At 45.7% G+C, this 140,270-nt stretch overlaps 1 long non-coding RNA gene across 1 annotated transcript; it reads left to right on the top strand.

Annotated features, from left to right (window-relative positions):
• The first annotated feature begins 23,433 nt into the window (after positions 1 to 23,433).
• LOC108580731 lies at positions 23,434 to 117,412 on the top strand. The gene is made up of 6 exons (XR_001892250.3): positions 23,434 to 23,459; positions 37,064 to 37,116; positions 57,912 to 58,027; positions 58,101 to 58,222; positions 59,165 to 59,311; positions 113,372 to 117,412. It is a non-coding gene; the product is annotated as an uncharacterized LOC108580731 (long non-coding RNA).
• Positions 117,413 to 140,270: the final 22,858 nt, after the last annotated feature.

The following is a 140,270-nucleotide window of genomic DNA, read 5'->3' on the forward strand; positions in this document are numbered from 1 at the left end:
TGGTCCCCAAGTGTCCCAGGAGCTCTTCAGTGATGAGCTCCTTGAGGAGGATGGACGCCATATCTTCTTTCCAAGGCATGACCACAGTGCCAGGTGGCTGGACCATGAATAGGTTATGATGGATCAGAATTCTCTGAGGACAGAATTCTCAGGGCTGATTCCTGGTTACTTGTCCAGGCTCCTATCATCACGCCCCTTAATTCCCAGTTATCCATTCCAGGGCAAACTTCCTCCCAGGGTCTGTCCTGTCCTTTCCAGCAATTGGGCTCCGGTTGAGGCTACCCCAGACCATAAGGTATATTTTAATGATTTTAAACTTCAGAGGGGAGAGATCAGAGTTCTCTTCCCTCTTCTCTTTGGAGGAACTTATCATATGTAAAACTATGGTTGCAAATAAATAAGTAAAAAGCAAATGGTGTGATGAGGGAGGGTTGATATCCCATTACTTTTCTGCTGGTCTCTCAATTCTAGCTGCTTGCTTAGGGTCAGCTGTTTGTAAATGTTTGTTGAATGAATGAAATAAAGCAGGTTAAGATGATTAGGCTGTGTCCCCATCCAAATCTCATCTTCACCTGTACCCCTCAGGGGTTGAGGGAGGAATCTGGTCGGACTGAAAAGAGGTAATAGTGGAATGCAGTGCACGATCTTGGATTTTTCTTTTGGATAGATGATGTTATTGGGATCAGTTGGTAAAATCTAAATAGGGTTTGTGGGGTAGATAATGGTATTGAATTTATGCCAAATTCCTGATTTTGATAATTGAATTGTGATTATATAAGGGAATGTCCTTCTTTTTAGGAACGATGTACTGAAGATTTGGGGGCAAAAGAGGACCACATCTGCAACTAACTGGAAATGGTTCAGAAGATGATGCATACACACTCCAGCATATCGAGAGAGAAAGGGGCAGAGGACTCAGAAGGTTCTGAGTTTAATGTGTATGTTTTGGGGAATTTGGAGGAAGAGCCCCTGAGAATTCATAATTTATTATTCTTGCAACTTTTTTCTAAATCTGAAATTATGTCAAAATATAAAGTTAGAAGAAAACATAAAGAGTACTCAGTATTCATTCATCTCACACCAACATTGTATCCTCTCCAGACATTCATCCATGAAGTGACTTTTCCTGTGATGGACCATGAGCCAGAGATGTGCTGGGGGGAATGGGGAGATGAATAAACTCCCACCTCACTCTTTGGGGGTCTGTGGGTGATAGATGAGACAGACACACACCTTGTCTCTACCCTGCACTGTGTAACTGGGCCTTGTGTGGTCATTTGTGAGTGTGTAGTAAGAGCAATTTGTAGAAGTGTAGAAGACTTCATGCAGAAGCAGAAAAATATGGCCAGGTGAATACATTTTCCTTAAAAAATAACTTACATGGTGAAACCCCGTCTGTACTAAAAATACAAAAATTAGCCAGGCGTGGTGGTATGCACCTGTAGTCCCAGCTGCTCAGGAGGCGGAGGCAGGAGAATCGCTTGCACCTGGGAGACGGAGGCTGCAGTGAGCCCAGATCGCGCCACTGCACTCCACCCTGGGCAACACAGCGAGGCTCCGTCTCAATAATAACAGTAATATAAAAATAAAAATAAAAAAAATGACATATCAAAGTGCCCTTTGTATAAAGCACTTAGAAGTGAGCCTTTTTAAAATTTATTTTAGAGACATCATGAAAGTGAGTCATCTAATTTAATTTTTACAACCATCCTCTGAAGTAGGGACTTATTCAATCTTATTAAGGCGCAACTTATTTGCAGGAGAGGAAACAAGCGTGGAAGGGTAAAAGTTACTTACCCCAAATCAAGGAACTACAAGGAACTGTCCATCTGGACGCTGAGCTCTGAGCTTCTAATAATAATTGCATACGTCTAGGGTTAGGAAGGGCAGGTCTATGGGCTGATGAGAAAGTTGTCTAGGAAGCCGATGGCCAAATTTACCTGCTTAGCTTTACGCTGCCTGCGTGGGTGTGTCCGAAGCTCGGAAGGCTTGAGGCCTTCCTCTGTGGATCCACTAGAGGGCGCTGTTGGCCCAGTTCAGAAGTAAGTTTTTGTGATTGAATTCAGGTGTGGTCAGGGAGGGACTTGCTGTAAAAGCTAAAGAAGCTTAAGCTTCAGGACTTCTCACCTGTACAGACCCCTTCTACTTTTGTACCCAACTTTGCATTTATAATTGTGTATAATTTCCCTATAAGAGAGCTCCCTGAATAAGTTGCAGGCTCCTCAAATCTGTAGTCCCCCCTGCTTATGTCAATACTTTGGTAACAGCCTGGAGGACTGGGACACTGACCGTCTTGAGCATCACGAAGTGTGGATTTCCAGGGCATCTGGCTGTCCCTCTTCCGGCTGTGGACTCCTGGAGAGCAGGGGCTCTGCCCTGTTTGACCTGGACTGTCTGCTATGTAGAACAAGCTGTTTGTAAATGTTTATTGAATTAATGAAACAAAGGAGGTTGAGATGGTTCGCCTCTGTGTCCTCATAGTGACCTGTACTCCCCAGGTGTTGAGGGAGGAACCAGGTGGGAGGTGATTGGATCATGAGGGCGATTTCCCCCATGCTGTTCTCGTGATAGTGAGTTCTCAGGAGATCTGATGGTTTTATAAGAGGCTCCTCCCCCTTCACTTCCTTCACAAGCTTCCTCTGCTGCTGCCGTGTAAGGCACACTTGCTTCCCGTTCCGCCATGATCATAAGTTTAGTGAGGCCTCCCCAGCCATGTGGAACTGTGAGTCAATTAAATCTCTTTTCTTTATGAATTGCCCAGTCTCAGGCAGTTCTTTATAGTCTGTGAAATGGACTAATACAGAGGTAAACAGCCGCTGCTTCAATCTTCTCTTTGGGTCTCAGTTCCCCAACTTTAAAGGTGGGGGTGGGCATTGGATTAGAGTTCATCTCTAAGTCTCTTTCCAGTCAGATGTTTACTCTAGGATTTGTTCCCTGTCCATCCCTTTCTCAACAGTACCACCCGTCATTTCATTTTATTTCTCTAGTTCTGTCCTCTTCTGCAGCCCATGCCTTCATACGGCTAGAGCCTCCTTGGCTCTGCTAACTCCTTTAGATGCTGGGATTGCATGCATAAGCCACAGAATCTGGCCATGGTATAGAACATTTTTACCACCCCAAAAATCTTCCCCATGCCCCATTGCTTCTCCCGTCTCTGGCTTCTGGCAACTGCTGATCTAGTCCCTGGCACTGTGCTTTGCCTTTTCTAGAATTTCATATACATGGAATCCTACAGAAAGTAGTCTTTTGTGTCTGCCTCCTTTCATTCAGCTTAATGTTTTTGTGATTCATCCAGGTTCTGTCATGCATCTGTCATTCATTTCTTCTTGTTACTGACTAGTATTCGATTGCATGGGCATACCATAATTTACCTTCCGGTTGATGAACGAGGCACCAAAATGAAAATGGCCCGAGTTTGAATTTAGACTCTGCTATGCATAGCCCGTATGATTCTGAGCAAACTGTGTAGCTTTTTCTTTAGAGGGAGGTCTTGAGCTCTCGGTGGGAAGTGGTTTTCTGGATTTTTGTGTTTGGGGAACCAAGGATAGCACTGTGTGAATGCAGTGGGCAGGGGAGATGGAGCTAGCTCAGTCTGTCTTTCCTCAGCACTGGAAAGGGATCTGCTCCCTTCCTCCCTGATCCATCTCTGCTGCTTCCATTAGTTCCACCCGTCTTCCCACCTTGCAACCAGGATTTGCAGGCCACATCAGCCTGGGAAAAGTCAAAAACTTAGATAACAGCCCACCTGCTCACTTCTTGGACACTACTTCTGATTTTCCTTCCACGGCTCTGATGGTTTTTTTGCAGTCTCCTTCCTGAGCTTGCCCCATAAATGTTGGGGTTCCGTAAGGTTGCACCCTCCTCTCCTCTGCCCTTCTTGCCTTTTTGAACTCTCTCTAGTAACCGCATTCACTTCCCAGGTGTCTCTCATAGACATCCCTAGGACTTGTGCGTCTCTGCAGCCCACACACCTTCTCTGAGCTCCAGGCCCATCTCTGCCATCATATTCCCCTGAGACCTTCAACACAAGGCATCCAACAGTTTTATCAGCTCTATGTAGGCAAACATTTATATAAAATCAGTCATTTTAAGTTTTGACAAGTGCATACTGTAGTGTAACCACCACCATGATCATGACATAGAACATTTCTTTTTCAACGGGGGGTTTCACTCTGTTGTCCAGGCTGGAACACAGTGGCATGATCATAACTCACTGTAACCTTGACCTTCTGGGCTCGGGTGATCCTCCTGCCTCAGTCTCTGGAGGGGCTGGGACTATAGGTGCACACCACCATGCTCGGCTCATTTTAAAAACTATTTTTTGTAGACACAGGGTCTTGCTATGTTGCCCAGCCTGGTCTTGAAGTCCTGATCTTGATGTTTAAGATCTTTGGACATGGAAACTGCTTAAGCCTTGGTCTTTCCAGTGTTCTCTCTGCCTGTGGGAGACTCATGCATGTTTGCCATGCTATAGTGGGAGCGCCTGCCACTGTACCTCCACCTGCTACCCTGTGCCTTGCTCCAGGTCTTTCCTCCCCTGTTCTGTTAGACTTAAGGAGCAGATCAGAGAGTCTACTACAAAAACACAGATCTAGGGTCCTTTTCTTTCAGGCAGCCCCTAGCAGATGCTGGGGCATGGGTGATGTCTCCCACCTAAGTTCCTTGTCTCTGCTGAAGTGCTCCCTGGCTAACCTCCAGGGCAGCCCCTGTATCTCTTTGCCTGAAAGCTTTCTACAGTGGCCAGGCCCCCAGCCAGAGTAGTGAACCTAAGTACCAGGAAATTAACACCGCAGCAGCAGCCCTCCATGTTGACCCGGTGAGTGTTGGCACGTATTAATAAATGCCTAGGTCCCTTGCCCCCTGGTGGGATGACTCTGAGAGTCATGTTCCTCACTGGCTCCCAGCGTTTCATAGCAGGATGAATTCCCTGTCATCCATAGTAGTTACTTCTGAACAACCACACCCTTTTCACTGTCGTTCTTTCTCCAGCCCTCTTTCTTCCCCTCCTGGAGTTTCCTTGGATAATCTCTCAAGGTAGTCACTTGTCCTCGGATTCTTGCCTCAAGGTCTCCTTCTGGGGAACCCAAATGATGCCGTAACCCTAATCTTTGCAGATGGCCTTCTTGAAGTTGGCTTGGGTGGGGGCCAGGGCTGTACAGCAGGCAAGGAAAAGACACAGCGCTCTCGCCGTAATTCAAATACTCCCTTGTCTCGTGAGTCCTCTGGAATTCCTCCAGGTCTTTTGCTGATAAAGGTTGGAGGGGCTTGGGAAGGGGTAATGGCCATGGAGCAGAGGTGCTTCTGTCCTTTCTTGGCTCATCTTGCATGGCTGTGTCACTGTGCTCTTTAGAATACGAGAGGATTCCGTGTCCATTGTCCGTAGTTTGGGGGTTTATGCACAATTTTGGGACAATAGGGAAAACCTGTTTTCTTAGCAATGCACAGCATTTACGCATTAGTCTGCTCAGGCTGCCCTAATGAAATGCCAGAGATGGAGTGGCTTAACAGACATTGATTTCTTGCAGTTCTGGAGGCTGGAAGTCAGAGATAAGGGTGCAGTGTGGTTGGGTCTGGTGAGGACCCTTTTCCAGGCTTGCAGAAAGCTGCCTTCTCACTGTGTCCTCATAAGGCAGAGGGAGAGCTCTGATGTCGCTTTCTCTTCTTATAAGGGCACCGATCCCATCACGAGGACCCCACCCTCATGACCTCATTAAGCCTAATTATCTCCCAAAGGCCCCAGCCCCAAACACCATCTCATTGGGAGTTAAGGCTTCAATAGAGGAATTCGGGGGAACACAACATGGTCCAAAGCAGCTTATTGACATGATGATGACGCACCTCTGATTTTACCACTGAAACCTGTTTCTCCTGCTGTATTCCTTATGTTGGGGAAGACGTTCTTTCCTCTCTGACTCCGTTGGCTTGGTATGAGATGGGAGCTGACTGTGTGCCAGGCACTTGGGTTTTCTGGAAATTCCCTTGCTGCCCTTAACTCCCATCCTGTGCCCCTGGGCACTGCTGCCCCACCAACTGCTGGATTTTCCAGAACCTACTCACACAGACGCAGAGACCCTCTCTGTTGGTTGAGATCCCCTGACTGGCACACTCGGGCTGCCCCTGAGATGAACGTTTCATGGACAAGTGGTGTATTCAGGAGGTGCTCCCAGGAGAAAGCTGTGAGCACATTGGGACAGAAGGAAAGGGAAGGGAGAAAGGCCAAGCAAGGCAATGACTTCAGGTGAAGCCCCAGCATCCGTCTGATTCTGTGGGCAGCTCTGCGGTGTGTATTAGACCTCGGAGTTCGTTCTGACTCAGTGAGGTTTCAGGCCTTTCATGTTCCCACACTACCCAGTCATTGCATTGGCTCAGGGCTGCACCCAGGGGCCTGTGAAGGTGCCCAAGGGCCGGCTTCCAGAAACATTCAGCAGCTGCAGTCTTTCGAAGCAAAGGCACACAGGACCCAGTAAGAATCATAAAAAGGCCAGGCACGGTGGCTCACGCCTGTAATCCCAGCACTTTGGGAGGCTGAGGTAGGCGGATCACTTGAGGTCAGGAGTTGGAGACCAGCCTGGTCGCTATGGTAAAACCCTGTCTCTACTGAAAATATAAAAATTAGCTGGGCGTGGTGGCACACGTCTGTAATCTCAGCTACTTGGGAGGCTGAGGCAGGAGAATTGTTTGAACCTGAGAGGTGGAGGCTGCAGTAAGCTAAGTTCGCACCAGTGCACTCCAGCCTGGGTGACAGAGCAAGACTCCATAGACCCCCACCTCAAAAATAATAATAATAATAATAAAATACAAGTAGAGCACCTACAGTGTCCCCAGCATCATGCTTATTGGGCTCTGGGGGCTGTTTATTTTATTGTCCAAACTTGTTTTTCCGGTGACCAGCTCCTCCTGTTGGTCTGACCCTAGCTTTCTACCTTTAAAACTCCTGTCTGAGAGGCTGAGGCCAGCTGCAGTGGGAAGAAAAGGGTATACAGAGAGTGTCACTCTTTTTGAGGCCACCGCTATTCACCCCCCATTCTGCCCCCCATTCTTCCGACATCCATCACAACTCATCACCATTCACATAAACTTTGACAGACACTTTGTGTATTTCCATAATGTTGTCAGCTGCCCATAGAGCATCGAGAATATATTTCCCCATTCTAGAGTGCTGGTAACTCAATTTATAGCAATTTATTCCACAAACGCAGACAGTAACTCAACTGGTGAGAGGAGAAAAAATAAAAAAAAGGATCCTACCAAACCACCACTGTCTCAGCACTGGAAATCAAAATGGTAATGCATGGAATAGATTTCTGCAAGTAATAGGCTTGGTCAGCAGACGTGTGAGCTGAGTTAAATGCCTTCTAAGTAAATCTCAGCATGAATTATCTGTTCACTCAGACATGCACGCGTGGAGACGGGAGGCTGTGTGGACAGACAGCACATGCTTCTAACTTCCATTATCCCACACTGAGATTCTTTGTGAATAACCACAGTCAAAGGAACTGGATATTTCCTGATCACTGTGACAGGTGGCTCTGAGTGTGAGGGGAGGCATTCATTCATTCCTTTATTCATTCATTCATTCTTCAAGCCTTTGTGAGGCCCCAGATGTGCCAAGCGTTGTGCGGGGCGTTGAAGGTGCAGAGATGCAGAGATGAATCAGACAAGGTCCCTGCCCTGTGGACTCAAAGTCTGGTGGTGGGGACAAGAGCAGCAGGCAGGTCAGGTGGTGAATGTTAGCATGCTGCAAAAGCAGGCAAGGTTGCAGGCTCTGCAGCCACACCAGCAGCGTTGGAATCTGGGCCCTGCCACTTACTTGGATGGGGAAGATGCTTCACCCGGGTTTCCTCATCTATGAAATGGGGCTAGAAATACTGTCTGCCTAAGGGTGGATGTGAGGTGACATAGTGAGGATAAAATGCATAGCAGAGGCCAGGCATGGTGGCTCACGCCTGTAATCTCAGCACTTTGGGAGGCCGAGGCGGGCAGATCACTTCAGGTCAGGAGCTCGAGACCAGCATGGCGAAACTCTGTCCCTAGTAAAAAAAATACAAAAATTATCCGGGTGTGGTGGCACGCACCTGTAGTCCAGCTGCTTGGGAGGCTGAGATGGGCTTGAACCCCGAGGCGGAGGTTGCAGTGAACCGAGATCACGTCACTGCACTCTGACCTGGGTGACAGAGTGAGACCCTGTCTCAAAAAAGAAAAAAAAAAAAGCATAGTCGAGAGCCCGATTATAGTAAGTGCTCAATAAATGTTAGTTGTTGCTACCACTGTTACTGATATCTGTACAGAGCTCAACGTAAGGAGTAAGGAATGTTTTTGTTATACACACATCAGGTGGGTGACAGACAGTCCAATGACCACAACAAAGGAAGATTTAACATGGGAATTTCATTGCTTGCAACAAGGAAGGAGGACATTGGAGACAGTGTCCAAAGCAGTGCCTCCCCAAACAAAGGTGAAAACAGGGCATTTATTAGGCTGATTAGCCGAGTCATTATATGTACAGGTGCAGTTGCCGAGCATGCTTCTATGGACATTGCAGCCATAGAAAATGGCCAATAAGCTCCTCCCTGGGTGGAGTGTTTTACTTTGGTGATGAGGAGAATTCCTCAAAGTTCATTCGAATTCAGGCATCTCTGGAGCCAACCAGTTTTTGTTTTGCCAGGGTTAGGCTTCTTTTGGAAACTTTTGAAACAACAAAAACTCAAAGTGCAACAGTTACAAGTGGGTACTTTTTCACAGTGAGTATCCCCAAATCCGGGGACCCTGGGTTACGTTTTGGCAGAGGAGGTGGTGATGCTCATTTAGAGATTTGAGCAGTGTTGGTGCACCCGAGTCAGGAAAGGGACTGAAGTGCAGAGGAGGAAGGATGAGCAAAGGCTCAGAGTGGGCAGAAGCTTAAACAACAGACGTTTATTTTCTCATGGTTCTCAGGGTTAGAAGTCAGGGTTCAAGCCAATTCCGTTTTGGTGAGGACTCTCTTCCTGGCTTGCAGACAGCTGCCTCTTGCTGTGTTCTTGCATGGCCTTTCCTCTGTGCACGTGCAAACAGAAATTGAGATCTCTGTGTCTCTCCTCTTCTTTTCTTTTGTTGTTTTTTGAGACGGAGTCTCACTCTGTTACCCAGGCTGGAGTGCAGTGGTGCCGTCTTGGCTCACTGTAACCTCCGCCTCCCAGGTTCAAGTGACTCTCCTGCCTCAGCCTCCCAAGTAGCTGGGACTACAGGCAGGTACCACCACACCTGGGTGATTTTTGTATTTTTAGTAGAGACAGGGTTTCACCATGTTGGCTGGACTGGTCGCGAACTCCTGACCTCAGGTGATCCACCTGGTTCGCCTCCCAAAGTGCTGGGATTACAGGCGTGAGCCACCACACCCAGCCCCTTCTTTATCTTTTTTTAAAGACAGGTCTCACTCTGTTTCCCAGGCTGGAGTACAGTGGTGCAACCACAGCTCACTGCAGCCTCAAACTCCTGGACTCAAACAATCCTCCCACCTTAGCCTCCTGTGTAGCTAGGACTACAGGTGAATGCTGTGACACCTGGCTGATTTTTAAATTTTGTATAAAGACGATGTCTCACTGTGTTTCCCAGGTTGGTCTTGAACTCCTGGCTTAAGTGATCCTCCTGCTTCAGCCTCCCAAAGTGCTGGGATTACAGGCAGGTACCATGGTGCCCAGCCTCTCTTCTTATAAGGAAACCAATCCTATCAGATTAGGCCCTGCCCTTATGACCCTAATCACCTCCCTAAAGATCCCATCTCCAAATATAGTCACATTAGGGGTTAGGGCATCAACATATAATTTGTGGGGGGGTACACAAACATTCAGTCTATGACAGAATCACTGGAATACTCCATCTATGGCATATTTCCCTACTTAGTAGCTGTGTGACCTTAGGATCTATACAATTAGGTCAATAGTGGCTGACTCTTGGGACTTTTGTGTGGATTAATCCAGGGAATATGTTGTGTTGGAGTGACAGGAAATGTTGAAGCCTGGGGTTGTTTGGGAAAGTGATAGAGCAGGACACGCCTCACAGCAGCAGGAGGAGAGCAGTCGGGGTACAGGAGCATTTTTGGCACCCACGAGTGAAGAGGTTGCCTGTCCCAGTGACCCACAGAGTCTCTGGAGCAGTCAGTACTCAGGTGTGTACGAAAATTTTAACTGAACCTGTCCAAGACTTCCACTTCTGTTGCTGTGGACAACCCATGCTGCAAGAGCTATGGGGGCCTTTTGTATCAAAAGATGTTGTATGTGCCACCAGCCAATCGAAATGAGACATGACTAATCTCATCAGTCCTTTCTCAGTTGAGTACATTCTGACTCCTTCCTTAGCAAGAGTAGGAATGCAACATGAAAAGGAAAATTGGATAAGCCAACAAGGCTGGACAACAAGCTAACCATAGATCCATGAACCTCAGGAATGGTCTTTAGTGGCTCGGGTTTACAGCATGGCAGTAGTCGTATATGGAACAGTCCCATCTTGCACAAGACTCGCATCTCAAAGCTGTTGCTTCCAACTGACTATTGACAATGTTAAAAAATTTATAACTTATATGAATTGTAGGTCACCTTGTGTCTAGGCCCAACACAAATCTCATGCTGGAAAGAAACCTCAGTCTAGAATTCAAAAGCAACTGAAAAGGCAATTTAATTGTTTAGTATAGTCCTTTTAAGAATGGTGCAGGAGGCCAGGCGTGGTGGCTTGCACCTGTAATTCCAGCACTTTGGGATTCCGAGGCGGGCGGATCACGAGGTCAGGAGTTCGAGACCAGCCTGCCCAACATGGCAAAATCCTGTCTCTACTAAAAATACAAAAATTAGCCAGGCGTGGTGGCGCATGCCTGTAATCCCAGCTACTCAGAAGGCTGAGGCGAGAGAATTGCTTGAACCCCGTAGGCGGAGGTTGCAGTGAGCTAAGATTGTGCCATTGCACTCCAGTCTGGGTGACAGAGTGAGACTGTCTCAAAAAAAAAAAAAAAAAAAGGTGTGGGGAATTTACATAAAAAGGCAAAGAAAAACTTTAAACTCCTTTATCCTTCTTTCTCATAGTTTTAATATCTCCCCTATACAAAGCCTTCTTAACTCCATCTTCCCAGCTGTCATTACTCTTGCTTCCCCCTTCTGTGTAGTTAAACTACTTATTTATTTGTTTAAATTTGTATTGTGTCTCTGCTAAGTGCCAAGATGTGTGATGAACATGATGACAGAACAGAGTTATGGTTCTTGCTTCCTCAAGTTTATATCCTTTGAAGTTGTGGGTATCTAGTATCTTTTCCACCCTCCCCTGGAAGATTCCTAAAAGCCACTGGTCTTACATGAAATTGATAACTTGGAAAGGATCATCAGGACAAGAAAAACAGATCTTATATTTGTTTATATTTTATTTTATTTTGAGATGGGGTTTTGTTCCTGTTGCCCAGGCTGGAGTGCAATGGTGCCATCTTGGCTCGCTGCAACCTCTGTCTCCCAGGTTCAAGCGATTCTCCTGTCTCAGCCTCCCGAGTAGCTGGGATTACAGGTGCCCGCCACCATGCCCAGCTAATTTTTGTATATTTAGTAGAGATGGGGTTTCTCCATGTTGGCCATGCTGGACTTGAACTCCTGACCTCAGGTGATCTGCCTTCCTTGGCCTCTCAAAGTGGTGAGATTGCAGGAGTGAGCCACCACACCTGGCCTGATCTTATATTTGAAAGGAGCTTTGGAGGTCATCTGGCCCGGTATCCAGGGGTCTAGACTGAGAGGACCCCCCTCTGCAGTCTTCCTGGAATCACCTAGGCTTTGCCTTGGCTAATCCAGCCTATCATCTGCAGGGGACAGTGGCCTTTCCTATACTGTTCACTATAGTAACCCCCACATCTGGACCATGAGGTGATCAGTGAACAATTGTTGACTTTTGGATGAATGAGGAACTCTTGATTCTAGGAGGCAGCCTGTGCCATGATTGGACAACTGTAACTTTTAAAGAAAATCCATGACATTGAGCCCAAATCTGCCTTCCTGTAACATAGCTCCATCCTTCTGAGCCCTACCGGCACAGAATGGCAGCTGCCAGCAAAGCTGTCCTCTCCGGGTCGGATTCTAAGACAATTGCTGTAGTTCCTTTTAGGAATTGCTTTTGGTGTTTATTTCTGAGTCACACCAAGGAATCTAGCTTGGTGTTTTTTCTTAATTTAGTGTCTTGGAGACTTTTGTCAGTGTTGGGATTTGTAGTGATCTCGTATTTAGACCAAGGGAAACTCAGAGGTCTAGGGAGGGCATAGTAGGGCTGCAGAAATCATATGGTAAGCTGACTATCTCTCAGGGCTCATCACTGTCCAAGCTACAGATTTAAATTGGATGTATAAATGTTGTTGCCAGCTGCTAGATTTTTTCATTTATTTATTTAATGAATTTTTCATTCAACCACTGATTTATTCAACAAACATTTAACTAGCATTTACCACGTGCCAAATTCTATGTTAACAATGTGATACTGAGATGAATGGGGAACCCCTTTCTCCAGAAGCTCTTAGCTTAGTAGGGGGAAACAGACGAGAAGGTGAATAGTTGCAACATAATGTGATTATGTCCTATAATAATCATCTTCATAAGGAACAATGGATGTTCCGGGTGGGGGTGGGGGCAGAGTCCATTCTGCTTAGCGGGTGGCATCAGGGAAGTCCTTACTGAAGAACTGATACTTGCTGAGCTGAATTTTGGAGGTGGAACTGGTAGATGGCATCGAAGAAGGTGTTGGAAGACATTCCCAGGTAAGGGTAGAGAAAATGCAAAAGCATATGGGTAGGGCATGAAGGAGCCTGGTCTGTTTGGGAAACTGGGTGTGTATTTGGATGGCAGGGTTGGAGCATATGTGTCGCAGAGCCACAGTGGAGGGGAGGCAACGGCAGACCTCAGAGGGCAACCCCCTCCCTAGTTCAGAGCCACTCTTGACGTTCTCAACATAATTTCCCTTAACTCTCTATGTTTAATGTGGAGTTATCAGCTCTATGCAGATCAGAAAAGTGTAGCCAGATTTTTTTAAAAAATCATTAAAAATGTGAATATAATTAACAGTTGAGATAGTACAAGCATTTATATATCCATCACTCATATGAAATAATTACCACATTTATTCTATTCATTTTTTTCTTCTTCTTGGCTGAAACATTTGTGGTCATTTTATGCAGCAGTAGATAACTAATACAGATATGCTTGGCTGCAAGTAACAGAGAACCTGCTAGCAGTGGCTTAAAGAGTAGGGAGGTTGATTGTTAGTGAACAGGAAAGTAGATACTTCCAGAACTGTTTCAACCACTCAGTGATGTTGTCCTAGACCCAGATCTTGATCTGTCGGCTCCATTATTCTCAGCACGCAGGGGATTTCTTCTAAGTGAGGCATCAGGTCCTCACCACAATGACCCAGCAGTAAGGAAGAGGGTGTCTCTCTCTTACTAGGGAGAAATAGCTTTCTCAGAAGCATCGAGCAGACTTCCCTGAGCATCTCATTTTCTGGAACTGGGTCAAATGCCCATACCTGGACCTAGTATCTGGGAAAGAGAGATAAGATTGCATGACTCTTTTGGACTATATCACAATTCATATCCTGAGGCTGGGTAGTTTGCTACTGGAATAAAACTGATGTTTTCTTAACAAGAAAGAAGGGAGAAATGACAACTAGAGTGGTCACCGTCAGTATCTGCCAGGTCTATACTGCATGTCGACAGGGGGTTATATATGACCTTTTCCACACATTAAGCCTGCACATCAGGCCTCTTACTTCAGCCTGGCAGGAGCTAGAAGGAACTTTTTCTCCCTCTGGCTGACAGCTGTTGTCACCATTGATTCCCACTGCATTGTGGAATGCAGTGCAGTGCATCTGATGATACCAGATATCCAATTCTCAGGGCTGGGACCCCTTTGAACATGTCTTTTTCCCCTAACTCAAATGAAAAGAATGCACATGTGTTATAAAATGATAGTGGACCTCAAAATAATGAGTCAGTCGATGTCAAAATCTGGCCTGTCATTATCTGCAGCGTTACACTGGGAAAAGAACAGAACTCTGTGAGCTTCAATCGCCTTATCTGTAAAATGGGGATAATAATATCTACCCCATATGGTTATTGTGAAGACTGAATAAGAAACCACATGCTAAGCATCTAGCACAGTGCGTACTGTGTAGTGTGTACTTCCTACAGTAGTCAGGCATCTGCTGAAATGATGCTGAGTAACGAACATTCCCCAAACTTGCTGGCATACAGCCACAAGCATTTACTTTTTTTGCATGGTCCTGTGGGTCAGCTGTGGTTTTGCTGGGCTCTTCTGGTGTTAGCTGGGCTTGGCTCCAGGTTCAGGCCTGTTGCACATGTCTATTCTGGGACTAGCAGCACCAAGGACATGCTCTTCTCAAGGCACTAATGGAACCCGAGAAGCCAAGCCAAGCCACGCAAGTATGTTGAAAGTCTGTCCATTCCGTGTCTGCTCACATTCCATTGGCCAAGACAAGTCACACAATGAGACTGAACATCAGTGGGGTGGGGAAATATACTCTATAGAGAGGCCCTGAGGAATCACACAATAAAGGGCTTGCACTTTTATTACAGGGAGAGCATGAAGAATTGTGAACAATAATCTAATCCATCTCGGTGGAATAACACTATTATCCCTTGTGTGCAAAAAATAAATGCTTAATAAAGGCTCTGAGTTTTGGAGTTAATTGTGCAGCTTTATTGCTGCAGAAACATGACTAATACATGCTTTTTCCTCCTTCCTATAGCATTAAAGCAGAAAAATATGTACTCTTTTCTTTCCTGTAAGCCGCACTCAACAGTGTGACACTTGGCCCCAGTGGAGGGATCCCTGGTTCACAGCCACCCCTCCTAGACACACTTCACCACTCTGCATTTTTTACAGTAGCCAGTCACATGAGACAGAAATGCACTTCGAACTAGTTTGGACGAAAAAGGAATATTTGGCTCAGGTGACCATAAGGAGCGTAGGGGTTCGGTTGTACTTCAGGAACAATAGGAATGGGGGTTTTGAATGCTGCAAGGAGTCTCTCCCCATCCCATCTTTGCTGCATTTGTTTGTCAGTTTCATTCCTCAGGCTGGCTTCATCCCCATCGTAGGGACCATTGTTCCTTAATTTCACCACCAGACAGGGGCTGAGATTTCTTTTCTCTGCCGGGTATCCAGGGGAAGGGTTCTGATTGGCTTGGTGTGAATCAAAGGCCAACTCTGGGCCAGTCCCTGACTGAGGCCAGGGCAATATACCTGGCCCACCTTGAGTTCGGGCAGGAGCAGAAAGGCTGAGCAAGTGGCAGCTCCCATGGTTGGGTGGTATGGAAACATCCTCCAGGATGTAGCTGTGATTTCAGACAAAGTAATGTGTCCCTACCTACTATCTCCTGAAGCCCTCAAGCTTAAGGGTACATTGAGAAGTGGGAGGACCATTTTTATCTTTGACTTGTCGGCAGCATCCATTTGATTTTTTTAAAAAAATGTTTCTTCTTCTAAAGCTAATGTTTGAGGTTTTCTAAAGGACTATGCAAGTGTGTCTGTGTGTGTGTGTGTGTGTGTGTGTGTGTGTGTGTGTGTGTTTTGACGGAGTTTTCGCTCTTGTTGCCCAGGCTGGAGTGCAATGGCACGATCTTGGCTTGCCGCAACCTCTGCCTCCCAGGTTCAGGCAATTTTCCTCCTCAGTTGCTTCCTGAATAGTTGGGATTACAGGCATGCACCACCATGCCCAACTAATTTTTTTTTTTTTTTTTTAATAGAGACAGGGTTTCTCCATGTTGGTCAGGCTTGTCTCAAACTCCTGACTTCAGGTGATTCACCTGCCTTGGCCTCCCAAAGAGCTGGGATTACAGGTGTGAGCCACTGTGCCCCGCCAGGACTATGCAAGTGTTTTAACCAGCGGACTCCTGGGTACTTCAGTTGGGACTTGCTGCCAAGGACCTATACACTGCACTTGGAAACTGAGGCCTGAAAACCCACTTTCTACTGCTGACAATTCTCTCTCTTTTCCTTTTCTCCAGAAAGGACAATTCACATTTTCTTTCTAGATGATATCTGGTGTGTGGCTTCATGCTATGGTTCAGTCCAGAGAGTGGTTCAGACTCTCTCAGTAGGGTTGGGAGCCAGATGGACTTGTTAGCTAAGTCAAACCTGGTGAGGTTTAGCTGGGAAGGGACAAGAATGCACACTGAGCTATTGTAAATGGGCATGCCGAACTTTACACATCCACAGGAACTTACTGCTATCAACTGAGGGTTTGTGTCCCACACCCCTGCATGACCCCTGCCAACTGGAATTAGGGTTCTTATCAAAGAGATGCCAGAGAACTCTCATGTCTCTTCTGCCATGTGAAGATAACAGCGAGAAGACAGTCGTCTAGGAACTGGGAAGTGGGTCCTCACCAAACACCAAATCTGCCCACAGTTTCATCTAGGACTTTCCAGCCTCCAGAACTGTGAGAAATACATTTCTGTTGTTTATAAACAACCTGGTCTATGGCTGTTTGTTATAGCAGCCCGAATAGACTAAGATACATCTCCAAAATGCCCCTTTGGAAAGGGACATATCTTAGGTCTGAGCTGGGCCTGTCTTGTTTTCCTAGAACAGCTGATAAAGGCAGACATCTGGAAGCAGAGCCTCTGCTAAAGTGAAGTCTTCACTGGATGTAAGGACAGGTGTGGGTGCAGGGGCTAGGGCGATGTCTGCTAGACCAATGAGTCTCAAATGCACATTATCATCATTTGGGAAGTTTATAAAAATTCCAGTGCCCCAGCTGAATCCCACACTAGCTACACCAGAGTCTGTAGGAATAAGGTCCAGACATCGGACATCAGATACCAGACATCTGTAGGAGTGGGATCTAGACATTAAAACTCCATAGGTGATTCCAATGTACAGCCACATTTGAGAACCTGTGATCATTGTAGACAGAAGTCAGCAAATATCTTCTTGGTGAAGGGCCAGATAGTAGATATTTTCAGCTTAGGCCATGAAATCTCTGTTGTAATCACTTAACTCTGCTGTTGTTGTGAAAACAGCCACAGACAATGTGTAAATAAATGAGTGCGGTTGTGTGTGTGTATGTGTGGTTTTTTTTTTTTTTTTTGAGACAAGGATCTTGCTCTGTTGCCCAGGCTAGAGTACAGTGGCTTATTGCAGCCTTGACTTCCCAGGCTCAAGCAATCCTCCTGCCTCAGCCTCCCAAGTAGCTGGGAGGTAAGTGTCACCATGCCTGGTTAATTTTTTTATTTTTTGTAGGGACAGGGTTTCACTATGTTGCTCAGGTTGATCTCGAACTTCTAGGCTCAAAAGATTCTCCCATCTTGGCCTTCCAGAGTGCTAGGATTACAGGCATGAGCCACCATGTGCGACTGAGGTTGTGTTCTAATAAAACTTTATTTACAAAATAGGTGACAGGCTGGGTTTGGCCTTTGGGATCTAGTTTGCTGACCTCTGTCTGTTCTAGACCCTGCTACACAGTTTGGGTTACAAGCATCACCTGGGAGCTTGTTGGAAGTGCAGAGTCTTGGACCCCATTCAGACCTATGGGACCAACATCTTCATTTTAATGAGATACTACAAACTGATTTATATGCACATTGAAGTTTATAAAGCACTAATCCAGACCAGCAGTTCTCAAAGTGTGGTCCCTAAGTCAGTACCATCACATCACCTGGGAGCTTTTTAGAAATGCAACCCTCAGGCTCTACATCAGACCTGCTGAATCAGAAACTCTGGATGACTCTGAGGTGCCTTAAACATTGAGAACCACTGATCTAGACAAGTGGTTCTCAAACATTAACTCATTTGAGGAGATTTAAATAATCCCCAGGCGTAGGCCTCACCTTGGACCAATTATCACAATCTCTGCGATACAGACCTAGGCATCAGCATTAAAAAAATTATCCAAGCAATTCCAAGGTGCAGGTGAGTTTGAGAACCAGTGCTATGGAAAGAATGGATTTATCAAGAGTGTGGTCCCCCAGTCCCTAGAAGCTGCTTTAGTGCAGCAGGCAATGTCAGAAAGGCACACCCTGGGTAGCAGGCCTGTGGCAGACACTGTTGGCTGAGGAGCCAATAGCTTCTCCTGTCTTATTTTCTTTCTCAGAGAAACCATGTGCTTTAGTAGATGCTGGGTCCTTTCTCAGCCTCAGGGAGGAGATCAAGATTGGCCAGGCTAGTGAATGGTTTAGGCAAGGATGTATGAACCAATCCTGGCCCAAGGAACTGAGAGGAAGTCTGCTGTAGGGAACTCCCTTGTTTTTGCTGGATGCAATATATGATGCCTAGAAGAGTTGTAGTCTTTTTATGCCCACGAGGCCTGCTGAAGCTCACAGAGCAGAAAGAAAGCAAGTACCTGAGTCCTTGAAGCTGGTGTCAGACCACTGAGTTAACCAACCCTGGATTTCCTTGGACAGCTTGTTATGTGAAATGATGAATTTCTTATCTGTATTAGTTCGTTTTCACACTGCTGTGAAGAAATATTTGAGACTGGGTGATTTATAAAGAAAAGAGGTTTAATTGATTCACAGTTCTGCATGGCTGGGGAGGCCTCAGGAAACTTACAATCATGGTGGAAAGAGAAGCAAACATGTCCTTCTTCACTTGGCGGCAGGAAGGAGAAGAATGAGAGAAGTGTAGAGTGAAGTGGGGGGAAAAGCCTCTCCCAAACCATCAGATCCTGTGAGATCTCACTATTATGAGAACAGTTCCCATGATTCAATCATCTCCCACGAGGTCCCTTCCCCAACACGTGGGAATTACAATTCAAGATGAAATTTGGGTGGGGACACAGAACCAGACCATATCATCATCTAAGCCACTTTTAGTTGGGTCTTCTGTTACCTGTAGCCCAGAGCATTCTAACAGATTTGGGGGAATAATCACTGGTTTGTGATGTCAAGATTATAGAGGTTTGTCTGAAGGTTTGCCACCAGCATCTATGGGTGGGTCAGTGAAGAAGTACTAAGATATATTGAACACCTACCTTGGGCCAACACCTTTTTCTTATGTGATCTCATAAAGTCCTGCAACGGAGGCTTATTGTTTCCATTTCATAAGTAGGACACAGGAAGTTTGCAGTTTACTTCAAGCAAATTCAAACTCAAGTCTTTTTAATCTCAAAGTCTCTCCATGATCTATATACCACAGCAGCATCCTTTCTTTTCTGATGAGATTGTGGGATTTTAGACTGAGGCTCCTGGTCACAGACAGCCTGGGCTGGTAGACAGCCCTCCCAACCCCTGTAAAAGCATTTAGTCACAGGGAACATCTCAGGTATATAGTTATCATAAGTGGAAGGCAGGTAGGAATTTGTCTTGGAAAGTATGCAATACTCTAGTTACACAAGTCAGCAGGGGGAAGGTTCAGGCAAGGCGTGTGGGCAACTGGAGGTTGCATCTTAAAGTTGGAGGCTGCCGTCTCTTGGGCATTCCCTGGGCATCTCATAAGAGTGAAGATTCTGGTACAAAAGGTCGGGGATTCTGTAGTTCTAACAAGCTCCCAGGTGATTCTGATGCTGCCAGTCTAGGGACCACACTGAGTTTCAAGCACTTACGTCCTCCCTGCTGAGGCTCTTTTCTTACTCTGTGTCTGTTTTGATGGGGGCTGAGCTCACAGCAGGGGCAGAATTGTGGAAAGAGGAGAGCCCTATGGATTGGGACCCCAGCAAGAAACCAAGACCTGTTTTTTCGGTGGAGCCCCAGGACTAATCTCATGCCACCATCGAAAATGGTTTCTGGAATTCCTGGTCAGGGAATCACCTCCAATCCAGTTCAGCCATCTCAGCTAGGGGACGTGAGAAGGAAATTCAGAGAAGGGTCCTTTGTGGATGGTTTCAGAAGTAGTATTTGCCTTGGGGGCAGTGTGAAATGTTGAAAAATGTATATGTGTGGAGGCATATGTTCATGGATGCAGGTATGCACATGCGCACTCAAGCAGGCATTCATGTGTGCAAGGTGATGTGGCAGTGTCCTTCTAGGTCTCTGACCCTAGCTTTGGGCAACCCACTCTTACTTTTCTGATTCTTTATTTCTGCATCTGTTAAATGGGGGTGAACATAATGGTCACCTCTTGGGCTTCTTATAAGGGTTAGATGAAATCTAAGGCAAACTGCTTTTTAGACTATAAGAAGCTACCAGGAATGTGGGGGAAGATTATATATGTTTTCTCATTCACCACGCCCTCCAGATCCTTCTTCTCTGAGCCAGCAGTTCCTCACCAGGTGTTCCTAGAAGCAACTTTGGCAGGAGACGCTCTTGGAACTTCTGACTCATGGCTGACCACGTGAAACTGTACAGCCTTGTTGCCTTCCAGCTGTTGAGGGCATTTTGTCTTTGTCAGGTGGATTCCTCGGCCCTTGTGCAGGGCTGCGATAATGAGTTGGGGGAAGGAAAGAAAGCTGCTGAGGCTGGCTGGACCTGTTTATGCTGGGAAGAGAAAGAAGCACAGAAAAATAAAGCTCTTAAGGAAGAGATTTTGGAGGGACACAAACATCCTCTCAAAGAAAAGATTGCACTTAAAATGAAGGCATTCATGGCAGACTTGGAGCACTGCCTCCCCACAGTCAATGTCTTCCCACCTCCTCTCTTCTTAGAGCATCCAGGCTTTGCTCAAGGGACCTCAAGCCCAGGTGCTTCAGGTCCCTTCCTTTACTGGAGGAGGGGCAGGAAATGCTGATTGGCATAAACAGAACACAGAATTCCATTCTCTTGGCCAGTGATGGGTTGAGGCACAGGCATGTGACACAAACTGCCCAGTGAGGCTGCTGGGGGCTACTGGGCAGGTTTTCTTCATCCCTCTAAAGGGGCAGAGGGCAGAGACTTGTCCTTCCTGTCCTAGGGCATTGTCACATGAAGGTGCAGTGCTTTGGGTTGGGGCAGCCATCTCACAAGCATGATGGGAAAGCCAGGAGAACCACGGAGACACCTCACAGCATGGAGCTGCTATTTGATCTGACCTAGAAAGGCACTTTCAGTTTGGCATCTATTCGTTTGCCATTCATCATTCATTCAGTAGTTCCTTTATGTGGGAAATACTTGTCAAAGTCCCACTATGTATCAGGACCTTCCAAGGGTTTGGGATAAGGCAGTGATGTCTCTCCCTCCTGGAGCCTACTTTCATGACAGGGGAGGCAGAAAGGGACAAATCAGTAAGGCATAGAGAATTTCAGATGGGGATGGGTGCTGTGGAGAAAAATAATGTCAAGAAGGGGATCCTGGGTGTGACCTCTTCTCTCTGTAAAACTGAATGAGGATGAGTCCAGAGGATGAGGCTACCCTGGGAGTCCTGGGCTGCTCACCAGGGCTGACACAAACAGGGATCGAGGGCTTGATGGGAACAGTCCCCCCAGGACTGTTCCTGGGGGTGTCCAGACAATTGGTAGTCTGAGGTGGTGTTTTGGGCCAAGGGAGAAAAAAGTAGGGGTCTTGTCAGGAGCCTGCATTGTTGCAGGGCCCCCTCTTTGCTTCATAGGCATGTGTAGCCTAGAGGGGCGATGGAGCACAGCAGATCGCCGAAGCTTCCTCTTGACTCCCAAAGGCATCTGAGTGATACTACGTCTGCATAAGAAATATTCCTGTCCCTTCCACCTTGGAACTGAGTATGGCCCCAAAGGATTAGGCTTCCAGAAGTCCTCAAGTCAGTGTGTTGGTGTTTTGTCATCTGGGAACCTATGGCCATCATCCTATTTTCCTTCTGCTTCTGTAGGTTGAGAGAAACAGAGGGGACTGTGGGGCTCAGAGTCTCCCTTCTTATACCCCATTACCAGCTGTCCTGAGCCCTGGAACAACTGGTTGCCGCAGAGGTTGAATCATGGCGTTAGTCAGCCTCTGGTCGTGATGCAGTGCTTCAAAGACCATCCCCTCACCCCCAGGAGTCCCTACAGGAGCAAAGCCCACTCAGTATGCCCCTCCCAGGCTCTTCTTGACAACACAAATTCCAGAGTTAGCAGGAAAGACAAGCAGGGTCAGCATTGATTGGCTTTCTGGAACCTGCCATGCTGGCAAGGGTTTATATAGAGCAGCTCCAAAGATGAGGAGCCTCCCAGAGGCCCTTGTCTGGGTGGACGCCTGCATGGCATGGTATTGTGGAAGAGCATGGCTCTGACTGAATGCTCCATTCCAATGTGGCCTCTAGCTGAGTGCCTCTAGCACTTAGCAGCAGTTACTTCAGATGAATCACATAATGTCTCTGAGACTTGCTTTTCTGTAAAAGATGAGGATGATACGTACCCCTGCTGTGGCCTGCATGTGTTCCTTAGAAAATTCATAGGTTGAAACCTAAACCCCAATGTGGTGATATGAAGAGCTGAGGCCTTTCGGAGGTGACTAGGTCATGAGGGCAGAGCTCTCGTGAATGGGATTAGTGCTCTTATAAAAGAGGCTCAAGTGATCTTGTTTGTCCCTTTTTGCCCTTCTGTTATATGATGACACAGAAGGCACCATCTGTGAGGAATGGGTCCTCACCGGACACTGAATCTGCTGGTGCCTTAATCCTGAACTTCTTGGCATTCAGAACTATGAGCAGTTACTTTCTGCTGTTTATAAACCACCCAGTCTATGGTAGTTTGTTATAGCAGCAGAAACACACTAAGACCAAAATTGGTATTGAGAAGTGAAGTGCAGCTTTAACAAATACCTAAAAATGTGCAAGTGGCTTTGGAACTGGGTAATGGATAGAGAATAGAAGAAGGTGGAGGTGCAAGCTAGAAAAAGCCTAGAGTACTGTGAATGGAACATTAAGGGCGATTCTCAGGAGGGCTCAGAAAAGGACAGCTGTGGGGAAAGCCTTCCTTTTAGAGATTACCGAAGAGGTTGTGACAGAATGCTGGTAGAAACATGAATGGTTAAGGGCATTATGATGCGGTCTCAGATGGAAATGAGAGGAAAGGCCATCCTTGTTATACACTGGCAAAGAATGAGACTGAACTGTGTGTGTGTCCTAGTGCTTTGTGGCAGGTAGAACATCTGAGTGATTGATACGGTTTGGCTCTGTGTCTCCACCCAAATCTCATCTTGAATTATAATTCCCATATGTCGAGGGAGGGACCCGGTGGGAGGGGATTGGATCATGGGGGTGGTTTTCCCCATGCTGTTCCCATGATGGTGAGGGAGTTCTCATGAGATCTGGTTGTTTGATAAGTGTCTGGTGCTTTTCCCTGCACACACTCTCTGTCGCCTGCTGTCATGTAAGAGGCACCTTGCTTCTTCTTTGCCTTCCACCATGATTGTAAGTTTCCTGAGGCCTCCCTAGCCATGCTGAACTGGGATTCAATTAAACCTCTTTCCTTTATAAATTACCCAGTCTCAGGTATTTCTTTTTCTTTCTCTTTTTTTTTTGAGACAGATTCTTGCTCTCTTGCCAGGCTGAAGTACAGTGGTATGATCTCGGCTCACTGCAACCTCCGCCTCCCGGGTTCAAGCGATCTTCCTGCCTCAGCCTCCCAAGTAGCTGGGACTACAGGTATGTGCCATCATGCCCAGCTAATTTTTGTATCTTTAATGGAGACTGGATTTCACCATGTTGGCCAGGATGGTTTCCATCTCTTGACCTCGTGATCTGCCCACCTCGGTCCCCAGAGTGCTGGGATTACAGGCATGAGCCACCGCTCCCAGACTAGGTATTTTTTTATAACAGTGTGAAAATGGATGAATACAGTGATGAAATAGGATATTTGGTAGAATCAATCTTTAAGCAAGGTGTTGAGGATGTGGCATGGCTTCTCTTGACTGCTAATAGTAAAATGCAAGAAGAGAGACACATATTAAAGATGGAATTTATAATCAAAAGGGAAGCTGAACTTAAAGATTTGGAAAATTCTTATCCTTACCGTATTGTAAAGAATGAAAAAGCATGTTCAGGAGAGCACATGGAGTGTGTGGCCAAGGCTGTCATTTGATAGGAGATTAGTATGACTCAGAAGAATCCAGGCGCTATTCATCAAGACTGTGGAAAAAATGACCCTGAAGATATTTTGGAGATCTCCGGGGCTACACTACCTACCTCAGGCCCAGAATGCTGGGGCCTTAGGGGCAGAATGATTTCAGGACTCTGCTTCCTGCATTCTGGTGCAGCACTCCTTGGAAGCCTTAGGTGTGCCTTGTTCCCTCTCTACAAAGGGCTCAGGTGGTAAACCTTATAAATGTCCACATAGTGCCACCTCTCCTGCCACACAGAGTGCACAAACTGTGGCAGCATGGCTACCTCCTCCTAGATTTCAAGGGATTCCCTAGAGAGACTCAGGGCCAAAGCAGAGAACCGCTGCAGAGCAATACCTGTGAGAATCCCCACTAGGGAAAAACCTAGCAGAACCATGGGGATGGGGCTGAGACCCCAGACCTCCCCCAGCTCCCCCAAAAAAGAAAAAGACCGGTAGAGCCACTGGCCAGTGATTCCAGTCTGGGAGAGCCATAGGCACGCAACTCCAATCTGTAAGAGCTGCTGCATGAGCTGTACCCGGCAAAGTCATGGGGCAGGACCACTTGGAACCTTGGGAGCTCAACCCCTGCCCCAATATGTTCCAAAGACACGGAGTCAAAGATTCTTCTCCAGCCCTAAGACTTAATGTTGTTTGTCCTGTTGGGGTTTGGACTTACATTCGACAAATTATCCCTTTTTGCCTTCCTATTTCTCCTATTTGGAATGGGCATGTCTGTCCTATGCTTGTCCCACCCTTGTGTTTTGGAAGCACACAACTTGTTTGATTTAGTGGGCGCATAGCTGGAGAGATACTTGCCGCAGGATGAATTATACCTTGAGTCTCACACAGATCTGATTTAGATGATAATCAGATGACACTTTGGACTTCAAGTTCAAAGTCGATGCTGGAAAGAAGTAAGACTTTTGGGGCTATTGAGATGAAATATATTTAGCATGTGAGAAGGACATAATTTTGGGGGCCAGGGGTGGAATGCAATGGCCTGATGTTTGCGTCTCTCCAGAATTCATATATTGAAACCTGAACCCCAATACGGTGGTATTAAGAGGTGGGGCCTTTCACAGGTGAATGAATCATGAGGGTGGGGTCCTTGTGAATGGGATTAGTGTCCTTATTAAAGAGGCTCAAGAAAGCTTGTTTGCCCCTCTTTGCCGTTCTGTCATTTGAGGATATAGGAGTTGCCATCCAAGAATGGGCCCTCACCAGACATGGAATATGCTGGTCCCTTGATCTTGACTTCCCAGCCTACAGAACTATGAGAAATACATTTCCATTGTTTATAAATTACCCAGTTTAAGGTATTTTATTAGAGCACCCTGAAAGGACTAAAACAACCTTCTAGGGTTGCGATGGGAAGAAGGATAAGCAGGATAACGGTAGAGTTTCTGGAATGGGTAGAGGATAAAATGTTCTGTTAAGAACCTGGGCTATTGGTAAGAACCTGAGCTGAACCCCAGCTCCTCCACTTCCTAGCTGTGTGAGATCAGGCAAGGGCATGATGTGGAGCCTCAGTTTACCCGTCCATCGGATGGGTGTATTAATAACACCTACATTGTGGGATTGTTGGAATCTGAGAAGATTATGCTGGTGAAGCTCTTGCATAGTGTCTGGTGCATAGTAAAGTTTCATTCAAAGTTTGCATCATTATTGTTATTACTGTTATTTCAGGTTACATGACTTTTGATTGGAAGACTCTATTCTGGACCTGCTCATAATCTTAGGACAAGAAAAGAGAACCCAGGAATCTTGATCCTCCAGTCTCTCTTATGATCTTAACTCCCTTCCTCTCAAACTAGGTGGTACCAATGAACTGGGCTGCCAATTCCAGAGCAAGGAGCAGGGGAGGAGCTATTTTAGACAGGGTGGTCAGAGGCAGCTTCTCCAAGGAGGTCACCCTTGAGTGGAGGCCCCCATGAGGTCAGCACGGTCATTTCTGTAGAAATCATAAACTGACTCGGTGTCAGAGAGATAGTTCATCTGGTTCAGTGCTTCCCATTTTACAGGTGAGGAAACTGAGACTCAGACCGGGATCGTGGACCTAGATGGTAGAAGAGCCCAACTGTCTGCCTCCTGGGTCAGTGCTCTTTGCACTCCCCTGCACTGTTAGCTGGCTAATCCAGCAGCCTCTCCCCACTATTTCTCATTTAATAACTAATTTAGAGTGCAGCTTGGTATGTTAACGTGACCCCATTTTGGCCAGTGGGATGTGAGTGGAAGTCTGCTGGGAGGTGAGGGTAGGGCTTCTGAGAAAGCTTTTGCTTTACTGGTAAAAGGGATGGGTGGATTTGTCTTAGCTCTTCCCTCCCTTTCATCCTACCTCGGTGTGATGTCTGGAGCTATAGTGACCATCTAATAACCACGAGGGAAAGGCCAAGAGGATTGGTGGGACGCTGCCCTGACATCACTGAGCTACTGAATCGACCTGTGAGCTCCTTGTTTGTATTAGTCAGACGTGCTGTTACTGGCAGCAGAAAGCATTCCTAACTGCTACAGCCTCTCTGCCTGTCCCTTTGTGGGCTCCATCTTACAGGAGAAACTTCAGACAGGAGAGGCAGCCTGCCGTTTTCTTTTCTTATTCTTTTTAGAGTCAAGCTCTTGCTCTGTTGCCCAGGCTGGAGTGCAGTGGCAAGATCATAGCTCACTGCAGCCTCACGCTCCTGAGCTCAAGTCATCCTCCGGTGTAGCTGGGACTATAGGCATGCACCACCATGCCCGGCTAATTTCTCTCTCTCTCTCTCTTTTTTTTTTTTTTTTTTTAATTGAGATGGGGTCTTGCCTTGTTGCCCAGGCTGGTCTCAAACACCTGGCCTGAAGGAATCTTCCCACCTCAGTCTCCTGAAGTGCTGGAATTACAGGCATAAGCCACTGTGCCTGGCCTGATCTAGCCATTTTTAGAAACAGCTTTCGGTTCTCACTCACCTCAGGGGCCTCATTCCAGCCTGTGACTTAGGGCTGAAAGCTCAGTTACCAGTTAATAGCACAGGCTGCTGCAAGATAATGCTTGCAGGCCCTCCTTGCTGAACAGTGGGCTATGAATACACAGCATTATTATTAACCTTCCCCTGGCCCCCTGAGCCTCCAGGAGCCAGTAAGAATGAACCGTTGCACTTGTCCAAGAGACGGTGAGAGAAATGTAATTTTGATTTAATTCTTGGCTCCTCTGAAATGTGCCTATACACGGCTCAGACGTTGGGGGCGGAGGGAGTGAGGCGAGAACACTTCTCATGAATGGAAAGGAGAGAAATGGCAGTTTGAAGGAGTATCAGGCTCCATTTAAAGGCCCATTTACCATGTGACACTTTATAAATTATTTCAAATATAATCTTGAATATAATCAACAGTTCCTTTCTGCCTCCTCTCTGCACACCCACCTCTTCCCATGTCTCTTTTCAGAGGAAAGGATCTTAGGGAAGGCTGCCTTTCCATCGATTCTTCTGAAGTTGCAGGAAGCTGAAATTATGGCATCAATGACCTCTTAGCTTGAATGAGGGTAAATGTATGCTGACCAGAGAGGGGACAAAGTAGGTTTGAATTCTGTGGTCAGACTGGCTCTCTCTCCCTCCCCTCAATTCAATGAATGATGCATTAATTTATTAAGCACTTATGTGCAGGGCACTCACACTATTTCATGTATCTGGGCTACTCGGAGAGCAGTGCCTCTGCCTTTTTTTTTTTTTAACCTCCATGATGCAGAGGCCATTTAGTTAGTGATTAAGTGACAGATGGTGTACTAGGTGTCCTGTATCCCAGCCCTGGCTCTGCCATTTGGCTGTGTGACTCAGGGCAAGTTAATTATGCCTCTCTGTGCCTTAGTTTCCTCATCTGTAAACCAGGAATAATAATACTACTTACCTCCTGAGGTTGTTAGGAAGCTTAAGTGAAATGATGTATGTAAAGGTCTTAGCTATAGTACTTAATGTGTTAGGACAAGGAAAGAGAACCCAGGAATCTTGATCCCCTAGTCTCTCTTATGGTCTTAACTCCCTTCCTCTCAAACTAGGCTCTAGAGTCTCCAGCCTACCACTTGGTACCGAGGAACTGGGCTGCCAATTCCAGAGCAAGGAGCAGGGCTCTTGTGCCGTGCCTGGCACAGACCTGGGGTATGGTTAATGCCCAGGAAGAATGGCTACAGTAGAAGTAGGAGAAAGAACAGCTGACAATTATTGAGCCCTCACCTTTACCAAGGCACTTTGTTATGCTTGTTCCACCCAGGATTTCAACTAATTCCCAAGCTGATACTTCATTCCTTCATTCACTCCCACTCATTCATTCACCATGGTTATCAGAAGCTCTGGCTATGCCAGGCCTTGTGCAGACAGTGGAAAATCAAACAGCAAGGTCCCTGCTATGAGCCAGTGACTTCAGTTACGTTCTTGTGGGGAGAAAGATGATAGGTTAACAGAGAGGTAATCTAGAGTGACATGTTGCAAAGTGACAGGAAAGACACTCTGAAGAGAAGCTGGTGGCCTGGGAAGAAAAGCATCACTGGAGGAGCTATTTTAGACAGGGTGGTCAGAGGCAGCTTCTCCAAGGAGGTCACTTTTGAGTGGAGTTCTCCAGGATGGGAAGAAGTGAACCATGCTCCCTACTGGACTGGGAGGGTTTAGGCAGATGTTCCTGCCCTCATGGGGCTTCTGCTTTTGTAGGAGTCAGATGTGCAGCCTGGATTTAGAATGAAGGATGACGTAAATATTCAGAGGAAAAGTGCAGGGTGCTCTGAGGACACACAGCAGGGGGGCTAGACTGGGTAGGGGCCAGATTGTCTTTCGTCTGCAAATGACAGAAACCCCACTCAACTGGGTTAACCAAAAGGGGTTGTTACTGGCTCAGGTAAGTGACAAGCTGGGGTTGGGGTTGGCTTCAGGCATGGCTGCATCCTGTTGTTCAAATTGGTTTTAGCACGATGCCTCTGCTCAGTTTGCTCTTGTGTGAGCTTTGTTCTCAGCAGACTGTCAAAGTGGCGTCATCAACCCCACACTGATGACCTGGTCAGGAGGATGGTCAGCATGCTCTGATTGGCCAGGTGGAGTCCTGTGCCCACTCCCAGAGAATGAAGAGTAGGTTTCCCAAAGGAAACTCAGGCTGGCATTACAGCAGAAGGACTGCTGGGCAGATGGAACCAGCAGGTGTTCCCTGCAGGCTCAGAGGACCGAGGACAGGGCCCCTGGTGGAAGGGACATTTAAGCAAGTCTTGTAGGATGACAGCTGAAGAGGCTGGAGAGAGGCGACGTGGTAGGGAGGAGAATCACAGAGTGTCAGAGTTGAGAGAGGCCTTACAGTTAGGGGTCCATATATTTATTTCCCATTCTGGGACACTTCCATGAAGGAAGGTAGCAGTAATGACAACTACATGGGAACAACTACATGGGGACAACTACATGGGGACAACAAGCATAACAGGGCCTGTTGGGTGAACTGCAATGTAGGATCACTCTAGTTAAAGTCATCCTTTTTGAACCTCCTCTGACACTCAGCTCTCTCTCAGATCCCTGTTAGATGCTGCTTGGGCTTTGGCTGGCATGCCTCCAGGGCCGGAACTCTCATTGCTTTCTACATAAGCCCACTGTCTTGGAGTTCAGCTCTGCTTGTTTCTCTATCTGTTGCATCCAAATTTGCTATTCTGAAGCTTCCACCCATTGGTCAAGGCTCCAGATTCAACACTTTGGAGTGCCACAAACTTTATTCTTCTTCTATGAGCAGTGAGTTAATTGTTTGAAGATGAAGACAAGGATTGAATCTCCTAGAAGTGTCTGTTCTGCAGTCTAAATCCAACCACTTCATCCTGATGAAATTTCTTCATCAAGAAACTGTGGATGGTGAGGATCACTGCCCCTGCTGAGTCAGTGGACTAGCCAGGGATCAGAGACGATGCTTGTGGTAGAGCTCTCTCCCTCTTTGCCTGCTCCCTCTCCAAATCCTACGCCATCTTTGCAGTGTGGGTTACAGCTTACTTTCCCCAGGAACTATTCTCTGACTTGACTCATGCAAGCCGAGACCTCATCTCATACCACTCCCTCTTTGTCCCTTGCTCCAGTCACACTGCCCTTGTCTCTGACCTTGGACACCAAACTCATTCTAACCTCAATTTTTGCATTGACTACTGTATTAGTCTGTTCTCACACTGCTGATAAAGACATACCAGAGACTGGGTAATTTATAAAGGAAAGAGGTTTAATTGTCTCAAAGTTCCACATGGCTAGGGAGGCCTTACATTCATGGCAGAATAGGAAGGGATGTCTTACATGGTGGCAGGCAAGAGAGAGCATGTGCAGGGGAACTCCCCTTTAAAAAACCATCAGATCTTATGAGATTTATTCACTCTCACGAGAACAGCATGGGAAAGATCTGCCCCCATGATTCAATGACCTCCCACCAGGTCCCTCCCATGACATATGGGAATTGTGAGAGCTACAATTCAAGATGAGATTTGGGTGGGGACATGGCCAAACCATATCAATTACCCTCCCTGAAATGCTTTTCCCTTAGAACTCTGCTTGGTTCCGTACTTTTTGGCACACAGGGAACATGCCTAGGAGGCCTTCCCTGCTCACCTCTCTCAGGCTTCCTTCACTCACCCATCCCCTACTCTTCATCACATACTCTATTTTATTTTCTTCATAGCACTTAATGATTTTTTGAGTGTGTTTTATCATTTATTTACCTGCGTACAGTTGTCTTCCCTGCCCACCGTGGGGGTAGAAACCTTATTTTCCTAGATCACTTCTGTTTCTCTGGTATCTAGCTTAGGGCCTACCATCTAGTAGTTGCATAATAAGTGTTGGCCAAATGAATGATTGATGAGTTCCCATCCCTGCACAATTCTCAATTTTATGATATTTCCTATATTTTTCTGGTTTCCTCCTTGTATACCTTCTCCAGCCCCTTCAACATGAGTAGTCTGTTTAACCTTGAGCAATACACATGAGCATCACATTAGGATTCAGATGATATGGGATCAAGTTCTGTCTTGGCCTTTTACTAACTGCAGGAACCTTGGGGAAGTCACTGACCCTGTGCGTCAGTTTTCTCATTTGTAAAATGGGACAACAAAAGTGTCTAAAGCTTAGCCAGGTGTGGTGATACACGCCTGTAGTCCCAGCTACTCAAGAGGCTGAGGCAAGAGGATCGCTTGAGCCCAGGAGGTTGAGGCTGCAGTGAGCTATGATTGTGCCACTGCATTCTGGCCTGGGCAAGAGCGAGACCCCATCTCTAAATAAATGAAAGTGCCTAAGGCACAGAGAGAGTGTGAGGCTCATATGAGATCATGGGCATGAAAGCATCCTGCAAAGTGAAAATGCTGTGCAGATATTAGAAAATGAGATTGCTTATAGGTAAGCTTGCATTGTTAATTATTAGGTTGTACCATATGGAATTACCAATATTCAGCCATTTTGACCTACTGTATTAGTCTGTTTTCATGCTGATGATAAAGACATACCCAAGACTGGGCAATTTACAAAGAAAGAGGTTTAATTGGACTTACAGTTCCATGTGACTGGGGAAGCCTCACAGTAATGGTGGAAGGCAAGGAGGAGCAAGTCACATCTTACATGGATGGTAGCAGGCAAAGAGAGAATGAGGAAGACACAAAAGTGAAAACCCCTTATAAAACCATCAGATCTCGTGAGACTTATTCACTACCATGAGAACAGTATGGAGGAAACTGCCCCATGACTCAATTATCTCCCACTGGGTCCCTCCCACAACATGTGGGAATTATGGGAGTACAATTCAAGATGAGAATTGGGTGGGGACACGCCAAACCATATCACCTACTAAAATGGCAGTTTCATATGATTTAATCTAATATTTTTCCACCTAAAAGTAGGTTTTGCATCCCTTGCCCCGCCCCATAACTAGAGTACTCTGGTAAGTTCTTTGAGGGCAGTCATTATATTCTTCACCAAGCTTAGCAGACTGCTGTGCATACAGTAGATCCTTGCATGTGTATATTTTGATAATTCATCTTCCTATAGAGTGATCTGAGTTTACATCAACTGGAGGTGCTTATCTGTGTTTAGAGGGCTCAAGGAACTCTCTCTAAAGGAGGCTCCATCAGAGCTGAATCTTGAAGGTTGAGTAGTTGTTCAGCAGGTAGACAAGAGGACAAGGGCATCCCAGGTAGAAGGAGCAACATGTGCAAATGTGTGGAGATGAAGAAATATGGTGCATTCTGGGAACCCCAATCCACTGTCTCTGCGTGGCATAAAACCTTTCTAGATCAAACCTAACTGTCCCTGTCTCTCCCTCCCAGCATCTCAGGTCACTCACTATCTCTGTTATTCACTTAGCCTTTTGCACACCTGTCATGGTGGTTGCTATTTTTTTTTTTTTCTGAGACGGAGTCTCGCTCTGTCACCCAGGCTGGAATGCAGTGGTGCGATTTCAGCTCACTGCAACCTCCACCTCCCAGGTTCCAGCGATTCTCCAGCCTCAGCCTCTTGAGTAGCTGGGACCACAGGCATGCGCAATCATGCCCGGCTAATTTTTATTTTTTATTTTTTTCTGTAGAGATGGGGTTTTGCCATGTTGCCCAGGTTGGTCTCGAATTCCTGAGCTCAAGGCCATCTGCCTGCCTTGGTCTCCCAAAGTGCTGAGATTACAGGTGTGAACCACTGCACCCTGCCCGGTGGTTGCTATTTTTGATCTTCACCTGCAGTCTGTCCCCTTGTGGGTAAGCAGCAAAGACAAGGGGCCTGCAGCATCTGCTTGTGTGATCATCCAGAGAGCAATCTCTGTGCTGATGGTCATCAAACAAACAGTGGCTGATTGGATTGGAGGCTTGGTCTTGTCCCTGGGAGATTCCTCATCTCAAATTAGGCCAGTTTATGTTAGGGAAATCAAAGCCCTGTCCAGCTTGACCATGGCCAGGCAAAGCTTCTGACTGTGGCAACAGGGAAAGAAGGGGACTTATTTTACTGAGTGTCAATGATGGCCCAGGCAATGTACTAAGCATTTCATTTATTATTTCATTCTTGGAGCACCTAATATGTGCCAGACACTGTTCTAGACAGGGAACTATAACAGCAAACAACCCAAGTACTTGCCCACAGGATTACAGTCTAGGGAGGAAGACAAGCAATGAACAATGAAAAAGATATATAACAAACATCACATGATATAATGTAATATAGGGTCATATAATGTCACATGTAATACCAATTATGTGATGGTGAGGGATTTATTTAATCATAACAACACTCTGTAATATGGTTTTTGTTTTGGCTTTTTTTTCCCCTTCATTTTAAAGGGAGGAAACTAGGGCTGAGAGAAGTTAGTAACTTGCCTAAGCCATCAGAGCTACTGGGAGGGAGTGTTTGAACTTGCTATCTGAATCCACCTTACAGCTTCTGCCTCCCAGGCTTTTAACTGGAAGATATGCATTAGTATCCCAGCTTTGCGCATGCCCACTGCACATTGTTTCACCTCTGCAAGCCTTAGTTTTCGCACCTGAAAAATGGATTAATAGATGCAGCCTCCAGGAGGATTGTTGTGAGATGAGGGGTGAAGGAGGCTGTTTGCAAAGTTCTATGAAAGTTTTCAGTCTCCACATCTGCTTTTGTGGTATGCCTCGCGTGGCTGGGATACTTGAAAACTTTGCCCCAGTGCTACATCTCAGTATCCTCAATTAATCCTTCCTCACGATTAATCAGTTTGTTCCTGTTGCTCTGAAGACAGAAACCAGCTCCAGAGGGGACTGGAGGGGCAGGTGCTGGGTCTGGGCATGGGTGAGAAGGGAACTGTTTTCTATAGATTATCTCTCAACAACCTGCACACAGATTAGCCATTTCTCTGGCTATAAATAAAGGCGGCCCCCCCATCTCTGTGGTTGGGAGGATATATCAATAACACCACTAATTATGGAAATTGCATAATGCATCATTAGTTAGTAATTATGACTTTGTCAAGTGCCTGTTAATTTTTATGTAAGAATCACTCAGTGTGTGACATGGAAATATTAGCTTGTCATCCGGCTTTCCTTTCTGGTGGGGGAGAATGATTTGAAAGTTTAGGTTAATGAGGTGTCAGGGTGAAGAAGGAGGAGAGGGAGGAGAAGGAGGAGGAAGAGAGGCGGAGGAGCAGAAGGAGGGGGAGAATTACCAGGGGGAGGAAGAAGAGGAGGAGGAGGGGGGATGAAGAAGGAGGAGGAGTGCGTCGTGGGACAGGAGATGCCACACATGGGGAGATGCGGGTGGAAGGACCCAGGAACTGTCCTCGGAAGGTGAATCAAGTTAAGCCTCCTGCTTCTATCCCAGACCCAGAGTTTGCATGGGGTGTTGACACATTTCCCTAATAAGAAGGCATTATCATTTTACAGCCTCCCTGGAGTGTCTTGGCATGTCTCATTTTGCTTGAATAAATTATTAATTTGGTCTAATTAGGCTCATCCAGCAGCTGGGAGGCAGGTCGAGCTAATTCAGGATTCCTGTGTGGGTCTGCCTGCATGCTTGGTTCCGTGGAGGTGGGGGCTGGACTGGAAAGCGCAGCCCCTTCCCATTAGAGGGGGCTGAGGCAGGAGGGAGGGCAGTGGAGGTGGGAGGTAATATTTCATCCACCTCCATCCACTTGTGACTTCATAGGCACCTGCTGACTTGGTTGCAAGTGCTAAGAACCTATGTCTTTTTTTTTTTTTTCCCTTTGAGACAGGGTCTTGTTCTATCATCTAGGATTGGGTGCAGTGGCATGATCATAGCTTACTTCAGCCTTCACCTCCCGGGCTCAAGGGATCCTCTTGCCTCAGCCTCCCCAATAGCTGGGACTACAGGCATGTGCCACCATGCCTGGCTAATTTTTTTTTTCTTTCACTTTTTGTAGAGGTGGAATCCAGGCTGGTCTTGACTCCTGGTTTCAAACTGTCCTTCTGCTTCAGCCCCCCAAAGTGCTGGGATTGCAGGTGTGAACCACTGCACCTCGCCAGAACCTATGTCTTTCTTTGGACACTTGAATCCTTAGTGTCATCTTCAGAGTTGCCTAGGTCAGGAGAGGACATGCTTCAGGCATGTTCCTCAGCTCTGTGGTCAAGGTACTTCACAATTAGGGTGGATTCACCAGGTTTATTTTCTTGGAGTTCCAGACTCCCAAAGATGGCTTCAGTTGCCCAGATTTTGAAGCAAGACAGCCCTGCTTCAGAACATAGCTCTACCCCACACAGCTTTTGAACTTCAGAAAGTTACATCAACCCTCTGTGGCCTTGGTCACAGCGGAATAATGACCACCTGCCCTTGCTCTGACACTGTGGAGATGAATCAAGATGATAAATACATGCATACTTCCTAGTACGGTGTCTGCCTCATCATATGTGTTCAATAAATGGTAGTTGTGAAGCTTATGAGAGAAGTGGGGCAGAAATAGTTACAGATACTTTATGCTCAAGGAAATTAAAATCCAAGGAGCTGTCATAACTTGCCTAGGACAGACTAGACGAAGTCCCTGTCCTTTTTCCTTCCTGCCCCACCAGGCCATCTCTTAAAGTTGACATTGGCATTTGGCTATTTATTTCTTTTTTGACAGAAGTTTGTGGTTGCTGGAACATAGGCAATAAAAAAGCCGAATGTGCTTAAGAGCCCTGATTATTTTTTAATGGCGTTCAAATCCCTGTGACATTTCTCCCCATGTAATAAGGTTTCAAGATTTAACTTGTTTTCAGGAGAATGAAATCATCTTCACGGTTTTTCCTGTTTTCCAATGAACAACAGCTTGTTTCTAAGCAGCAGCATTAGAATCCATCAGACCCTCTTCTGAGCCCCCAGAGCCCAGGTACAAGCTCAGGCAGCTCACCCATGTCTGGTCTCCACTGGTTCTTTGTATGTTTGTCTTCTAGGCTGGGTTTTGAGCACCTGGAGGACGTTGCTCTTCCCCCACAGGTAGGGGCTGCAGCCTAGATGCTCTTCCAGGCCGGGGACTACGTCTTTATCTGAGTCCCCAGCTCAGGGTACTGCACGTGATAGCCTTTCTAGAACTTCTTGATGAATAAAGACAAGAGCCAGGCACGGTGGCTCATGCCTGTAATCCCAGCACTTTGGGAGGCCGAGGAGGGCGGATCACGAGGTTGGGAGATCGAGACCTTCTTGGCTAACACAGTGAAACCCCATCTCTACTAAAAATACAAAAAAAAAAAAAAAAAAAAAAAATTAGCCAGGCATGGTGGTGGGTGCCTGTAGTCCCAGCTACTTGGGAGGCTGAGGCAGGAGAATGGTGTGAACCTGGGAGGCGGAGCTTGCAGTGAGCTGAGATAGCGCCACTGCACTCCAGCCTGGGCAACAGAGCGAGACTCCTTTCAAAAAAAAAAAAAAAAGAAAAGACACTCAGCCACAAAGCTGGAGTGACTGTAATTTAATCTTTCCATTGTGTTCAGAAGGCTCTTGTAGCACCTCAAGGCCAGTGATTTAAATCAATCAACACATAATAACATCACCCACTATTGCACTGCCTCTGCTCCCAAGTGCTAGCTCATATTATTAGAGAATCAAAGACTGTTTGAGTCCTTTGTATTACAAATGGGGAGACTGAAGCCCAGAAGAAAGCAACGTATGCAAGGACACCTGTATTTAACTTCCTTCTCCACAGCTCCCTTCATCAAATTATCAGATGTTCTTAATGCTTCTGTTTATACATATATTTATATATTATAAATATAAATACATAATTATATTTATATTATATACACACATGTATATAATATGTACAATATATACATAAATATTATCTATAATATATAAATGTAATATATATAAAATATATATATATCTGGGAGGCGGAGCTTGTAGTGAGCCGAGATTGCGCCATTGCACTCCAGCCTGGGCGACAGAGCAAGGCTGTCTCAAAAAAAAAAAAAGATATGCCTACACCTTGCCTAAGGAAAGAAAATCTGCACAAGCTTGCTCAAGAAAAATGAGTGTGTGCCTGGGGGAAGAGTTTACAAAATTCATCCAGGTGCTTAAAAACAAACCTGTTACGTAGCACTATATAAGTGTTTGTTCTTGCTGCTTTTATTATTATCATTTATTATGAATGTGATTGTTGTTATTGTTATTATTCTGCTCTAATGGAATCCCAGGATAATATATCAATACAGCAGGACTTCCTGGGAACTGGAACTGGGACTCAGAAAATGTGTTATCTCTTTCAGGACATGTTTTAGACACACCTCTATAACTGAATTCTGAGAGTGGCCCACAACTCGTAAGTAGTAAAGAATCATTACCTATTTCTTATCAATTTTGTCCCCGGATCAAGCCAGACATCAGAGAGGGTATGCATTTAGACTTGGTCTGCTCCACTTGCTGTAGCAACCAGCTATGTATGGTTTCTGCCTGGCTCCAAGTGGCACAATCCAGCAGTGCTTCTCTGACAGCCACACCTGTGTGACAGCAGACTCTGTGGGACCCTCTTGGTGCCCACACTGCCCAGAAGTACAGGAAAGTTGTACTTGGTGCAAGCCTTTGACCAACAGGAGATGGGAACCAGCCATAAGGGCTTCCTCTGTTGTCTCCCAAGTGGACTTTTTTCAGTCACATCTTTCCTCCTTCTCCAGTGACAGCCCCATGCGACTGAGCAATCCATTGCACTTGATAACAAGCAGCAGCCATGCCAATGACCCTAGGTGACACTCCCTAATAAAGTCATAGCACATGTGCTTTTGCCTCAGACTCTGCTTTCCAAATTCTCTGATGCCAGCCAAGGACCAACCTTATAAACAGGGCTTCTGAAGGATGGCAGTTGTGAGTGCTAGGTTAACTTTTTTTTCTTTTCTGTACAGGGAGACAGATAAAAACAAATAGACAAAGACACATACAATGTAGTAGATGGTCAGGGTATCTGACAGCCCATTTGTTGTTTTTGTGTAAATTAGAGACGTGGCCTCCCTGATGGCAAACATGGCTGGTTCACAGTTTAGTGGGCACTTGGTGACTGTAAAAGAAAACTTCATCCTGTCACTCTTCTGCTACCCTAGGCCCAATCCACACTCCCCTATTTAGCAGTCCTGTAGATGGTGGTAGGTGTTGTAAAGAAACATACAACAGGAGAATGGAATGGAAAAGGTCAGGATGCAAATGGCATGGATAGGGTTGCTATTTTATTCAGGGCTGTCAGGGAAGGCCTTGCTGATGAGGAGACACTGGGCAAAGGCTTGAAGGAATGGAGTGAGCCATGAGGCCATCTGGAAGAACATTCCAAGGAGAGGAAATAGCACATGCAAAGAACCCGAGATGCATGAGTTTCTGGCAGGGTCAATGAACTGAAAGGAGTGCAATGAGTTAGAGGGAAATGAGAAGATGAAAGGGTGATAGAAGTTGAGATCAGAGAAGTTGTAGGGGCCAGGTCATATGTTTGTTTATGAGACCTATTTTATTATGTGGTAAATTGGTTTTAGAGCATAATTTCATACACCCCTTGTAAGTATTATTTTTATGCAGGGACTTAGACCCACGATTTTCTAAGCATGTTAAGTGGCTTTCTGAGCTAAACCATGTCTCAATGCATACTTGAGTTCAGTGACCCCAGAGAGTTTTGATGACTCTGCTAAGGCCAAGTCGTTCCACGACTGGAAATCACCCATGCTGGCTCTGTGTGAAATTGCTACTTTTCATTAATGAGGTCAACCATGTAACACCATCATGGCATCATTTCAGAGAGACTTTTGTGTGATGGAAGCTATTTACTTTATGACCCAAGTTGTACCTTTAGCAAGGGAGGCACACACATCCTGGGGAAAAAATTTGTTAAGATTTTGACATTGATAGAATCACAGGGTTTCTCTTGCGTTTAACTCACTTCTGCAAACATTTATGAAGTACTATTCTATGCATTGTTGAGATCAGTCTTGGTATAAGCCCCTGTTTAATGTTTCTTTCTCACAGTTGAAACCATTTGATCCCATCTTAGGCTCAGTCTTATCTTCCACTCACCAGGCCCATCTTATACTGGAGAAACAGGACTTTGGTCCAGCTATAACCCCATAACCTTGAGGGTGACACCAACATGCTCTGGCTGCTGATTTAGCTCCACTGAGATGTCCAGTTCTGGTTGTTGTAAGTCCCTGTGAACCTACTCTGTACCCTATTATGGTACCAATTCTTCTGCCTTGGACTGTGTTCCTGCCTCATCTCTTCCTTGTTCTGGACAGTCTCCTGTATAGGGAGAAGACATTTTCCCAGAATTTCATTCTGTTGGCTGGAAATCGCCTATTTATAACAAATTCCCCAATGCCATCTGCAAGTTTTATTTAGCAGTATTGTGCCGACCTTATATTTCTGTATACTACCCACTTTAAGGTTCTGAGTTATAAGGCTAGATAGATTAAAGTTAGAATACCAGTTCTACCATTACTAGCTATGTGATATTGAGAACATTAAGTTCTCTAATCCTTGATTTCTTTATGTATAAAATGGAAATAATTATGGTACCTGCTTGATATAAGGACTAAGCAAAATGATTTTTGGAAATGAGCACCCACAATAAGTGCTCAATAAGTGGTACTGTATTCTTTCATGTTTGGTATATTAACTGATGTGTTTGGTGAATATTAGGTTAATAGTTAAATTTTGCTTTATGTATTTGAATGCATGTTATTAGTTGCATACAAGTTTAGAATTGTTGTGTCTTCCTGATAGCATTTTTTGCCTTAATATTTCTCAGTCTGACAGCTATCTCTTTGTTGGAATTTGTCTAGTTTTTTTCATTGTTTTCAACTTTTTTGTACCTCTTATAAATAGCATATAATTAAGGTTGGTTTTTTTTTTTTTTTTTTTTTTTTTTTTTGACAGATTCTCACTCTGTTGCTCAGGCTGGAGTGCAGTGCAGTGGTGCAATTTTGGCTCACCACAACCTCCACCTCCTGGGTTCAAGTGATTCTTGTACCTCAGCCTCCCAAGTAGCTGGGACTACAGGTGTGCACCACTATGCCTGGCTAATTTTTATATTTTTAGTAGAGAGAGGATTTTGCTATGTTGACCAGGCTGGTCTCAAACTTCTGACCTCAGGCGATCCACCTGCTTTGGCCTCCCAAAGTGCTGTGATTACAGATGTGAGCCACCATGTCCAGCCATGATTGAGTTCTTAATACAGTGTTATAGTCTCTGTCTTTTAATTGGAGAGTTTAGCCCATTTACATTGATTTTGATTTTTAATTTTTTTTTTTTTTTTTTTTTTTTTTTTTGAGATGAAGTCTCGCTCTGTCACCCAGGCTGGAGTGCAGTGGCACAATCTTAGCTCACTGCAATTTCCACCTCCTGGGTTCAAGTGATTCTCGTGCCTCAGCCTCCCAAGTAGCTGGGATTACAGGCTTGTGCCACCATGCCTGGTTGATTTTTGTATTTTTAGTAGAGATGGGGTTTCACCATGTTGGCCAGGCTGGTCTGAAACTCCTGACCTCAAGTGATCTACCCACCTCGGCCTCTCAAAATGCTGGGATTATAGGTGTGAACCACCAGGCCCAGACTGGTTTTTAATTTATTTAGATTCATTTCTGCTGATTTTAACTTTTCTGTGACCCACATTTTCTAGGCTTTTTCTTTTATTTTCTATTTTCTTTTGCCTTGAGATATTTTTCTCCTTATTTTACTTTTCTCTCCACTTGTTTAGAAGTTATACTAAACTTATTTTCTGTTTTTCTGGTTTCTCTAGAAATATATGTGCATTATATTATAACACATAATTGTATAAAATATATGTAATAGTATATACTGTCATATAATTGTACACATATAAGAATATAATATATAGTATGTAAGTTTATGTATATATCAACATTCTAAAGTTAATTAACAATTTTATTTTTCTCCTGAACAAAGCAAGAGCCTTAGAATACTTTGATTACTTGCCTCCTGACTTATTTGTTATTGTTTTGTATTTTAATTCTCTCTTGATTTTTTAACTTCACATATTGCATGTCATTGTGAATGTCTTATAAAATCAATGTTTGTTTAGATTTCCCCATACATTTACCATTTATTTGTTTCTATTCCTTTTTGTATCTGAAACCTTCTGAGATCATTTTCCTTCCTTGTGAAACATGTCCTTGTTTGTTAATAGTCTATTCTCTGTCTTTTTTTCTCTCTACAAATGCCTTTATTTCACCTTTATTGATTGAAATATAGTTTTTTTCTTGATACAGAATTCTAACCTGGTAGTTACTTTCAACACTTTGAAAATATTAATCTATTTTCTTGTGGCTTTCATTGTTGCTACAAAGTCAGTTGTCAGTTTAATTGCTCCTTTGTAGGTAATACCATATATCCCTTTTCTCTGAATTAAGATTTCCTACTTAATTCATTAATTGCACAAGTATTTATTGATGGTTATTATGTGCTAGGTACCCCCTCCCATCATGGAACCTACACTCTAGGGTCTTTGGCATTTTGAACTTTGCCTCTGATGTATGAAGAGATTGATTTCTTTAAATTTATCCTGGTTAAGGCTTTCTTGGTTTCTTTGAATCTTTAGTTTCATGTCTTTTATCAGTGCCGGTATAATCTTAATCATTTTGTTTTTATTCTTTAAGTATAGCTTCTTCATCATTCTCCCCATTCATTCATTTCTGAATTGTTATTTCTTGTCTTCTGCAAGCTTTGGGGTTGATTTATTATTGCTTCTCTAATTCTTTTGGTTGTGAATTTAGGTTGTTGTTTTGAGATCTTTCTAAGCTTTTGATGTGGGCATTTAGTGCTGTGAATTTCCCTCTTAACATTGCCTTAGCTGTGTCCCAGAGATTCTAGCATGTTGTATCTTTGTTCTCATTATTTTCAAAGAACGTTTTGATTTTGCCTTAATTTCATTATTTACCCAAAAGTCATTCAGGACTATGCTGTTTAATTTCCATGTAATTGCATGGTTTTGAGCGATTTTCTTAGTTTTGACCTCTATTTTTATTGTGCTATGCTCCAAGAGTTTGTTTGGTATGATTTTTGTTCTTTTACAGTTGGTAAAGATTGTTTTATGTCTAATTATTTGGTAAATTTTAGAGTATGTGGCATGTGGTGATGAGAAGAATGTATACATTGTTGTTAGGTCCTTAATATATTTGTTAATTTTCTGCCTTGATTGATGATCTGTCTAATACTGTCAGTGGAGTGCTGAAGTCTCTCACTATTATTGTGTGAGAATCTATGTCTCTTTGTAGATCTCTAAGAACTTGCCTTATGAATCTGGGTGGTCCTGTGTTGGATGCATACATATTTAGAATAGTTGGATCTCCTTGTTGAATTGAACCCTTTGGCATTATGTAATGCCCTCCTTGGTCTTTTTTGATCTTTGTTGGTTAAAATCTGTTTTGTCTGAAATTAGGATTGCAACCCCTGCTTTTTTCTGTTTTCCATTTGTTTGGTAGATTTTCCTCCATCCCTTTATTTTGAGCTCATTTTGAGCTGTATTTTGAGCTCATTTGTCATTACATGTGAGATGGGTCTTTTGAAGACAGCATACCATTGGGTCTTGCTGTTTTATACAGCTTCACACTCTGTGCCTTTTAAGCAAGGCATTTAGCTTGTTTATATTCAAGGTTAATATTGATATTTGTGGATTTGATCCTGTCATCGTGCTGTTAGCTGTCATTATTATGTTGGCTTGTTTGTGTGGTTGCTTTAAAGTGACACTAGTCTGTGTGTTTAAGAGTGTTGTGTTAGTTGGTAGCAGTCTTTCCTCTGTATTTAGTGCTCCTTTCAAGATCTCCTGTAAGGCAGGTCTTGTATTAATGAATTCTCTCAACATTTGCTTATCTGAAAAAGATCTTATCTATCCTTCACTTAGGAAGCTTATTTTGGCTAAATATGAAATTCTTGGTTGAAGACTTTTTTTTTCTTTAAGAATGTTGAATATAGGCCCTCAATCTCTTCTGGCTTGTAAGGTTTCAACTGAGAGGTCTGCTGTTAGCCTGATGGCATTCCCTTTGCAGGTGACCTGCCCCCTTTCTCTCTAGCTGCCTTTAACATTCTTTCTTTTTGGCCTTGAAAAATCTGACAATTATGTGTCTTGGACATGATTTTCTTGTGTAGAATCTTGCAGTAGCTCTCTATATTTCCTGAATTTGACTGTTGCCCCTCTAGCAAGGTTGGGAAAGTTTTCATGGAAGATATCCTGAAATATGTTTTCCAAGTTGTTTGCTTTCTCCTCCACCCTTTCAGTGTTGTTTATGATTTATAGATTTGGCCTCTTTACACAATCCCATACTTCTCAGAGGTTTTGTTCATTTCTTTTTATTCCGTTTTCTTTATTTTTGTCTGACTGTCTTATTTCAGAGAACCAGTCTTCAAGTTCTGAGATTCTTTCCTCAGTTTGGTTTATTCTGCTGTTAATACTTCTGATTGCATTGTGAAATTTTTATATTATGTTATTTATACATATTATGTTATTCAAAAAAGGACCTGTTAGGTCCTTTTTTATACTGACTATTTCGTCCTTCAGCTCCTGTTTCACTTTATTGTGATTCTTATCTTGCTTGGATTGGGTTTTGCCATCCTGAATCTTGATGATCTTTGTTCCTATCCATTTTCTGAATTCATCTGTAATTCTAGTCAGTTCAGTCTGGTTAAGAAGTCTTGTTGGGGCCAGGTGCGGTGGCTCAAGCCTGTAATCCCAGCACTTTGGGAGGCCGAGGCAGGCGGATCATGAGGTCAGGAGATCAAGACCATCCTGGCTAACACGATGAAACCCCATCTCTACTAAAAATACAAAAAATTAGCTGGGCGTGGTGGTGGGCACCTGTAGTCCCAGCTACTCGGGAGGCTAAGGCCTCCCGAATGGCGTGAACCCAGGAGGTGGAGCTTGCAGTGAGCCAAGATCATACCACAGCACTCCAGCCTCGGCGAAAGAGCAAGACTCCGTCGCAAAGAAAAAAAAAAAAAAAACTCTTGTTGGAGAATTGGTGCAGCCATTCAGAGGACATACAACACTGTGGTCATTTGAATTACTGGAGTTCTTGCATTGGTTCATTTATACCTCTGTGTGTGGGTATTCCTTTAACTGCAGTGTAGATTGAGTACAGTCAATAGACTTCTTTTCTGGATGTTTTCACTGGGCTGAGGTTTTGTGCAGGGTCTTCATTTGAAGCTGTCTTCTTTCCTCTGGTTTCAGAGGGGATCTGTTAGTGAGGTATTTTTGGTGCGGAAGCTTTGGGGTGTGGTTCAGCAGGTGACACTTAGGCTTATTGGTCAGTTGGTAAACTCTTGCTCAATTGTGTGGCTCCCCTGTGTTTCCTCACAGTTGCAGCCATTTTCCCTCTCACTGCTCTGAAGGTATGGGTTTCTCTCTCCCTTGAGTGCTGGCTGTAGGTCGTGACTTGGCACTCCTGGGCTGCCTGCTGCAGCTCTGGGGTGATCTCAGTGTTTATGTTTCTTCCCCAACTTGGAGGCAGCAGAGGAAGGGATCTTATTAGTGGTTATGGCCAAGGATCATTTGCTTGTCTCCTGGGGGCTCCTCCTCAGAGAGATTCAGGTCAGTAATCACTCAGTGCAGTCAACCCAGGATGGAGGGTCTGTGCTGTGGACCCAAGCCAGGAGTTCCCTGTGTGGTGATGAGCAGGTGGGGATGTGAGGGACTCACAGAAAATAGACTGGCCTCCTCTCCTTCAGTCGATTGCAGCTGGTTGGAGGTGTGGATAAAAAACTTAGGGTGTTTGCTCCTTCATTAGTCCAAGGGTGGCAAGGGCAGTTCCACCGCAGAGGCAGTGGCGGAGAGGCTTTCACGTGTCCCTGGAGGCTCTGTCCAGGAAGTTGTTGAGTTGCTACTGGTTTGATAGCTCTGGTGGGGGGCGGCTGGAGGCCAAGGCCTGGAGGACCTGCCTGGTGAGTTATCCATTCTTTCTTTCTCTGTTTCTTCTGAGTTTTATTGGATGAAATGAGTAATTTTTGTTACTCAATTTAATTTCCTTTATTAACTTTTTAGCTATAATTGTGTTTTGTTGGAGGGGATTGTTCTAGAGATTACAATATGTATCTTTAACTCATCACTGTACCTTCAAAGGATATTATACTGTTCGACAAACAATGTAAGAACCTTAAAGCAATTCTTTTTATCCACTTCTTGCCTTTTGTGCTCTTGTTTTTACATATTTTTCCTCTCTGTATATTCTAAATCCCACAGTAGTTATTATTTGTGCCTTAAACAGTCTTTTAAAATAATTTAAAATATATAATATATAAAACAAATATAGTTAACATATAAATATTTACCTTGATGTTTATTATTCTTATGTCTCTATTCCTTTCCACGTCTGATTTCATCTGCCTTTCAGCCTGAAGAACTTGTTTTAGCATTTCTTATAGTGCAAGTCTGCTGGAGACAAATTCTCTTAGCTTTTTTCTTGTCTAAAAATGTTTTCATTTCACTTTTGCTTCTGAAGGGTATTTTCATTAGATATAGAAATCTTGATTGACTTGGTTGACAGTTTTTTTTTTTTCTTCCAGCACTACAAAAATGCAGTTCTACTGTTTTCTGGCCACCTTGGTTTCCACTGTGACATTAGCTGTCATTCTTATGAATTGTCTACATATGATGTGATATTTGTCTCTTTTTAAGATACTCATATTTTTATACTCTATCAAATTTTAAACATATTGTCTTTGTCCTTTCAGCAGTTTGACCATAATGTGCTCCACTGAGGATTTGTTTATATTTATTCTGATTAGAATTCACTGTTCTTCTTGGATCTGTGGGCCTGTAATAAACTTTTGAATTTCATATGGAGATAAAGTTTAAAACAAAATTAAAAAAAATTAAACTTTGATCAACTCACCAATCATCACATAAAGTTTCCACTCTTCTCAATATATTGAAAAAAAATGCATTATGATTTAAAACTTTTCCCACTATGGCAGAGATACAAATCTTCTGGAATTAAGAAAGAGAGAATAGTCAGTGAAGACTGGGGTTTGAATGTCTAGTCCCTAGAAAGACCTCTACCTCTACTTTCTTTCTAGGAAAGAATAAAAGGGAAATAATGGTGGCGATAGAATTTCCCAATTAGTTTTTTTGCCTCATAGTAGAGGAAACATGTGCCCCTTTTCCTGCATAAGACTTTGGAACATGGCAAGATCCATGATTCTCTCTGCCCTGTTTTGGTCGGAAGAATTGAATAGAATTGATTTCAGGTGTCCAGACAGAGATTATTAGGTGAGACTCATAAAATTCCTGGAAAGCGGAGCAATGACTGTTTTTTTGGGAACCCAATTGTAGCCCTGATGTCAAGAAAAGCCTTAGTCATCCTCAGAGAGCTTGATGAAGGACCTGAATGGAAGTTAGCTGTGAGAAAGCTTGGAGGCTTTGCTGTTGGGACAAAGACACACAGTAGTACAGACTCTTTGAAGATGTCAAGTGGCCGGAAGGTAATGACTGAGGATCAGATTCTGCTCTCTGTACTCTGTACTTTGACATTACTAAATTTTTGAGAATTTAGATAATCCTTAGCAGGAAAGTAGATCAGAAACTGAGTGATGTTCAGCTTTTGCCACCAAGCAAAATGAAGTTTAAGAAAGTAGTTAAATTCAGTGATGGTGGGCCGGGCGCAGTGGCTCATGCCTGTAATCCCGGCACTTTAGGAGGCCAAGGAAGGTGGATCACCTGAGGTCAGGAGTTCAAGACCAGCCTGGCAAACATGATGAAACACTGTCTCTACTAAAAATACAAAACCAATTAGCTGGGTGTGGCTGCATGTGCCTGTAATCCCAGCTACTCAGGAGGCTGAGGTGGGAGAATCGTCTGAGCCTGGAAGGCGGAGGTTGCAGTGAGCCACGATTGCGCCACTGCACTCAAGCCTGGGTGACAGAGCGGGACTCTATCTCAAAAAAATAAAATAAGCCTGGGTGTGGTGGCCCATACCTGTAATCCTGCACTTTGGGAGGCTGAGGCGGGCAGACCACAGGGTCAGGAGTTTGAGATCAGCCTGGCCAGTATGGTGAAACCCCATTTCTACTAAAAATACAAAAATTAGCTGGGTGTGGTGGCACACACCTGTAATCCCAGCTACTCGGGAGGCTGAGGCAGGAGAATCACTTGAACCTGAGAGGTGGAGGTTGCAGTGAGCCAAGATTGCGCCACCACACTCCAGCGTGGGCAACAGAGTGAGACTCTATCTCAATAAATAAATAAATAAATAAAATAAAAATAAATAAGTAAATAAAGTGATGGCAAAATAAAAGTTTTGTTTATTATATCCCTGAGTTTTTGGGTTGTGATTTCATCTGTAATGATGACTATTATTGCTGATATTATTATTATTTAAAAAATCTTATTATACTAAGTTTTGGGATACATGTGCAGAGCGTGCAGTTTTGTTACCTAGGTATACATGTGTCATGGTGGTCTTCTGCACCCATCAACCTGTCATCTACATTAGGTATTTTTCCTAATGCTATCCCTCCCCTAGCACCCTACCCCCCAACAGGCCCCGGTATGTGATGTTCCCCTCCTTGTGTCCATGTGTTCTCGTTGTTCAGCTCCCACTTATGAGTGAGAACATGCAGAGTTTGGTTTTCTGTTCTTGTGATAGTTTGCTGAGAATGATGGTTTCCAGCTTCATCTATGTCCCTGCAAAGGACATGAACTCATCCTTTTTTGTGGCTGCATAGTATTCCATGGTGTATATGTGCCACATTTTCTTTATCCGATCTGGCATTGATGGGCATTTGGGATGGTTCCAAGTCTTTGCTATTGTGAATAGTGCCGCAGTAAACACATGTGTGCATGTGTCTTTACAGTAGAATGATTTATAATCCTTTGGGTATATACCCAGTCATGGGATGGCTGGGTCCAATGGTATTTCTAGTCCTAGATCCTTGAGGAATGGCCACACTGTCTTCCACAATGGTTGAACTAATTTACGCTCCCACCAACAGTGTAAAAGTGTTCCTATTTCTCCACATCCTCTCCAGCATCTGTTGTTTCCTGACTTTCTAATGATTGGCATTCTAACTGGCATGAGACGGTATCTTATTGTGGTTTTGATTTGCATTTCTCTGATGACCAGTGATGATGAGCATTTTTTCATGTGTCTGTTGGCTGCATAAATGTCTTCTTTTGAGAAGTGTCTGTTCATATCCTTTGCCCACTTTTTGATGTTTTTCATTTTTCTGGTAAATTTGTTTAAGTTCTTTGTAGATTCTGGATATTAGCCCATTGTCAGATGGGTAGATTGCAAAAATGTTCTCCCATTCTGTAGGTTGCCTGTTCACTCTGATGGTAGTTTCTTTTGCTTTGCAGAAACGCTTTAGTTTAACTAGATCCCATTTGTCAATTTTGGCTTTTGTTGCCATTGCTTTTGGTGTTTTAGACATGAAGCCTTTGCCCATCCATGCCTATGTCCTGAATGGTATTGCCTAGGTTTTCTTCTAGGGTTTTTATGTATTATTATTATTAGGATATCATGCCCTTTACCTTGTACTTTCTAGTCCTCCTTGTCTGTCCAATTTTTTAAGGAAGTCTCATAAGTCTCTTTATCTATTGTATTATATTTTATTGTTTCTGTGATTTATTAGATGTTTCATAATGGTGGAAACACATGGTTGACATTTTTGACCTATTGGGCCAAAAAAAGTTGCACTGGTTTGTGTCTTCGGATGCCTCATTCATGTTCTATTTCAGTGCTTGGTTGATGTTTTTAGCCCACTACTTGTGATTTAGGGAGGAGCCAGTTGGGAAAATTCAATGGGGAAGGGGAAGCTCATTGGGGAATATTCTAGGTCTTTAGTGTTGCCCCTTACTACCAGGAACACTTTTTTAAAATTATACTTTAAGCTCTGGGATACACGTGCAGAACGTACAAGTTTGTTACATAGTTATACATGTGCCATGGTGGTTTGCTGCACCCATGAACCCGTCATCTACATTAGGTATTTGTCCTAAGGCTATCCCTCCCCTACCCCTCCACCCCCTGACAGGCCCCATTGTGTGATGTTCCCCTTCCTGCGTCCATGTGTTCTCATTGTTCAACTCCCACTTATGAGTGAGAACATGCAGTGTTTGGTTTTCTGTTCCTGTGTTAGTTTGCTGAGGATGATGGTTTCCAGCTTCATCCATGTCTCTGCAAGAGACATGAACTCGTCCTTTTTTTATGGCTGCATAGTATTCTGTGGTATATATGTGCCACATTTTATTTATCCAGTCTATCATTGATGAGGATTTGGGTTGGTTCCAAGTCTTTGCTATTGTGAATAGTGCCACAATAAACATACATGTGCATGTGTAGTAGAATGATATATAATCCTTTGGGTATATACCCAGTAATGGAATTACTGGGTCAAATGGTATTTCTGGTTTTAGATCCAGTAACACTTTTAAACTCTCCTTCTTAATCAAACTTCAGCACAGTCTGTATTCTTTTTCAGCGAGTAGGTTACTTCCACAGTATACCTAGAGGAAATGCATGTGCAGAAATAGCAGGAGATAAGGCCAGAGCAGTCATTTGGAACTGGATCATGGAAGACCTCAATGCCAAGCTGATGTGTTTGGACAAGATCCTGCAGGCATGTGGGGTGAGGAGGCACGAGAGTTTTAAGCCTAGAAGAGGCTTGATAAAAATGGTGTTTGAAGAAGACTAGTTTTGTTTTTCTGGTATTGAGACAACCAGGAAGCTTAAAAAAAAACCCCAAACACACAAAGAAGAACAACAACAAAATGTAGAGTATTTTTTTGCTTTTCTTTTCAGAAAAAAAGAGATGAATTAGCTTATATAAAGTGATGTGGGTCAAATGGTCATAGAGGGGGTAACAGTTATAAAAATCCAACTCTCAGAGCATGATGTAAAGTATGTCCGATCTTTACAACCTTCTATGTCCTTGTATCTGCAGGGCTTCCAGTGGTGGTGTTGAGACGCTGCAAGACTCTTACCTTCCAAATCCAGTCAGTGTATTTTTATAGATTTCCCAGCTATCTTGCTTCCTCCCTTAGAAAGTCTTCCAAGACCCTTTTAGCTCCCCTAGCTCCCATTGTAATATTTATCTGTTCCACTTTTAGGGCTCATATCACTTTCTTACCTTGACTTTGAGTTAATGGACTTGACTTCTCTGTCCCACCAGACTATGAGCTTTCTTTTTTTGTTTGTTTGTTTTTGTTTTGTTTTGTTTTTTTGAGACGGAGTCTCGCTCTGTCGCCCCGGCTGGAGTGCAGTGGCGCGATCTCTGCTCACTGCAAGCTCCACCTCCTGGGTTCACACCATTCTCCTGCCTCAGCCTCCCGAGTAGCTGGGACTACAGGCGCCCGCCACCACACCCGGCTAATTTTTTATAGTTTTAGTAGAGACAGGGTTTCACCATGTCAGCCAGAATGGTCTCAATCTCCTGACCTCGTGATCCACCTGCCTCGGCCTCCCAAAGTGCTGGGATTACAGGCGTGAGCCACCGCGCCCGGCCGACTATGAGCTTTTTGAGGGCTGGGAAACACTTCATCTTCTGACACATCGTGAACACTCAAAATATGTTGGTTAAGTGATTTAATTCATGTGAACCACTGGGACTTATAAATCTTCAGAGGGGGAAAAAAAAGATTAGTGCCTGTTCATGGTAACTTTAGTAGGAAGTGTACTTCGTTGTATGGGTCCTTTGAAGAGAGGTAATTCAAGTAGGTTAAAGAGTGGGGAATTTTTAATTGTAGTGGCAATCTGGGATCCACAGGGAGAAAATAATTCATCAAGCATAATTTATAAAAGAAACATTGAAAGTTTGACAAGGAATTAGAAAATAATGTGTAAAATGTGCATCTCTTGCATTCCAAGTTAGAAGTGGGGACAGTATGTTCTGATGGGAGGGAAAAATTGGGATTTGGGATCAGACATTCCTGAGCTTGCATCCTGTTCCTACACATTTTTGGCTGTGTGACTTTACACAAGTCACTCAGTTTGAGTTTCAATGGCACAGGCTTTGAATCTAGACTACTTGAATTTGAATTCTGTCTCTTCAAAATACATAATGGTGTGACTTTGGGCAAATTACTTGTGCCTTGATATTTTTGTTTTGTGAAATAGGGGTAATAATAGTACCTGGATTTAGGGTTATTGAGAGGATTAAACATATTATTACTTGTGACAGGGCCTTGAAAAGTTTCTGAAACACAGTAAATATGTAGGTTATTATTATAATGATTAATAATGTTATTTTGCCTTGTGGGGTTATGATACAGATTTTATATGCAGTCCTGAACCCCATAATGACATTTTGGTTGATGACAGACTGCATATATGACAGTGGTCCCATAAGATTATAATATTGTATTTTTACTATACCTTTTCTATGTTTAGATATATTTAGATACACAAACACCATTATGTTACAGTTGCCTCCAGTATTCAGTACATAATACAGTTTGGATCTATGTCCCCACCCAAATCTCATATTCAATTGTAATCCCTAGTGTTGGGGGTGGGGCCTGGTGGGAGGTTATTGGATTGTGGGGGTGGATCCTTTATGAATGGTTTAGCATCATCTCTTGTTGCTGTTCTTGTAATTGAGTTCTTGTGAGATCTGGTTAAAAGTGGGTGTCACCTCCCCCAACCCTTTCTCCTGCTCCCACCATGTGAGACATGTCTGTTCCCGCTTTGCCTTCCGCCATGACTGTATGTTCCCTGAGGCCTCCCCAGAAGCAGAGGCTGCCATGCTTCCCGTACGGCTTGCAGACCATGAGCCAATTCAACCTCTTTTCTTTGTAAATTAGGTAGTCTCAGTTATTTCTTTATACCAATGCGAGATTGGACTAGTAAAGTACAGTAACATGCTGTACAGGTTTGTAGCTAGGAGCAATAGGCCATACCATATAGCCTAGGTGTATAGTAGGCTATAACATCTAGGTTTGTGTAAGTGCAGTCTATGATGTTTGCACAAGGAAATCGCCTAGTGATACATTTCTCAGAACATATCCCAGTCATTAAGCAATGTGTGACTGTATATATAAATGTATATAGTGTTATTTTCTATATGTATTATTATCTAATGATTTTAGTTCAATTGTTGATACTTACAGTTATGCCATGGAATAGAGGCTCATTAGTAAATATTAAGGAATATACTGTCCCATCTTGATTATTTTGGGAGCACAAGCATGATGGTGAAGAAAGAGAAATAGTCAAAGGAGGAAGGTTGATGAGGCAGAAGAGAGGTAAGTTAAAGAGAGAACAAGAATGAAAGACACGTAGGGAGAGAGCAGAAGAGGAGAGGAAGAGAGAGAGAGACAGATACATTTGAACTCTGATGAGAAAGAGCCAGGAGGGGGCAGTGAGAAAAAGCGGGCCTGGGAGGCACAGAGGAATCAGGCCAGGCAGCCACAGGTCTGTGGGTCTGGGCCAAGGAGACAGGTGGCAAGCAGCTGAGCCACCTGGGGTCAGGTGGGTGGAATAGTGTAATTTTCACATATACTGAGCATCTTACGTGTGTGAGGCTGGTGTCTCTGTCCATTTATTGTTTCCTTCCTGGTAACAGATTGGATGGGCTATCCCTGCTCTTATCCAAGGCCACCTTCTCCACCTGTGCTTCTCAAGGACATCGCTGTAGCCACTCTCTTCTCTCTCTCCTGCTTCATCAGGTTTCCTTCTAAGCTCTGGATCCTTCTCATGAACACACAATGCAAACAGGCTGTAATATCTTCCAACTTCAACCAAACTCTTCCTTGACCCCACGTCCCTTCCCATTGCTCCCACTTTTCTTTACTCCCTTTTACAGCTAAACTCTTTGAAAGGGTTTACTATGCTCACTGTCACCAATTCCGTGTCTCCCATTTGCTCTTGAATCCACCCTAATCAGGCATTTTTCTACTCTCCCACAAACATTACTCCCAGACGGTCACATCTGGTGGATATTTGTGTTATTGTCTTAACTGACCTCTCGGCAGCTTTCTGTCATTCTAGAAGCACTCCCTTCTTTTGGCTTCAGGAAACCATATTTTCCTGGTTTTCTTCCCATTACTCATTTCCACTCACTCTCCTTGTCTGGCTCTTCCTCTTCTCCAGTTTCCAAAGGCTGCCCTACCCCTGGACTTCTTCACATTGACTCCTTTCCAGTTTATATTCTCTGCCTGGAAAAATTTGAACTACAGATGTATTTACACAGCTATCTATCTGACAGATGTCTATTTCTACTCATGCAACGGTGTGCCTTCTTTGTGCCACGCACTGTGTGGCTGCTGGAGATCTACTGTGATCCCTGCCCTTAGGGGGCTTCTAGTCAGTGCTCTTTGCTTTCTCTGTGTGCTAACTTATAACCTGATGATTAATTTTCTGCTTTGGTGTCTATATCCTCTTATTTGCTGGCTGATAGGAGTTCCTAGAAACACCAGTCAGATGTTTAAATCAAGATCTGCTTTCTAGAGTCAACAGCTGGATCTGTGTGGTGGGGTGTAATCCAGGGCAGCCAGGAATGGGAGGGGACAAATGGCAAATGTGAACTTAGACCTTCAGAAACCCAAAAGGTTAAAATCAGGAAATTCAATGGGGTCATCAAATCCAGAAATGGAGAGATGGGACACTCATACACTGTGTTCAGTTGTGTAGGTTGTACACTGTACAAGGGCACTCCTACCACGGGGGGCAAGTGGTGACTGAAATCAGCCTGCGTTCTTCCCATGATGAGTGCTTGCTCACGGCTGTGTCTGCCTGGAGAAGGGCGCCTTTTTTTTCCTGATTCACACAAAGCCACATAGACTGGCTGGTATCCTGACTATGAATAACCCTTGCTTCCTTTCACCATTCAGCTAGAATGCTAGTTCCTGGATGCTGTGGTTTGGATGTGGTTTGTCCAGACCAAAACTCATGTTCAAATTTAATTGCCAATGTTACAGTACTGAGAGGTGGTGGGGACTTTAAGAGGCCTTTGGGTCATGTGGGCTCTGCTCTCATGAATGAATTAATGCAGTTCTCTTAAGACTGGGTTTATTCTCAAGGGTCTGGAATAGTTACCTTTGAGAATGGCTGCCTCTTGTGTTTGCCCTTTGACACTCTGGCTTTCCCTTCAACTTCTCTGCAATGTTGTGATGCAGCACGAGACCCTCAGCAGGAGCTAAGCAGATGCCAGTGCTATGCTCCTTGGACTTCCCAGCCTCCAGAATCATGAGCTAAATAAACCTCTTTTCAAGTAAATCACCCAGTTTCAGGTATTCTGTTACAGCAACAGCAAACAGACTAAGACACTTGGAGAGGCCTCCCTAATATCCTCTCTGCAGTAGGTCTTCCCTGCTGTTTCAGTTCTCACTTCCCTCTTTGGCTTTCTTAGCTCTTCTCAAATTTGTAATTACTCATTTGTGTGCTTCTTTGTTTACTACAGTCCCCACTAGATTGTAAGCCCATGAGGGCAGGGGCTGTCTCTGGTTCACTGTGCATATTTAGCATCTGGCATATTGTGGGAATCTATTCATAGCTGTTGGATTAGTGACTGAGGGCAGAATCAGAACAGAGGATGGGGATAAAGAGAGGATGAAAATAAAGTGGAAGGGACAGGTGGCTGTGTGTGGATAGGTCACACCCATGTTTGGGTTTCCTCATTGGCTGTGCTGTGTGTGTTCTGGTTCTCAGGAGCTCACCAGAATATACCTGGGCTCCTGCCTATGCCCTAGGTTCCTGCTCAGCTTGCCTTTGCCCCTTCTGAGTCCTTGTATTAATCACCTACTAGATACCAGGCCCTGCACTGGGGTGACAGAGGTGTCTTGGGCTCAGTCTCACCCTCAAGGACATCACAGACTCACAGAGGAAACAAGGCTTGTAGAACAAAGAGAAACAGGGGAAAATTCAATGGGATGAGTGCAGAGAAAGGGCAGAGGAAAAATGTCATATTGGAGAATCAGGCAGGTTTCAGAGAGGAGGGGGCGTTCTGGTTGGGCCTTGAAGGAGGAATATGATTTCACTGGATGAAGAAGTGGAAGGAATTCTGGCCTGAGGTAACAGCAGCTGGATGGATGAACAGCAAGCTGTGTGTGTTTGTGTGTGTGTTTGCATGTATATGTGTTTGCATATGTTTGTTTGCATGTGTGTGTGTGTCTGTGTTTCTGTGTGTGTGTGTTAGTGTGTTTGTGTTTGTGTGCGTGTGTGTTTGTGTGTGTGTGTGTTTTTCCGTGTGTGTGTGTTTGTGTGTTGTGTGGCTGTAGCATCAGGTGTGCATCTCAGGTACTGTGCTAAACAATTTGGTGCTCTCGACCACTCTGCAATTTTTTTTTCTCATTTTACTTTTTCCAAAAACGTTTCCCATTTTCCATTTTACAGATGAAGAGACTGAGATTCAGAGGGGCCATCCAGTGTGGCCAAGGTCACACATCAAGAAAGCAGTGAGGGTTGTGGAGGGTCAGGAAAGGGTGTGATGTGAGAAGGGGATTTCTCTGGAGGCTGCATGCGGAATCTGGCTCAGGGTGGGTAGAGAGACCCATGGATAGCTGCTGTACAGCATGGTGAGGGATGAGAGGAGGCTTTGGGAGTAGAAGGCTCCCAGCTCCTGTCCTGTCTTTGAACACGTGCAGCCCACTCATCCTAGAGAGGAACGAGGAGGCAGCTCTCAGGGAGAAAGGCCGTGAACTCCAGGTGACCATGCGTAATGTTCCCGAGAAGCATCCCCTCTCCTCACCCTGATCCCATACTAAGTTCGGGACATCCTTTTCTCAAAGGAGACTAATTGATAATCCAGGGTGATACAATGTTATCACTGTCATTCCATTGAAATGCAACAGCAATGCCCTATAAATGTTCTATAAATCACCCAGAGCTTAAAGAGGAGAGTGAAATGAGCATTGCATTATAAACCACAAAGCCCATTAATCACATGGCTACAAACCATAAATATGACAAGTACATCCATCAATCCTGCACCTTACTTTCTGGTCTGCAAATGCACGCATTAGCAACTTAATGGATTTAGAAGGCATTTTCTCCTATAGACTCGGAAACAGAGAGTATTTTATTATTAGCCTCCTGGGCTTAAAAGGAAGGAAAAAGAAGTCACCTTTCACCACAATACTCAGGGGCATTACAGGGGGGAGTCCAGGCGGTGGCTACAGCCACTGACTCTGCCTGAATTCTGGAGACATCAGAGACCTGGGAGCCTGGTCTTGGGCAGTAACAAGACTTTTTGGGGGCCGTGACGTGCCCTGCTTCCTGGCCTCCACTCTGGCTCCCTGGCTGCTGGCTCTGACCTGAAGGTTCAGGCCTGCCCGGGGCTTCTGGGCCAATCTTTCCCTCAGTTTAGAGGGATTGATGTAGCATGAGTTTTTTTTTTTTTGAGGCCGGAGTCACAAGCTCACTGCCAGGCTGGAGTGCTGCAGTGGCGGATCTCCCAGCTCACTGCAAGCTCTGCCTCCCGGGTCCCGCCATTCTGCCTCCAGCCTCCCAAAGTAGCTGGGACTACAGGTGCCGCGCCACCTGCTTCCCGGCTATTTTTTTATTTTTAGTGAGGCAGGGGTTTCACACGTGTTAGCCAGCCAGGATGGTCTCGATCCTCCTGACCTGTGATCCAGCCCGTGCCGGCCTCCCACTAAAGAGATGCTGGGATTACAGGCGAGGCACCCAGCTTGACCTGGCAGTTGCCAGAACAAAGCCCTGCGTTTTCATTTTCGTTTCCGCTACTAGAGTTACTCTGATTTTGTGTCTTAATGATAAGCTTCTTTCATCTTTCTCAGACTGCATTTCTACCTGGCTCTGAGAAACCAACAGACACAGTCCTTGCCCTTTGGGGTTCACCATTGAAGGGGAGGTACACACCCCATGTGTGGAAATGCAGAGACAGAGAGGTCCAGAGATGGCAAGAGACCTGGTTCTCCTCCAGGTCATGGGAGTCCTTCCTTGTCACTCCCACTCTGACCTCAGGGCTGGGGCCTTGATGGATTTACAGATTTCAGCCCTTGGCTGGGCCATCCTGGCTGCAGACCTTGCTGAGGATGGCATGATGGATTCAGCTCACAGGTGTGGGAGCAGATGCCCTCTTTCCATTGCCTGATGAAGAGAGACGGTGTCTCCGATGAATAGGACAAAAGTTTTGAAGTCAAACAGGTCTAAACTTGGATGCCAGCTGTGTGACCCTGGGCATGTCACCTGTGACTCTGAAGCTCGGTTTCCTTCCCCATGCATGCGACTAGTCTGTCTCTCAGAGTTTGTACTACTAGTAACTGACATGTATTAAGTCCTTCACAGTAGTTACCCAGTGCTGTGCTAAGTACATTACCAGATAAAGCTCATTCTATTCTCGAAACTGCTGGGAGCGGCTCATGGGAGCCTGGATGCGGCTGGGGCAGGGGCTGTAGTTGAGAAGCCCTAAACCTCCAGAACAGTGGTTCTCAGTTGGGGTGATTCTGCTGCCAATGGGGCATTTGGCAGTGTCTGAAGTAGTTTTTAGTTGTTTCAGTTGGGTTACCTAGTGTGTAGCGGCCAGGAATGCTGCAAACATCCTACAATGTACAGGACATCCCTCCTAGGCTGATGAAGAATTATTTGACCTAAAATGTTAGTAGAACTGCATTTAACGGTGCTCTAGGAGAAGCAGGCTGGCAGTAAAGCCAGGGGATCATAATTTCCATCTCAGCTGCGGTGCAGAATGCTAGTCTAACTGGGTTATGACCCAGACCCTTTCTGCAATAGGAAGTGTCTCTCTGAAAGCAGGCTGGTGATGCCTTGGTTCCACCCTCTGGGCTGGGTTTCCTGTCCTGCCGTTCCATCCCTTTCCCACTGCCCCACTCCCGCCCACTCCATCCCTCTCCAAACATTGGCTGAGCACCTGCTTCATCCAGAAGGATAAGACCCAGCCCCCAGCCAGGAGCAGACAGCGCGCAGCCCAGGGAGGGAGAATGGCACAGAATCAGATGTAATAAGGTAAACAAAGAAGTCTTAGCAGCCAGCATGGGGGCTCCCCTAAGGGAGGGAGGGTCTTCATTTGGGAAAGTGCCTTGGTAGGGCTCAAGCTTCAGTACTGAGATCACAGTGTTGAGCTCCCACATCCCAAAGTGGAGGTTCTGCCGGGGCTCTCGTGCTGGGCTTCACATTATAGTCATCTTATGAGATGGGCCCTGCCTCTCACCAATTAAATCAATTTCAGGGACAGCTGCTGTTTGAAAGCTCCCCGGGAAATAGAATGGGCGGTCAGCTGAGAAGCACGTGGCTTCACCTGGCCAGTCTCTGAGAAAGACGCCAGGTGTGCACCACATCCCACAGGTAAGTGTCATTTAGTAGGTTCAGGAGTCTGGTCTGCTTAATGTCTGCTTCAGGTGGCTTTGATATCTTGCAGGTGCAGGATTTCAGAGGCGTAGCCACCTGGATGAGATACTGATTTTCCTGCTGAATAGGAGTTGAGATAGAATGGAGGATGGAGAGAGAGGAACCAGAAACAGGGAAGCAAGCTGGAACCAGGTGAGAACAAGGGCCAGGGGATTTCCCGTGGGAGGGGGCCTTGCTGCAGTGGGAACCCCTCTGATCCCCTGCCAATCTTCACAATGTGTTTCTCTGAGCAGCATTTTATGTAAGTGTGTATAAACTGAAGAGGGGGCAAAAATCTCACGTTCTGGTCAGTGGCAGGCAGAGCAAGGCACCTACAAAGAAGCAGGGAGCCCACAGGCATTGGGGATCAGAGAGCATCAGCTCGGGAACAACAGACGTCTTGGGCGAGGTGAGGGTCTTTGTTTTGAGATGGAGTTTCGCTCTTGTTGCCCAGGCTGGAGTGCAGTGGCACGCTCTCGGCTCACTGCAACCATCTGCCTCCCAGGTTCAAGCAATTCTCCTGCCTCAGCCTCCTGAGTAGCTGGAATTACAGGCACCCACCACCACCATGCCTGGCTAATTTTTTGTATTTTTAGTAGAGATGGGGTTTCACCGTGTTAACCAGACTGGTCTTGAACTCCTGACCTCAGGTGATCCACCCACTTCAGCCTCCCAAAGTGCGAGGATTACAGATGTGAGCCACCGCGCCTGGCCAGTTGCTTAGCTTTCTCTTGCTATAAATTTGCCCAGATGCAAAGAATTAAGACAATAAACGCCAATTTCTTGTTTATGTGCGGACCTCTGTGGAGGCTCCTATTAGGCAGGTCGCTTCCCAGTGCTGACTCAGGGCTTTGGTTCCTTCCATCTGGAGCTCATACATAGCATCTGAGGAGGAGGGGGAAGAAGAAGAGCCTGGAGGAGCCCGTTTTGCCCTTGACTGCCCTGACCTGGAAGTAATCCCTCACTTCTGCTCAGATTCCATCAGTGAGAACGAGGCACAGGGTCCCACTGAGACACCAATGGGCTGTGAGCTGAAGAAGAGGTGAGTTTGTTAGCATGTGACCAGCCTCTGATGCAGACCCCCATTGTCCTCAGTGTTCCATAGGTGAGCCATTCAGTAGGAGAAGTGTGCGGAGGCACAGTGGGGGCACATGGGGGAGAAGAGTTTGCTTAGTCCGGGCAAGTTTTGGAAGGCTTCCTGGAGGAGGTGCTGCTGAACGTGGTCTGCAGAAAAAGCCAGAGGTAAGGGCCAAGAGGGCCAAGGAATGTGATTTCAGTCTGCGTCTTCATGCCTTTGCAGATGCATTAGTGTACGTTGCTGCTGTAACAAATCACCACAAGATTAGTGGCTTGAAACAACACAAATGGTCTTACTTTTCTATAAGTTAGAAGTCTGGAGCATGTCTCACTGAGCTGAAAATCAAAGCATTGGTGGGGCTGTTTTCCTTCTTGGAGGCTCTAGGGAAGAATCTGTTTCCTTATCATCACCAGCTCCAGGGGGCTGCCATGTGCCTCAGCCCTCCGTCTGTCTACAACGCCAGCAATATCTCAGCTCTCTGGCATTCTCATGTAGCCACATCTCCCGCTGACCACAGCCGGGGGAGTCTCTGATTTTAAGGACCCACGTGATTAGATTGGGCCCACTTGGGTAATCCAGGCTAATTGCCTTAACCTTAATCACATCAGAGAAGCTCACTACCTTAAAGTGGCATATTCACAGGTTCTGGGGATTAAGACATGTTTTTGATGGGTTGGCAGGGGACATTCTACCTACCACACACACGCAACTCCTTCTACCTGAAATTTCCTGTCTTCTCTTTATCTATCTGACTAACCTCTATGCATCTTTGAAGACCCATTCAAATAACTTTCCCCACTTCCCACCAAGAAACTTTCCCATCACTGGCTGGGGAGTTAGTCTCGCCATCAGCGTGTTTCTTTTGTGCCATTTGTATTCTACCGTAATTACTAGTGTACTTCCCCTAACCCCCATTGCAAAGTCTTTGGGGTCAGGGTCTCTGACTTCGTTATTTCCGTATCTTTAAAATCTACCATAATGTTGGACACAAATGTGCTCTGTGTTTGTGGAATAAATGGCTAATATATATAAAATATGTAATATTATATTATATATATATTTACAGTGTTCTATTCAGAGAGGGTGGAAGGCTTATATTATATAATTTAAAAGGAAATATCATCTGAGCTTAATTGTTCCTGTAGGATCTCAACTTTCATCTGAAGGCTTTTTTTGTTTTTTTTTTTTTGATATGGAGTCTTGCTGTGTTGCTCAGGCTGGTGTGCAGTGGCATGATCTTGGCTCACTGCAACCTCTGCCTCCCAGGTTCAAGTGATTCTCCTGCCTCAGCTTCCCAAGTAGCTGGAATTACAGGTGTGTGCCACCATGCCCGGGTAGTTTTTGTATTTTTAGTAGAGACGGGGTTTTGCCATATTGGCCAAGCTGCTCTCAAATTTCCTGACCTCAAGTGATCCGCCCGCCTTGGCCTCCCATAGTGCTGGGATTACAGATGTGAGCCACCGTCCCTGGCCTGAAGGCCTTTTATATCTGAAAATTTTATTTCTTATTTATAACTCACTGTTAGTATTTAAAAATATTTATATAAAGATATATAAAATATAACATATTTTATATTTGTTTTAAATAACTGGAATATTTTAATTATTTAAATATATTTGACCAATATTTATATTAAAATATTTTTAATAAAAATTATTTTTATAAAGTATAAATAAAAATATTTTTATGATTCCAGTTAAGACTAGAAGATACTTAAGGTTTACTTTTTAAGTTTGCTGAGCCAGTAATTATTATGTATCTGTACTACATTCATAGGATGCCACTGAAAAATTATTTTCATTTTTCTTGAACTCCAGATGATAAAAGGAAAAAAATGTCACATATCATCTTACCATGCAGAAATGTGTCCTAACTAACACTCTGGTGTATTTAATCTCAGATTTTTTTTTGGTTTGTATGTTACATGTAAGTATACATTCTTAAAAATGAGACGATAATAAATGTATAGATTGCTTTTTAATTGCTCTATTAACTTTATATTTTTCCATGCAAATGAGCAAAACTCTACTGATGACAGAAACTTAGACTGGGTACAAAGGCTTTATTTATTGATATTTATCAATTATCTACAAACATCAAGTTAGAAGCTAGAAGCACAAGACTCACCTGACACATGGAGAAAACATAACGTTCACAGCAAATGAGTAAAGACATATTAGGAAAATGCAAGGAAAGATAACACAATGGGACTCACAATATTAACTTCATGGAAAATGGCAGGAGTCCAGGCATAGGCAAAATTCATCATGATGGTCATGGGGATTAGAGAGCTTCCCATAAGGATACACAGACAATTCCTCAATTGTAGCTCCCTCTTCTCTCCTGATTCCTCTCATCTTCTCCATGAACATTCCCATATCATCTCCACCTCTATCCATCCCATCAGTGACCTGCCTGTTGAATATGGCCCATTGAAAATTAGGGGCCAGTAAAAAAAAAATGAGTTCATGTCCTTTGCAGGGACGTGGATGAAGGTCGGCGCCATCATTCTCAGCAAACTAACATGGGAACAGAAAACCAAACACTGCGTGTTCTCACCCATAAGTGGGAGTTTGAACAACGAGAACACATGGACACAGCGAGTAGAACATCACACACTGGGGACTGTTGGGGGAGTGAAGGGAAAGGGGAGGGATAGCATTAGGAGAAATACCTAATGCACGCAGAGCTTAAAACCTAGACGGGCCAGGAGCGGTGGCTTACGCCTGTAATCCCAGCACTTTGGGAGGCCAAGAGGGGCGGATCATGAGGTCAGGAGATCGAGACCATCCTGGCTAACACGATGAAACCCCCTGTCTACTAAAAATACAAAAACAAAATTAGCCAGGCGTGATCATGGGTGCCCGTAGGCCCAGCTACTCGGGAGGCTGAGGTGGGAGAATGGTGTGAACCCAGGAGGTGGAGCTTTCAGTGAGCCGAGATGGCACCACTGCACTGCAGCCTGGGCAACAGAGCGAGACTCCGTCTCAAAAACAAAAACAAAAACAACACAACAAAAAAAACCCACCACCAACAAAAAAACCCTAAATGACAGGTTGAAAGGTGCAGCAAACCACCATGGCACAGGTATACCTATGTAACAAACCTGCACGTTCTGCGCATGTATCCCAGAAGTTAAAGAAAAAAAAGAAAATTAGGGGCAAGATGGCGAGCCTGTTTCTGTTTGTTCTTTCTTGTAGGCTGGTGGTCTTTTCCTCCTCCCAAGGGTGGTCTTCCTCTCCAGTCTGAATAGGCTTCTCTGTTTCTTTGTTTTCCTGGTGGATGTTGGCCACTATGAGGTTCTTCTGCTCTGCTTTCCCCAATCCTGATGACTGTTAGCATTTTGATGTATTTCCTTCCACCCGCCACCCCCGCTTTTTTTTTTTTTTTTTGAGACAGAGTCTCGCTCTGTTGCCAGGCTGGAGTGCAGTGGCACGATCTCGGCTCACTGCAACCTCCGCCTCCCAGGTTCCAGTGATTCTCCTGCCTCAGCCTCCTGAGTAGCTGGGACTACAGGTGCCTGCCACCATGCCTGGCTAATTTTTTGTATTTTTAGTGGAGACGGAGTTTCACCGTGTTAGCCAGGATGGTCTCGATCTCCCGACCTCATGATCCACCTGCCTCGGCCTCCCAAAGTGCTGGGATTAAAGGCATGAGCCACTGCGCCTGGCCTCTTCCACCTTCTTTTCTATGCTTTTTTTTTTTTTTTTTTTTTTTTTTTTTTTTTTTTTTTTTTTTACTCCTAATGTTGAGTTTTCTGGCTTACAAGCCAGAAAACTCAACATTAGGAGTGAAAACATTAGTTTTCACTCAACATTAGGAGAAATTCTTCATGCCATTGAAGTGTTTTTTGAAAATGTGCCTTCTAATGCCTTCATGTATTTCTTCATGTGAACGTACCTTACTTCACTTAGCCATTTCCTTGTTTGACAACCCGGTTGCTTCAATATTTCTCTACTGTAATTTTGTGATGACTATTCTTATATAGGTACTGTGTTCATATCTTTAATTATTTTCTTGGGTTAAATTTCTAGGGATAGAATTACAGGGTCAAAGGATATGAACTTTTTATGACTGTTGTTACATATTTCAAAGCAGATTGGACACATTTACCCACTTATTAGCAAGTGAATCTGCTGTGGTCTGAATATTTGTGTCCTCCCAAAATTTATAGGTTGAAATCATAACCCTCAAGGTGATGGTATTAGGAGGTGGGGCCTCATGACCCCTAGGTCATGAGGGTGGGAATCTTGTACAAAGATTGGTGCCTCTATAAAAGAAACATGAGGGGGACCTCTTGCCTTTTCCACTGTGTGAAGACACAGTGAGAAGTCACCGTCTGTGGGGAAATGGGTCCTCAGCATCACTGCATCTTCTAGTACTCGATCTTGGACTTAAAGCCTCTAGAACCGTAACAAATAAATTTCTGTTATTTACAAACCACCCAGTTTATGGTATTTTGCTATAGCAGCCCAAGGAAACTAAGACAATATTATCTCAGCTTTTGACATGTTCTAATAATGAACATTCCTTAATAGAAAACAACTCCGTTTATGTTATGGGTAAAAATTTGTGTCTAATTGTCATTTTAATGTACATGTCTTTGTTAGTGAGGGTTTGCAGTATTTTGTTTATTAACAGAAAAGCGACTTATTTTTTCCTTTATGAACTGTCTACGTTCTTCACTCATTTATCTACTGGGGTTAATGGTTTTTTCTTCTTATCTATTTGTATGATATATTTGCATATAATGGTATTAATCCTGGTTCTGTAATACTTGTGGCAAACCTATTCTCTTTGTTCAAAGCTTCTTTTCAAATAGGGGCAGGGAACTGGTGTCATTCAGGTTAACCCCCAACCCTGCCAGTTTCCTTTGAGAAAGGCACTGGCCCACATCCTTCTCCATAGAGTTAGCCCCCGACCTGCAACCCCTGGCTCGCTGAATCCTTCATTTTTTTCTTCAAAAGGAGTTGAATTTTAAGCATCTTTGTTGATCCTCTGGGAGCAAAACCACTTTGCCAGCTTGAGATCATTCATTTCCCCATTTCTTTCCTCTCTTCCATTCCTCACAGATAATCCCTGGCAATTATTAAGCATTTTTGTGTTGCCTTAGACTTTTGAGTACTTAATGATCCTTTAGTGGTTCAGCAGAGAAAGGAGAATCTTTCCTTCCTTCTCCCACCCCCTTTGAAAATTCTGAGCTGTAGGAATCTTTCTAATGGACTGACAGCTCTTGGAAGGGAAACAGATCCTGGACATTGTCCATCACCCGCTCTAGATCTGGTAATTTCAATGTGGGGGAAAAAAGGCCAGAGTCACGTAAGATCTCACAGATGCTTGGTGATGCAGCCACACTTCACTAAGTGAGGACTGAGGAAATAGAGAGTTCTACCCTGAAGAAGGCAGTAGACTAAGGAGATGTCACACGTGGAAACAGCCCAGTAGAAGCATGTTCTTAGCAGGATGGCATGTTGTGGTTACAGCTCCACCAAAGCAGAAACGGAGACAGCACTGTCCTCCCTGGACCTGGGAGAGTCAGGAGATGAGCACAACATGGGCACAGAATGGGACTGGAGATGGCCCAGGATGAGGGCTATGGGCAGTTGGGGGCAGAGGGGGCTGTAGAAACTTTATGATGCTCTTGTTTCAGGAAAGGCAGGGCCTAAACAACCCCACTCAGTCCCCCATCCATGGAGGCTTAGGAGGGAGAGTGGCCTGCTCTTTACCCCTGTGGGAGTGGAAGGTGTAGGGGGAGGAAAGGGCTCCGGGAGTCTTTGGAGCCCAGCTTCCCGAGGGTGCTGTACGTTGCATCTTAACCATGCAGCTCTCTGGCAATGCAGGCAGAGGAGCAGCAACTGTGCTTTACCTGCCCTGGCTGCAGGGTCGGGCCTGCTTACCCACCTTTCCACCCAGCCCACCCTTGCCCCACAGGACCCTGATCCAAGGCCCTCCTGCAGGCCCCTGCACAGCAAAGATCTCTCTTTGCAGCACTTCCCCTGGAAGCTCCCCTTAACTCTCCCACTAACAGCTCCTTATCCAAAGGTGTAAGTTCTCTTTCTAGTTCTCCCTCCTCTCCACTTGCTGCTGCCTTGGGAGGCCCTAGTCCTCCCTCCTCTCCCCTTGCTACTGCCTTGGGATGCCATGGGAATTCCCTTCTCCCTACCTTTCTCATGGGCAGGCAGTCCCAGATTTAAAAACATATTTAGGCCAGGTGCGGTGGCTCATGCCTGTAATCCCAGCACTTTGGGAGGGCAAGGTGGGCGGATCACTTGAGGTCAGGAGTTTGAGACCAGCCTGGCCAACATGGTGAAACCCTATGGCTACTAAAAATACAAAAAATTAGTTGGTCATGGTGGCACGTGCCTGTAGTCCCAGCTACTCGGGAGGCTGAGGCAGGAGAATCGCTTAAACCCGGGAGGCGGAGGTTGTAGTGAGCTGAGATCGTGCCACTGCACTCCAGCCTGGGCAACAGAGTGAAACTCCATCTCAAAAACAAAAACAAAAAATTACCCTGGTGTGGTGGCACATGCCTGTAATCCCAGCTACTTGGGAGGATGAGGCATGAGAATCGCTTGAACCCGGGAGGCGGAGGTTGCAGTGAACAGAGATCGTGCTACTGCATTCCAGCCTGGGTGACAGAGCGAGACACTGTCTAAAACAACAACAGCAGCAACAACATATTTAATATTTTCTCATATTCTTATCTTACTATTCTCTGCTAATGTCTCTATTGCTGATTCTTCATTCATTCAGAACATATTTATAAAGCACTGGGCGCGGTTTTTCACGCCTGTAATCCCAGCACTTTGGGAGGCTCAGGCAAGCGGATCACTTGAGGTCAGAAGTTCGAGACCAGCCTGGCCAACATGGTGAAACCCTGTCTCAATTAAAAATACGAAAAACAGCCAAGAGTGGTGGCACGTGCCTGTAATCCCAGCTACTCAGTAGGCTGAGGCAGGAGAATCGCCTGAACCTGGGAAGCGGAGGTTGCAGTGAGCCGAGATTGTGCCATTGCACTCCAGCCTGGGCGACAGTGAGACTCCATCTCAAAAAAAAAAAAAAAAAAAAAGGCGCAAAACTTGCTGCTAGATGGGGATTAAAAAGACAAACCATGAAAATAGAGAAGGGGGACTGCTTTGAGAAATACACAGGAAGTGAAGTCAATACTGAGGTGTGGGGAAGAATGGTGTTGGGACCTCTGCTAGCCCACCTTTGAGAAAATTAGAAACTTTGTTGCCATCTGCCAGGAAGTGGTTGTAATAAATAGAAAAATCTATGCTGTCATGAATGGCGGGCTGTCTCAAGCATGTCCTTCTCATGACAGCAAATGGAAGAGTGAGAACAAAATGAGCAGGTGCATTCTCATATGTCTGGACAAGGCCCCATCACTGAGCCCAGAGTCAAGGGTGTGGGGCAGTTACCTGGCAAAGGGTATGGATACTTGGAAGGAGGAAGAATTGTTCTGTTACAGAATCAGTTTGTCAGCCAGTCTGCTACAGAATATAGGTGTTATTTTATTTTATTTTTTTTGAGACGGAGTCTCTCCCTATTGCTCAGGCTGGAGTGCAATGGTGCGATCTCAGCTCACTGCAACCTCCGCCTCCAGGGTGAAAGCAATTCTCCTGCTTCAGCCTCCCGAGTAGCTGGGACTACAGGTGTGCGCCACCATGCCCAGCTAATTTTTTGTATCCTTAGTAGAGACTGGGTTTCACCATATTGGCCAGGCTGGTCTTGACCTCCTGACCTCGTGATCCGCCCACGTTGGCCTCCCAAAGTGATGGGATTATAGGCGTGAGCCACCGTGCCTGGCGGTGTTTTCTGTTTGTTTTTTTAACTCTGCAAGAGTAGAGTATTTTGGATTTGGGGTCTTATGGGCATCCCACATATCCTAATCTAGGGGTGAGTGGAAGGTCATAGAGCACATTCTCAGGAGGCTTTCCATTCTTACAGAGATGAGCTGGACAGGACCCATTTGATAAGTTTGGAAAAGCTGCCTTCTAGTGAACCATAACACAGCCCTGGACAGGGAGACAGTCACATGAGCTGTAGAGAGCTGTAGAGAACATTAAGGAGCAGAACTTAAATATAGCTCTGAATTTATTAGTATTACCAACTACCCCAAAAGCTCCAGCCCCAGGGACTGAGATACACAACATCACCTCAGAATCCTTACCAGAGGCTTCCAGGAGGAGCTCAGATCCCTCTGGAGGGCATAATAGAATTGTTGTTACAGAGAGTGGAGCTGAGTCTACATTAGGCACCCTCATCTCAGCGCGGCTTCATGCAGGATCTCCACCCCTACCTTGCAGGCGCCCTGGGTCCAAGCCTAGAGGGATGTTGATTTTCCTGTGATGGCCCAACACCCCATCCCCAGCTAGTAAGTGGCAGGGCCAGAGCTTCAACCTCTGCTCAAGCCACTGCCGGTGAAAAGTTCCGTCAACTTCATACAGAGCCTGAGATATGTAAGAGCTCAGGAAATGGTGATTAATATTCTAATAATAATACTTTGTAGATAAATATGAATGAATAACTGTTGAGTATCTCCTAGGCTCCACGCACCGTATGAAGGACTTTCTTTGAGTGACTTTAGCAGCCGGGATTGTCATCCTCATAGATGGGGAAACTGAAACCAGAGAGGTTAAGTGACTTGTCTAAATTCTCCTCTGGAGGTAAATTTAATTTTAGGAGATGGTTTTGCTAACTTTGGGAAAAATAAACCATGCATTGTCATTCAGTTTGCTCATGAGACTTTTAGGAAATGCATATTTAGAGGTGAGGGATAATTGGAAATTTTATGGAAAAAATACTAGGAATAAAATAAAATACCCTCGCCTCAAGTTTTTTACCTGTTTTTTTTTTTTTTTTCTGGAATGTTATATCTCTGATAAGGAGTTAGAGCCTTGGGGCCTGCCACTGACAGGAAGGCTGGTGGAGCCAGACACGGGCCAGATGGAACGTGCAAAGTGTTCTATCTGTCCCTTTAATAACTCCTTGGCCAGGATGACCTGTCACTATAAGCAAGGGGGAGGGAGAAAAATGAGCCAATTCATTTCTAAATGGCTCTGTAACTCCAGGGTGTTATCGAGCAGAGACAAAGGACACCCCATAATTCTTGGAAAGGGAATCAGGATCTCTGGGAAGCAGGCACAGGCTCCATCCGGTCCGCCAAAGCCTCCTGCCAACAAGGGATCCACGCTCCATAAATACACAGAGAGATAGATCTCCTGGCCCCATTGATTTTCCCCTTGCCATTATTGATTGCATTCTTAGATAAGTGGCGACTTTTCGACCAGAACTAAGCTCTGTGTATCTTTCTTGGAAGCCTTTGCAATGCCAAGGGTTCGGCCAAGGGAGGAAGTGGTGTCTGCCCTCTTCTCAGAATGCTACCCACCAGCTATGTCCTGGGTAAGAGATGATAAAGGGCTCTCCCTGGGCCCCTCAGTTTTCCAGAACATGTCAAGTTGGGAGTTTTCCCAAGGGAAGGAGAAAGTGGCTTCAACTGACAGAGCCTCTATAGGTGTTCTTTGTAGATGACATCAACTTTGGTTATAACCCTTGAATTATGAATGCAGAAGGGTAAGGTTGCCCTTTGCAGAATTTCTCAAACTTTAAAAGGCACAGAGGTCCCCTGGGCCTCTTGTGTGAAAGCTGCCTCTGCTTCAGTAAGTCTGGGGTGGGTCCTGAACTGTACGTTGCTGACAAGCTCCTGGGTGTGTGGGTGCAGGCTCTGGGTTCCCACTCAGGTCAACTCTGTACTCTCTCAGGCTGTGCATGTGAGCCTTTGCTGTCCTTCAGAGCTGCCTTTAATTTGTGTATTAATTCATTCATCAAGCATTTATTAGTTTCTACTATGTGCCAGGCCCTGTGCTGGGCTCTGGATAGAAGATGAAGGGAATATAGTGCTCACCCTCAAATTACTTACAGCTGGGCTGGAGACACTACTGTCCAACAAGCGCTGCTAATGCAATGTGATTACATCCTGAGCAAGGACGGAAGGCCCTGCTACAGGACCCTTCTCAGGTGAGGGGCAATTAATTCTGCTGGGAGGCCTCAGGGAGGGGGATATTGAAGCTGGGTATTAAAGCATGAGGAGGAGCCTTTCAGATGAGAGAGTGGAGGCAGGGGAGATGAGTATGAAGGGCTGGAGGTTTGAAAGTTTGCCATGAACCAGGAAAATATGGATGCTGGTTGCAAATGCCTCCAACTCAGAGATGGCTGGCTGGATGTGCAGTGCTGATTTGGCTATCACCACCAGACTCGGAGTCCTTGAGGTCAAGAGCCTCATCTGGCTTATCTGTACTCCCCCAGCTCTGGCAAACAGTGCCCAGAAAATGATTAAACCAAAATGAAGTTGATTTGCTCATTTCTGGCAGAGGTGCTCATTCTTGAGTGTACATCAGAATGCCCTGGAGTGCTTGTTAAAAAGACTCATGGGACCCACCCTCAGTGCTTCTGACCCCGTAGATCTGGGCTGGAGCCTGGTGTTTGCATTTCTAACAAGTTTCCAAGTTTCCGGGCAATGCTGCTGCTGCAGAACCAGGAACCACCCTTTGTGGACCACCAATCAACATCCAACGTCATTGTTTTCAAGTGAGTAATTCCTCCTGAGGGAGGGGGTGGTTCACAGAAGGCAATGTGGATTAATGTAGAAAGTATGACCTTTAAAGCTGCCTACACTGGTTCAATGAAGTTCTGCCACCTGTGTAACCTTGTTTGGATCAGACATTCCATAATACGTACCTTCGGACTCTTTAGTTAAGTTTCAGGTGAGAGAAACCCAGCTCAATAAATAAAAAAGAAATGACTGGGCTGTATAACTCAGAAGTTTGGGTGTCTGGAGTCAAGTGTGCCTGGATCCAGGAAGTCAAATCATGCCCTCGGAACTCCGTCTCTTTCTACCCTTTGGCTAATCTTTCTTCTGTATTGATCCCATTCTCAGGCACGCACTCTTCCTGTAGCAGCTAGGATGACCAAGTAGCTCCATAATGATATTTTTTCATAGTTACTGATCCCAGAGAAAAGAGTATTTCCCTTCTCTAGGGTTTTTAGCAAAAGCCCCAGAGATTCCTTTGATTGGCCTGGGCTGGGTCATGTGCCCATTCCTGAACCAATCACTGAGCCAGGGGGATGGAGAGCTCTGATTGGCCAAACCTTGGTCACATGGCTATTCCTTAAAAAAAGAGAGAGAGAGAGTGTGTGTGTGTGTGTGTGTGTGTGTGTGTGTGTGTGTGTGTGTTTAGGATTTAGGGTATTGCTGAGGCTGGCATGGATGGATGGGATTTTCCTCAAAATCTGCTCTGTTGTCAGGAAAATGGAGCAAGGAAAGTATGTATGCTGGACACTTTAGAACTACCTCGCTTTCAAAGTATTCCAAAAATCTAGAACCGTGACTCACCATTTTAGAATTCCTCTCAGTCGGCATGGCTTAATGAGGTTTTTAAAGGACTGATAAGGACGTTAAGAACACCTCACCTTATAGCGTTGTGAATACTCATGGGTACTTAGGAGGACTAGGTCGTGTTTTACATAGTTTACACATCAATTCACGTATTCTAAGAGCCTTATGAAGTAGGGACTCTTCTTCTTTTTAACAGATCAGGAAACTGAGGCACAGAGAGGTTAAGTAACTTGGCCAAGGTCACAGAGCTAGCCAGTGGTAGAGACCAGCTGCAAACCCAGGCAGTCCAGCTGTCTGTGTGCCTAACCACTATGTCCACAGCCTGCCTCTTGAGAATTTTGAAATCTTATTACTGGAAAATGCCTTGGAGATGATCTCAGCCAGCACCCCAACCCCTCCTCCATGTTTATTTATTTTTTTAACAATTGAGGACCAGAGAGGGGGATTCATTTACTTGAGGTCATGCAACCTAGTAACGGCAAAATTAGGATGAGAATTTTTGTCTTTGAATGCTATCTCCAGAGCTTTTTCTGTTCTGCCATCCCTCTACTGCCTCCTACTGGCTTTTCTGGAAATAGTCGCTGTTCTTAAGCATATGCAGGAATCAACTTTCACAGTTCTCCTCAACCACCAACCACCTGGAGCACCTTGTCCTTTGCATCCTGAGCACCTGGCCCTGTGTCTGGTAGCTTGTGCAGATACTGTTCCTGTGTGCAATGTTTTGGTTATACTGAAAGCTTTGCCTCATGTGTTCCTCAATTTGACTCTATTTCTTTGGGTCAGATCAAGGGGAAGCTGGGCACACTGGAACCACTGACCACACAAAAGCAGCGTAGATGAGCCCTTGCAAGTTGGCAACTGGTCAGCACAGCTCAGAAATTCCATTTTTCTCACCCTTCAAAGTGGGGTCTGAGGATAAACAGTAGCAGGATTTGCTGGGAGCTCCCTGGAAATGCAGCATCTCAGGCCCCATCCACATCTGCTTTTTAGCAATATCCCCAGGTGATTTGTCTGCACGGTGAGAAGCCTCATTGTCAGCCTGACTCTTCACCAGTCCTGGAGAGAGAGGAGAAAGTAGCCACTAGGTGGGGGTGTTGCCTGGGCTGAGGACAAAATGGCTGGAGCAGTGGGATGCCTGCGAAGAAGAGGGAGGAGCGGCTCAGCCAGATGGCACAAATGTTTTGGATTTCAAGTAGCATCCCCTCCGTCTGCACCCATGTGTTCCCCTACTCCCAGCGGCTCTGGAATGTTTTTAAAAAAAAATCAAAGTAACCTTCAGGATAAAGATGTCCCCCACAGAGAAGATTCAAAGAAGGTGCCTCAGGCCCTGGAGACATCCTCAAAGCCAGGTTAACTCACCTTGTCATTGAGGAGACAGAGGGTCCCAGTGGGAGGTGACTGACTTGGAATCCTCTTTGAGGATCTTCGACTACAAAGCCTGTGTCCCTTCTGCCCCTGCCCCTTGGCTCCGGAAATGTCCTGAGCATGGAGCACCTTGTTAGAGTCAGTGTTTAGTTTGTACTGGGGACTTCTGTAAAAAGTGTAGGCACAAAGGTCTGAGGCTGTAGAAGTTCTCTCCTTTTGTCCAGAAAAACTTGCTACTGGGCAGTGCAGGGCTAGACATCACACTCTCTCCCAAAGGTTTTTTTTTTTTTTTTTTTTTTTTTTTGCCGTCTCTCTGATCAGGGACTGATATTCTTCCAGACTCTGGCTCTGCCACTCACTGGCTGCATTTCTTGAGGCAGGTCACTCAATCTCTGTGAGCTCTTGAGACGAGGATGACAGTATCTGTCTCTTGGGTTTATTATAAGCATCAAAATCAAATGTCATTATAAAGCAAAAGCACCTTCGAAGCTGCAGAGTGCCGTAAAAAATGAGGGGCGACTGGGGATTTGGCCATTACGAGGAGATAAAGGGTAATTTTTTTTGCAGCAGGGTAGATAGCTGTTGACAACAACATTGTCTCAGCTGCAGCGGTCTCCTCTCTGTTTTCCCAGCTGCAGCTCCTGTCCCACTCTCGACACTGCAGCCAGAGTGATTTTTTTTTTTTTTTTGAGACAGAGTCTTGCTCTGTTGCCAGGCTGGAGTGCAGTGGCACGATCTCGGCTCACCGCAACCTCTGCCTCCTGGGTTCAGGTGATTCTCCTGCCTCAGCCTCCTGAGTAGCTGGGACTACAGACGTGTGCCACCATGTCCAGCTAATTTTTGTATTTTTAGTAGAGACAGGGTGTCATCATGTTGACCAGGATGGTCTCGATCTCTTGACCCCGTGATCTGCCTGCCTCGGCCTCCCAAAGTGCGGGGATGACAGGTATGAGCCACCACACCTGACCCAGAGTGATATTTTAAAGTAAAAAGTCAGTGTATGACCCCACCCACCCCTGAAATCTCTTCAGCAGTTTCCTTTTTCCCTTAAAATTAAACCTAATTCCTTATCTGAGCTGCAAGGCTCTCTTGCTGCCTGCTCCTATGCAGGGGGTCCTGCTCACCCCTCACTCATCCCACCCCCTCTTACTCTCTGTCCCTCATTCCCACCTTAGGATCTTTGCGTTTGCTGTCCCTGAGCTTGCTTTAGGAGCGCTGGCTCTTTCTTTCCATTCAGACCTCCATTTACCTGTCACCTCCCCAGTGAACCTGTGGTCTGAAGTGGCCATCTAGCCAGCCCCTCTTGGCCCAACACCTTATTGAAATTCTCTGTGCAGCACTTCTCATTGTCCAATATTCCACTTGTTTATTAGTCTCGACTCCACGACTAGAGTGTAATCAGGGTTTGAGGGGGGGATTTTGTCTGCCTTGCCCACCTTGTCTCCCTAACGCCTAGAACGAGCAATGCCTGGCATGTAGTAGTAGGCACTCCATGAATTTCTGTTGAGTGAATGAATGGCTGAATGAGCATATCTACTGCCCTGACTGCAGGGAATACTGCAAACCCAATGGAACACCTAGACCATTCGCACAGACAGGATACCTGTAGCCACTGTGCTACACGTGCTGCTATCTTGGCCCTTTGCCTTCTGCCTTGAGAGACTGGAGGAATTAAGAGGGAAACACGTGCTTTGTTATGTGAAAGCATGCGTTTCCTCCAAAGCCCCTTCATTCCTGAGAGTTGGGAGAATAATTAAATCCCATTTAATGATTCAGTATTATCTCACACTTTGGGTTCTGTTGTAATTATTAAGCAGGATCGAAAATAAAACATCCAAATATCATAATTAACTTTCAGATCAGAACAAATGTCAACTTGGGGAGGACTCACACCTCTGGGGCAAGTCTCTTTTTCTTCTTCCTGCAGCCGCCTGCCTGTCTCTCACCTGTGTCTCCCCTCCCCCATCAACTAGCCGTGCATCCTAATGTGGTAGGAGTTATTAAGAAGTTATTTTAGCCAGATAGAGAGGAAAAGGGGTCCTTGGAAAGTTTTCCTGTCTTTTAAAGCAGCTCCAGAAACATTTCTTGTCTAGCAGGAAAGCCTCAGCCCCCACATGTCCCCATGTGTGTGAAGTTTGTGTTAAGCTTTGAAGTATGGGGAGGAGTTCTCTCTCTCCCTCTTGTTCTGCATAAAAGTCTATCACTAAGCAATGCTCAGTGAATAGATGTTGACCACATGAGCAGAGAAATAGGATTAGAGACACGGCTCTGGCCCACTGGCAACCTTTGATATGCAAATGCAGGCCATTAGAAAGTGGGTCCAGGCCGGGCGCGGTGGCTCAAGCCTGTAATCCCAGCACTTTGGGAAGCCGAGATGGGCGGATCATGAGGTCTGGAGATCGAGACCATCCCGGCTAACACGGTGAAACCCCATCTCTACTAAAAAATACAAAAAAACTAGCCGGGCGTGGTGGCGGGCGCCTGTAGTCCCAGCTACTCGGGAGGCTGAGGCAGGAGAATGGGGTGAACCCGGGAGGCGGAGCTTGCAGTGAGCTGAGATTCAGCCACTGCACTCCAGCCTGGGCAACAGAGCAAGACTCCATCTCAAAAAAAAAAAGAAAGTGGGTCCACCCAACATGGCGATTCCCACTGTTGTCCTCTTGCCTTTGCCCCTACATGTGCCTGGCAACATGGCCGCCCCTACATATCCCCGTGTGTGTAGAACTTCATGGCGCCCTGTATTTGCATATTAAAAGGCCAGGGTGGGAGGGCCAGTTTTTTTCGAGGGCTACATGAATGACATGCCTGGTCAAACCAGTCCCCTGAGGCCTATGCGAATCAGACACCATCTCCTCCAGCCTCCTCATATACCTGGCTGATTTCTGTGGCACTTGGGATCTTCTCTCTCGGCTTTGGAGCCCCCCTGCCATCTCTGTACAGGGGAGCTTCTTCCTTCTGTCTCCTCCTTTCTTTCTTGCCTATCAAACTCTCCGCTCCTTAAAACCACTCCATGTGTGTCTGTGTCGTTTTATCTAATTTGACTCAAGACGAAGAGCCTTGGTGTTCATCCACTCATCAGAGCCGTGTCACTAATCCTATTTCTCTGCTCATGTGGTCACCATATATTCACTGAGCATTGCTTAGTGATAGACTTTTATAGAGAACGAGAGAGAGAGAGAGAACTCCTCCTTACACCTCAAAGCTTAGCACAAACTTCACCTCTATTTACTGGCTTCCTGGGTTCTTTTTTCCCCACTCTGTGGGAGTTGGGTTCTGCCTTATTCCGTATGGGATTTGCACCCAGTGCTCAGTGGAAGACAGGCTGGACACCCCCCAACCCCACCCATACTGACTGCACTTTGAGGATCATGCCTGCCTTGTGTGTCATCATAGCCCAGTGCCTACAACACAGCCTGGTACTTAGTAGGTGCTCAGTAAATATTTACTGGTGAGTAAAAGTTCTTACTCATTTCTCTATCTCTAGGAACGAGTCCATCGTCAGGCTCAGTAAATATCTGGAGAATAAATGAGCAAAGGGGGATCTTCAGATATGGAGAGAAAAAGAGAGTAGGGCAGGGGAGAGGGAGGGGAGAAGCAGGCCGGGAGGCCAGGAAGGAAAAGGACTAGGGGTGGACGAGTCGGCTGGAGCTGCCAAAGCAGAGTACCACACACTAGGCGGCTTAAATAATAGGAATTCACTCCTCACAGTTCTAGATCATCAGGGCAGCTTTCTTCTGAGACCTCTCTTGGCTGTAGGAGGCTGTCTTCTCCCCGGGTCCCCACATGGTCTCCCTCCTGTGCGTGTCTGTGTTTTAATGTCTTCTAATAAGGATACCAGGCACATTGGTTAAGGTCCACTCTCATTACCTCACTCTATCTTAATTATCCCTTTGAAGGCGCTATCTTCAAATACAGTCACATTCCGAGGTACTAGGGTTTAGGGCTTCAACATACGAACTTTGACGGGGGAAAAATTTAGCTGTAACTGGGCCCAAGGCCCCTTCTGTTACTATGATGGGGGTGGAAACTGGACCAAAAAACTCTAAGCGAGGAAGGGATGTTGACTTTTAGGCTGCATGGCTGGGGGCAGTGATGGTGGTATCTTCCTCCTCTGGTTCCTCCCTCCTCTGCTTCCTCCTCTGCTTCCTTCTTCAGTCTTTGACACTGGACAGTCACGCTGAGCTCGTTTCTGATCTTGCCAGCAGGGGGAGCCAGAGCTCGTAGCACTGGCCCCAATGCAGGAAGCCAGACCTGCTGGGGCAAGCCAGGGGCTTCCCACCCCGTCACTGGCACAAACCCAGGACCCCAGTTCAGAGGCAGCAGAGTGGCACAAGCAGCCCTGTCCTGAATGTCTAGAGTCCTGGGTTGGAGGGGACTCGGTGGGTGCAGCGGGTGTCCTGGGGCTTGTCACTTGTCAGCTCTGGGCACTCCCCATCTGTGGAACGGAGAGGCTCTGCCCCCTGCTCCCTAACTTCCAGTTAGCATTCTGCAAGGGGGCTGCCAAGCTAGCACATCTGGACGTAATCTCCAGCTGTCATAGAGGAATAAAAATAGCAGCATGACAGACGATGACAACTTGTTTGGATGCATCCCCTGTCTTTTTTGTGCATGCCAATTTCTTTTCTCCCAAGTTAGGGAAAGATTCCTTGATACAATCAGGATTATCTGATAATGCCTAATGAAGGGCCTCCTGGCGCCTCGGCCACAGATTACTTTAAGCTCTTGCTAACCCGCTGAAAGGATGATAGAAATCGGCACAGGTACAAACCCACCCCCTCTTCGTGCAGGGCCGTCAGAGCAGGGGGTGTGAGGACTTGTTCCAGCAGCCAGCAGAGCCAGCAGGCCTGCTGCTATGGCCTGGTATGGTGAGGCAGATGTTCAAAAAGGGAGCTGAGTTCCTGCTGCTCACTCACTCACCCAGTGAGACAGGCACTGTCAGAAAGAGTACTGGGTGTCCCATTCCAGCTCTGGGTCCCATCCCAGTTCAGTCCCATTCCAGAACTGACCGTGTGCTGGGGAATAAGCCACTCCTCTAAGCAGAGCCTCCTCTGGAAAATGAGGGAGTAGGTTTTCTCCAGCAGGCCAGTGTTGTTTAACTGGCTGCCTGAAGGTCACGCTGAGAAGGGTTTGGAGGCTACATGGGACTCTTCAAAGAATGGCTGTGCTCAATTGGGGATGTCTGCCCTGGCCAAGACTGAGAGGGTGTCCATGAACATGCCACTCGACCTCTCTGGACTGTATGAACTCTAAGGCTCATGCCAACACTGATATCTTATTAAATCTTACGGATATTCATCCTATGATCAAAACAGCCATAATATTCTCCTTACTGTGGCTTCTTGCCAAGTCCTTCAAATCATCTTTTCCTATCAAAGGTGGTGAATGTATGTAGTGGACACTCTTGCGTGCTACCCAGCTCTCCCCTTTAGGATTGGGGTTCTCTCTTCTTTCCCCCAGCTGCCAGGATTGCGGGCTGCTGATGGCTCATGATGCCTTTCCTGGAATTGCACTGGGTTGAAGGGAGTGGCTTTGTCTTAGGTCCTGCTTGCCCCCTTCCCCAAGGGGATATCTGTATCCAGTGACTGGTCTATTTAGGAATACAATGTAGGAAAACTTTCTCCCAAGTTTGGACAGTTAAGTCTGTCCCAGCTCTATAGCAACTAGAAACTCCACACTGCACAATTTCACAGCACCAAGGACTAGGGCTGGAAGGGACTGCAGGAGGTTATGTCATCTGTCTCCTGCCCTCTGATTCGATGGTGGGAAGGTGGTGACTTATGTAACAGGCGAGAAGGAACAGTGGCATGTATTGACCAGCTGCCATAGCTTCCCATAAGCAAAGTCTCTTCCCTTGGTAGAACCGAGTTTCTGTTGATTACATCATTAATTGCATCTCAGCTCTTCTCTTCCCTTACCCTTTCCCCAATCCTGTATCTTTCACTCTCTTATAAATGGTATTTCTGAAAGGGTTCCCCAAGGAACTGCCTACACGCACTTCTCCACCTCAGGGTCAGTTTCTAGTGAGCCCAATCCGAGAAGCAAGCTGATTCTTGCGTGTCAATGACCTGGGTCACCTGGGTTTCCAGCCTTCTTGTTCACAGACCTATGAGAGAAGCTGATCAACTGGCTGCACAGCCAGCCAAGGGAAGAGACCTTGCTTAGGAGAAGCCACGACAGCTGGTCAGCAGATGCTGCAGCTCCTTTTCAGCAAAATTACCTAAGTTACAACCTTCCCACCATCTAATCAGAGGACAGGAGACAGATAACGTATCCTCCTGCAGTCCCTTCCAATCCTAGTCCTTGGCGCTGTGAAATTGTGCAGTGTGGGGTTGTGTGCTGCAGTGCAAAGGCTGGAGACCCAGGTTCTGATTGCTGCTCTGTTACTAACTTGTATGACCAGCGGCAAGTCACTCTGTCTGTCTGAGAAAATGGAAAACCGAAGGGACCAGTTGGATATTTGGCTTGAAAACTCGCCTGCACCCCCTCCACAATTGGTTCCCCCCCAGTTCCCCATCGCTTGTTCTTACTTAATCTTACTTCATTTACTTCATTGCCCAGTGTGTAGAGGAGATTGTGGGGGAGCTGCTCTGCTCCACGAGGGATGGCTGGCACGGAATCTGACCTACTTGTCCCATGCACTCCTGCACTCCTGCCTGAAGATACCCCAAAAGGCCCTCTGAGGAGCAAGGTTTAAAGATTATTGACCAGGCCGGGTGTGGTGGCTCACGCCTGTAATCCCAGCACTTTGGGAGGCCAAGGTGGGTGGATCATCTGAGGTCAGGAGATCGAGACCAATCTGGCCAACATGGCGAAACCCTGTCTCTACTAAAAATACAAAAATTAGCCAGGCGATTCTCCAGGCTGAGGCAGGAGAATCGCTTGAACCCATGGGGTGCCGTGGGGAGGCTGCAGTGAGCCGAGATTGTGCCACTTCAGCCTGTGTGAAAGAGTGAAACTGTCTCAAAAACAAACAAAAAGATTATTGACGAGAGGGTCTCCAAGTCCCTCCAGTATATCTTCCTGTATTAGCTTCCTATGACCCTCACAACTTGGTGGTTTAAAACAACAGAAATTTATTGTCTCATAGCTTTGCAGGCCAGAGTCGGAAATCAAGGTGCCAGCAGGGTTGTGCTCCCTCCAGAGGCTCTGGAGAGGCAGGATTCTGTGCCTCTCTCTTAGTTTCTGGTGGCTGCTGGCAGTCCTTGATGCTTCTGGGCTTGTGGCTGCAATTTTTCAATCTCCGTCTCCATCTTCACATTGTCTTCTCTTCTGTGTGTCTGTCTGAAATCTTTATATTTAGGGCCCACCAGGATAATCCAGGTTAAACTCCTCTTCTCAAGATCCTCTACTTAATAACAGCTCCAAAACCCCCATTTTCAAATAAGGTGCATCTACAAATTCCAGGGATTTGGTATCTTCTGGGGGCCATTTTTCAGCCTGCCACACCTAATAGGGATGGAGTGAGCCATTCTTGGGAGGCCAAGCTGCTGGCGGGAGACATGGCCTATCATCAGGGCTTCCCAGGCCAATCCAGCATGACAGCCGGGGGCAGTCTGGGTGGAGGTCAGCTGTGTGGTCCGAGTGGGTCTTGTCTTCCTTCCCTGCCTTCATCCCTCTCCCTGCTTCTCCTGCACCCTCTGAAAAAGAGCTATGTTGTGCATCCCTCAATTTTCCTAAAATGGGATTCCAAAGACAAAATGGTCCGGAGACAGTTCTGGTTGGGAGAAGCCCAGTCTGGGCCACCATTCACCTGCCAGTCATGGTCACTTGCAAGTCTGTCCCCAAAGCTCAGCTCCCTTTTTGACACGTGTTATGAATTCAGCTCATTTCTGGATCATGGCCCTTCTGGGGCATTAATAGAACATAAAGAAACCTCTTTCTAAAGTTTCAACACTTTTCATAAATCAATAGTCTAGTCAAAAGTCAATGTTCTTTTTTGGCATTAACTTTTATATTGGTCAGAGTTTGGTCAGAAAAACAGGAACCTCTCTGCGTTCCAGGCTTGAAGGTTGCAGGGGCTTATGGGACTGCCGGAAGCAGGAACTGACAGAATGGCTGGAAGATCTGGGGTGTCAGAGGTTAGAGGAGTTGCTGTCAAAATTCAGGGACACTGACATGGCCAGGAACCTGAGCCGGAAGTATTGAAGCTGGTGGTTCTCACAAGCCTGCAGGAAGCTGCTGCAATGCTCGATGATCTCTAGAAGCTCCTTCCAACTGCTTTGGTTGGAAGCAGCAAAACCAGTGGTTCCCAAGCAGCTACTCTTTGAAAAAGATGGCTTCTCCTTCACTTCCACCTTTCAAATCTTGTGCCAGTTCCTCTCAGTGACAGACTCAAACCCAGAACCACATGGGCAAAGAGATGCTGGAAAATGTGATTTGTAGGTTCCTAACTGGAGAGAGAGTGGGGGATGCTGAGCTGGAAACACACAATCCAGTGTGGTTTTCAAATGATTTTGTGTTTTCCAAAACCTGCCTCTCCCTTTTCTTTCTTTGAAAAGAGGATCCCAGTAGCCAGGGGGTGGGTAAGTAGCCCCACAAACTTTTGAGGACAAGGATCTATTTATACTTAAGTGACGTGGAAGAAAGGGCTTTTGTTGTGACTTAAGGGGTGCTCAGAGGTGGAGGCTGTTTGTAGGGCAGGGCAGCAGCCTGGTGTTGGGAAAAAGCATGAGCTCCATACCAGCTTGGGCCATTATCCGGCTCAGCCCCTTGACTGTGCCCACTTCAGTTTCCTTTCTTCAAAAGCTGGCACCTAATAACCAGCCTCACAAGTTGTTATGAGTATTTAATGAAATAATGGCATGTGCATGCTGGGATGTTTATTGCAGCATTATTCACACAAGAAATAACCTAAATGTCCATCAAAAGGGGAATGACTAAATAAAGGATAGAAATCCATGCTATGGAACAGTGTACAGCAGGTAAAAGGCTGAGGCAACCCTATAGTACTAACCTGGAAAGATTTCCAAGACATCTAAGTGGGTGAAGAAACCTATTTGCACAATACTAATGACAGAAAAGCAACCTGAATGGTTGATGCTTAAGTAGCTCTTTTATTGCTCTGTGTACATGCATATATATATGTGTGTGTGTGTGTATGTATATGTATGTGTGCATGCCAGGCAATGCCCCTGATTGTATGGGTCTCACAACAACTCCAGGACTAGGGTGCTATTATTATCCCCACTTTCTAGGCGAGGATACTGAAACACACAGAGGTCAAGTAGCCTGCTGAAGCTTAGGCTGCCACTTATATAAAACATGTCCAGGGCAGGGCGCAGTGGCTCACGCCTGTAATCCCAGCACTTTGGGAGGCCAAGGCAGGCAGATCACCTGAGGTCAGGAGTTCAAGACCAGCCTGGCCAACATGGTGAAACCCCATCTCTACAAAAATTAGCCGGGTTTGGTGGTGCACGCCTATAATCCCAGCTACTCGGGAGGCTGAGGTGGGAGAATCGCTTGAACCCCGGAGACAGAGGTTGCAGTGAGCCGAGAACATGCCACTGCACTCTAGCCTGGGTGACAGAGCAAGACTCCATCTCAAAAAAAAAAAAAAAAATAAAAAAAATAAAAAATAAAAGGAAAAATATATTCGGTATTATGATCTGCATGCAAAATTGGTACAATTGATACTATTTATGTTAGGAACCCCCCAGAATTTAACATATGTGCTTAAAAGTAAATGCATGAGAAAAGACAGGATGATGTTGGCTAAATGGTCACAGTGGTTCCTGGGGGAGAGTTTGCGGGGAGGTTACAGTGATCAAAGTCACTTACAGACTTATCCATAATGTTTTACATTTTTTACTAGAAGGCTGTTGTATTATTGGTGTAATTTAATGCCACCTTAAAAACATTTAAAGTGTGAGATGAAGGGTGTCAGAATGTGGCACCCAGCAGGAGCCCGAGGTCAGTGCGTTCTTCCTCCTCCATCTTCCCTTCTGCCAGGTGGGTGCCTAGGAAGGGCAGGTGGAGCTGAGATGGATGTAGGGGTCTGCATGGCTCCCACCACTCATCTGCGTGTTTGAGCATCATGCTGGCTGGACATCATTTTCCTCAGGAAGTTCCAAGGAAGCAAAAGGCCTCCTCAAGCCCATTGAACTAGCACAGCGGGCCAAGCCCTGAACAAACTGCCAGCAAAGAAGGCGTGCGCATACCCCAGGTGTCTCCAATTTTCCTGGTGACCTCTCACAGCTGAGTTATTTAACCTCCTCCGACCTGATGGCTCCATCTGCAAATCGGTGAGAAAACCATCTCCACCTTCTTGGAAGGGGAGGTCACCTCTGAGAAGAGCTGGAAAAGCTTTTGCCAGGCACTACCCAGGAGTAACCACCAGGCGAGTGCAGGTGGGAGAGTCTGCTGGGCCGAGAAGGTCGCATCACCTAGGATCGGGGCAGGAGGCATCTAGGGAGGACAGCAGACATAAACCTGTTCCGTGACTGTTTCTCCTGGTAACACCCCTCTCCACAGCGGGGGCGTGAGATCCAGCCTGGACCTGTCAGAATGCTTTGTCCTCAGACAGGTATGTTAGGGGACCTGGAGCATGCTGGGGCCGCATGCTCGTCACACAGAGAAAGCTCATCTGTGGTAAGAGAAGATAAAGGTGATGGCAAAGAGACACAAAGATGTGTTTCAGCCCCTGAGTTGGCCTCTCTTGAGGGGATGCCCCTTCACCCCTTCCTCTATCATCATGATTCCGTTGGAAGAGCCATAAATCCCTCCACCTTTGTTTCTGCTTAGTTTCCTTCACCGTCAATGTCATTATTAGGTACTTAGATCAAACCCACCTCCTCATTTGACATAGGGGAAACTGAGGCCCAGAGAAGGGGGCTGACTGTCCCATGATTCACAGCCAGACCTGGGGCTAGACCCCAAGGACATCTGCTCATGGAATCAACCAGGCTGGCTGGCTCTGTGTGTGTCCATGGACAAGAGGAGCCCTTTCCTGGGGGGTGCTGGAACGGCCACTCGTCCATGTCCCAGCAGGGCGCACCACTCTGGAAGAAGCGACCAGCGCATTGCAGCTGGGGAGTTGTCAGACTGAGAAATTTTCTTTATTTTCTTCTGTTTCTCTTCTACCGATCGCCTCTGTGATCTCTCGGTGTCATCTGCTTGTCCTCCTCACAGCCCACAGCCCCGTGTGTGGACCTCCCATTTGGCTCTTGTCATCGTCCACCTTGGATTAGACTTATACAGGAACACGGTTTGCCCTCTCCCTCACTTCTGAGCATCTCTCCCCCTCATATTTCTCATATATACACCCCATTCTGCTATTACCTTAATATTACCATGTCTCACCTTGACTACTCCGACAGGTTCCATATTATATAAAATAACACTCATCAGCTGTGGTAACAATCGCCAACCTCAGTGGCTTAACACAGTAAAAGTTAATTTCTCACTCATGTAACAAGTTGGTGAGGGTTGGGCAGCTCTCTTAGGCTTCCCTCCTCCAAGTGGTGACTCAGGGATCCAAGCCCCTTTCATCCATCACTAGACCATCTTGGAGTCCTTCTCTTCCAATTGTGTGCATGAGGGGAAGGCACGCCAGGTACCTTACTGCCTTTCCTTGGAGGTGACTTACATACTTCCCACTCCATTGCATTGCCCTGAATCAATCACATGGCCAGCCAGCTACAAGGACGACTGGAAAATATAGGGGGATTCCCACATAAAATACGGAGGAGTGATAACAAATTCTACATGTTTTTCTAACTGGACTTCAGTCTCGCACAAACCTTTTAGATAGGATAGTCGGGGCTGGAGTTTTGGTACTGCAATTGACTAATTTAAATGTCTTCCACCTGTGGTAGGCCCTGTAACGAAATAATAGCCAGATGGGAAACGTATAGAACTTTTAATAGCTAGGCAAATACCTGACAAATGAGCCCCAAACTTCCATCCTAAATATAGGATTTTCTGGTAAGCCATGTGGGAGGAGAGGTTCAGGTCCCATTTCTCTCCTCTGCAGCTTGAGCAGTCTTCCATCCTGTCACCGAATCAGCCATGTGTAGAAGGCCCTAGAGCCTGCTTTGGTGGTAGTGATGTTGAGAGATGGGAACTTTCCTAGAAGGCATAATGAGAAGGAGGAGATCCTCCTTTGCATGGGCCCAGGTGATGACAGAAGGCTGATTCTTGGGACCTGCCTTTAAGGCACAGTTGCTCTGTCTGGTAGTGACTTAGGCCTGGGAAAGAGGGGTCCTGTGTTTTAAAAGGTCTTATTTGCTCTCCTCCAGCTGTGTCCCTTCTCTCAGGGAACATGGATAGCCAGAGCTGTGCTCTCTTTCTTTCTAGATCATGCTCTGGGTACTCAGAACCCTGGAATTTTCTGGCCAAAGGGCCTCAAGGCAACTTCCGGTACCTGGAGGCCTCTTTCCTGTCCTTTTTCTTTACAAGGTGGACCCCACTGTTGGTGGGTACGCTCCCAGCTCAGAGGGTACCAGGGGGAAGTTGGTGGGGGGTGTGTGGAACTTGGATGTGCAGCCAGAAGGTCCACACATGTGCAGGTAGGGACCAGGGAACACAGGATTCAGGACAGAGACACGAGGGGCTGCACGCTGGGGGCTACGCCTCAAACCCTCTCCCCACCACGTTCTTGCATGGAACACCAAGGAGTTGGAGTAGCCTAAATTTGGACCCAGGCTTCTAGGTTGCTATGAAGGTCTACTTGTCATGATAGGTGGATAGAATGTATTTTATGAACTTAGTTTGAGTGATAACTTTCAAATATTTTAATGTATGGTCAGGCTGCTTCTTGGGTGTGTAGGAGCTAGGACAAATTTTTCTAAGGTGTGTAGGAGCTGGGGCAATTTTTTTTTTTCTTGAGACAGAGTCTCGCTCTGTCACCCAGGCTGGAATGCAGTGGGGCGATCTCGGCTCAATGCAACCTCTGTCTCGCAGGTTCAAGCAATTCTTCTGCCTCAGCCTCCAGAGTAGCTGGGATTACAGGCACCCACCACTATTCCCAGCTAATTTTTGTATTTTTAGTAGAGATAGGGTTTTGTCATGTTGGCCAGGCTGGTCTTGAACTCCTGACTTCAAGTGATCCACCTGCCTTGGCCTCCCAAAGTACTGGGATTACAGGCATGAGCCACTGCACCTGGCCTGGGGCAAATATTTTAATGTCCCTGTTTATATAAACAATTTGTCACCCCGTATAAGTGTCAGCACCAGTCTACTGGCACAATCACAGGTCATCTCATGCAAGAAAAACCGGCCAGTGGGAGCCATCTGCTTGTTGGCTCCTTTCCGGAGCAAGAGTCTGGCCTTGGGCCAGAGGACGGAGGCTGGGGGGAAGGGAGACGGTCAGAGAGTGCCCCACAGGGGAGAAATGGGGACTGCAGCCCATGTGGGACCCAGCCTGGGCCTGGATTGCACCCCTAGGTTTGCACTACTGGCCCTGGGTGGTCACAGGCCCTGGCAGAGGATGTAGAGTGTTTGCGGAAGGCAGGGTACAGTGAGGGGCCCCTGGAACATGCAGTGGTCTAGGGGCAATACTGGGGATGCCATATGGGCTCTATTTAAACTCTCACTCTAGATCCCACAAATGTCAGGCATGGAGCTGATCCACCCCCTTGGGCCATGTGGCCCAAGACATCGCAGGCTTGAATTACTCGGGGGAGCAGCCGGCTCTCCCATGTGGGGGCGCTGTCTCCCCATAATCCCTCTCATTAGGAGTGAAATTTCTGTTCCCTGTGAGTCAGCCCTGAAACCCAAAGTCTCTTCCTAATGAAGATCTTTTCTTCAAAGCCTCAGGTCAGAGCCAAGCCCTTAGCCTGGTATTCCCGGCCTTTCCTGAGCTGGCCCCTTGTGTCTTTCCAGACCTTCCTCCTGCTACTCTCTTCTGAGCAATTTACACGCTATTACTCATGATGATTCACAGATTCCAATTCAATTTGATTTTTTTTGAGACGGAGTTTTGTTCTTATTGCCCAGGCTGGAGTGCGATGGTGCCATCTTGGCTCACTGCAACCTCCGTCTCCTGGGTTCAAGCGATTCTCCTGCCTCACCTGAGTAGCTGGGATTACAAGCATGTGCCACCACACTTGGCTAATTTTTATATTTTTAGTAGAGATGGGGTTTCACCATGTTGGTCAGGCTGGTTTCGAACTCATGACCTTAGGTGATCCGCCCACCTCGGCCTCCCAAAGTGCTGGGATTACAGGTGTGAGCCACCACGCCTAGCCTCAATTTGAATTTTAAAACACATATAATGAGTTACTGTCGAACACATGCCGAACACACTCCTCAAGCAGCGGTTTCTAACCTTGGGCTCCTGTTATTTCCTCTTCTTGGAATGACCTTCCTGACAATGCTCCTTGTGCAGTTCAAATGTCATTTCCTATAGTTTTTTCTTCTCGTTTGAATAACTTTGCTCCCCACTTAAAAACTTTTTTTTTAAGTAGAGATGAGATCTTGCTATGTTGCTCAGGCTGGTCTCGAACTCCTGGCCTCAAGTCATCCTCCTGCGATGGCCTCCCAAAGCACTAGGATTATAGGTGTGAGTCACTGTGCTTGGCTGGTTCCCCCCTTTTATTATGGCATCAATTCGGTTCAATCAAATTTATCACATAACAAAGCATGATACTCAGTGGATAAGACCCAGCCTTTGGGGTTTGAATTCTGACCCTGAAATGTACTAGCTCTCTGACCTTGGGCAAGCCACATCCTCTCTGAGCCTCAGTCTTTTCATCTGTAGAATGGGGATAGCAATAGCACTATCTCAAATGGTTTTTGTGAGGATTCAATAAACTAATGAGGATGATGATGATACTTAGAGCCTATCCGTAAGCCTGATGTCTGGCACTAGTGCTCAATTACTGTGAGTCATTACAGTCGTCATGACTGTTTTTCATATTAATTGTGTACCTTCTGGGTTCTGTACACTGTGCTATTATAATGAAGCACAGCCCCTACCCTCAAGGAGCTCACAGCTGAGTGCAGATGCAGACGGTTGACTCTAAAACCCCCGAGTTCCGTAACAGAGGTCTTCTGGCAAACTCAGGAAAAGCTTTCGGGAGGAGGTGTCCCTTGGACTTGCCTTGAAGGGAGGGCAGGTGCTTGGCAGGTTGGGGTATGAGGCAGTTGGGCTGGGAGGTGCCCGAGGTCTAGTATAAAATATCTGGAGCCAACTGGATGATCCAGTTGGCCACTGGGCTGCTCAGGAAGGGGCCTGAGTTGGCTTGGTGGTCTGGCTGTCGCATGATATCATCGATGGTGAACCCCCTTGGCCCTCCTTATGGCAGGACTGAGGGGGGACTTATTTTCTCTCTCCTGGCCTCCCTCTCTTAGACCTGATCTGGGCCATCTCCTCTCCGTGGAATGCAATTACCCTGGGTGGCACACTCCTATTCAACCTTCAACACTCAGCCCAGGTGTCACCTCTTCTACATCTTAGCACGCTTCCCCTGCACTCTCGTGATCCTGGCATTCCTGGTCTTCTGACACATATTGCTGTGGGCTGTGATGTTCCATTTACTTGCCTGTCTTCTTCCCCAGTAGACGAGGGCCTCATGGGACCTCTGGAGGCAAAATTTTGACTTACTTATTTATTTATTTTTGGCATTACCAGTGCCTGAAATGGAGAGTGTTTGTTGATGGTTGAGTGTTGATTACCCAGAATTCCTGGACTTTCAAGAGAGCCACATTCCTGTCTACAAATGCCCCTGTTTTAATTAGGCAGCACAGCCTGACTCCTAAGCAATCGCATTCTGGGTTTTCTGTGCATTCTGAATGTGGTGCATTCAACCTCGCCACCTGTTGGGAGATGGGAAGAGAATGAGACAAATGGCCTTACAAGGGCCAATTGCTGTGGCAGTGCACTCGTTGTAGTCAGCTCCAGCATTGTTGATCACCACAGCTCATCAGATATGATTCGGGGGCCTGGACTAGGATGGGTTGATAACTGCAAGGTGCCCGGAGCAATGCCAGCCACCCCTTTCTGTCCCAGATTGTCTATACATGGAACCCTTCCCATAGCCTCTGAGTCAGTACAACCCCCATTTTACAGGTGAGCAAACTGAGGCTTGTAGCAGTGTGGTGGCTTGTCCGTGGTGATGCTGTCAGCAAAGACAGAGATGGAGTGGAATCCCCTAAGCTTTTCCTTCTCAGGTGCTTAGAACAAATGTCCCAGCATCTCTCTGGTTCTGTAATTAGGAGAGGCCTGAGCAGTGAGCTGCCTATACCCTTGGCCAACCTTCATGTTTTAATAGGTGTTTTCTCAATATTTCCTTGGTGTTGGAGGGGGAGTCAACAGTGTGAGAGACCCTTCTTCCCCCCTCACATTCTCCTCTCCCCGTCTTCCATTCGTCCATTGCCAAGTCTTCAATATGCTGGCCCCTTCCAAACCTTTATTTTCCCCCACAGTTTTGTCTCCCAAGCCCCAGACTGCTGAATATTCCTGTTTGTGATCTGTTACTGTCTTTCTCAAAGACCCCCAGACCTATCCTGAGGAAGATGAATGAGATGTTTTTCTTGCCCTAATGGAGCTGAATTCTGGTAGATGAACAACAGATCAGAAAAAGAATATTCAGAGAGCTTAAGCGTCTCTCTCAAGTGTCACAGGGCAGAGAGCCAGCCAGGACTCACACTTGAGACTCCAGACCCCTTACCCAGTCTCCTGGTGCGCTTTTCACAGTGCCAGGCTGTAGCTGTGCTCTAGAAAGGTGGGGACTCAATAATTAAGAACTATATAAAAGAAACACTGAAACAGAACAAAGAGAACTCAAACATGGACTCAGGAGTCCTGGGTTCTAGTTCTGGCTCTGCCTCTGTCTTGCTGTGCAACCTGAGATAACTCATTTTTCCTCTCTGGGTCTCATACTCTGCCTATAAAATGACATTTGAATAAATACTTTCCACCGTCAAAGGCCCACAAGTCCCCACACACATGCCATTCCTCCATCCTCCCTGTCCACTGGCAGCAATTATTGTGGTTGCTGTCTTATTAATTCCTGACTTACTTATTGACCTTCTTTGTACCCATCGCTCTCAGTAGAACTTGGATTCCTTAAGAGGATAAACTGAGTGCCATTTGTTTCTATTTTTCCATAATACAGAACAAAAGGCCAATTAAATGAACTGGGATTAATCCTGTAGGCAATAGAGAGCCACTGAAGGCTTGGGAGCAGGGCCCAGTGTACACAAAGCACTGTTTCAGATTTTTCTAGAAGTATTCCTGTTCTTTAAATTCTAAGAGATGAAAGTCCTTTGGTGGTGAAGTCTTGAAGGCAAGACTTGATCAAGAACGAGTAACCTGGAACACAGCGGGAGGGCGTAACCAGGGACAGTACCGCTAAGTGCATCCCCATTGGCACCTTTCAGTGCCTCTCCAGCCCTAAAATTGGGTAATTACGCCCACTGAGAAAGCTGTTAGCAACTTGTGCTCAGCACAGTGGGAAACAGTCAGCGGGTGAGTTCAAGAGAGTGTGATAATTGGATAATGCCTGATGATGCTTTAAAGCATCCTTGGTGGATAGATGGAACCAGATGACCTCTCTGAGGCCTTCCAGCTTGAACATTCATGATCCATGCATAGTTTCTTTGTTTCTCAAGTCGGGAGAGGGGAGAGAAGATGCAGAAACCACTAGAGAGAGGGAGCTACCTGTTGAAAGCGCTTGGGTTCACATGCAAAAATGAAAATCCAATCCTACAATTATTGTGTGTGAAACCTTCACCAGATTTCCTCCTGGTCTCGACTTTCTTGCCGTAGGGAGGCTTCATGTCTTACCCTGGTGAGCATTCTAAGATGGAAATGGAATGCTAGGGCAATAACATTGGGAGGTGAGGGCAGGTGGTAAGGGGAGGCTCCCACCAGCAGATGGACTCTCAGGGCAGAATTTCCAGGCAAAGGAAGTCATTTCCAACACCAGAACACTGATGAACATTTTCCCAAGAGAAACCCAGGTAGGGAGGAAGCAGGAAGAAAACTCTTTCAACTGAGTGCCTGTTATGGTTCAGGTTCTGTGCTTCATGCTGGAGATTTATTTTCTGGGTTCAGCCTCACATCATTTCTGCCAGGAAATGACAACAAGCCCAGTTTTTAATCACAACACTGAAGTTCAGGTTCTTTTCTTTTCTTTTTTTTTTTTGAGATGGAATTTCGCTCTTTTTGCCCAGGCTGGAGTGCAATGGTGCAATCTTGGCTCACTGCAACCGTTGCCTCCTGGGTTCAAGTGATTCTCCTGCCTCAGCCTCCCTAGTAGCTGAGATTACAGGCATCCACCACCACGCCCGACTAATTTTGTATTTTTTTTTTTTTTTTTGAGACGGAGTCTCGCTCTGTCACCCAGGCTGGAGTGCAGTGGCGGGATCTCAGCTCACTGCAAGCTCCACCTCCCGGGTTTACGCCATTCTCTTGCCTCAGCCTCCCAAGTAGCTGGGACTACAGGCGCCCGCCACCACGCCCGGCTAGTTTTTTTGGTATTTTTTTAGTAGAGACGGGGTTTCACTGTGTTAGCCAGGATGGTCTCGATCTCCTGACCTCGTGATCCACCCGTCTTGGCCTTCCAAAGTGCTGGGATTACAGGCTTGAGCCACCGCGCCCGGCCTAATTTTGTATTTTTAGTAGAGATGGGGTTTCACCATGTTGATCAGTCTGGTCTCGAACTCCTGACCTCAGGTGATCCACCCTCCTTGGCCTCCCAAAGTCCTGGGATTACAGGCGTGAGCCACTGCGCCCAACGAAGTTCAGATTCTTTAAATCGGCTGAGGTCATAGAGCTAGGAAGTCTCAAAACTTGGATTTAATGAGCTCCCTCTCCCTAGTGATTTTTTCGTCTTCTCCTAAGGTCAGAGTTGCCACCAGCCTTTGTGGCACATTTGCACACATTAGAAGAAGGTGCATTTCCTCAGGTGGATGAAACCCCATACCAGCATGCACAGCTTGGTGAGCAGAGCCCAGGCTATATTGCAGCCCCCTCCGGTCCCCTCAGCTGAGCACTGTTGTGCAGTGTGGAACTTCAACAAACGTACATGACAGCCCTGTCCAGGTCTGTCTCCTCATCCTGTGCTCTTCAAGACACACTGGGCCATCTTGCAGCCAGATAGAATCGCCTCCTCTTTTGCCTCCTTCACAGATATTCCTTCCATCCAGTGGATAAGTGGTTGGATGAGAATCATAGAATCAGAGAAGAAGGAGATAGAATTGGAATCAACAAATCCAAGCCTCTCATTTTATAGATGAGAACATTGACAACCGTGGGGTGGAAGTTACAGCTGAGGACACAAAGAGAAACTGTCAGCTCACTGGCCTCCCGACCCTGTTTGCATCTCACCCTCAAAGGGTTTTGGTCCCAGTGCTTGCCCACCGGTCTCTCGAACCCTATCCAAATGGCAACAACATCTAGGCCGCGACCAGGCCCTGATGTTCCATCTGGAATTCTTTTCCAGATCAGGATGGCTGAGAGATTGGGCTTTCACCCTTCACCTTCAGTTTGCCAGAGTCTCTTCTTAAGACACACAGAAGGAGATTTGGTAAATTACTTTCTCTTTCTTGTTACTCTCAAAGAGCAGCGCCACTTCCCTGCGGTTAGGAATAAATGAAAGAAAGCATTTGATGAAAGGCACAGTCACTCCCCAGGGGCAGGCGAAAGGGCTGTTCCTTCTTCTGTCCTCTCCCTGGCCTCCTGCTTTCAAATACAGATGGAGCCATTCTCCTCTAAGATCTTCACGCTCAGGAAATCAGGGTTGTTGGCAGGGGAGGCATTTAGAATATTTAACCACCAGCAGGACCCGGGCACTGTCCAAGCAGGGCTGATGTAGACGGTAGCTAGAGCGGAGTCCTAGAGACCCCCTGTGGCTCCTGAGGCTGAATGAAGGGGGGGGTGCGGGGGAAGGTAGTGATGGTGTAGTTGGCCCTGGGGGAGGGGCAGGGTGGCAGAGGCTCAGACTTAGAACAGAAATGGTTCAATGACAAATGGTCTGCCTGTCCCTGTGCCTCCAGACTTACCCTGGCTGTTGGTGAGAAGTGGGTTAACCTCTGATGCCCACCCGCCAGGCACCTTCCCCAAATCTGGGACAAGCCCCATGATGGAAGAAGGTACTCAGGCTGAGGGGCCTGCGGCCCTCCCCTATCAGGTCAGAATTCCAGCTGGAGGCTTTCCCTGGGACAGCACGAGGTGCCACGGCTCCTCCCTTTACCTTTTCACCCCCGTGCCCTGCTGGTGACCCAGGTTTATGGGGCAGCCTATCTTCTCCTACAGTTGCAGGGGAACCCTTATCTCGGTGCTGATTACACTCAACAAGGCAGAGACACCCGCCCTCCTCTGTTGGGAGAACAACATGGAGCTCTAATTGTTTTATGGCCTCTTCACACTCAGAAAAGAGAGGAGAAATGCCGGCCACCTCCATCTCATTTCTGAGGCTTCTATTCTACAGTTACCTCCTTGTCAACCACTCCTGAGTCCCAAAACCCAGGTGTGGTGGAGCCCACATAGGGAAGGCACCTGAGGGCTGTCTGAGAGTTTCAGGGTCGTTGCGAGAAAACATCCCATAACTGGCTTTTCCATTTGGTGAAAGGAAGCAGTGAAAGGAATCTAGCTCCCCTAGATCCAGACAAAGCCCCCATCTTAATGGCCCTCTTGTCAGGCCCTGTAACAGGCGCTGGGACTTCCCTGAGCCCAGTCAAATCAAGGGGCTGCACAAAGCTCGCCAGGCTGAGTAGAAAAACTCACGTTTCTCAGGAACATAACGGCATTCCCCACATCAGTCAAACTCCAGAGACTGACATCTGTCATCTCCTTGATGCCTAAGGCAGTCCAAGGAGTGGGTGGGACTGGGGAGGGTGGAGGGAGGGCAGGGAGAAGTAAAGATTATTATCCACACTTCATGGTTGAGGAAACTGAGACTAGGACCTTCCAGAGACAGTAGAGAGAAGAGCTGGAATTGGAACTCCAGTCTCTCATTTTCCCTCCCCTTTCCTTCAGGGCCCTCCTTTCCCCTTCTCTTTCCTTTCTTCCCCTCTCTGTCTCTCTTTCTCACCTGCACACACACGCATGCATACACACATGCACACTCGCTCACCTCTTTCCTGGGTCTCCCTCAGGTCGCCTCTCTCTCCTTTCTTCTGCCCTTGTCTCCATCTCATCCTGCTCTCGCTCTCTGTTTTCTGGCTGCCCTGCTCCATCCCTCTCAGCCTCTCCCTTGCTCTCTTTCCTTACCTCTCTCCCTCTCATTTATCTTTCAGTCTCTGTCTGCTTTCTGCATCTCCCGCTGCTCTGTGGATATTATGCTTCCCCTTCTCTTCCTCCCTCCCTGCAAACTGCTTTTACATGAGGGTCCAGGTAGCCTCTGCTTCTCCCTGTCTCCTCTGCCAGTGAGCGTCAGAGCTCCCTCTGCTTGGCACAGGGGCCCTGCTCCCGACTCGACTGCAGAAGCCCAAGCTGGCAGCGGACTCCATGGGAAGCACACAACCTGTTCCCTGAGTGGACTGGGACCTAGCCTTGATGTCTTGGTACCTTGGTGCCAGAGCCTCCCCTCAACTTCCTTAGCCAAATCATTAATTCCCTATACTTGTACTCAACAGTGGCCCAGTGTGTCTATGAAAACACTTTCAATTCTATTATTTTATTTGATCTTCAAAACTGCGTGGTAAGGCAGGTTGAGCAAGTTTGATGGTTCTCATATTACAGAAGGAGATATGGGAAACTAACATTTATCAAGGGCTTTCTCTGTGCCAGTCACTAAACATACACCTGTGAGGCACACACCAGCACTCCTGCTGATACTGGGCATCTATGTACAAATTAGGAAAATATGCCTACTCTTTGGTACATTTTCTTGCTACCTACTTGAAGACCATAATAGTAAAATACAAATCCAGGCTGCTGCTGCTATGAATGGTACCCTCTAGAGTCGTGCAGTGCACGACCTGCACACATGTACATGGTGGCTCTAAACAATGGCAAACCTGCAAAGGAGAGATTACTGCTTGAATTTTGCACACAAGGATACCGATTCTAATCCTACCATCTCAAGACAGCAGACTTCCCTTTCACTCCAACAAGCCTCTTAGTCCCCTGGTTTGGTTTTCCTGGTTCTCAGATATCAGCTGGGTTGGGAGCCACTAGCAATCTCTGATGCTCAGACTTGATGTGTTCAGCTCAGGTGGTTCTATGATAAAACGCAAAAGGCACCAGGCTGGGGGTGAAGAGATTTGGCTCAAAGCTAAGCGCTACCACTTACTAGCTGTGAAATCCTGAATTAGTTACTTTAACTTCTTTAAGCCTCAACTTTCCCATCTATAAAATGGGAAGATTCATGTGAGTAAGGTGGTCTGAGGATTGAGTGAGATAGCGGATGTGAAAATAAATGGCATATGGTAGACATTAATACATGTTTGATGAATAAAATAATTCATGAATAAATATAGTGGAAAATATTGCTTCATAGGAGAAAGCGGACATAGGAGACTGTATGAAGAGCCAACGCTCCTGGGTGAATTCCTGGAGTCAAAAAAGGTTAACTGAAACTTTAGAGTAGGCAAGGTGCTCCTGTCACACACAGACCCCCAGTCTCTCAGCACCCCAGGGACAACCATCTTGAACTTTCTGTTCTTGTCATGGCCTCCAACTTGTATCTCAAGGACCCAGAACATTCTGGAAGAGAGGAGTTAGTAGGCACTAGCTCTTTTAACACAGGGTAGCTTCTGACCCTTCAACATCTGGTCAGACCTCCTCCATGACAGATTACCTTGCTTTACACCTTGGGAGCATTCTTTTTTTTTTTTTTTTTTTTAAATTTCCTACTTTCTCATATTTATTTATGTATTTTTTTTTTTTTATTATACTTTGAGTTCTAGGGTACATGTGCATAACGTGCAGGTTTGTTACATATGTATACTTGTGCCATGTTGGTGTGCTGCAACCATCAACTCGTCAGCACCCATCAACTCGTCATTTACATCAGGTATAACTCCCAATGCAATCCCTCCCCCCTCCTCCCTCCCCATGATAGGCCCTGGTGTGTGATGTTCCTCTTCCCGAGTCCAAGTGATCTCATTGTTCAGTTCCCACCTATGAGTGAGAACATGCGGTGTTTGGTTTTCTGTTCTTGTGATAGTTTGCTAAGAATGATGGTTTCCAGCTGCATCCATGTCCCTACAAAGGACATAAACTCATCCTTTTTTATGGCTGCATAGTATTCCATGGTGTATATGTGCCACATTTTCTTAATCCAGTCTGTCACTGATGGACATTTGGGTTGATTCCAAGTCTTTGCTATTGTGAATAGTGCTGCAATAAACATACGTGTGCATGTGTCTTTATAGCAGCATGATTTATAATCCTTTGGGTATATACCCAGTAATGGGATGGCTGGGTCATATGGTACATCTAGTTCTAGATCCTTGAGGAATCGCCATACTGTTTTCCATAATGGTTGAACTAGTTTACAATCCCACCAACAGTGTAAAAGTGTTCCTATTTCTCCACATCCTCTCCAGCACCTGTTGTTTCCTGACTTTTTAATGATTGCCATTCTAACTGGTGTGAGATGGTATCTCATTGTGGTTTTGATTTGCATTTCTCTGATGGCCAGTGATGATAAGCATTTTTTCATGTGCCTGTTGGCTGTATGCATGTCTTCTTTTGAGAAATGTCTGTTCATATCCTTTGCCCACTTTTTGATGGGGTTGTTTGTTTTTTTCTTGTAAATTTGTTTGAGTTCTTTGTAGGTTCTGGATATTAGCCCTTTGTCAGATGAGTAGATTGCAAAAATTTTCTCCCATTCTGTAGGTTGCCTGTTCACTCTGATGGTAGTTTCTTTTGCTGTGCAGAAGCTCTTTAGTTTAATGAGATCCCATTTGTCAATTTTGGCTTTTGCTGCCGTTGCTTTTGGTGTTTTAGACATGAAGTCTTTGCCCATGCCTATGTCCTGAATGGTACTACCTAGGTTTTCCTCTAGGATTTTTATGGTATTAGGTCTAACATTTAAGTCTCTAATCCATCTTGAATTAATTTTCGTATAAGGAGTAAGGAAAGGATCCAGTTTCAGCTTTCTACTTATGGCTAGCCAATTTTCCCAGCACCATTTATTAAATAGGGAATCCTTTCCCCATTTCTTGTTTTTCTCAGGTTTGTCAAAGATCAGATGGCTGTAGATGTGTGGTATTATTTCTGAGGACTCTGTTCTGTTCCATTGGTCTATATCTCTGTTTTGGTACCAGTACCATGCTGTTTTGGTTACTGTAGCCTTGTAGTATAGTTTGAAGTCAGGTAGCGTGATGCCTCCAGCTTTGTTCTTTTGACTTAGGATTGTCTTGGAGATGCGGGCTCTTTTTTGGTTCCATATGAACTTTAAAGCAGTTTTTTTCCAATTCTGTGAAGAAACTCATTGGTAGCTTGATGGGGATGGCATTGAATCTATAAATTACCTTGGGCAGTATGGCCATTTTCACGATACTGATTCTTCCTATCCATGAGCATGGTATGTTCTTCCATTTGTTTGTGTCCTCTTTTATTTCACTGAGCAGTGGTTTGTAGTTCTCCTTGAAGAGGTCCTTTACATCCCTTGTCAGTTGGATTCCTAGGTATTTTATTCTCTTTGAAGCAATTGTGAATGGGAGTTCATTCATGATTTGGCTCTCTGTTTGTCTGTTACTGGTGTATAAGAATGCTTGTGATTTTTGCACATTAATTTTGTATCCTGAGACTTTGCTGAAGTTGCTTATCAGCTGAAGGAGATTTTGGGCTGAGACAATGGGGTTTTCTAAATATACAATCATGTCATCTGCAAAGAGGGACAATTTGACTTCTTCTTTTCCTAACTGAATTCCCTTGATTTCTTTCTCTTGCCTGATTGCCCTAGCCAGAACTTCCAACACCATGTTGAATAGGAGTGGTGAGAGAGGGCATCCCTGTCTTGTGCCAGTTTTCATAGGGAATTTTTCCAGTTTTTGTCCATTCAGTATGATATTGGCTGTGGGTTTGTCATAAATAGCTCTTATTATTTTGAGGTACGTTCCATCAATACCGAATTTATTGAGCGTTTTTAGCATGAAGGGCTGTTGAATTTTGTCAAAAGCCTTTTCTGCATCTATTAAGATAATCATGTGGTTCTTGTCTTTGGTTCTGTTTATATGCTGGATTATGTTTATTGATTTGCGAATGTTGAACCAGCCTTGCATCCCAGGGATGAAGCCCACTTGATCATGGTGGATAAGCTTTTTGATGTGTTGTTGAATCCGGTTTGCCAGTATTTTATTGAGGATTTTTGCATCGATGTTCATCAGGGATATTGGTCTAAAATTCTCTTTTTTTGTTGTGTCTCTGCCAGGCTTTGGTATCAGGATGATGTTGGCCTCATAAAATGAGTTAGGGAGGATTCCCTCTTTTTCTATTGATTGGAATAGTTTCAGAAGGAATGGTACCAACTCCTCCTTATACCTCTGGTAGAATTCAGCTGTGAATCCATCTGGTCCTGGACTTTTTTTGGTTGGTAGGCTATTAATTATTGCCTCAATTTCAGAGCCTGCTATTGGTCTATTCAGGGATTCAACTTCTTCCTGGTTTAGTCTTGGAAGAGTGTAAGTGTCCAGAAAATTATCCATTTCTTCTAGATTTTCCAGTTTATTTGCGTAGAGGTGTTTATAGTATTCTCTGATGGTAGTTTGTATTTCTGTGGAGTCAGTGGTGATATCCCCTTTATCATTTTTTATTGCATCTATTTGATTCTTCTCTCTTTTCTTCTTTATTAGTCTTGCTAGCAGTCTGTCAATTTTGTTGATCTTTTCAAAAAACCAACTCCTGGATTCATTGATTTTTTGGAGGGTTTTTTGTGTCTCTGTCTCCTTCAGTTCTGCTCTGATCTTAGTTATTTCTTGCCTTCTGCTAGCTTTCGAATGTGTTTGCTCTTGCTTCTCTAGTTCTTTTAATTGTGATGTTAGAGTGTAAATTTTAGATCTTTCCTGCTTTCTCTTGTGGGCATTTAGTGCTATAAATTTCCCTCTACACACTGCTTTAAATGTGTCCCAGAGATTCTGGTATGTTGTATCTTTGTTCTCATTGGTTTCAAAGAACATCTTTATTTCTGCCTTCATTTCGTTATGTACCCAGTAGTCATTCAGGAGCAGGTTGTTCAGTTTCCATGTAGTTGAGCGGTTTTGATTGAGTTTCTTAGTCCTGAGTTCTAGTTTGATTGCACTGTGGTCTGAGAGACAGTTTGTTATAATTTCTGTTCTTGTACATTTGCTGAGGAGTGCTTTACTTCCAATTATGTGGTCAATTTTGGAGTAAGTGCGATGTGGTGCTGAGAAGAATGTATATTCTGTTGATTTGGGGTGGAGAGTTCTATAGATGTCTATTAGGTCTGCTTGCTGCAGAGATGAGTTCAATTCCTGGATATCCTTGTTAACTTTCTGTCTCGTTGATCTGTCTAATGTTGACAGTGGAGTGTTGAAGTCTCCCATTATTATTGTATGGGAGTCTAAGTCTCTTTGTAAGTCTCTAAGGACTTGCTTTATGAATCTGGGTGCTCCTGTATTGGGTGCATATATATTTAGGATAGTTAGCTCTTCCTGTTGAATTGATCCCTTGACCATTATGTAATGGCCTTCTTTGTCTCTTTTGATCTTTGATGGTTTAAAGTCTGTTTTATCAGAGACTAGGATTGCAACCCCTGCTTTTTTTTGTTCTCCATTTGCTTGGTAAATCTTCCTCCATCCCTTTATTTTGAGCCTATGTATGTCTCTGCGTGTGAGATGGGTCTCCTGAATACAGCAGACTGATGGGTCTTGACTCTTTATCCAGTTTGCCAGTCTGTGTCTTTTCATTGGAGCATTTAGTCCATTTACATTTAAGGTTAAGATTGTTATGTGTGAACTTGATCCTGCCATTATGATATTAACTGGTTATTTTGCTCGTTAGTTGATGCAGTTTCTTCCTAGCCTCGATGGTCTTTACATTTTGGCATGTTTTTGCAATGGCTGGTACCGGTTGTTCCTTTCCATGTTGAGTGCTTCCTTCAGGGTCTCTTGTAAGGCAGGCCTAGTGGTGACAAAATCTCTAAGCATTTGCTTATCTGTAAAGGATTTTATTTCTCCTTCACTTATGAAACTTAGTTTGGCTGGATATGAAATTCTGGGTTTAAAATTCTTTTCTTTAAGAATGTTGAATATTGGCCCCCACTCTCTTCTGGCTTGGAGAGTTTCTGCCGAGAGATCTGCTGTTAGTCTGATGGTCTTCCCTTTGTGGGTGACCCGACCTTTCTTTCTGGCTGCCCTTAAGATTTTTTCCTTCATTTCAACTTTGGTGAATCTGGCAATTATGTGTCTTGGAGTTGCTCTTCTCGAGGAGTATCTTTGTGGCATTCTCTGTATTTCCTGGATTTGAATGTTGGCCTGCCCTACTAGGTTGGGGAAGTTCTCCTGGATGATATCCTGAAGAGTGTTTTCCAACTTGGTTCCATTTTCCCCCTCACTTTCAGGCACCCCAATCAGATGTAGATTTGGTCTTTTTACATAATCCCATACTTCTTGCAGGCTTTGTTCATTCCTTTTTCTTCTTTTTTCTTTTGGTTTCTCTTCTCGCTTCATTTCGTTCATTTGATCCTCAATCGCTGATACTCTTTCTTCCAGTTGATCGAGTCGGTTACTGAAGCTTGTGCATTTGTTACGTATTTCTCATGTCATGGTTTTCATCTCTTTCATTTCGTTTATGACCTTCTCTGCATTAATTACTCTAGCCATCAATTCTTCCACTTTTTTTTCAAGATTTTTAGTTTCTTTGCAGTGGGTACGTAATTCCTCCTTTAGCTCTGAGAAGTTTGATGGACTAAAGCCTTCTTCTCTCATCTCGTCAAAGTCATTCTCCGTCCAGCTTTGATCCATTGCTGGCGATGAGCTGCGCTCCTTTGCCGGGGGAGATGTGCTCTTATTTTTTGAATTTCCAGCTTTTCTGCCCTGCTTTTTCCCCATCTTTGTGGTTTTATCTGCCTCTGGTCTTTGATGATGGTGACGTACTGATGGGGATTTGGTGTAGGTGTCCTTCCTGTTTGATAGTTTTCCTTCTAACAGTCAGGACCCTCCGCTGTGGGTCTGTTGGAGATTGCTTGAGGTCCACTCCAGACCCTGTTTGCCTGGGTATCAGCAGCAGAGGCTGCAGAAGATAGAATATTGCTGAACAGCGAGTGTACCTGTCTGATTCTTGCTTTGGAAGCTTCCTCTCAGGGGTGTACTCCACCCTGTGAGGTGTGGGGTGTCAGACTGCCCCTAGTGGGGGATGTCTCCCAGTTAGGCTACTCAGGGGTCAGGGACCCACTCGAGCAGGCAGTCTGTCCCTTCTCAGCTCTCAACCTCCGTGTTGGGAGATCCACTGCTCTCTTCAAAGCTGTCAGACAGAGTCGTTTGTGTCTGTGGAGGTTTCTGCTGCGTTTGTTATTGTTTACTGTGCCCTGTCCCCAGAGGTGGAATCTACAGAGACAGGCAGGTTTCCTTGAGCTGCTGTGAGCTCCACCCAGTTCGAGCTTCCCAGCGGCTTTGTTTACCTGCTTAAGTCTCAGCAATGGTGGGCGCCCCTCCCCCAGCCTCGCTGCTGCCTTGCCGGTAGATCACAGACTGCTGTGCTAGCAATGAGGGAGGCTCTGTGGGCGTGGGACCCTCCTGGCCAGGTGTGGGATATAATCTCCTGGTGTGCCCGTTAGCTTAAAGCGCAGCATTGGGGTGGGAGTTACCCGATTTTTCAGGTGTTGTGTGTCTCAGTTCCCCTGGCTAGGAAAAGGGATTCCCTTCCCCCTTGCGCTTCCCAGGTGAGGCGATGCCTCGCCCTTCTTCAGCTCTGGCTGGTCGGGCTGCAGCAGCTGACCAGCACCGATTGTCCGGCACTCCCTAGTGAGATGAACCCAGTACCTCAGTTGAAAATGCAGAAATCACCGGTCTTCTGTGTCGCTCGCGCTGGGAGTTGGAGACTGGAGCTGTTCCTATTCGGCCATCTTGCTCCGCCCCCCGGGAGCATTCTTAGAACGTCAGAAGTAAATTAAAATTTTGCAAATCAAATTCTATTTTCGTGGCTCTAACTCAAATCTTCTTGATGGTGTTGTTTTTAAATGGGCAAATGAATCCTCAATTATCTGGCCTTTGTCCGCTAGATGCATTGTTTGCTTTAATTGTTAGAAAGCTTAGAGTCAAATCTGTGACCACTTTGCAGCAAGTGGCTGGGACACTGAGCAAATCCCAGATCTAAGCCTCTCTTCCTTTAACTTCCCTTTCCTTATTTTACTATCTTCTTGTTTATGTTATTAGGTGCTTTATCTTGTGTCTCATGTATATCTTGGTACACTACCTCAAATCCTTTGGGGAACAAGGCAGGGCAGGGATAAATTAATTTAAATGTGTCAGGTTAGTAGAAGCAAAGTCCACCTATGAAACCGAGACAATTCCGCAGATGCAAGGCTATTGTCGGGCTTCCCTTTGCTGAGCCTCCCCAACAGCCTCAGAGGCTGCACTGAAAGCTGGAATGAACTCACAAATGAATATATGGAAATCTTGAACCAGCCCAGAGGTTTGCAAACTATGATCCATGCAGCTTAAGCTTTCTGTGGATCCGCGTGTTGCAGCGACCAGAGCTCAAGGCTCCTGGCTCCCAGCTTCCGCTAGAGCCATCTGCGTTTCCTGTTTTACTTATTGGGCCTCCACATGAGATTAAAGGAAGTGTTTCATAGCTAAAGACATCCTGAAAAGCCACAGAAGGAAGTGGCCTCTAGAATTCTTTCAAGTCTTACAAGTTTGGTTATAAGTTTCCTTGTCAAGCTTTTTTTTTTTTTTTTGGAAAAGGGTAGCACTCTGAGAGTCACCCTTGTGCTCTGGAGCTGTCACCTCAAGGACTCCAAGATCTCAGTTCTGGGCTCTGGCCAGGGTGAAGCCAGTCAGGCTTCTAGAATGCGAAATTAAGGAGGCACATGCTCTCAGCGTTGGGCAAACGCTGGCCCTGCCCTTTAAGGAATGAGCGTCTCCTTAAGTTTTGCCACCACCCCAACCCCCTACTCGCCATGGACCTCCCTTGCCTTAGCTTAGCCTTGCTTTAGTTGCCTTTCCCCTCACCCTGCATTTTACTGTCTTGGATCTTTAAAATATGCTTAAATTCCACCTGTGTTTTGAAACACAACCACCATCACAACAACCTTGGCCCCACACTCCCTTGTGGCTTCCTTCGCCTGTCTCCTCCCCTTGGCTGCCACACTTCTTCAAAGGTTGCCTGTACTCTTGATCCCTGTTCCTTCTCCCCATCCTCTCCCTCCTCAACCCACCCCTATTTGGATTCTTCCCCATTGTCTCCAACAAACAGCTCTCATGGAGGGCATCATGGACATTCTCCACGTTGCCAAAGTCCTGGACACTTTCAGACCTATCTCCTTGAAACAGCTCCCTGTTGGCTTACTTGAGACAAGAATGTCCTGGCTCAACTCCTCGTTCTCTGGATGCTTGTCTTCTGTCTTCTTCATTATGGTTGAGCATCCTTTACCAGGCACTGAGTGTTGATGTTCTTCAAAGCTCCATCCTGCCTCCTCTGCTCTTCCTCACTACATTCTCATCTGCTGCCATGCTTTCAGTTGCCACCTGCATCCCATGTCTTCAGCATTTATATCTGCTCCCTCTGCTGGGTTCCAGACCAACATATAAATTGTCCCTTGTCATCCCTACTTGGATGTCTCCAGTGTATCACAAAATCCACATATTCAAAACTGAACCCATGATCTCCTTGTTCCCCATCTCCACACCACCCCTAAAGACCTGGTTCTGTTTAGTCTTTCTTCTCAATATTTTTGTAATCCTGAGCCAGCTGATGTGGGAGAATGTTGAGGCAATGTAGGTGGGAGGAGTCATGGAGGCTGCATGACCTTAAATCCCAAGGAGAGGGAAAAGTTATTTAGTTGTCAAAAATATGACAGGACTGTCAAAAAATAAATTAGATGAGAAACATAAGTTGTGAAACATGAGTCACCATTCTGTTCACTCTGAGATGCAATATTCATGGCAAACTTTTCATTAAAAATGATAAGTGGCCGGGTGCGGTGGCTCACGCTTGTAATCCCAGCACTTTGGGAGGCCGAGGCAGGTGGATCACCTGAGGTCAGGAGTTCGAGACCAGCCTGGCCAACATGGCGAAAAATACAAAAATTCCTACTAAAATATATTACTAAAAATGTGTTATAAAATATATACTATACTATATAAAAATATACTACTAAAAATACAAAAATTAGCTGGGTGTGGTGGCTCACGTCTGTAATCATAGCTACTTGGGAGGCTGAGGCATGAGAATTGCTTGAACCTGGGAGGTGGAGGTTGCAGTGAGCCAAGATTGCGCCACTGCACTCCAGCCTGGGTGACAGAGCGACACTCTGTCTCAATTAAAAAAAAAAAAAATTATAAGCACCATGGTGAAATCTACTGATGATAGCACTTGATGGAATTGATGGAGTAAACTCCATCACCACATTTGAGAAACTGCTGTGCCATCCCCTACCCTACTCCCAGCCCACCAGTGGAGAATTTCACTGAGCAGCAGGAAGGAGATCCCTAGAGGTGGCTAATGACAGCAAAGCTCTACTTTGCACAGGCTGTTCCCACTACCTGGGATTATTTTTCCTTCTCCTCTCCCTCCCCAGCTCCTCTCTATTCTTTTCCCTTGACCAAGTGTTACTCATCCTTTTTGTTGTTGTCGTTGTTGTTGCTGAGACAGAGTCTCGCTCTGTGGCCCAGGCTGGAGTGCAGTGGCGCAATCTCGGCTCACTGCAAGCTCCGCCTCCCAGGTTCACGCCATTCTCCTGCCTCAGCCTCCTGAGTAGCTGGGACTACAGGCGCCTGCCACCACGCCCGGCTAATTTTGTTTTGTAATTTTAGTAGAGATGGAGTTTCACCATGTTAGCGAGGGGTGGTCTCAATCTCCTGACCTCTCGATCCGCCTGCCTCGGCCTCCCCTCATCCTTTGGTTTTTAAGTTAAATGTTACTTCCTCTGAGAAGCCTTCCTAGAATGCCCTTCCTAAGATGGTTCTGGAGTAGAGTTGGCCAATGGAAGTGCCCATGGGAAGTAGGAGCCATGGAAGAGGAAGAAGGTTTTGCTCTCCAGAGGCATAGCAGCCAGGGAGGTGTACAGGCTTGAGCCTGGAAGCAGATTCCAGGGGAGCTTCTTGAGAATCACCTACGTCCGGGTCGCAGGTGGAGGAGCTTCTTGGTGGCCTCTGGGCGAGCTCCTGAAAATCACTACCTTCAATGCTGCTGATAATAAATAATATCCATCTTCCCCCCAAACCATAAGCTCCATGTAGTCAGGGTCACCATCTACATAATACATGACTGTATCCCCAGGTATTAGACTAAACTAAAATAGAGCCTATATAGTCCCATTTAACAGATTAGAAGACTGAGAGCCAGGGTAGGTCACAAGATAGTGGCAGAGCCACCATCAACCTACTTCTGAGTGCGGTCTTTCTTTGCCATGAGAACACTAGAAATGAAAGAGGGAAATGGCTTAAGTTTGAAATGGCTTTTGAGTCACGGTTTCAGGTGCTAAGGCTCCAAATCGAGATGCTAGTCACACTGAAACTGAACCACAGGCTTCTCACTAATACCATTGAGTTATGATCACCACGTTCCAGTTGACAAAATTATTTCTTATCTTTGTGTTTTACAGGTATAGCAATAAAAATTATTGTCAAGGGTATTATTACAATTTTTAACTACTAATGGAATTATAATGTTTGATGGAGTATTGGCAACGAAAATGTACTCCTCACAGCATGCAAGAACTTTTTATTTATCATTTCTGGGCTTTCCAGTTGCTATAGCAATAAAATTTGTACTCACCAGGATTATTACCATTTTCAACCACTAATGGAATTACTATTTCTGTTTGTTTGTGGTTTTAGGCCTTAGAGTAAAATGTAATTCCATCAACGGTATTGAAAATTTTAATGTCCTTAAACATTACCATGAAAGATCAACGTAATAACAGAATTCCTCTAATCCTCTGATGATCACTCCTCTTTCAGCCGCAAGGTCTTCTTGTTTCTCTCACTATGAGATCCAAATTTGTTAAGAAAGCATTTGGGGCATTCATTCATTATACAAGTTTTGAGTAAGCAGGCCCTGTGCTGGGGGTGGAGGCTGCGAAGACAAGTAAGAGGTCTGGCATGGTACTTAAGGATTCAGGCTTTGGGACCATCTGAACCTGAGTTCGAATCCTGGTTCTGGTGGGTGGCTCTGGGCAAGTTATCTAACTGCTTGAAATTTCTGTTTCCTTATTCCAAAAGAAACAAGGAAACAATTCCCACTGTTTGATGTTGGGGGAAGATGGAAAGGGACTATCTTTGCAATGTGCTTGGGAAGATGCATGGTGCAGAATAGATGCTCAGTGAATAATGGTGGTTGCTGCGTTTGTGGTTGCTGATGCTGTAGTCATAGCCCAACCCCTTCTCTCAAAGGATTTGTTTTTAAGCAGGGGACATTCCATAGTTGTGACATGCGCTACACAGGGTATCTCAGGATAGCTGTCTCATCCAGCTGGGAAAGGTCAGGTGGCTTCCTGCTGGAGGTGACCCCTAAGCTGAGTCTTGAAGGATGGGTGGTATTGCTACTCAGGGAGAAAAGGAGAGGACTTTCCAGGTTAGTGCAAAGTCAAGAGAGCCAGTGAGAGCTTAGCACCGGTGGGTGGGAGAACAGTCATCAGATAGAGAGCAGTGGGCTTCTCCATGGGCTAAGCGACCCCCACCAGGCAACTCTGACTTTGAGATCTCCCCAAACTCCTTCCTTCTCAACATGTGAAAATCCATTAATCATAATACACCATGCTTGGAGAGCCTGCAGGCTGTCTTTGGATGAAAGGAAGCATTATCATATTAACTAATTACATGAATTAAAATAAATTAATTAAATAAGTGGCTTAATGAGACTAGTGCATTTATTGTTTAATTATCCATTACTACTATTGATAATAATAATGGATTCTGCCCTTACAACAGGTGACAAATCTGTCAGCAAGCAGTGGGATTTAAAACCACAAAGGGAGGTCACATAGATAGTGTAGACAGAGGATACTGCAACTCCGCTGGGCTTGTTCCTCGAATCCTGTGGCGATGATGACCAGGATGTGGTCAGAGCGCTTGTTTTCATCCCTCCCTTAGGCAACCTCTCAGAGTTTCAGTTTCCTCACCTGTAAAAAGGACTGGGGCTATTTCAGCTTAGTGGGATTCAGCGATACTAAAATTAGATAATGTCCCCAGCCAGATAAATCTGGGTTTCCCCCAAAGGAAAGCCTGGGTCCAAGGATAATGAGTGAATCCCTTCATTGCCACTCAACCTTGCTATCTCAGTGAATTCATCCACTTGGCCTCTGAAGATGAGCAGCTGCCATTTGACTGGGATTCACCATGTCCACCAACACTGGACGTACCAGTTCCACGGCAACATCTCCCACTCTATCGAAAGGATAAGAGGTCATTGTATTAGCTCCCCTTCTTTCCTGCTTTTATTCCCCCTGATCCTCATGCCTTCATTCTGGGATCACATTCCCAAATAAACTATCCACATAAACTTTTGGGGGAATCCAGGATAAACATCGGGAACTGAAAGTGTCCCTTGAAAGCAATCCTCCAGATGACATTTCATTTTGGAACTGATGCCTGCAGAGGTGGCTGCCCCGGGCTTCTCAGAGATGCTGGTTTACTCTCCCTACACCCTTGCCTGCCTGCCTCCCTCCCAATAGCGTGTGGCTTATTGCCTCAGTGGAAGGTGGGTTTGCCCATCTCACATAATAAATCTAGCTAGCTGCCCTGCCTCCCTAAGCCTTCTGGTCCCTTTCTCAATATTGTGCCAGAGCAGTTCTAGCATCTTCACTTCATCTAATTATACTTTGGAAGGCTGAAGCAGGTGGATCATTTGAGGTCAGGAGTTCAAGACCAGCCTGGCCAACATGGTGAAACCCCGACTCCACTAAAAATACAAAAATCAGCCAGGTGGTAGTGGCGTGCACCTGTAATCCCAGCTACTTGGGAGGCTGAGGCAGAATTGCTGGAGTCGGGGAGGCGGAGGTTGAGGTGAGCCGAGATCACGACACTGCACTCCAGCCTGGGTGACAGAGTGAGACTCTATCTCAAACAACAAAACAAAACAAAACAAACAAAAAAACCCAACAAATAAATCACTGTGTTCCAGCTACAAGGAGCTGTCCCAACAGAGTGTTAGGATGAGCCCCAGTATCCTTGTTAAAACAGGTCACAATCAAGTATTGTTGTGTCAATACATTCTTCCCTAACCCGTGAGTCTTTTTAACTGGGTCTTGCAACTCCTTCAGTGTGAAAACTACCCCAACCCAGAGCCGCACTTGTATGTTATTGCTTGGGCTGTGCCTAGACTTTATTCTGTTTATCATCCTGAAGGTAATGAGGGGCTGTAGGAGTAGATCTTGAGGAGGACAAGCATCAATTTGTGAGATACCAGCCTCAGTCTCTGAAGGGTCGCTAGGCAAGGAAAATAGCACTGCTCTGTAGAAGGGAAGAGGATGTTTCTTTCTTTTCTTTTCCTTTTTTATTTTGAGACAGAGCCTTGCTTTGTTGCCCAGGCTGGAGTGCAATGGTGCAATCTCAGCTTACTGCAACCTCTGCCTCCTGGTTCAAGCGATTCTCCTTCCTCAGCCTACTGAGTAGCTGGGATTACAGCCATGTGCCATCATGCCCAGCTAATTTTTGTATTTTTAGTAGAGACAGGGTTTCACCATGTTGGCCAAGCTGGTCTTGAACTCCTGACCTCAGGTAATCCACCCACCTCAGCCTCCCAAAGTGCTGGGATTACAGGTATGAGCCACCGTGCCCGGCCGAAAGAGGATGTTTCTATCGGCCTGATATGTTCACAGCATGTGGGGTCCAATATTCTCAGGCTAGTTTACCTAACTGTCCTCATTCTGGATTTCAGGGTCCCACTCATTTCCCCTGAGACCTCTGATGATCACAGGAGTCTTGTGGCTGTGCATTCAGGTTCCTCTGTAATTCTTCCACTCTTATAGTCAGATCCGGGCCTGATTCTCAGCATGGTTTGCCAGGCAGCTTCAGGAGATGAGGGTATTTTTAAATAGTGCCATAGATGCAGCACAGCTCTGCCTTGAATTGACAGTTGGCTTATCTGGGCCTGTCATTTGTTGTTTTTAATGTTTCTCAAGCAGTGAAGAAAAGCTGGCTCACTGCATAATCTTCATACTTACTCTTCCCCTTAGGCTGGTCAAGTGCCACAGTCACTACACAATTCAGAATTTCACTATCCAGCTGTACCTTATTCTGTTCAACCACAGATGGAGGCCTGAGTGGTTGTGATACTATGGAATTTCAGGGATTATTAATAGCTGCAGAATGTTAACTTTCAGGATTGCTTTCCAGGGCCACTCCCGGTACTCAGTGTCTTAGCCTGGGTTTCCCCAAAGGTTTATGTGAAGACAGTTTATTTGGAAATGTGATCCCAGGAAGAAGGAGTGAGGATAGGGGGGAATAAAAACAGGGAAGAAGAAAATCCAGTACAAAGACCTGCTGTCCTTCCGATGAGTTTGGCCAACCCTAAGCAAGACTACTTATTAAATTTCAGAGTTCCTTTGTTTTTGTTTTGTTTTGTTTTGTTTTTTGTTTTTTGTTTTTTTTGAGATGGAGTCTCACTCTGTCACCTAGGCTGGAGTGAAGTGGCAAAATCTTGGCTCACTGCAACCTCCACCTCCCAGGTTCAAGCGATTCTCCTGCCTCAGCCTGCAAAGTCCCTCAGCTGGGACTACAGGTATGTGCCACCACATCCAGCTAATTTTTGTATTTTAAGTAGAGATGGGATTTTACTATGTTGGCCAGCCTGGTCTCAAACTCCTGACCTCAGGTGATCTGCCCATTTCGGCCTCCCAAAATGCTGGAATTACAGGTGTGAGCCACTGTGCCCAGCCCAGAGTTCCTTCTAAAAGCCTTCTGGGTTAGGTTTCAGAACCATCTACTGGAGGAAAGAAAGGGGGTGTCTGTCCCCAGCTGGTCAAGAGTTGTCTGAAGGGGGTCAGCTGCTTTCCACTTCCAGTTTGCATGTTAGTGAGTGCTGAGTGGATTTTTCCCAGGCACCTGGGGTCAGGAGGTAAGAAATGCATGGTAGGGGCCTGAGATAAGGCACAGGTCAGGTTTAACACTCATGAAATTGATCTAAGGCTGCACAATTCTGCTCTTCACAACAGTGGCTGGAATAAGAGATGAAGCTGATAAGATTTGATGTGATGTCCAAGGAGTGGCCAATATGTAAAGTGTTTTGCAAAGTTTCTGGTACAAAATAAGAGAGCAATTTAAAAGGCAGTTATGATTTTGTATCCCTGGTTACATGCCTTCAATAAATAATGGATGAAGGAAAGAAAAGAGTAAGTGCCTGGCCTTTCATAAGAGGGTCTCACATGTATATTTAAATGGCTTAGCTCACATGCTGATGAAATGTGAGTGTGGGACCTCTGAGAGGTGTCTGTCAACATTCTACAAAGATGTCTGTGCTGAACCAATAGGACTTTCCACTGTTATTCTTGAGAAGAGATTTTGGCCTGTGTCTCCAGAGGAGCACACCTGAATAAACTCAGGTGGCCTGGCCAGGTCTGGGGTAGTATAGCCCAGGTTACAATCATGGGCTCTGCAGCTGCTCAGGGATGAATCCAGACTCAATCACTTATTAAAATGTGTGTGGGCGGCCGGGTGCGGTGGCTCATGCCTGTAATAATCCCAGCACTTTGGGAGGGCAAGGCGGGCGGATCACAAAGTCAGGAGATCGAGACCATCCTGGCTAACACAGTGAAACCCCGTCTCTACTAAAAATAGAAAAAATTAGCCAGGCGTGGTGGCGGGCACCTGTAGTCCCAGCTACTCAGGAGGCTGAGGCAGAAGAATGGCGTGAACCCGGAAGGTGGAGCTTGCAGTGAGCTGAGATGGCGCCACTGCACTCCAGCCTGGGCGGCAGAGCGAGACTCTGTCTCAAAAAAATGAAATGAAATAAAATAAAATAAAATAAAATAGTGTGTGGGCAATGTCTGCTTCTGGGAAGGTAGAACAGACATACTTTTCCTTATTTCTCTTGCTACATGCCACTAAAAACCCTGGACGTGAAATACAAAACAAACATAAGACTCTAAACGGTGGAGAAGAAGGCAGACTGGCTAGGGACTTTGGGATCTGAGGAAAAATTGGGTGATGAGTTCCTAGGAAATGTCAATCCAGATTCCTATATCCAGTAAAAATATCCTTCAGGAATGAAGGGGAAATCAAGCCATTCTCAGATAAAGGAAAATAAGAATTTGCCACCAACGGACCTATCCTAAAAGAATGTACAGAAGGGCCGGGCGCGGTGGCTCACACCTGTAATCCCAGCACTTTGGGAGGCTGGGGCGGATGGATCACCTGAGGTCAGGAGTTCCAGACTGGCCTGGCCAACATGGTGAAACCCCATCTCCACTAAAAATACAAAAATTATCCAGACATGGTGGTAGGAGCCTGTAATTGCAGCCACTTGGGAGGCTGGGGCAGGAGAATCACTTGAACCTGGGAGGCAGAGATTGCAGTGAGCCTAGATTGCGCCATTGCACTCCATCCTGGGCGACAGAGCAAGGCTCCGTCTCAAAAAAAAAAAAAAAAAAAAAAAAAAGAATGGACAGGAGAAATTCTCTAAACAATGTTTAAGGTACAGTAGGGATTAGAGTGAAGTGGATTGGTATAAAAGGGCAGCATGCAACCAGAGGGATCTTTGTGGTGATGGAAATGTTCTGTATGTTGACTATAACTCAGTCAATATCCTAGCTGTGGTAGTTCTGTAAGATGTTACCACTGGGGGATTTCTCTATATTATTTCTTGTAGCTGCATATAAAGCTCCGATTATCTCAAAATAAAAAGTTTAGTTAAAAAATGCATGACTTCAGGCAAGTTACTCACCCTTAGATTTTACCATCTGTGAAATGGAGATGATACAAAGATTCGCAAATGTAAAATGGAAATGCCACAGAGTGTTGCTGTAAATAAATGAAATGAAACAAGACAGTTACTCAGAACAGCATCTGACACATGGTAACCATTTGTTATATGTTAGCAATAATACTACTAACAATAAAAAGAACTGTACTCCCAGCACTTTGGGAGGCCGAGGCAGGAGGATCACGAGGTCAGGAGATCGCGACCATCCCGGCTAACATGGTGAATCCCTGTCACTACAAAAATACAAAAAATTAGCTGGACGTGGTGGCGGGCGTCTGTAGTCCCAGCTACTTGGGAGACTGAGGCAGGAGAATTGCTTGAACCTGGGAGGCGGAGGTTGCAGTGAGCCAAGATGGCGCCACTGCACTCCAGCCTGGGTGACAGAGCAAGACTCCATCTCAAAAAAAAAAAAAAAGAAAAAGTACTACTTTGCATAAGGGTTTACACATCAAACCCTTAACATAACTTCTCTCACTTAATCCTTATAATAGCCCTGGGAGGAAGATGCTACCAGAAAGGCCATTTTCAGATGAGAAAACGGGAGCTTCAGCAAGCTTTACAAGGTCACACAGCTAATAAGAGGCACCCGCGGGATTTGAACCCAGGCTTTCCTGCTCTCCCTGCCCAGGTTCAAAACCACTTTGTCACATTGCCCAGATATTGGTTCTTCTTCCAAGATGGATTTTGGTTGTTGTTTTTATTTGTGTCCTTTGTCTCTTTACCAGAACAATGATTACAAAGGTTTATGAAGCTGGTCTTTGACTTAGAAAGACCATGCCCCAATCTTCCCCTACCAGCCATAAAACCAAGATATGGCGTAGGAGGAGGCAGTGGGAAAGAGAGCAACACAAATAGGCAGGCTGGGGTCCTAGAGCCTACGACAAAGAGGTATAAAGAGTGGGAGAGGGCCAGGCGCTGGTGGCTCACGCGTTTAATCCCAACACTTTGGGAGGCCGAGGCAGGCGGATCTCTTGAGGTCAGGAGTTTGAGACCAGCCTGGCCAACATGGTGAAACCCCATCTCTACCCCAAAATGCTAAAATTAGCTGGGCGTGGTGGGGTGCATCTGTAGTCCCAGCTTCTCAGGAGTCTGACATGGGAGAATCGCTTGAACCCGGGAGGTGGAGGTTGTAGTGAGCCGAGATTGCGCCACTGCACTCCAGCCTGGGCAACAGAATGAGACCCTGTCTCAATAATAATAATAATGAAAAAAAGAGTGGGAGAAAGCCAAGGCCAGGAAAGGTCCCCCAGGGGCCTACCCCAGTGGGAACCAGAACGACAGACAGAAGTTTAGCTCCACATTTCCCTACTTGCTGATGTAATGACCTTGAGCAAATGTCCTAACCTCTCTGAGCCCCAGTTACTTCACTGAGAAAACAGGGCTCATGTTAGCATTTCTGGATGCTCCGAAGACTAGATGAGGTCCCAGTAGTAAGCACATTGCACCATTGCAATGTGTGCCATTGGTACACAGTAAGCACTTAATTAATATTCCCTCCTCACTGGTAGCTGATTTAAGCGGGTGAGGTGATCCTCACCTTGGGGCTCACAGAGCTTAGGGGGCTCTGTTGCTACAGAAGTCAGAAATCAAAAGTCGTGGAAGTTTTTCTGTTATTTATGTATATGTTTTATTGTTATTGTTTTCTGTTATTGAAGGAAGCATCTTTTTATTAATATAATTTTGTGATAAGGGTATTGCACGTGGTAGGCATGGGAAGGGGTGAGCTCAGCTGTCCGGAAACGGCCCTTTCTCCAGGTTTCAGGGAAGGAGCCTCAAGCCTAAGGTGATTTTTAAATAATAGTCCCAGCTGTGTGGCTCAGGAAATGAGGATTTCATAAGAACAACAATAATAAAAATAGCAACCACATGGCAGATACTTAGCATTAATAGCAGGCTAGTTTATCAGCAGAGCACTCAGCAGGTCTTAACTAATTAAAACTGCTTCAAGGTAAGCAGTTATTGATTTGTGAGGAAAGATTAAAATAACTCCACGTGGAGCTGCTTATGTCCAGTCAGGCTGAACAATGAGTGAGCGTAAGACCTGAGAATGGCTTCATTCCCAGGTGCAAGGGGTAATGCCTGCGGGGGGCTTCTGGGAGGCTGGACCCCCACCAAAGGCCTTGGATCTTCTGGACAAAAAGCTTTTTTCAACCGCAGAGAGGAGACAGCCATGCTTGCCCTCCAGAGGCTGGGTCTGGGGGAAGAAGGTGCCATGGGATAAGCTACAGTGACAGTAACACTAGCTGCTGTGAATTGAGCACTTACTATGTGCCAGTGACCTAAGTGTTGACTCCCATTATCATATTTAATTTGACTAACAGCCCTGTGAAGTGAATACCATTATCCCTGTCTTACAGATTGAGAAACTGAGGTTGTGGGAGATGAAGTAATTTTCCTAAGGTCCCACAGCTAGTAAGAACGACCCTTATCTCAGGATTTCTTGAAGGTTTTGCACAGACATGCTCTCAGTTGATCTTTAAAATGAACACCTGGGGTAAGGGACATGTTCTCTTCTTACAGGTGGGGAAAATGAGGCCCACGAGAAGGACATCCCTTATCAGTGGTGGGACCAGGACACACAAGCCCAGGGCTGTCTGACTCCAAGATCACTTCTCTTTCTCCTCCTGGATTCTGAGACAGATGGAAAGAGGGGCTCTCCAGGCTCTACCTTGAAGAGGAAGTTTCTGATGTCAAACCTGCTGCTGAGAGTTTGTGACCTTTGCTCAGCACACTGGTGGTGGGGATCACAGCCACAGATTAGATTCTCCAGCCACTCTGGTCTCTTTCCAGCCTTGGTCTGTGCCTCTGCAAAGTATTCCATATCTACAAAGTGCTTTCGTATCCCTTTTCTCAATGCTGCTCAGCAGGCAGGACTGGAAAATGAGTCAAATGCCCAGGTCCAGTCACGGGGCAGACTCACTACTGAGCTTAGGCCACCTGACACTGAAGGCCAGGGCTAGGGGGAACCCCAAGTGCTTCCTGGACCAGAGGATCCTTGTCACCAACATAGCTGGCATCCTGGGACCACTGCTGCAGAAAAAGGAGACGGAAAGGAAACACGTACTGAAAACCTACGGTAGCTTCATATTGTGTTAGACACTTTCACTTACTCCTTAATCTAACCCTGCCAGAAAGCTAACACTATCATCAGTTTTGCTAAGCACAGAGAAGAGAGTTGGCAGACCCACGGACACACAGCTAGCCGGTGAGTGAAGCAGAGCTTGATTCCGGTATGACAGCTCCAGAGTCCATCTGCTTAACGGTAATGCATGCCCACCTGCCCTGGAAATGGGGCATGCGCAGTGCATTCTTAATGAGAAAGCTTACCTTTCTGAATGGGTGCTATATGCCATGCACTGGCCCCTTTAAAAATGTAATCGCTAGGACAGTCATAGGCAGAAGGTGTTATTGTGCTCAGTTTATAGATAAAACATTCAAAATCAGGAGGTGTGTAGCAAACTATTCCATGTCTACAAAGTGCTTTCATATCCCTTTTCTCAATGCTGCAAAGCAGGTAGGACTAAAAAATGAGTCAAGTACCCAGGCCCAGTCACGGGGCAGATTCATAGTCCTTCTAGCTTCCGTTCTTGGCTTTAAAGTCAACATATCCCAGTTTGAGGTTGGGCATCATTATAGCACGGTAGTTAGAAGACCTGGGCATCGGTGTTGATGAAAGCTTCCCCACGAGGTTCTAGTGTGTGGCCTGGACTGAGAGTCACAGCTGAAGGAAAAGGTGCAGAATCCTAGCTCTAGAACAATCTCCTGAGATCTTCTGGTTCCGTGCCCTGTCTTCGCCCATTTCACAGGCGAGTCAAGAACCTGAGGCCCAGGAAGCTGAGGTGGCGCGTGAAGGGCGTGTTGAGCGTGGGTGGGGCCTAGAAGCGGATCTCCTGGCTCTGGTGTGGGGCTTTTTCTCATACCACTCTGCTCTGCAGCCATGGCCTTGAATGTGAGCCTTGCCATCCCTTTCCTGGGCAGCTCTGGTTTCTCCCTGGTCCCCCCTCTTATGGCCTTGTCCTCCCATGGGCCACTTTCTTCTGGCCAGCCTTGATTATATCACAAATCAGGACCTCCAAACACCCCAGGACCAAGGAATTGTGGAAGTTGCGGCAGAAGGAGTACGGAGAGGGACTGTCGTTATGGTGAGAGAGAGGGTCTTCGCTTCTGTTGGATCTGACCATCATCTAGACACACTAGCACTTGCCACCTTTCAGCTTCGGCCTGCATCTGGAAGTAAGATGATGGAGACAGGCAGCCCAAATAGCACCTTCATTACTGATAGTGCCTGGCATGGCGAATGGGGCTTAAATCCGGAGGCCAGGGTTTCACAGCCCACCCGGGGTACTGGCTGGGTGGGCACAGCCCCCTGCCCTTCCCTGAATCTATCTATAGACGGGGTTCCCTATAGAGGACCAAGGGTTTAGGTCCTCTATCTGAGCATCTGGCTCCTAAGAGAGAGGGAAGATAAAAGGGCATCGTTGCAGGGGACCCGCTTCTCTTCCCCATCAGTCCACAGGTACGAGGGCAGCAGGGCCAGGAGTGGGGTGCTGAGGGCAGGCAGAGGATGCTTCGTAAACACCTGGGTAGTAAGAGGGTCTGCAAAGTGGGGAGGGTGATACTCATGCTCCCAGGATGGATGAGGATTCAATGAGGCTGAAGCAATTCTGTTGAGATGAGTTGTCTTGTAGACACTCGAGGGTTTATTCTGAGAGAGCAGGTGGTGAAGGAGCTCTGGGTCTGAGTTCTCGTCCTGGCTGTGTGGTCCTGTACACGCCACCTCTCCCAGCCTCAGCCCCTTCACTTGTAGAGTGAAGGTAGCCATAGCACGTGGCCTGTTTCTCAGGGTTGCCTCGAGGATGCAGTGAACAAAGGCATGCTGCCATCCTTGGTAAGGGTGGGAACTGCTGCCCGGCTTCCAGGGCTCTGCAGCGTACCTGGCTCGGTGCCCTGGCAGAGTCTGGTCAGCCTGCCCTTCCTGGATGCCAGGAGTGAGCCCTGGGATGCACTGCCTTGGCCGGCTGAGCTGCACCCCTTCTCTGTGCTATGACAGCACCACTTTATAAACCAGGCGCTCTCCTTGAAAGCTATGCCTGGGGCACACGTTTTTATCCTGCAGCTGTAATGTGGGATCAGGAAAGAATTTACAATCAAGGCTATAAAGTAATAACAGGAAAGAGGCCATTTTGCTGGGTTCAGGTGGAGGTGAGAGAGGAGTTCAGAAGTTCAAGACCTCCAGGCATTTCCTGGGTGACTGATAATCCTCCTCGTGCTGAACCCGGCTGCGCCCCAGTCCTGGGGCTTCTCAGCGTCTGAATGAAGGGGGCCATTGTTGATGGTTCTCAACTGGGACTGATGAACACCTGTAGGCTTGAGTGGTGTTCCCAAGTCAGGGCACTGGGGGTGGGGTGCACCTTTTTGGGCTCTCACTTCTATGCCACGTGGGGAAGAAGTTTCCCTGGGCTCCTGTCTCATTCTGGGCACATAAAGGGAGGGGTGGAGTGTGGCCAGGGAAGTCAGCTGAGCTTGGCCATATGGGGTTCCTTGGCCTGGGTTCTGTCCTGACTCACCACTTACTGGCTCTGTGGCCTTGGGCAAGGCCCTCTTCCTCTCTGGGCCTGTTTCCACACCTTTTCCTGGGGGAGGATAATACCTCCCATAACTGAGCTTATATCCTGGCACACAGTTGGTGGATAGCAAAGGCGGCTCCCTGGTCTTCCTCTACCATCCCCATGCTCTCTCCTGCTGGACTTTGCACCTTCCCAGCACTCAGAGACATGGACCCGATGGGGCCTTGGAGTCATCCTAGCCTGAGAGGGGCAGAGGTAGGAGCTCTGGCCTCTGGAGCCCAAAGTACTAGGTTCTAGTTCCCTTACAAACACTTCTTAGCTCTGTGATCTCAGGCAAGTTGCTTAACCTCTCTGAGTCCCAATTTCTGCTTCCATAGAAGTCGGATTTTGGTGCCAATGTTCTGGGACTGTTCTCTGGATACCCTGCTGTACCTGGCCACTGTGCCTGGTCCTAGGGGAGGCTTTCAATAAGTGCATTTACTGAGGGGAGAATGAGGTCTAGAGAGGTGGGAGGACTTTCCCAACATCACGCAGCTGGGAGCTTGGTCTGAAGAAGGAAGGCGCTGTTGCATCTTCTAACTGGGATTTCTCAGAATCCAGTTGAGTGTCACTGGCAAGGCAGATTTTGTGGGGTGGTGAGAAAAATGGCCAGTTACAGCGACTTTGTATTCAAATCCTCTTTAACACCACCGGAGGCTAGCAATATTTTGGGATTACCAAGGGCCAGTGATGGCCTGTGGGACAAATCCAACCCACAGACTGATTTTGTAAATAAAGTTTTATTAGAACACAGCCATGGCCGTTCACCGATGTGTTGTCTCCGGCTACGTTTGAGCTACAGCTCCAGAGTTAAGTAATTGCGACAGGGATCCTAAGGCCCATAAAGCCTAAACTATTTACTATCTGGCTGTTCGTAGAAAACATTTGCACCCTTCCCTAGCAGCTATGGGATCTGGGGCTGGGGTCTGTACTCAAATCCACTGTCCACCTTCCTTTTCTTTCTTTCTTTTTTTTTTTTTTGGGACAGTGTCTCGCTCTGTCGCCCAGGCTAGAGTGCAGTGGCACCATCTCGGCTCACTGCAAGCTCCGCCTCCCAGGTTCACGCCATTCTCCTGCCTCAGCCTCCTGAGTAACTGGGGCTACAGGCACCTGCCACCATGACCGGCTATTTTTTTGTATTTTGTTTAGTAGAGAGGGGGTTTTACCGTGCTGGCCAGGATGGTCTTGATCTCCTGACCTTGTGATACGCCCGCCTCAGCCTCCCAAAGTGCTGGGATTACAGGTGTGAGCCACCGTGCCCGGCCACCACCTTCCTTTTCTAGAAGCCGAGGGGCAGCTGCCTGCCCACTGCCTCATTGTGTGGCAGAGAGTGACCTCTGCCACACCCGCAGGACACCTGGATAGCTTCTAGCATCAGGTTACAGCGTGGCTCATTTGTACTGTCCTCACCCAGGGTTGCACCAGAGAGGGGAGGCAATGGTGGTGGGAATGTTCCGTGGGTCCCCACAGCTCTCCCTCCCACGCATGAAATGCTCTGCAGTTGAAGCCTCTTCCAATCCCCTTCGTGTTTTCTCAGTTCTCACAGCAACCTTCCTAGGCACATATTTGTCAATGAACGCTGAATGGATAACACAGAAGGGAATCCCAGTTGTGTATTTTAGAGGAATTGTTGAAAGTCCCATGGCTTCTCCATCGGGCTCAGAGCCTTCCCTGTGGTGCTGCTGAGCACATCTTGGGTGGAGGAGGGCGGAGCTCTGGATCCCAGCCTGTCTCTGATTCCTCACGTGGGACTCTCTGCCTGTGATTCTTCCACGTGTTCTCTATGCCCAGCACACCACATTCGCTTTCTCCACTCACTGGTCGCGCACTGAAAAGCAGAGTTTTAGAGAACTCTTTAAAGACACTTGAGTGAGCCACTTGAGAGCGTGTGTCTTCCTGTTGTCAAAGATGTTGCGCAGTGAGAGCCGGCTGCCTGCATGTGGAGCTCCAGCTGGCGGATTCTTTCTCTCCTCCGTTCATGGTCGCCAAACCCAGGAAGTTCCTCTTCCTAAAGGTTCCTTGGAGACCTCTGGATACCTTTTCCAGAGAGCCTGGCTCAAGGTCAACAAAGGAGTCCAAGACACAGCTGGAGTGAGGATCCTTTTCTTTGGACTCCAAATGTGGACCAAGCATTGTAATATGGGGGTGGAAGAAAGAGTAAAAATGAGGGAGCCAGGAGGAGCTGGCTTTGAATCCTGAATTTGTCATAGCTTTGTGATGTTGAGCCTGTTCTAAGATCTTCTAAGATCTTCAGGACATCTCTTTCCTTATCTGTAAAATGAAGAAAGTGAGGACTGCCTGAGTTCATTCAACGAATGTGTCCTGGGGCTTCTTCCAGATGTCAGCAGCTGCCGTATGAGTTAAATGAGATAATTCCCCCAAAGAGTCTGGGCTCAGCAAGTCCCCACTGGAGAGATACTTTGATTCCTATCCATGTTTTTGTCCTCAGTCCTGGGTTCCTGACTTTTTTCCTCCCTGGGGCCATAGAAATGGCCTGGCTATTTGCACAGAATCCTGGGATGGGCCCACAGGACAGAGGCAAGGATAGAGAAGGGTTAGAGACCGTGGCTTATGAGGAAGCACAGAAGGAGCAGGGAACATGGAGCTGGGAAAGATGAGGCTCACAGGGGACACAGTCCCTTCAGCCAGAGCATGGGTGGGCACACGGACAAGGCTGTAGACACGGTGAGGGGGCAGGCAGAGTGGTGGCTAAACGGTGGGCTCTGGAGCCAGATGGCTTGGGCACCAAGGATCTGCCACCTGGGATTCAGGGCGGGTCATTGGTCAGCGTCTCCCCTGGGTACTGGGAATAATCACCGACCCCGCCTCACAGGCTGCTGTAAGACTCAGATGTGTTAGTTCGTGAGAATGAAGTCTGGCATGTGGAGAGGGCCACAGATGTGGGTGTTTTCATTCTACAGGGCTCCAGAGGGAGGAACTTTGTGAGGAAGGGCAGGAGAGTGGAGTGGTTAGGTACATCCAAATCCTTGGCCTTTGGGTCAGACTTGAGTCATCCATCTACTTCTTGTTAGCTGGGTGAGCTAGGAGAGTAATGGAACTTCTCCAAACCTCCGATTCTTCAGCTGTAGGAGAGGCACACTCTGACCTCATAGAGTACTTGAAGAGTTTCACTGAGATCATACATGAAAATAGGCACAGTATGTGGCCTATAAAAGATGTTAAATAAATGGTAGTAGGATAAACATTACTGTTATTGATGATGAAAGAATCAGGGAGGTGAATTTCAGCTCAGCCCAAGGAAGGGCTCCAGATGGAATCTCACCTTCAGCAGTGGGAGTGGGCTTCCTTGACAGGTCATGAGTGTCTTGTGGCTGGAGGCATTCAAGCAGGGGCCCAGGGATTGCTTCTCAGGGATGGAATGGAGGAAATCCATCACTGATGCAAAGCTGTATTATTTACATTCAGCGTACCTTCCAGTTTGAAAATAGGGGCCAGGTGCAGTGGCTCATGCCTGTAATCCCAGCACTTTGGGAGGGCGAGATGTGTGGATCACCTGAGGTCAGGAGTTCGAGACCAGCTTGACCAACATGGCGAAACCCCATCTCTACTAAAATTAGAAAAATTAGCCAGGCATGGTGGTGGATGCCTGTAATCCCAGCACTTGGGTGGCCGAGGTGGTTGAATCACCTGAGGTCAGGAGTTCGAGACCAGCCTGGCCAGAATGGTGAAACCCCATCTCTACTAAAAATACAAAAATTATCTGAGCGTGGTGGCAGGTGACTGTAATTCCAAGTGCTTGGGAGGCTGAGGCAGGTGAATTGCTTGAACCTGGGGGGCGGAGGTTGCAGTGAGCTGAGATCTTGCTACTGCACTCCAGGCTAGGTGACAGAGTGAGACTCCGTCTCAAAAAAAAAAAAAAAAAAAAAAGACCTCTTTGTCAGGGCTCATTGGCTTGTCCAGCCAGGAGATTAACCCTAAGGGGGTGATTTTCTATTTGTGTAGGGAAAAATATTAATATGAATCCCTAGAAAAAAATGTTCTAGGTCAAATAAGATTGGAAAGTGTTGGTCCATCTCAGGAAGCCACAATGTGTATCAGCACATTTAAGGCTCTGAGAAGTCCTGCAAAAAAAAAAAAAATCTGAAGAAATTTGTTTTGTGTTTAAATGCAACCCCTATCCAGATATTGCAAGGCAGTTCTGTGTTCAACAGAACATACTCTAGAAACATCTATCTACAAAAGATCCCACCTCTTGGAACTTGCTTAACGTGATGACCCACCTCACCCTGAAACTAGACCCTCTCAGAGGCTTCTGGAGCAGTGAGCTTTCCTCTCCAATACCCTGTCATTGCCAAGGGAGCCTGAATTTGTAAACTGTACAGTCATCCCAGTCCCTGCCTTTTGTCACTGGTTTCTATGACAGATGATGGCCCACGGATATATGAAGACTGTCTTACAGGCTTCTCTTTGCCCCTTAAAAATGTTGGTGTGCCAGGCATTCGGCAACTTCGGATGTCAGTGGGTTCCTGGCTGTGACTTCTGCCCTGGTTTTGCCAGAGGCTTCACACCCCATCCTATTTCCCTGAGCCCCAGGACATATCAGTCACCTCATCACATACTAACTTTTGTGCACACAGCACCATGACAGCTGAGGAATTAATAGAATCTTGTAGGAAGCTGCTTACTCTCCAATCCCCTCCTCGGAAGCAAGCTTGGAGATCACAGCAGGTGTGTCTGTCATGTTTGCTGGTGAATTCTTAGCACCAGGGCAGTGCCTGGCACACAGTAGGTTCTCAGTGAATGCTGCCAAAAGGATCAACACTCAGTCCTGAGGGTCATTTGAAAGTAGAAACTGAACTTTGCTTTAGGGCCGTTAATGCGATTTCAGAGATCACAAGCTGGATAAGAAAACAACTTTGTCCTGGGCTTGATTGCATCATTATGAAAAACTCGAGGAAGGATCCCAGGATGGAGAATCAGGTTTCTCCGGCTCTTACACCCCGGTCCTCCCTGACTCTGTTCCAGTTAAGACCCATTGCTCCCTTCCCATCAGCCTTCTCTTCCTGTCTCTGGGGTTTTGCTCGTGCTGTTCCTGTACTGAAAAACCAGCCCTCCATTTCTCTCTGTCTCTCCCTTCCCTTCCCTTCCCTTCCCTTCCCTTCGACGAAGTCTCACTCTGTCACCAAGGTTGGACTGGAGTGCAGTGGCATGATCTTGGCTCACTGCAACCTCTGCCTCCCAGGTTCAAGCAGTTCTCCTGTCTCAGCCTCCTGAGTAGCTGGGATTACAGGCATACACCACCATGCCTGGCTAATTTATTTGTATTTTTAGTAGAGACGGGGTTTCACCATGTTGACCAGGCTGGGCTCAAACTCCTGACCTTAAGTGATCTGCCCACCTTGGCCTCCCAAATTGCTGGGATTACAGGAGTGAGCCACTGCACCCAGCCTGTGTGGTGTTCTTTCTTCTTACTTTTTTAGGGGTTAGAAATCTACCACATTTTCATGACACTTTTTCAGACCCTTCAAAGCAATTACTTTTGCCACATCTTTGGGCTCTTCCCTTGAGGTTTCACCATTTTTAATTGCTCATTTCCCCAGCCAGATGCCACATTTTCTAAAGGCCATGTGCCACATCTTCTAATCTCAGCATGTGGCATAGGATTGGACATGCTGGAGCTTAGCACAGCGACTCTCAGTACCATTAATTGAACATTTGCCATGTGCCAGTGCTATGATAAGTTGCTTAAAGGATGAACATCTCATTCTTTGGGCTGTAGGTACACAGTGCTCTTATCAAGCCCATTTTACAGATGGAAACATTGGGGTTGATAGCTCAAGCTTGCATAGCTGGGCAGTGGTGGCAGAGTTGGAACACAAGCCCAGGACTTCCAGAGCCTGGACACTCAACTCATCACATTCAGTGGGCTCAAACCCTATAGGGACTGGTAAGATGAGGCCCCCCCCGCCCCGCCCACCATTGGTTTATTCATTTCTTGAACTAAGGCCTTATATGGGAATGTATATATTGGAAAGAGTGAGAGCCTTGGAGACAGATGGTCCTGGTTTCAAAGGCATGGCTTCACAGTTTAGTGTCCTTTGACCTTGAGTGCAATTGACAGTAGCAACCCTCTAGGGCCATTGAGAGGACTGGGGGGGATGTTATATGTGAGGCGGTGCCCGCAGTCCCTGGCTGCCCAAGAATGTCTAATACATGTTGTTCTCCTTCCCATCCCCCCATTTAATGCTTTAAGCTCCTGTAAAATCTTTATCTGATTTTGATTGTAACCTTTATATATGTTGGGATTCAAAAAAATCTTCAACTCCCAGAATATGGTGGATGTCCCATAATTTTTGTGAATTGATCCAAGTTAGGCCCAGGAGGAGTGTCTTGTGGAATTCCACGTGACATGGGGTGATGGAGGCAGAGATATCTGCATTTGACTTTTGCCCTACATTCACCTTACATCGACTGCAACCATGAGTGATTTATACAACCTCATGGAACCTTGGTCTGTTTATTTGTGCCATGGAGATAACAGAACTCATCGCATTGGGGTATTTTTAGAATTAAATAAGATAATGAAGATAAAGCAATTTGCACTGTGCCTGGCACATACTAATTGCTGAAAATATTTAGTTTTGGTAATAATAGTTTTTCCCATTTTCTTGCTCATTAGTCAACATGGAAGAAACTGATGTCAGTTCAGGTTATTTTCCAAGGTCACCAAGAAAGTCTAGGAAGATTTGGCATACAGTGCAGTTTTCCTCATTTGTATGCTGTGCACTGCCCAAGGGCAGAAGGGAATCCTGCGGTGAATATCATTCATTCATTCAGCAAACATTCATCAAGTACCTACCATGCATCAGACACTGTGCTGTGAGCTGGAGGCAAAGTCAACCAGGACTTCCTCCTCCTTTCAAGAAGCTGATGGTTTAGAGCGTGAGACAGGCAAAAAGAAGATGCCCCTGTCTGATCACTACTGTGGTCCATGCACAGCAGATGCTGTGGGTCACCTAACCAGTCTGTGGGGCTGGTGACAGCTTCCTGGTAGAGAGGAGGGATTATTCTTGACAGAAGGAACAGCATACGCAAAGGTGCAAAGATGTGAAAAGCATAATCTAGACGTCTCCTTCTGGGAAGATAGAGTAGATGTACTTTCCCAGAATCCTCCGCTAAGTGCAACTAAAAACCATGGACATCGGATAGGAAATAAACACAGGAAGACTCTAAGAGGTGGAGAGAAGACATAGACTGGCTAGGGAACTTGGGATCCAAGGAATGGCATGGTGGTGAGTTCCCTGTTTTTCTGTTTGTTTATTTGTTTGTTTTTTCTTACATTTCCCTGAATTGGAGTTGAAGAAGCTGGTAACCTGGAAATGGACCATTTTGTCCCCCTAAAGCTTGCTTTCTTTAGCCAAAGGGCCAGAAAAGTGGCATCCTAGCAAGACAGAAATCTTTTGATTAATAACTGCTCTATTCCACTCAAACACTGTAGGAAAAAATATAGCCCAATCCCCACCCAGGCTAGCAGAGGCTGAGTGGGGACTGGCCTCTACTTCCACACTAATGAGGTTATAACGAGGCTGTCCAAATCCCTTGCTGGGGTGGTGTCTCAGGAGGGTGAGTAAGGAGCCAAGGATTTTATCCCCACTGGCCAGAGACAAGCCTCCACCCTGTGGCATCAGAGGAGACCATGGGGAGCGTCTGGACTTCACTCTGCCAGGCAACAGTCCTCTCTCTCTCCCTGTTGGAGTGATCAGAGGAGGCCTTGTAGAGAGTCAGGACTTTCATTATTGCCCATAGTTAATGAGGCCACCTACTCATTGCAATGCCAATGAAGATCAGATGGAGAGCTAACCCCATCCTCTCCAGTGGTAATGAGAAGCCCTGCCCTCTACCTTGGGTGTCAGTGTGGGGAATCTGGACTTCTACCTCTATGTGACAGTAATGAGCTGGTACCCTTCTTTCCTCGACCAGAATGGAATGGTGTCAGAGACATATGGCAAAAACAGAAGGTTCAAAATAAGATTTAATCTCAAAATATAATATAAAAATGTTCATGTTTCACTAGAAAATCACCCATCATAAGAACCAAGAGGCTGTCAAAGTGAATGAAAAAGATTGTTAATAGGTGCCAATGCTAAGATGACAGAGATGTCAGGATTATCTCAAATATTTTAAAGAAGTTGCAATAAAAATGCTTCAACAAGCGATAAAGAATACACTTGAAACAAATGAAAACATAGAAAGTCTCAGGAAAGAAATAGAAGAGATAAAGAAAAAACAAATGAAAATTTTGGAACTGGGAAATACAATAATTGAAAAAAATAAAACCTCCATGGTTAGGCTCAACATCAGAATGGAGGAGACACAGGAAAGATTTGGTGAACCTGAAGATAGAATAACAGATATCTGAACAACAGAGAGAAAATAGATTGGAAAAAAGATGAACAGAGCCTCAGGGCCCTGGGGCACTATAACGAAAGTGCAAATATGCGTGTCATCGGAGTCCCAGAAGGTAAGGAGGAAAAAGATAGGACTGAAAAAGCACTTTCTTTCTCCTTGTGAGCTTTATAAATTGCCTGATCGCTAAAGCAAAAATTATAACACTGCCTGACGTGGTTCTAAATGTAGATAGAGGAAATATTTAAGACATATTATAAATGGGAGAGAGTAAAGGAACATATAGGGAAGCAAGCTTCCATATTTTACTTGAACTGATAAAATGATGACACCAGTGGACTATGGTAAGTCATAGGTATATATAATGTAATACCTAGAGCAACCAATAAAAAGATATACACTCAGAAATACTATAGATAATTAAAAATGGAAAATATGTTCCAATATGCCACAAAAAATAAAACAGAGAAACCAAAACACAGAGAACAAACAGAAAAAAAATTAGATGATAGACTCAAGCCTTAACGTATTAATAATTACATTAATTAAAACATACCAATTAAAAACAGAGACGGGTAGAGTGGATTTAAAAGATAGTACAAAAAAGTAAATTACAAACCAATTTTTCTTGTGAATACAGATGCAAAAGTCTTTAACAAAATATGAGCAAATAGAATGCAGTAATATATAAAAATAATTATACACTATGATCAAATGGGGTTTATTCCAGGGATGCAAAGTTGGTTTAACATTCGAAAAATCAATCAGTGTAATTTACCATATTAACAGCCTGAAAAAGAAAAATTACATGATTGTATCATTTAATTCAGAAAAAGCATTTTAAAAATTCAATATCCATTTGTGCAAAAATTCTCAGAAAAATAGAAATGGGGAGAACGTCCTCAGCTTGATAAAGAATGTCTTCAAAAAAAAAAAAAAAAAAAAGAAATTTAAAGCTAACATTACACTTCATGGTGAAAGAATGAATGCTTTTCCCCTAAGATCAAGAATAAGGTGAGAATGTCTGCACTCACCATTCTTATCACTTTTATTCAACCTTGTGCTGGAAATTCTGACCAATGCAATAAGGCAAGAAAAGAAAAGGCACTGGATTAAGAAAATGTGGCACATATACACCATGGAATACTATGCAGCCATAAAAAAGGATGAGTTTGTGTCCTTTGTAGGGACATGGATGCAGCTGGAAACCATCATTCTCAGCAAACTATCACAAGAACAGAAAACCAAACACTGCATGTTCTCTCTCATAGGTGGGAACTGAACAATGAGCTCACTTGGACTTGGAAAGGGGAACATCACACACCAGGGCCTATTATGGGGAGGGGGGAGAGGGGAGGACTTGCGTTGGGAGTTATACCTGATGTAAATGACGAGTTGATGGGTGCTAACGAGTTGATGGGTGCAGCACACCAACATGGCACAAGTATACATATGTAGCAAACCTGCACATTATGCACATGTACCCTAGAACTTATAATAATAATAAGAAAAGAAAAGGCATGTAAATCATAAAGGAAGAAATAAAACTGTCCCTATTTTTGGATTACATGATTATCTATATAAAAAATTCCGACCGAACACAGTGGCTCACACCTGTAATCCCAGCACTTTGGGAGGCCGAGGTGGGTGGATCACCAGGTCAGGAGATCAAGATCATCCTGGCTAATATGGTGAAACGCTGTCTTTACTAAGAATACAAAAAATTAGCCGGACATGGTGGCAGGCGCCTGTAGTCCCAGCTACTCAGGAGGCTGAGGCAGGAGAATGGCGTGAACCCAGGAGGAGGAGCTGGCAGTGAGCCGAGATCACACCACTGCACTCTAGCCTGGGCGACAGAGCGAGACTCCATCTCAAAAAACAAAACAAAACAAAACAAAATCCAAGGAATCTATGAAAAACTCCTAGAATTAACACGTGAATTAGTAAGTTCACAAGACACAAAAAGAACTTACCAAAATCAGTTGTATTTATATGTACCAGCAAGAAACATATGGTCACCAACATTAAAAGGGCAATATAATGTGCATTTCTCAATAAAAAAGAGAAACACATAGGTGTCAACCTAATAAAACTTGTAAAGGATTTGTATGCTAAAAACTACACAACGTTGATGAAAGCAATAGAAGAGCTGGATAAATGGAGAGACGTGCTGTGTTATGGATCAGAAGACTCAACATAGTACATCTGTCAGTCCTTCTCAAATTGATATACATGTTTAACACAATTCCTATCAAAATACCAACAAGATTGTTTTTGTAGATACAGACAAGATTATTCTAAACTTTATGTGCAAAGACAAAGGAACTAGAAGGTAAGGTAAAATCATTTTGAAAAACAAGAATGTCATTTCACAAGAATAAAATCATTTTGAAAAACAAGAATAATAAGTCAGTCTACCTACTTTCAAGACTTACCGTACAGCTACAGTAATGAAGACTGTGTAGTGTTGCTGGTCTACATTCTCTTTCACCTATGGTGGAAACTGGGAACTGGGAAATACAATAATTGAAAAAAATAAAACCTCTGGTAGTTTTCCACCTATAGGTTTCCACCTATGGTGGAAGAGAATGTAGAACCCAGAAAGAACGGAACACAAATATGTTCAACCTGTTTTCAATAAAGGTGCAAAAGCAATCTAATTGATGAAAGATAGCCTTTTTAATGAGTGGTGCTAGAACAATTGGGCACCCATAGGCAAAATAGAAACCCCAACCTACATCTCACACCTTAGATAAAAATTAACTTCCACTGAATCATAGACTTAAATGTAAAAAGCAAAATGATGAAACTTCTAGAAAAAAATAGAACATCTTTGGGCTCTCTTGCTAGGCAAAGAATCTTAGACTTGCCACTTAAAGCAAGATCTACAAGGGAACAACAATAAATCGGGCTTTATCAAAATTAATAACTATTAATTTTTAATAATTTATTAATAATTAATAAATTAATATTTGTGAAAACCCTGTTAGGGGGATAAAAGGACAAGCTGTTGTGTAGGAGAAAATCCTTCTGATCTGCATATCAGTAAAATGATAGTACTTATAATATTTAAATGACTGTCAAAAATCAGTACTAAAAAGCAAACCATTCAGTGAGAACACAGTCAAAAGATATGAAAAAATTTCACTGAAGAAGATAAACAGGTGGCAAATAAGCACGTGAAATGATTTTCAATGTCATTAGCCACTAGAGAAATGCAAATTAAAACCACAATGAGATATCACTATACATCCATCATCATGGCTAAACTTAAAAGTAAAGTTAACATTGATGAGGATGCAGAGAAACTGGATCACTCATGGTTGCTGGTGGGAATTTAAGATGGTACAGCTACTCTGGCAAACAGCTTGGCAGTTTCTTTAAAAACTAAACATGCAATGTGGCCATGGCATTCCCAATCATTCATTTCAGAGAAATGAAGATGCGTTCACATGAAAACCTGTATTCAAATATTTAGGGCATCATTATTCACAATAGCCACACACTGGAAGGAACTCAGGTGTTTTTCAGGGGGTGGATAATGATAAAACAAACTGTGGTGCATCCACACCATGGCGTAGTGCTCAGTGGTAAAAAGCGATGGGCCATTGGCACACGAAGCAACTTGAATGGATCTAGGGAGAGTTATGCTGAGTAAACAAAGCTAATCACTAAAGGTTACAAACTGCATGATTCCACTTGTATAAATGATTAAAAGGACAAAACGATAGAAAAGCAGAACGGATTAGTGTCTGCCAGGGATTAAAGACAAAGTGAAGGTGGGAGGGGTGTGAGTATGGTTATAAAGGGCAACATGAGGAATCTTGTGTTTTTGGAAATTTTATGTATCTTAACTATGTCCATGTCAATATCCTAGTTGTGATAGTGTTTTGCCAGATCTTACCGTTGGAGAAAACTGGGTAAAGGATATTTGAGATCTCTGTATGTTATTTCTACCACCCTCCTTATCTTCCAAAAGTACCCCCAGAAGGCTGACTGCCCACTGTTTTGGGTGCAAATACCTGCCCCAACCAAGGGCGTGTGTTGTCATTGAACAGAAAGCCACTCAGTCTAGCTTCAGCCCCAGAGTGGGAAGGAAACGAGAGATGCAGGTGCAGATTTCCTGAGCTTTGTTGTGTTATTAACAGATTTCGGTGGGGGTTAAAAAGCTTGGTGGTCAAAGTCTGAGACACACTGGGTTCCACACAGTTACGCTTTCCTGTGGAACCTAGTTTCTTTCCTGTAGATCTTCCCAGAACCTTGGACACGCAATGAGCTCTGATATTCTGTAGGAGGGCGCCACACTTTACAAATTTCCCAAATCCATTTGTCCTAGGAAACGTTTAATCAAATACCTACAAACATCTCAGGAATCACAAGATATCCAGGGTTTCTATTTGGGAAACTCTGGACTAGATGTTTCTTGAGGCTTTCTAGCTCTGATATTTTGCGGTTCTGGAGAGGAAACTTAGAAGGATGGGACATGTTTCTCCCACTAAATCCACAGCAAGGGGCGTGTCCCACCCACATCTGCCGTAGAGAGCAGCCCGCCATAGAGCTTTAAAAAGCCTCCTCTTAGGCCGGGCGCGGTGGCTCAAGCCTGTAATCCCAGCACTTTGGGAGGCCGAGACGGGCGGATCACGAGGTCAGGAGATCGAGACCATCCTGGCTAACATGGTGAAACCCCGTCTCTACTAAAAAAAATACAAAAAACTAGCCGGGTGAGGTGGCGGGCACCTGTAGTCCCAGCTACTCGGGAGGCTGAGGCAGGAGAATGGCGTAAACCCAGGAGGCGGAGCTTGCAGTGAGCTGAGATCCGGCCACTGCACTCCAGCCTGGGCCACAGAGCGAGACTCCGTCTCAAAAAAAAAAAAACAAAAAAACAAAAAAACAAAAAGCCTCCTCTTCTCCCATTGCCATGAGCAGCCATCTTTCCTTCTCTCGTCTTCCCTGTCTACTCCCCACCCCCAATCAGGTTCCCAGTTTATGGCCCCCTTCAAATAACATCTTGGGATTCTTGGGGCGATAAGAACCACCCTGTAATTGTTTGAGAGCTGTAAATGACTTAAATTGGTTAGGATTCTAATTACCATGAAATGACTTTATTGCCTCCTGGCTGTAGCCTTCCTCCCTGGGGAGTACAGGTCCCCATTCCCAGGGGTCACACAGCGGTCAGGGCCCAGGCTGCTGGGGAAGAGGTGAGAAGCCTTCTTTCCCCCAAACCCTGACAGTGCCTGGGAGCAGCCCGGGCTGGCGAAAGTGACCGCAGTGGAGGCCCCCTCAGCCCCTCTCCTCCCTCCAGCCCTCCATCGACCTCCTGGTGACCTTGGCAGACCCCTGCCACTCTCTGTCTGAGTCTTGACACTCATCTTCCGGACTGCTGCTCTATCCCAGATGGAATCCTGGAGCCTAAATCCATTTATTCCAGCATTCACAAGTTTATAGTAGTGGGGGTTATTGTAGGGAGAGGCACAAAGCTAAGTAGTCAGAATGCAGGATTTATTCATTCATCTAATATTTATTGAGCATTTACCATATGCTAGACACTGCTAGAAAAGAGAACAGACACAGTGCAGAAGGGGAGGCTGTGTGTACATACACAGTGTATACACGCACGAGCTAGGCATACGTACATGCACACATCATGTGCACATTTATAGAGCCTTTGACATTATGCAAGCCTGAATTCAAATAAGACCCCTGCTGTGTAACACTGAGTAAGTTGCCTCCCCTCTCTGACGCTTATGACGCCTGTGTCATGGGATTGGTATGAGAATTAAAGCATTTGGCACGTGGTAGGACCTCAGTACATGGAGCCTCTATAATCTCAATAAAGGTATATGACGTTGTGGGAGTGAAAAGGAAGAATCACTATAAAAGATAATATATAACTGATCTATGATATCTATCTGTAAAGATAATATAATGCTTTTTCTAAGCTGCAAAGTCATATGCATGGAATAACCCCCAGCACATTCTAAGCAGTTGTGTTATACAAAGGGTGTTCTTATTTTAAAGGAGGGAGTGAGGACCGTGAGGGGTTGGAGGAGGGCAGCTGTTTGAATAGGGCCTTGAAGTTTGAGTAGAGTTACAATAGCTGAAGAGAGGAGAGGATATTTCCGACCAAGGACAGCGTAGGGGAAGAGTGTGCACTAGGAATGTACCTGAGAGCTGGGAATGTTCCTGGAGCCTCAGATGATTCAGAGTGGTTGGGAGGCAGGGCTCCTGCAGGGCTGTGGTGGAGGAGGGGCTGCAGAGGTGGAGGGAGAAGGGGAGTTCGGGAAACTTCCTCTTCTGGTTTTCATATTAAACTTAAACTTGCCTTTCTAGATTTTGCATTTTGGTCCCAGTTTTGCCTGGTGGGGCAGTGCAGAGCAAGTCTTCCCTCTTACGCCAGACAAGCTGTTCAAATATTTGACCATTGGGGTGTATCTCAGAGGCCCCCAGCTGCCTCCCAAACACCCTAGTTCTTTCATGTGACCCTCAGGAGACCTGATTTGGAGAACCTGTGCCTTCCAGATAATTTTTTTTCTGTTCTTTTCTTCCTTTTATTAAAAAATAAATAAATGATATATGGATTAAAATTTTTTATTATGGAAAATTTCTAGCATATACAAAGATAGAGAAGATAGCTTAATGAAACCCCATATGCCTACCAGCAAGTTGCAACATCTAGTGACGTTTTGCTAGTCATTTTTTAAACTCTCTCCAACCCTTTTGTGTGTGTGTGTGTGTGTGTGTGTGTGTGTTTTCTGGAGTATTTTAAAGCAGGGCCCAAATATTATGTCTGTTTACTCATAACATTTTCACGTGCATCAGAGGAACATCAAAAAATCAAATTATGGGTTAAGCAAGCTTGTCCAATCCATGACCTGCTGGCCACATGCGGCCCAGGATGGCTTTGAATGCCCCCAAACACAAATTCATAAACTTTCTTAAAAAATTATTATTTTTGCCTGTAATCTCAGCACTTTGGGAGGCTGAGTCAGTTGGATCACGAGGTCAGGAGTCCAAGACCAGCCTGACCAAGATGGTGAAACCCCGTCTCTACTAAAGATACAAAAACTAGCTAGGCATGGTGGTGTGTGCCTCTAATCCCAGCTACTCAGCAGGCTGAGGCAGGAGAATCACTTGAACCCAGGAGGCGGAGGTTGCCGTGAGCTGAGATTGCGCCACTGCACACCGTCCTAGGTGACAGAATGAGGATGTGAAAAACAAACAAACAAAAACCAAAACATTATGATTTTTTTTGCAATTTTTTTAAAAGCTCATCAGCTATTGTTAGTGTTAGTGTATTTTATGTGTTGCTCAAGACAATTCTTTCATCCAATGTGGCCCAGAGAAGCCAAAATATTGAACACCCCTTGGTTAAAGGGTGCAATCATATGGTAATATAAGAGGAATATATTCAGTGTTTGAGAGCAGAATTGTACTTGGAGGATGGATATCTTAAATACCCTGACTCGATCACTATGCATTATATACATGCAACACAATTCGCATGTATCCCATAAATTTGTACAAGTAAAAAAACCCACATTATTATGACAATCAACAGAATTAACAGAAAATTTTAATATCTTCTATTACTCAGTCCATATTCAGAGTACCTTGATTGTATCTAAGGTTTTTCTTAGTGTTTTTTTTTTTTTCAAAATCAGAGTTTAGAAAAGATTTACATAGTGTGTTTTCTTGCTATGTACCTGAAGTTTCTTTTAATCTGGAATAATTCCTCTCCCATTTTTTCCACGCTGTAGTTTTGTTTTTGTTTGTTTGTTTGTTTTTTGAGACAGAGTCTCTCTCTGTTGGCCAGGCGGCAGTGCAGAGGCACAATCTCGGCTGACTGCAAACCTCCACCTCCCAGGTTCAAGCAATTCTCCTGCCTCAGCCTCCTCAGTAGTTGGGATTACAGGCTTGTGCCACCACACCTGGCTACTTTTTGTATTTTTAGTAGAGACGAGGTTTCACCATGTGGGCCAGGTTAGTCTTAAACTCCTGACCCCAAGTGATCCTCCTGCCTCGGCCTCCCAAAGTGCTGGGATTACAGGCGTGAGCCACCATGCCCGGTCCATGCCATGGATTTGCTGGAGAAATGGAAACATTTGTCCTGCTGACTGTTCTATATTCTGAACATGGCTGACTACTTCTGCATGGTGTTTAATTTTTTTTTTCTATCCTCTGTGCTTGCTATAAATAGGTACTTAAGTCTAGAGAAGAACTGGAGTCAAGTTCAATTGTTTAGGTGAGAACACCTCACAGGTGGCACTGTCTACTCCCTAGCGCCTTAGGTCAGGATTCACGCAATGTGGTCTATTCCAGTCTTAGAGAGACTAAGACGGATTGTGGGTTCAGATGGTGCCAGCCTGATGTCTCGGCAAGTCATTTCTCTTGTGCTTGGTCCACTTTGTCTACATTTCTCTCTTACGAGGAAGCACCGAGAACGAAATGCATCACTCCAGTTAGGGCTGGATTACAGAGGAGTATCACCTCTCTTAGTCTTCACCTAATGCTCCCATTTATGCAGCCGAAGGTCCCATTAACTCATTAGGGGGGCTGCAACGCATTGCTAACTTCCACTGAGCTCACCTAGGAATAAACTACCTAAACCTTTTTCTCGTAGACGATTACTAAGCCACCTCTTTTTCTTCATGAACTTTTCCGGTTGGTTTTCTGGTCTCAAGGTCAGGTCTTTATATTTGTTGACATGAAGTTTCATCTTGTTTCAGCCAGCTCTTCCAGGTTTTGTTCCATTGTGATTTTTCCATTGTAAGAAGGCTTGTAGGAGAAGGGACCTCAGAGAGCAATGATGTTCATGCTTTCACTTTACAGATGAGGAAAATGGAGTGCAGAGTGATTGTTTTGAATTAAGTTGTTCAAGGTCATGCACCATGGGGTAGACTGTTAGACTGGTGGCCCCCCCCAGTGAATCACACTTCCAGATCTTCACATGCTTGTGTAGTCTCCTCCCACATGGACCCTGGGTGTGGTCTTGTGACATCAGCAAGCAACGTAAGCAAAAGCTCAATCAACACTTGCACACTGGGGCTTGTCTCCTTGGAATGCTAGCCCTGGGAAGCCAGCCACCTCACTGTAAAAAAGATCAGACTTGACTACACAGTCAGGAGGCCTGGAGGGTGAGAGGCCTCAGCCTGCATGTTCTAGCCCCAGTGGCATGAGGGACCTCACCCTGTGCTATGTGAGCAGAAGAACCATCAGCTGAGCCTGGTCAACCCACAGAATCATAAGAAATGATCAATTGTGGCCAAAAGCCTCTACTTTTGGGGTGGTTTGTTATACAGTAATAGATATGGAAACAGAGCTGTCTATGGAAGCTGGGATAAGAACCCACTTCTGACTCAGAGTGCCAATCCCTCTCCACAGGGCCAGCTTGTCTCCTTGGGCCATTTGTCTTTAAGGTGGGCATTCACTTTTAAACCTTTGCTCAAGTCAAATCTTCTTGTAGAGCTTCCCTTAATTACTGCAACCTGCAGCCCACCTGCAGTGCTCCTCTTCCCGTTAACCCTGCCACATCTTTGCTTTTATTCTATGTCACTTATTTTGTTTTGGTATCCTATACAGTTTACTTGTTATTGTGTTTATTTTGTTTCTGTCTTTCTCTGCTAGAGGGTAAGCCCCTTATAAGGCTGCTGAACACACACACACACACACACACACACACACACACACACACGCACACACATATGGGTAATCTCTACCAGGGCGGGGCTTTGGTCTGTCTTGTTCACCACTGAATCCTAGCACTTGGAACAGGGCCTAGCACATAGTGACTTGATATTATTGGTTGTATGGATGAATGAATCTACTCTTTCGCTAAGATTCTGGTTCTCCTCCAATGTTCTAATCATAACGTCTGTATCATTATCCAAGCAGTTAGTGGAAGTGTTGAATATTTCTTAGGGTGATAGCAATCTGGTAATTACTGCCGTCATTTCACAAATATTTATTGAGTCTTTACTGTGTGCCAGGCACTGTTCTAGACACTTAGGACCCACCAGTGCACGAAGCAGTCAGGAGTCTGAAGCTTGCATGCTATAGGGGAGATAGGGAGCAAACTAAAAGAAAAGTAAATCATAGGGTATACCAGGTACTATAGAGGACAAGAAAGCAGAGAAAGGGCTATGGTTATAAGGAGGTGGGAGTGGGAGAGTTTTCATGGTAAGCCGTCTGGTCAGGGAAGGCCTCCCTGGGAAGGTGGTGTTGGAATAAAGGCTTAAGGAAGGTGCGGGAGGGGTCATGTGGGATTGTGGGGAAAGAGGGTTCCAGGCAGTGAGAACAGCCAGTGCCAAGACCCTGAGGCAGGAGTGTGCCTTTCGTATATGTCCTTTAGTCTCTTTAACTTGTCCACTTGGACTTGCATCAAGCCAGTATTTCTCCAAGTTTTCCATGAAAGTAAAAGTCTTCGTCAAATGCTTCGACAACACCCATTTGTCTGTTGCAGTCGGTGTGACCAAGGTCCCAGTTTGTTTGGTACAGTCCTGGTTTATACCTAGTTGTCCTATGACTATTAACAGCCTTTCCTTTTCGTTCTCAAGGGTATCCTGGTTGGGATGCTAAATTATCTGGCCATCCTGGTTATGACTATCTGAACTTGTTTCCCCTGTTAAAGGATCATTTTCAAAATTAAAATTGTAATTCTCTTAGAAACATAAAACGAACACCTGGCAGAGATTTCATTTAACTCATTAATTAATGAGGGAGCCAGTAAGATGTTACAAGTGGTTCAGTGAAAATTGGACTTCAGGGAGAGCTATATTCTCTATTGGACAAAATTCATTTGTGCTACCATGGACAGGAACCCCATGCAGCGCTATGAATGGGAAACATCTGGATCATTGGGAGTCCTCTGCAAGTTAACTTCTATCTATACAGAGCTGCAGAAGAGTCCAGCCAAGACAGCCCTTGGTGCAGACTCTGCAGAGTCCACTTGCCCCTGGGGTCCACTAGGCAATGCCCGACTCTCCATGGGAAGGACACCCAACAGGGCTAGCCTCAATATGTGACCTGTGTTGTTACCCAGGGCTCTCTTCTTAAGAGGAGCACACACTTAGTTTAATGCTCTGCTGTTGCAGTCTTGTAATTCTTAATCCTCTTTTTTTTTTTTAATTATACTTTAAGTTCTAGGGTACGTGTGCACAACATGCAGGTTTGTTACATATGTATACATGTGCCTTGTTGGTGTGCTGCACCCATTAACTTGTCATTTACATTAGGTCTATCTCCTAATGCTATCCCTCCCCACTACCCCTTCCCCACAATAGGCCCTGGTATGTGATGTTCCCCTTTCTGTGTCCTAATCCTCTTTTAAAATGGGGCCCTTGGTTTCATTTGCACTGGGCCCTGTGAAGCTTGCAGCTGGTCCTGACACCCAATCTTCTATTTTGCCAGTGGTTCACAGTTTTCCCTGACCTCCCCCATGACTCCAGCCCCTTCTGCTCTTGCTTTGTGTTTAGTTCCAGATAGATGTTTGAGGTGATGGATATGTTAATTACCCTGATTTGATCAGTACACCATGTATGCATGTATTGAAACATCATATTGTATCCCATTATTATGTATAATTATTATGTGTCAATCATAGAAAAAGAAACCAAACAATTAATTTGAGTGACTCGGCCCACAGGGGACCATTTTGTTAGCCATGGCCCCAGAGAAAGATTAGTAATAACTTCCATTTAGAACCTTTCTCTGCAGACCCTGAGGCTCATGGCAAACCATGCTTATTAGTCCTGGCCTTCACCTTTCGGGGAGAAAGGAGCTAGTGCTATTTGAGCCAGTTTCTCACTGGGATCCTGGGACATAGAGAGGAAGTGACTCATCTCCTGGGAACTCAGGCAAGGAGTCTAGGCTCAGAATCTGGCTTTCTGCAAACTGGAGAGCATTTTCCAGAATATCAGAACTGGAAGGTAACTCAGAAGTCGTATTGATCAGTCTTATTGGACAGATGAGGAAACTGAGCTGCTTAAAGTGGGTGGCAAATCGGTCACTGCCTGCTGTGCGGGATGGGGATGTGACCAGAACTCAGGCTTCCCAAATCCCAGGCCAGAAGTTTACATTATATCATGAATGTCTGAATGAAGAAAGAGTTCCTAAAGACCCGTGTGGAAGAGGTTAAGTCTGACCAGGGCCCTGGGAGAGGGGAAGCAGGAAATGGGGCTGAAACGGGAGGTGGGCTCTGATTTGTGTAGGTGGAGATAAGATGGACTTGGTGTGAACGGCAGAAACAAAGACTAGAGGGCAGGAGAGTCACTCATGGGGGCCAGATGGTGAGGGCCCTGGTGTATTTCAACATGGTGTGGTATAAAGTACTATGTGTACGGCCCGAGGGGTAAGAGTCTAGGCTTTGGAGCCACACGGAGCTAGGTTTGAATCTCAAATGGAGATACGTTGCTAGATCCTGGGCAACATAGTGAGACTGTACCTCTACAAAAAATAAAAAAAGTTAGCCAGGTGTGGTGGCACATTCCTGTAGTCCCAGCTACCTGGGAAGCTGAGGTGGGAAGATGGCTTGAACCCAGGAGTTCAAAGCTGCAGTGAGCCATGATTGCACCACTGCACTCCAGCGAGGGCAACAGAATGAGACCCTGTCCAAAAAAACTGTTGCTGGGAGCAATAAACAAAATAATACATGTTAAGTGCCTGGCATTAAGTGCTCAATAAACATTTGCTGGGCTGGGCATGGTGGCTCATGCCTGTTATCCCAGCACTTTGGGAGGCTGAGGCAGGTGGATCACCTGAGGTCAGGAGGTCGATACCAGGCTGGCCAACAGGATGAAACCCCATCTCTAACAAAAATACAAAAATTTGCCGGGCATGGTGGCGGGCGCCTGTAATCCCAGCTACTCAGGAGGCTGAGGCAAGAGAATCGCTTGAACTCAGGAGGCGGAAGTTGCAGTGAGCTGAGATCATGCCATTGCACTCCAGCCTGGGCAACAAGAGTGAAACTCTGTCTCAAAATAAATAAATAAACAAACATTTGCTGTCATTATTGCTGTTATTGTCATTATTGCTAATGTAATGAACATTATGGCTGGTCTTCCAACATTCATTTGCTCTGTGAGAATGTGTCTAAGTTAATCATGCCATCCTCTTCTCTTTGCTAGTAATTGATTAGGATTGGATTGTAACACTGTTTTGACCAATAATGTGAGGGGAAGTCCACCAAGGGGCTTTTTGGGAAGGTTTCTTCATTTTCAGATCAGTTATTGCTCTCTCCCCGTCTGGACATTGCATGCCTGGACATGCCTAAAACTGCTGAGGATGAGGCCAGCCCTGAGGCTGGCAGAGCAGCCTAACCGTAAGCCGTGAGTTTCTGGTGATATTGTGGAGCTTCCGAATCCACCAACCCTGCAGCTTACTCTAAATCTGGACTTCAGTGAAATAATGGTTTCCCTTGCCATTTAAACCAACTTGAGTTGTGTTTTTTGTTATCTACATCTCAAAGCATAAGACATATAGGATCCATGCAAGAAGGGACATCTTTTCTCTTACTTTTCTATCACTGGCAGCCCTTAGTAGCATGTCTGGTGATATTCAGGGTGCTTAACAGATGTGAATTGAATGAATATTGGTAGTTCACAATATCTGTTTCTAGTGTTCTCCAAGAGTCCATTAGATATCCAAGGTCCAGAGAGGTAAAGCGACTGTCCAAAGTCAAACACCTTGTGGTTTGGCTCAGATTAGAACTCAGCAATTCTGGCTCCCAGTCCAGTGACTTTTCCACTGTGCCGCTCTACCCGTAAGGTCATCAAAGGGCCCAGAGAGTGTGGCAGACACAGTTGTTTTGGATTATCCGATATCCATTCCCAACCTCCTTCTCCATTGCCAGCATCTACTATAGAGGTTTGGAAAATCTAAGTACTTGCTTTCTCAGCTTCCCTTGCATCTAGGTGTGATTTTGTGACCAAGTCCTGGATAAAGAGTCCTCAGTGGAAATCTGCTGGGGGATTTTTAGGAGACCTTTGTTCTTCTTGATAGAAGAGACAGATGTAGCTACACTCCCTTTCTCGCTTCTTCCTAACTTGAATGCAGATGTGATGGCTGGAGGTGAAGCAATTACTATGTGACCATGAGGGATAGGCCAAGAGAATCATAGATAGGCTGACCCTACTTCTAGTTCCTTGTTATTTGAGAAATTTAAAGCTATATTTGTGTAAGCCACTGTTGGTTTAGTCTTCTGTTTCCTGCAGCTGAAAGCACTCTAAGTCGTACAAATAGGTAACGTTTTGAGTTCTGTAATAAAAGCCTATTGGTCATCAACCCAGCATCCATTTCCCTGTCTTCAATATCAGCATCATCGTTTTCCCAGGGATTCATATTTCTCCACTCTCAATCCACATGGTTTTGGCGGAGCTGACTCTACCTCTTGCTGTACCCCAGGAGGGATGTGCAACCCGGCCTTAGTCAGAACTTAGCTCCCTCCTGCCTCCCCAGTCTTAGGGATAGATACATTGAGGGATGGTGTGTACCTCAGGGATGGCCAATGGCACACAATCCAGGACGTTTGTGGTGACCCTTGGAAACAGTCTCTTTCCTTTGGCATGAGGCTGGGAAGATGTGAGCCTGAGCGGCTGGCTGGTGGAAGGAAAAGCAGAGTGGAGAGATGGGGACTGAGCCTAGAGACATGACTGAGCCTCAGACCCTGCCCTAACTGGACTTTTCAGTTACTTGAACTTACAATGTCTGGCTGAAGTCAGAACTTAAGCCAGTTTTTGTCACAACCATAAAAGTGTCTCTTTCCTTTCAGGAGTCTAGACTCGGTGATTAAGAGGGGCCAGATAGGGCCGGGCGCGGTGGCTCATGCCTGTAATCCCAGCACTTTGGGAGGCCGAGGCAGGTGGATTGCCTGAGGTCGGGAGTTCAAGACCAGCCTGGCCAACATGGTGAAACTCCGTCTCTACTAAAAATACAAAAATTAGCCGGGCATTGTGGTAGGTACCTCTAATCCCAGCTACTCCAGAAGCTGAGGCAGGAGAATCGCTTGAACCTGGGAGGCGGAGGTTGCAGTGAGCCAAGATCATGCCATTGCACTCCAGCCTGGGTGACAGCAAGACTCTATCTCAAAAAAAAAAAAAAAAAAAAAAAAAAAATTGGGGCCAGAAAGCTTTAAATAACAGTTCTGAGCACAGAGCAGGGACTCAAAACCTTGTCAAGTGAATCCTGTGTTTTGCCGAATTCTGCGGATGACTTGCTTATAAAAAGGACACTAGAACCCAGTCCTCTCCCCACCCTGCCACTGCCGTTCCCCCTGTAACATCTTGCTTAGATATTGATTAGAGGCCTCAGCTCAGGCATTGCCACCATCTGTGTGTGTATCTGTCCGAGAAGCTGTGAACCAGCTCCCCGGCCTAATCTCCACAGCAGGTGGGTTTTTGTTTGTTTGTTTGTTCATTTATTTATTTCTTTTGAGACAGAGTCTTGCTCTGTTG

Source organism: Papio anubis, chromosome 16, assembly GCF_008728515.1.
Source record: "Papio anubis isolate 15944 chromosome 16, Panubis1.0, whole genome shotgun sequence".
In the NCBI taxonomy this organism is placed as follows: Eukaryota; Metazoa; Chordata; class Mammalia; order Primates; family Cercopithecidae; genus Papio; species Papio anubis.